This window comes from Melanerpes formicivorus, unplaced genomic scaffold (assembly GCF_026170545.1).
Source record: "Melanerpes formicivorus ecotype bairdi unplaced genomic scaffold, bMelFor1.0.p_v2 SCAF_27, whole genome shotgun sequence".
Taxonomy (NCBI): domain Eukaryota; kingdom Metazoa; phylum Chordata; class Aves; order Piciformes; family Picidae; genus Melanerpes; species Melanerpes formicivorus.
In genome coordinates this window covers 1-111,231 of record NW_027142379.1, presented here as the reverse complement: position 1 = coordinate 111,231, position 111,231 = coordinate 1, and the positions used below count along the sequence as shown (strand labels likewise).

General features: G+C 56.4%; 1 protein-coding gene across 1 annotated transcript; it reads left to right on the top strand.

The window, feature by feature from the left end:
- Nucleotides 1-44,906: 44,906 nt before the first annotated feature.
- On the top strand, nucleotides 44,907-90,925 carry LOC137448976 (electrogenic sodium bicarbonate cotransporter 1-like; the record flags this gene model as incomplete). The annotated part of the gene is made up of 3 exons (XM_068154039.1): nucleotides 44,907-45,231; nucleotides 77,278-77,351; nucleotides 90,746-90,925. Coding segments are annotated over exons 2-3 (253 nt in total), but the record flags the coding sequence as incomplete, so codon positions are not given.
- Nucleotides 90,926-111,231: the final 20,306 nt, after the last annotated feature.

Here is a 111,231-nt window from a genome sequence, read left to right as displayed (position 1 = left end):
CCCCTCTGCTCTGGAGAGACTTCATCTACAGGGCTGTGAAGAGCTCTGGGACCCTCAGCACAGGAAGGACACAGATCTGATGGAGAGGGTCCAGAGGAAACCATGAAGGTGATCAGAGGGCTGGAGACCCTCTGCTGTGAGGACAGGCTGGGAGAGTTGGGGTTGTTCAGCCTGGAGAAGAGAAGGCTCCAGGCAGTACCTGGAGGGGGCTACAAGAAGGCTGCAAAGGGACTGCTTGCAAAGCCCTGCAGGGCTGGAATGAGGAGCAATGGATTGAAGCTGGAAGAGGGGAGATTGAGGCTGGAGATTAGGAAGAAATTCTTGCCAGTGAGGTGGGGAGACACTGGCACAGGCTGCCCAGGGATCTGAATGTCCTCTCCCTGGAGGTGTTCAAGGCCAGGCTGGATGAGACCTTGATCAGCCTGGGCTGGTAGAAGCTACCTCTGCCCATGGCAGGGGGTGGGGACTGGATGATCCAGCAGCCCAGGTTGCTCAAGGCTTCATCCACCCTGGCTTTGAACACTTCCAGGCCATGGCCACAGCTCTCTGCCAAGCCCTCTCTGCACTTTTGGCTTTTCCCCCTCTGGAGCCAGCTCCTGGCCTTTACCCTGCCCCTCTCAGCTGTGTACAGCAGCCTCAGGTCATTGACTGCCTTGTTGCAGCACACTGCTGGGCTGGACCTGCTGCCTGTGTCCTGCCTGTGTCCTGCCTGTGTCCTGCCTGTGCTGTGCCTTGGGAGGAGAGGAGCTGCTGTCCCAGAAAGCAGGATCTGGCTTTAGGTATCTGTTGCTTATCTGCTTCACTGCTTGTTTCAGGAGGCTTTCTTGCAGTCTTCCCTTGGGTTCCCTTGAATCCTGGGTTCAATTTTGGGCCCCTCACTCCAAGAAGGACATTGAGGGGCTGGAGCATGACCAGAGAAGGTCAACCAAGCTGGGGAAGGGTCTGGAGAACCCCAGGTGAGCCTGGGGGTCCCTTCCACCCTGGCATTCTGTGCTCCTGGTCAAGTGCAGGGCTGCCCCTGGGTGATGCTCAGGTGCTGTGGGCATGGGGAGCTCTGGACACTGTTTTCCCTTGTATCTGCCCCACCTTATGGTGCTTCAGAGGTGCTTAATCAGCTCAGGGGAGCAGTGGCTTTCCTTGGCCTCTCTTAATGACCGAGCTAGGCTCTGTGTGCTGCTGGGATTTGCCCACTTTGCAGACTCTTCCTGCCTGAGCATTTCCTTCCCTCCCGAGGCTGCTCACCCATGCTGCACTCCAAGTGATAATGCAGCTCAGTTTGATGTTTTATTGATGGCCTGCTCTAGCCTGTTGCTCTCAGATGAGAACAGCTCCAGCACCTGCTTGCACTTCCCAGCTTTAAGCACTGCTGTTAGCATCGCCTCTGGGATTGCTTTTACCATCCAGCTGCAATCGTTTAGGCAGCAGGTCAGGAAGCCTGGCTGGAGATGCAGCAGCTCTGTCTGCTGGCTGTGGGGCATGGGCTGAATGTCTCTGCATCTGCTGGAGCCCCTTCTGCATCTGCTGAAGCCCCTTCTGCATCTGCTGAAGCCCCTCTGCAGGACCTTCCTTTCAGTCAGGAGTCTCCTGTGCCTCTGCATTCGTTGTGCTGCCTTTGGAGGGCTTTGCTTTGCCTGCTCTTCTCTGCTGCTCTCTAGCACCAGACTATCACCACCCAGCTGTTCACCCTCACCCTAATGAGGCACTGGGTGGTGAGCCCTGCTCTGCTCAAGTCCTCCTAGCTCCTGTGGGCTGTGTGCTCTGACTAAACTACTGGCTGTGAACGTTCTGAGCCTTGTCTTGGGGAGCTGTGACTGCTTTGAGAGCCTGGAAGCCCTTTCTGCAGGGGGATTAGATCTGTCCTCCACTGTTTGCTGCTGCCTGGGACAGTGTCTCCATGTCCATGGCATGAGTTTGCCTTTCACTAGCAAGTCCTTCAGGTCTTGAATTTCAGTGTAGACACCTCAGCTCTCAGCCTGCTGTAAGTACTGCTTTCCCCTTCTGCTCCATGCCAGGGTGCTTGGGGGGGGGGAGGGGGTGTGGGGTGTTGTCTCTTGGTGCTTTTCTTAGCCTCTCTTTGAGGGAAGGTTGAACAAAGCAATTGGATTATTTTCCAAGCCCTACCCCTTGCAAAGTGTGTGTCCTCCTTCCCCTTCCCTCCCCCACCCCTCCTTCTGGCTCAAATGAACAACAACTTGAACCTTTTAACTGCTGCCTGAACGGCTGGGGAGGATGGCAGGAGCTAGAGGGAAGCTCTCAGTTGCTGTTTGTCTCTTCATTGATTGATCTTATTTGTTAAAGAGAGGGGTTTGAGACAACTGTGAAAGGAAGGAAATGTCATTATGAGCTTGGGAGGTAATCAACCTGAAATGAAGATGTAAAGTGGAGGTAATGAGTGAGTAGAGTTCAGCTTCTGACCTGAACAAGATGTGATGCTGGCAGGAGGCAGGCTGTGGTCTCTGTAAGCCGTGCTGGAGGCTGCAAACACAGACCCCTGGGGAGGTGGAAGAGGTGGTTGGACTTGCATGGGAGCTGCCAGCTAACCCAGAGCTTAAAGACTTCTCCTGCTCTGGTTTTGTGTGTGGCAGTGGGGGCAGAGTGCAAGCTGGAGGTGAGAGACTGCTGCAGAAGGCAGCATGGAGCAGGAGGTTGTCTAATAGTGGCCAGGTGGCTCTGAGTCTGTACTCAAAGTAGTGACCAGGAGGTGTTTGCTGCTGCTCTGGGGTTGATGCTGGTGGCTGGGTCCTCACCAAATGGAGGGAGAGAAAGATGAGCCCAAGGGAGAGGCAAACAAAGTCCAACCTCTCACCCAACACCATCTAATCAACCAAACCATGGCACCAAGTGCCTCATCCAGTCTCTTCCTAAACACCTCCAGGGATGGGGACTCCACCACCTCCCTGGGCAGCACATCCCAATGGCCAATCTCTCTTGATGGGAAGAACTTCTTCCTAACATCCAGCCTGAACCTCCCCTGGCACAGCTTGAGACTGTGTCCTCTTGTTCTGGTGCTGCTTGCCTGGGAGAAGAGACCAACCCCCACCTGGCTACAACCTCCCTGCAGGGAGTTGGAGAGAGCAAGAAGGTCTCCCCTGAGCCTCCTCTTCTCCAGGCTAAGCAACCCCAGCTCCCTCAGCCTCTCCTCCCAGGGCTGTGCTCCAGACCCCTCCCCAGCTTTGGGCTAACTCTTGGGTTCATGTTGGTTGCTGAAGCTTCAGTTCAAAGCAGCTTCACAGAGATCCCACCAGGAAACAGAAGTCATGAAGGGATCCAGGGTGAGACTGAGGTATTTCTAGGCTGGCTTTGAGGTAGGCTATTGCTAAATGGAATCCACAAAGGTCTCTGTAGCATGCAAAATCCACCAGGAGTTGGGAAACGAGGGCTGGAGCTGACTTGCAGGCACCGGTTGGGGCTGGCAGGGCTGTGCTGTCAGCAGTAACCAAACACTGCTCCTGCTTCAGCAGCAGCCTGGCCCATGTGGGCACTGCCTCTGCAAACAGCCATTCATCATCTTGTTTCTGCTCTGCACAAGTGATGAGAGAGGAGAATCACACCCACAGGATGCTGGGGTCATAGAAGCAGGGAGCTGTTTGACTTGGAAAGGATCTCCAAGATCTTTGAGCCCAACCTCCAACCCCAGGCCACCGTGGTCATCAAACCACGGCCCCAGGTGCCACGGGCACACCTTTCTTGACATTTCCAGGGCTGGGGACTCCACCACCTCCCTGGGCAGCCTCTTCCAACCCCTGACCAATCTGGCAGCAAAGAAATTTGTCCTCCTCTCCAATCTAAGCCTCCCCTGGCACAATTTCAGTCCATTGCCTCTCCCTCTATCACCTGAGATTAGGGTGCAGAGCCCAACCCTCACCTCAGTGCAACCTCCTGTCAAGGACTTGTAGCAATGAGGTCTCTCTTCAGCCTCCTGCAGCTCCCTCAGCTGCTCCTCCCCAGCCCTCTTCTCCAGACCCTTCCCCAGCTTGGTTGCCCTTCTCTAGACCTGCTGCAGCCTCTCAATGTCCTCCTTGGGATGAAGGGCCCAAGACTGCCCTCAGCACTTGAGTACTGTGATGTCCTTCAGCGGCCAAAATGAGGGTTCTTAGCTTTCCCCTTGCACACCAGAGCTGGGAGGAGGATCTGTTTTGGCCTGGGAGCGCTGTTGAAAGGAGTGAGCAGGGAAGGGGTGGGGAGGGGCAGTGACCCCAAGCCAGCAGGATGTGTCCTGAGCCACGCCGAGGGAATGAGCCGAGCAGGGGCTAGCCCCAGGAGGCTTGTAGGTGCTGGAAGGAAAACGGTTGATGGAGTTTTGCTGGAAGGTCTGTTCAGCCAGGAGGATAGAGAGAAGGAAAGTGCTGAGCTGCTTTCCCACCGGGTGGCAGCTGCAAGCCCGGTGGACCTCCGGGCACAGCGATTGTGAGCCCTGGGGCTCACGTCCCGTTCCCAAGGGCAGGGAACAGGCACAGAGTGCAGCTGGAGGTAATCCTGGGCCTGCTGCAGCAGCCCCAGCCTGCGCTGTGCCATTAACCTCTGCTCCCTTGAGCCCCTGCCAAGGCTTCAGCCTTCAGAGCGCAGGTGGCTGCTGCCTTCCTGCCGCGCCGGTGGCACGGCTAAAGCTCTGCTCCGGCTCCCGAGGGCTGGACGGCTGGGGCAGGGGGAGAGAGGGGAGAGAGGGGAGCGGCAGGGGGAGAGAGGGGAGCGAAGGGGAGCGGCAGGGGGAGAGAAGGGAGAGAGGGGAGCGGCAGGGGGAGAGAGGGGAGCGGCAGGGGGAGAGAGGGGAGCGGCAGGGGGAGAGAGGGGAGCGAAGGGGAGCGGCAGGGGGAGAGAAGGGAGAGAGGGGAGGGAAGGGGAGCGGCAGGGGGAGAGAGGGGAGAGGGGGGAGCGAAGGGAGAGAGGGGAGGGAAGGGGAGTGGCAGGGGGAGAGAGGGGAGAGAGGGGAGCGGCAGGGGGAGAGAGGGGAGCGAAGGGGAGAGGCAGGGGGAGAGAGGGGAGCGGCGGGGGAGAGAGGGGAGCGAAGGGGAGCGGCAGGGGGAGAGAAGGGAGAGAGGGGAGCGAAGGGGAGCAGCAGGGGGAGAGAGGGGAGCGGCAGGGGGAGAGAGGGGAGCGAAGGGGAGCGGCAGGGGAGCGGCAGGGGGAGAGAGGTGGGACTGTGAGCACAGTTAGCTCCCAGCAGAGGCTGGCCTCGCAGTGAAGGTCTGGACAGAGCTGTTTGTTTGCACTGCCTCTTAGCTAAGCACACGTAAGAGAATGACAACCCCTGGCACGAGAGGGGCAGCCACCTGCTGGGGAGGGTCCAGAGGACACCAAGAGGATCAGAGGGCTGCAGAACCTCCCCTGTGTGCACAGGCTGGGAGAGTTGGGGCTGCTCAGCCTGGAGAAGAGAAGGCTGCAGGGAGACCTTAGAGCAACCTTCCAGTACCTGAAGGGGCTCCAGGAGAGCTGGGGAGGGACTTGTGACAAGGGCTGGGAGTGATAGAATCAATAAGGTTGGAAGAGACCTCAAAGATAGGATTAGAGGCAATGGCTTTGAGCTGGAAGAGGGGAGATGGAGGCTGGAGATGAGGAGGAAATTCTTTCCAGTGAGGGTGGGGGAGAGGCTGGCACAGGTTGCCCAGGGGGGTTGTGGATGCAGCCCAAGGGATCCTGGAGCAGATTTAGGGATGTGGATGAGGCTCCATCCCTGGAGACATTCAAGTTCAGCCTTAATGTGGCCCTGGGCAGCCTGCTCAAGTTGGAGATGTCCCTGCTGACTACAGGGGGGTTGGGCAAGATGACCTTTGAGGCTCCCTTCCAACCCAGTGCAACCTTTGGTTCTGTCATATGGCCCACGGGCTCCTCGCTCGGCGCTGCTGCTGCCACAGCATCTCCCACTCAGGAGAAATACGCTCTGAGGCAGCCTGGGGGAAGAGCCATTTTCAGTCCCCAACTTGAGAGTGGTTGTGAGGCTCTCCTATCTCTGTTGGCCATCTCTGACGTGGTGGGGAGAGAAGGGCAGGTGAGCCCTGCTGCAGCTAACCACAGCTGGGTGCCAGCGTCAGAGGGTTTGTTTGAGATGAGGGCAGGCAGATGAACCCTCTGCAAATGTTTGTGGAGAGAGAGGCTGGGGCAGAGCTTGGCTCCTGCAATCTCTTGCTGCACAGGGGCTGGGCTTGGGGGTTCTGACCCAGGAAGATTTATTTTTTTTTCCCTGGTTCTCTGAGTTTCTGAGAACAAGAGGACACAGTCTCAGGCTGTGCCAGGGGGAGGTTCAGCCTGGAGGTTAGGAAGAAGTTCTTCCCAGCAAGAGAGGTTGGCCATGGGGATGTGCTGCCCAGGGGGGTGGTGGAGTCCCCATCCCTGGAGGTGTTTAGGAGGAGCCTGGCTGAGGCCCTTGGTGCCATGGGTTAGCTGATGGGATGGTGTTGGGTGAGAGGTTGGACTCCATGATCTCAAAGGTCTCTTCCAACCTGCTAATTAGTTCTGATAGTCTGCCCAACCTGTGCCCATCCCAGATGGCTGAGAACCAGCTGCTGTCACTGTCCTTCTCTGCTCTCTCTGCCAGGGCACAGCACCTCCAAGGCATCCATTGGTGTAGTTTAGGGAGAGCTTGGCTAATTTGGTGCTTTAATGGTGGCCAAACTAGCCTTGGCTCCCCACTCTTGAGGTTTTAACTGTGCAAGCCACCTGATTTCATCTTCCTCCTGGAGACTCCCTTCCTCCCTTACCCTACAGTCTCAGGCTGTGCCAGGGGAGGTTCAGGCTGGATGTTAGGGAGAAGTTCTTCCCAGAAAGAGAGATTGGCCACTGGAATGTGCTGCTCAGGGAGGTGGTGGAGTCACCATCACTGGGGGTGTTTAGGAAGAGCCTGGATGGGGTGCTTGGTGCCATGGTTGAGTTGATGAGATGGTGTTGGGTGAGAGGTTGGACTTGATGATCTCAAAGGTCTCTTCCAACCTGGTCTGGTCATAGTCTATTCTAGCCTATTCTATTCGTGTTTGCTGTAGCACAGAGTCACAGAGTGCCCTGGGTTGGGAGGGATCCTCAAAGCTCCTCTTGCCCAACATCCCTGCAGGCAGCAGGGGCACCTCCAACTGGATCAGGTTGCTCAGGGACCCAGCAAGTTTCACCTTGCATGTCTGCAGGGATGGAGGCCTGAACCACATCCCTGGGCAAGCTGCTGCAGTATCTCCCCATTCTCATTGTGAAGAGCTTCCTCCTGATGCCCAGCCCAAACAGCTCTACAGCAAACCCTGTGTTTGCTGCATGAGCAGGGCCAGGTAGGAGCAGAAGCCCAACACTTGTGGCACGGTGATGATCCAAGTGCCTTCATCAAGTCCCTCAGTTGCTTGTCTTGGCCACAGAGAGGAGAAACCACTCCTTGCTGCCCTGTGATAACAAGCTGGGCTGATGTCCTGATGGGAATCCACCTTCAGCAGAGCCCCAGGGCCTGCACAGCTAATTGGGAAGAGTTTGGAAGCTGCAGCCTGGCTCAGCCAAGCTGCTGACTGCTTCACCTGGCAGCTAGCAGCCTCTTTCTTGTCTTTCCTCTTCTTTTTGTTGTTGGCCCTGGGCCCTTTCAGAGGCCTCTGGGCACAAGGTAAATGATCTCTTTTATTTGTCCTAGGCACCTGCACAGCTCCTGGTGTGGCTGGCACCCTCTGAGCCTCTTGCAACCCTCCAGTGTGTGCTGCTGTAAAGCTGAAGGGTGACTTACTCCAGGAGTACAAAGAGCGAGCAGAAATGCGTCAAAGGTAAGGATGGAGGAGGAGGAGGAGGAGAAGGAGGTCCCCAGCTGAGCTGTGCTCTGCTGGTGTCTTCTGAGCAATCCACAGCAAACCTCTGCCTCAGCTGGACACAGGGCTGCCATAGTTTGGTTGGGTGCTTCCAGCTTGTAGTTGTATGATGGGAGGAGAGGGAAAAGGTAAACTGGGAGGAGAGGAGAGGTAAAACATAAACTGAGAGGAGAGGAAAAACGTAAACTGAGAAGAGAGGGAAAACATAAACTGAGAAGAGAGGAAAACATAAACTGAGAAGAGAGGAAAACATAAACTGAGAAGAGAGGTAAAACATAAACTGGGAAGAGGAAAACATAAACTGAGAAAAGAGGTAAAACCCAAAGTGGTTCTGTGGTGTCAAGGTATGGGTCAGCAATGGGACCCTCAACACAAGGGAGACAGGGACCCGCTGAAGTGGGTACAGAGGAGGCCACAAAGCTGCTCAGAGGGCTGCAGCACCTCTGCTATGAAGACAGGCTGGAAGAGTTGGAGCTGTTCAGCCTGGAGAGGAGAAAGCTGCAGGGAGACCTGAGAGCTGCAGTTCAGTATCTGCAGGGGAGCTGCAGGCAGGCTGGGGAGGGACTGCTCAGAAGGGTTTGTGTGGATAGGAGAATGGGCAATGGCCTGAAACTGGAGCAGGGCAGAGTTAGGTTGGACATCAGGAGCAAGTCCTGCACAGTGAGGGTGGGGAAACTCTGGGGCATGTGGTTGAGGCTCTGTCCCTGGAGACGTTCAAGATGTGGCCCTGGGCAGCCTGCTCCAGCTGGAGGTGTCCCTGCTGCCTGCAGGAGGGTTGGACAAGGTGACCTTTGAGGATCCCTTCCAACCCCATGCAGTCTGTGAGAGGTCCCCTAGTGCATGTGGGATATGGCTGCAGGTTTGAGTGAGTGTGCCCTGGCTTGTGGACTGGTGTGGGGGGCTTGGAAATATCTTGTGGGAAGGACTTCTGCAGCCCTGTGAACCAAAGGCAAAGCAGGATTGGGCTCTTGGATTGCTCCAGGCCTGAGCAAAGCAGGTCTGGTCCCTGCAGAGTGCAGAATGGGGTGCCAGCAGCTCCTTCCAGCTGCCTTGGAACAGAGCTGTTCTTGTGGGGGAGAAGCCTTGGTTAGGAGAGCTGCACTCACCTGCACAGCCCTGCGAGGGACCTGCAGCCTTGGAACTGCCTGCACAGGCAGTGCAGCACCTAAGCCCCTCCTGAGAAGAGATCCTGCCAGCTCTTGTCGTGGCAGGGCTGGGCAGTCTTCATTGCTGCTTTCTGAGCCTCTGCCAGATGAGCCTTGCCCCCCTGCCTCTCCCCCTGCCTCTCCCCCTGCCTCTCCCCCTGCCTCTCCCCCTCCTGAGATGAGAGTGCTCAAGGTCTTCTGTGGCTTGAAGCAGTCTGGGAGCAGCAGGTTGGGATTTCCACCTCTGAGGTGCTCAGTGTGGAAGCTTCCCTTGGTCACCCACAGGTTTCAGGGCAGTGTTGCCCAACAAGGAAGGGAGTGGGTGATGCCTGAGGACTGCTGGGTGGAAGCTAGCTGCAAGCAATGGCTTGAAGGTCCTAGCTTCTTAGAAAGGCTCTGAAGGTGTGCACCTCTTGGAGAGGTGCTCAGAACTGCTTGCCAGCCCTGGCAAGCCTTGGCTGGAGCAGGGGCCGCTGGATGGTGCTGTTGGCTTGTGCTTTGCCAGCCCCCAAAGTGCTCACTGAAGAGCCAGGCCCTGGACTGTCAAGGAACGTGCCAGGAGAGAAGTGGTGTTCAAGAAGGGAAGGCTCTGGGACGCAGGGCTGGCATCAGCAAGCAGGCTGTGAGGTGTAATGAGGTGATGGCACTTCAGGAGAAAGCTGTGCCTCCGGGTCAAGAAGGGAAAGGCAGAGGAGGGTGAGCCTTGGGGAGAGCACAGGAGCACAGCCACAGCACGGGAGGGGTTGGGAGGGACCTCTGGAGGTCATCCAGTCCAACCCCCCTGCCAAAGCAGGGTCACCCGGGGCAGGGCACACAGGAGTGCAAAGGCTCCACACCAGGAGACTCCACCACCTCCCTGGGCAGCCTGCTCCAGGGCTCCAGCACCCTCACAGGCAAAGAAGTTTTCCTTTCTGTTCCTGCTTCTCCTCATGTTGAGGTGGAGCCTCCTGGCTTCTGCTTTGTGTCCCTTGTGCCTCCTCCTACCACAGGGCACATTAAAGGCCATCCAGTGCCCACCCCCTGCCACGGGCAGGGACACCTCCCACCAGCCCAGGTCGCTCAGGGCCTCATCCAGCCTGGCCAAGAGGTATCCACAACTTCCCTGGGCAACCTGTTGCAGTGGAAGGGGCATGGACCTGCAGGGAGCAGGAGGAGGAGGAGAAGGAGGAGGAGGAGAAGGAGGAGGAGGAGCAGGTCCCACCTCAATCCTGGAAGCTAGTAGTCTAAAAAATGAAGCAAACCCACCAAACCCAGGGAGGGGGCACCCAGGACCTCCCTGGGCACCCTGTGCCAGTGTCTGCCCACCCTCACTGTCAACAATTTCTTCCTGATTCCCAGTCCTGAGCTGCCCTCCTGAAACTTCAGTCCGTTGCCTCTCCTCCTGGAGCGCTTGAGGTGCAGCTCTGCAGCCCAAGCTGCCCAGGCTGGGCCCTGTTTTGCCCCCTGGCACTGAGGGGAGAGCCAGCCCTGCCTTTCCAGCTCCCAGTCCCTGCCATTCCTCCTTAAAAGAAAAAGAAACCACCCCCAACCATCCCTGCCTGCCTAACTGGAAACTTTCCTGGTTCATGTCTGTGCAGAGATTTAGGGAAAGCTATTAGGAGCTGGTGGTAGCCAGAGGGCTAATAAAAGAGCTGGAGGTAAATGATTAGGTGGTGCAAGGTGTCACTGGGCTTGCTGCAGGCCCTTTGGCCACCCCGGGGCTCAGCCCTCCCTGCCTCCTGTGACCTTGCCTCCGCAGCCAGCACGGCGAGGGAGGGCTCCCAGCCTGCTGCGGGAGCAGCTTCGAGACCTGGCTGCCTGGGGAGCGGCAGGGGGCTGAGGAAGGTTCTGCTCAGCCGAGCAGAAATGCTGATTCCAGGCATCCATCAGCCGGCAGTGAGCTCACTGCAGCTCCTGCTGACGGAATGCCAGGGCTGTCTCACGCTCAGGTGCTGCTGGGGAAGGTGACACCCAGGGGGGAGAGCTGCTCTCCCTCCCCTGCCTGCCTGCATCGCCCTGGGCCGGCGCTGGGCCACCTGTGGCAGCTCCAGGGGAGGCCACAGAAGTGATCTGAGGGCTGGAGGAGCCCCAGAGATGGGCAACGAGGCTGGGGAGGGGTCTGGAGCACAGCCCTGGGAGGAGAGGCTGAGGGAGCTGGGGTTGCTTAGCCTGGAGAAGAGGAGGCTCAGGGGAGACCTTCTTGCTCTCTACACCTGAAGGGAGGCTGTAGCCAGGTGGGGGTTGGTCTCTTCTCCCAGGCAAGCAGCACCAGAACAAGAGGACACAGTCTCAAGCTGTGCCAGGGGAGGCTTAGGCTGGAGGTGAGGAGAAAGTTCTCCCCAGAGAGAGTTGTTGGCCACTGGAATGTGCTGCCCAGGGAGGTGGTGGAGTCACCACCCCTGGAGGCGTTCAAAAAAGGCTTGGCTGTGGCACTTGGAGCCATGGTTTGATTAGTCATGAGGTGTTGGGTGACAGGTTGGGCTTGATAATCTCTGAGGTCTTTCCCAGCCTTATTGATTCTGTGACCTCTGCTGTGAGGCCAGGCTGGGAGAGTTGGGGTTGCTCAGCCTGGAGGCTCCAGGGAGACCTCCTGGTGGCCTTTCAGTGTCTAAAGGGAATGGTCAGAAAGCTGGGGACAGACCTTGGAGCAGGGCCTGTTGTGACAGGGCAAGGGGTGATGGTTGGAACTGAAAGAGGGAGAGCTCAGACTGGAGAGGGTGGATGCCCCATCCCTGGAACCATTGCAGGTCAGGCTGTGTGGGGCTCTGAGCAACCTGCTCCAGCTGCAGATATCCCTGCTGGCTGCAGGGGGGTTGGATTAGACCAGCTTTGAAGGTCCCTCTGAACCCAACCCAGTCTGGGATTCCATGACTCCTGCTTCTCTCCCAGCAGGAAGGACACTCAGGTTGTGCCAGGCAGCTTCCCAAAGCCACTCAGGCTGCTGGGCTGGAGGGAGCTGAGCAGGTGCTGGGATGCTGCTGGAAGGGGGGTGAGGACCAGAGGGAGGATGTGGGTTATGTCTGAAAAACCTTCTTGATGCCATCTGGGTTATGGCTTGGTGCCACTGGAAGAGCAGACAGCTCTTCAGGTTTAGTCATGCCCTGTGCTTATTATAGTTGCTGCTGTGGGATTCCAGCAGCCTGCCAACTGTGAGTGCCTGTCAGGAGGTTGGCATCCCAGCAGCACAGCAATCTGCCTGCTCCTGGGGGGAGAGCCACTGACAGCTGCCTGGAGACACTGGGTGGGAAGAGCTGGTGCTCAGACCAAGGAGATGCTAACCCAGAGTAGGGAAAGGGGCATGATGCCAGCCTGGCAGGACAGGGATTGCTGCCAGGCAGGTGTCTGCAGGCCTGGGGGCTACCCAGGAGAGGCATTCCTCTACTTCTGCCAGGGCTAGCCCATCTCTCCCAAATGAGCAAACACTTGGGCAAGGCTTGACTAGAAATGCCCCAGCTGGGAACCCAGCCCTGCAGTGCCCAGCTGCATGTGTGGGGCAGTGGGAAGCTTACTGCAGGCCTCTCTGCACCCTGAGCTGCAGGCAGAGCTCTTCTGCCCAAATTCCTGCTTGCTTGCTGAGCTTTGGCTGCAAGAGTAGCAGAGAGCAAGCTCTCCAGGGAAGGAGCAGCAGGATGGGCTTAGGGAGGACAGGGCACTGTGCTGAAGCTGGTGTCCTCTAGTAGGGAATTACAGCCCAAGATGTAGAGAGAGAAGGTCAATAGGCAGTGGTGGAAGTGACTTGCAAAGCTGATGGCTTGGTCAGCCCAGCACCACCATGGCCCCAAGTGCCATGGCCACACATGTCTAGAAGCCTTCCAGGGATGGGGACTCCACCACCTCCCTGGGCAGCCTCTTCCAACCCCTGACCACTCTGGCAGCAAAGAAATTGTTCCTCATCTCCAGCCCAAGCCTCCCCAGGCACAATTTCAGGCCATTGCCTCTCCTTCCATCACCTGAGAGTAGGGAGAAGAGCCCAAGCCCCACCTCATTCCAGCCTCCTTTCAGGGAACTGTAGAGAGCAATGAGCTCTCCCCTCAGCCTCCTTTTCTCCAGGCTGAACACCCCCAGCTCCCTCAGCTGCTCCTCCCCAGCCCTGTTCTCCAGACCCTTCTTCTGCTCTTTCCCTCCCAACTCACCACTGACAGTGCCTGGCCAGCTGAAGTTGGAGTGGGCAGACATTTTCAGTGGTGATTTGGCAGCTTGCTGGACAACCCTGCTCCTGCCAACCCTCCCAGCCTCTCTTGTCTCGCCCCTGAGAGCACAGCACAAAGCTGATCTCTTTCCCCTTGTGGGATGGAGTGAGGAGCATCTGGAAGAAGAATAACAACAGCAGGCAGGGAGGCAAGGAAGGGAGCACCTCTTGGTGCTTTGTCTGCTGTTTGGTCTCTGCTGATGAGGATGAGAATGGGCCTAATGAATCTGCCTGGAGACACGGAAGAAGCACACAGCTGTCCCTGGAGTGCTTTGGGAATGTGAAGAGGACTTTCTTTTCCCCGGCTGCTCTGACATGGTGAAGGACTTCCCGTAGGCAAAGGCAGCAGCAGAAGGAGAGTGGTGAGCTGCTGGAGATGAAGCAGCATCAAGCTGGGCAAAAGTGGAATCAGGTGAGAGAACAAAACAAGGACTCAGCCTTGCAAAAGCAAATCAGTCCCTCCAAAGGTTTGCCTGGGGAAGGTTTCCTGAGGAAGCTCTCCAAGGGCTCCTTTTGTGTGGGGGATCACAGAATAGTTAAGGTTGGAAAAGACCTCTAAGAACCCTGCAATGGCTTGGGCTGGACATCTGAAGCTCTTCCAGTCCGACCCCCCTGCAGTCAGCAGGGACACCCTCCAGTGGAGCAGGTTGCTCAGAGCCCTGCTGAGCCTCACCTTGAAGATCTCCAGGGATGGATCATCAAATCTAACCTTCTACCCAGTACCACCATGGCCACTAGGCCATGTCCCACAGTGCCATGGAAGAAGGAGAAGAAATCCTTGTAAGCTACCACGAGATCAAAGGCAAGTGCCATGCATGGAGGCTGCTGGGAGAACTTCTCCAGCCTTTCAGGGCAGGTATCTATTCCTTCCTGCCTAGCTGGCCTTAATGCAATGTCATCTCCTCTTTTATTCCACCACCAAGGTTCTTTATCTACCTCAGCTTGCTCCTCAGCACACAGAATCATAGAACTGTCAGGGTTGGAAGGGTCCTCAAGGCTCAGCCAGTTCCAAACCCCCTGCCATGGGCAGGGACACCTCACACCACAGCAGGTTGCTCACAGCCACATCCAGCCTGGCTGCAAACACCTCCAGGCAGGAGGCTTCCACCACCTCCCTGGGCAACCTGTGCCAGGCTCTCACCACCTTCATGGGCAACAACTTCTTCCCCACATCCAAGCTCAATCTCCCCATTTCTAGTTTTGTTTCATTCCCCCCAGTCCTCTCACTCCCTGACACCCTCCAAAGTCCCTCCCCAGCTTTCTTCAGGCTGCTCTCCAGCCTCAGATCTCTGCCCATGCCACAATCACTTCCCCAACGTACCTCCAAGACCTTGCTTGATCTCTTTGATGAGTTATGCAATGTTTATCCACCAGCTGATCTCCTTTGATTGTCTCCTAGCAACAGCCAACAGTTCCTGGTGGATATTGTGTGAGCACTCCCCAGCAGAAGACCTTTAGGAGTCCTGCTGGCTCCTCGGGTAACGTTACGCTCCCTGGAACAATAACAGCAGGCAAGGAGGGCTCCTAATTTGCTGCTAAAATTAGAGCAGCTGTGGACATTCTTCATTTCGAGTCCACTGCTTTTCTTGAATGCCAGGGAGCAGGGAAACTGTGTCACAAGGACTGCAGCCCACAGAATGTCACCTCTGACATCCCTGCAACGCCCAGCAGCCAGAGCGGGCAGCGCAACGCGGAGCAGGATCCGAAGGTGCTCACCGCATTCCTCTGCCTCAGCGCCTTCCAGAGAGCCAGGGCATGGCTTGGAAGGGACCTGAAAGCTCACCCAGCTCCAACCCCCTGCCAGGGGCAGGGACACCTCCCACCAGCACAGCTTGCTCAAAGCCTCATCCAGCCTGGCCTTGAACACCTCCAGGGAGGGAACAGCCACGGCCTCCCTGGGCAGCCTGTGCCAGTGTCTCCCTACCCTCACTGGACAGAATTTCTTCCTCCAGTCTCAATCTCCTCTCTCCCAGCTCAAAGCCATTGTCTCTCCTCCTGTCTCTCCCAGCTCTTGTCAAAAGTCCCTCCCCAGCTCTCCTGGAGCCCCTTCAGGTTCTGGAAGGCTGCTCCAAGGTCTCCCTTGTCCAAAGTCCCTCTCCAGCTCTCCTGTAGCTCCCTTCAGGTACTGGAAGGCTGCTCCAAGGTCTCCCTTGTCCAAAGTCCCTCCCCAGCTCTCCTGGAGTCCCTTCAGGTACTGGGAGGCTGCTCCAAGGTCTCCCTTGTCCAAAGTCCCTCCCCAGCTCTCCTGGAGTCCCTTCAGGTACTGGGAGGCTGCTCCAAGGTCTCCCTTGTCCAAAGTCCCTCCCCAGCTCTCCTGGAGCCCCTTCAGGTACTGGGAGGCTGCTCCAAGGTCTCCCTTGTCCAAAGTCCCTCCCCAGCTCTCCTGGAGTCCCTTCAGGTACTGGGAGGCTGCTCCAAGGTCTCCCTTGTCCAAAGTCCCTCTCCAGCTCTCCTGTAGCTCCCTTCAGGTACTGGAAGGCTGCTCCAAGGTCTCCCTTGTCCAAAGTCCCTCTCCAGCTCTCCTGTAGCTCCCTTCAGGTACTGGGAGGCTGCTCCAAGGTCTCCCTTGTCCAAAGTCCCTCCCCAGCTCTCCTGTAGCTCCCTTCAGGTACTGGAAGGCTGTTCCAAGGTCTCCCTTGTCCAAAGTCCCTCCCCAGCTCTCCTGTAGCTCCCTTCAGGTACTGGGAGGCTGCTCCAAGGTCTCCCTTGTCCAAAGTCCCTCCCCAGCTCTCCTGTAGCTCCCTTCAGGTACTGGGAGGCTGCTCCAAGGTCTCCCTGGATCTTTCTCTTCTCCAGGCTGAGCAGCCCCCATCTCCCTCATCTTGCCTGCCCCGATCTGTACCAGGTCTTCATCCAGCACAACACAGCCACACGCAGAGCACCCAGAGCAGCCCCTTGCCCCCAGATCCCTCCTCACTCTCTCTCCCAAATCACCCATTGATGGTGACTTAATGAAGCAGACAAAGAGCAAGCCCAGCCTTCCAGCCACCTTTTTTAGCCCAAACAAGGCCAGAGCTGCTCTGAAATTGGATTTCTGAGCGGAAGAGCTTTGCCAATTTGCACCTCATTAGTCATTTTCTTCTTCTCCTTTCTTCCCAGCAGAAGGGAAGGGTCTGCAATAACAAGGTTGTGTTGGTAGATTCAGATTTCCTGCTGCTCCTTAATTTCACTTGCTTGAGGAGGTCACTGCCTGCTATATATAGTCTGCCTTGCAAATCAAAATGCAGTGATTCATTGGAAATTAGCTGCTAATGTTTGGAACCAGGGAGGGGTCAAATATAGAACAGACCCCAGGCACAGGCACACACTTCTCCACTGGGCTCAGGGGGGTTTCACAGTGCAAGGCTCTCCAGGGGAGTTTGGATTCCTCTCCTTTCCTTCTAGTGGGGGCTAGCACACGAAGCCAACCCTGCCCCCACTAAGCTTCTGTGGCCAGCAGGGCAAGAGAGGGGATTCTGCCCCTTTCCTGCTGAGACCCCACCTGCAATATTGCATCCAGTTCCCAGCAGGAGGAGGACATAGAGCTGCTGGAGTCAATCCAGAGGAGGCCACAAAGATGATCCAAGGGCTGGAGCAGCTCTGCTGTGAGGACAGGTTGAGGGAGCTGGGGCTGAGAAGACTCCAGGGAGACCTTAGAGCAGCCTGCCAGTGCCTGAAGGGATCCTGTAGGAAGGCTGCAGAGAGACTTCTCATCTGGCTGTCAAGAGACAGGACAAGGGAGAATGGTTTGAAGCTGAGGCAGAGCAGGGTTAGACTGGAGCTGAGGAAGAAGTTCTTCAGTATGAGGCTGCTGAGACTCTGGAGCAGGCTGCCCAGGGAGGCTGTGGCTGCCTCCTCCCCGGGGGTGTTCAAGGCCAGGCTGGATGAGACCTTGAGCAGCTGAGTCTGGTTGAGAGGTGTCCCTGGGCATGGTGGGGAGGTTGGAGGAGATGATCTCTGAGGCCCCTTCCAACCTGAGCCATTCTCAGATCCTCTGCTTTTCAAATGGTTTGCTGGCTCTCTCTGTCCCCTGCCTCTCTGTCCCCTGCCTCTCTGTCCCCTGCCTCTCTGTCCCCTGCCTCTCTGTCCCCTGCCTCTCTGTCCCCTGCCTCTCTGTCCCCTGCCTCTCTGTCCCCTGCCTCTCTGTCCCCTGCCTCTCTGTCCCCTGCCTCTCTGTCCCCTGCCTCTCTGTCCCCTGCCTCTCTGTCCCCTGCCTCTCTGTCCCCTGCCTCTCTGTCCCCTGCCTCTCTGTCCCCTGCCTCTCTGTCCCCTGCCTCTCTGTCCCCTGCCTCTCTGTCCCCTGCCTCTCTGTCCCCTGCCTCTCTGTCCCCTGCCTCTCTGTCCCCTGCCTCTCTGTCCCCTGCCTCTCTGTCCCCTGCCTCTCTGTCCCCTGCCTCTCTGTCCCCTGCCTCTCTGTCCCCTGCCTCTCTGTCCCCTGCCTCTCTGTCCCCTGCCTCTCTGTCCCCTGCCTCTCTGTCCCCTGCCTCTCTGTCCCCTGCCTCTCTGTCCCCTGCCTCTCTGTCCCCTGCCTCTCTGTCCCCTGCCTCTCTGTCCCCTGCCTCTCTGTCCCCTGCCTCTCTGTCCCCTGCCTCTCTGTCCCCTGCCTCTCTGTCCCCTGCCTCTCTGTCCCCTGCCTCTCTGTCCCCTGCCTCTCTGTCCCCTGCCTCTCTGTCCCCTGCCTCTCTGTCCCCTGCCTCTCTGTCCCCTGCCTCTCTGTCCCCTGCCTCTCTGTCCCCTGCCTCTCTGTCCCCTGCCTCTCTGTCCCCTGCCTCTCTGTCCCCTGCCTCTCTGTCCCCTGCCTCTCTGTCCCCTGCCTCTCTGTCCCCTGCCTCTCTGTCCCCTGCCTCTCTGTCCCCTGCCTCTCTGTCCCCTGCCTCTCTGTCCCCTGCCTCTCTGTCCCCTGCCTCTCTGTCCCCTGCCTCTCTGTCCCCTGCCTCTCTGTCCCCTGCCTCTCTGTCCCCTGCCTCTCTGTCCCCTGCCTCTCTGTCCCCTGCCTCTCTGTCCCCTGCCTCTCTGTCCCCTGCCTCTCTGTCCCCTGCCTCTCTGTCCCCTGCCTCTCTGTCCCCTGCCTCTCTGTCCCCTGCCTCTCTGTCCCCTGCCTCTCTGTCCCCTGCCTCTCTGTCCCCTGCCTCTCTGTCCCCTGCCTCTCTGTGATGTTGCATGATGTCACATCCTCCCCAAACAATGTTCTACAACGTTGATATTTATGCTTTAATCCCTCGGGAGACAACTGAGTGATCTTTAAGGTCCCTTCCAACCCAAACCATTCTGTGAATCAATGAACAAAGTGTCCTCAAAAGCGACACATCTAAAGATGTGCTGGCCCTCAGATTTGGTCACCTCCCAAGAAAAACAACCTCTGTAAACTCTCCTGAGGGCAGGAAGTAAACTGAGAAGCACTCTAAGGCTTAATTCCAGTTTATCCTGCTCCTCCTGCCCGGCAGCTCGCTGGGGAAGGGGGCAGGGATCTGCCACTGGGAAACTGTCCTGTTTGGCAACAGCTCCACCTGAAATCGTCAACATCCCATTCCCCTTCTGTCTTTGGTGCTGATGTCCTGCCATCAGCAGACAAAAGGGGAAGGAAAGGCACCCGGTGCTCAGCTCCCTCTTGTTGGGAGAAGACATCGAGTTCAGAGCATGCAAATAAACACCTGAGTGGGACAGAAGGGCAGGGGGCAGGAACAGCTTCTCCTGCCACACTCTGGAAATAAACAGGGCTGTTCCATCTCTGTTATCACACCCTACCTGATCTGAGCCTCAGCAGGGTCCTCTTCTAAGCAAGCAGCATCAGCTCTCAGGATGACAGAGCTCTCCTGACCTTTATTGTTGTTCCTCTTATCAAGGACATCACAGTGTGGTGTTCCTTGGAAGCTCAGTTTGGCTTTGGCTTCCCGGTGGAGCAAGGAATCGGTTTCTCCTCTTGTTTGTTGTTGCAGGGATCAGCCCTCGTAAGGTGTTTCACGTTGTGACTTTTGACACAGGAACAGCTCCTGAGTCACTGGAAGAAGATAAAAGAGAAGGAATCCAAGCACACCCCTGTCAGTATTGCCAGCTAAGCCTACACCACCATGCTCCATAGGTGTAGAGCACCAGGCTCTGGAAAGAGATTCATAGATTGGTTTGGGTCAGAAGGGATCTTAAAGCTCATCCAGTTCCAACCCCCTGCCATGGGCAGGGACACCTCCCACCAGCCCAGCTTGCTCAAGGCTTCATCCAACCTGGCCTTGAACACCTCCAGGGAAGAACCATCCACAACCTCCCTGGGCAACTGTGCCAGTGTCTCCCCACCCCCACTGTCAAGAATTTCTTCCTCATCCCCCTGCTCTGCCCTGTTTGCTATGTCTTCTCTCCACTTGAAGACTTTACTCTAAACTCCTAAAACAGCTCTGGAGAGATGTTTTCCGAGCAAGCAGGCAACTGCACATCTCTCAGAAGGCCTTTTAGATCCTGGAGTTGTGCCAGGGGAGGGTTAGGTTGGAGATGAGGAAGAATTTGTTTGCTGCCAGAGTGGTCAGGGACTGGAAGAGGCTGCCCAGGGAGGTGGTGGAGTCCCCATCCCTGGAGGGGTTCAAGAAAGGTGTGGCCATGGCACTTGGGGCCATGGTTTGGTGGCCATGGTGGTGTTAGGTTGATGGTTGGACTGGATGATCTTGGAGGTCTTTCCCCACCCAAACAAGTCTATGATTCCTTGATCTCTGTTTGTCTCCACTGTGAGAACAAACACCAAGTACACTTCAGATCTTCAGGGTTAGATGAGACCCACCAGGAGCATCACTTCCAACCCAAACTATTCTCCAATTCGATTCTAGGATTTTTAACCTAAACTCTTTGGTGGCTTTAGAAGAAGAGGCTTTGGCAGGGGCTTGTCTGAGTTAGCAAGGAATTTCAAGTGATGAATTCCCCCCCTCCTTCTTTCCCTGGGTGCCAGCTCAGGCTCTGAGATCATGCTTCCTAAATCGAGTTAAACTTTGCTGCCTTTCAATGCCAGGAGGAGGAAGAACTGCAGAGACTGCAGCAGGTTGTGCCCAGGGAGGTGCTTGAGGCCCCATACTTGGAGTTATTCAAGGCCAGGCTCAACAAAGCTCTGACCTAGTTGAGGATGTCCCTGCTGACTGCAGGGGGGGTTGGACTAGATGACCTTTGGAGGTCCCTTCCAACCCAAACCATTCTATGATTCCACGATTGTACGATTTTGGGGCTCTCGCTTCTGGAGACCTCCCCACAGTGCACAGCAGGACCTGCAGCAGAGCAAGAGTGCTCGAGCTCTTTGGCTTCCAAATAAAAAGCAGTGAATCAGATCTATTTTCTGCAGCTGTGCTGCTCCAGCCAGTGACATTTGTGACATTCCCCAGCGCTCCGGCGAGGGTTCTGCGAACGTGACGACCGGCTGGCAGCTCGGAGGGGAGGCAGCCCGCTTTGTGGCCTTGCATCACAGACAAATTCCCCTGGTGCTTGGAGTTTTGGCGTCTTCAGTTGATTACTCATGCTCAAGTGTGAGAAGAAATGCTCCAGAGCTAATTAGGATGGCTTCCAATTAGCTCCTGCAGCAACTCCTGCAACACGTTTTAAGGGTAGGGAATGATAACGCTAACGGCAGTGGGGACAGGGGGAAGCTGTGCACGGGGAGCTGGGAGGGGAGAGGAGACTAAGAGGGACACACACACACACAGTGCTGATGTTTGGCTGTAGAACACCTCAAGAACTTGGAGGTACACAAGGATTTGGACACAGATAGCAAAGAATTTGCAGGTGCAGAAGGATATGGAAAAAGATATCCAAGAACTTGGAAGTGCAGAAGGATTTGGACACAGATATCCAAGAACTTGGAGGTGCAGAAGGATTTGGACAGAGATATCCAAGAACTTGGACAGGATACCCAAGAATTTAGAGATACACAGGGATTGGGACACAGATATCCAAGAATCTGGGGAGGTACAGAAGGATTTGGACAAAGATATCCAAGACCTTGGACAAGACATCCAAGAACTTAGAGGTACAAAAAACCTTGGACAAGACATCCAAGAATTTGGAGATACAGAAGGATTTGGACATGATGCCCAAGAATTTGGAGGTGCACAAGGATTTGGTCAAAGATCTCCAAGAAGGTGGAGAGGTACAGAAGGATATGGAGAGAGATCCAAGAATTTGGAGGTACACAAGACCTTGGACAAGATGCCCAAGAATTTGGACAAATATGTCCCAGAACTTGCAGGTGCAGGAGGATTTGGACAAAGATATCCAAGAACTTGGACAAGATACCCAAGAATTTAGAGGTACATAGGGATTTGGGACACAGATATCCAAGAACTTGGAGGTACAGAACGATATGGACAAAGATATCCAAGAACATAGAGGTACAGAAGGATTTGGACAAGACATCCAAGAACTTAGAGGTACACAAAACCTTGGACAAGATATCCAAGAACCTGGAGGCACAGAAGGATTTGGACAAAGATATCCAAGAATTTGGACAAGACACTGAAGCATTTAGAGGTACACAGGGATTTGGACAAAGGATTCCCAAGAGCTTGGATGAGGTGCCCAAGAATTTGGAGGTGCCCAAGAATGTGGTCAAGGTACCACCAATCTGCATGAGACACCCAAGAGTTTGGGCAAGATGCACAGGAGGCAGGAGGCTGGCAGAGAATTTACAGCCTAGGAAGGTTCCCATTTCTGTCCAGCTCTTCCTATAGGATCCCATCCCTTCCATACCTCTTGAAGAGGCAATGCCAGAGATCTCTGCAGTCTGGCAGCTTGGAAGGGAAGTTTCCATCCATTCCCTGGTGAGGAGGCTTTGCACTTCCATTATCAGCATTATCAGCATCAGCATTATCAGCATCAGCATTATCAGCATTATCATCATCAGCATTATTATCATCATTATTATCATCAGCATTATCATCATTATTATCAGCAGCATTATCATCATAATTATCATTATCATCATCATCATTAACATTATCATCATCATTAACATTATCATTATCATTATCATCACCATTATCATCATCATCATTGTCATCATCGTCATCATTATCATTATCATTATCATTATCATCATCATTATTAATGTACATTCTCTTTATATTAATAATTATGTTAAATGCAATAAATAAACATTAGCATTATATTAAATGCAAATAACTAAATATAATAAGTAAAATACAGAAAGTTATTATGCTTAATATATAAAATGCATATTATTCTATTAACAATAATTAACTATGTTAAAGATAATAGATAAGAAATATAATTATACTAAATATCAATATTATTAGTAGTATATCAATATAAATATTATTATATTAAATATAACAATCAATAAAACAATGTATAATAAATAAATATAAATATATAAGAAATATAACAATATAACATAGAATAATATATAATAAATATAGGAATAATAATTGACATTAACAATATTAATAATGGAAGTGCAAAAATCAAAGGGCAAAGTAATAATGATAACAATAATAATTATTATATATAATAATTATATATTAGTATATAGTAATAACAATAATAGTTATTAGTGTTATTAATTTCCTTTCTGTGGTTCTCAGAATGCCTTAAAAAGGCCTTGGGGACCTTTCATCCTCATCCTACAGCCAGGGAACCTCAGGCCACACACAGCCCAGCTCTGGCTCAGGCTGCTCAGCAGGCCAGCGGCATCCTCGGGGACGGGCGGCACATCCTCGCTGCCCCAGCCAGGTGTCCTTGGCCCCCAGGCACCTCTGCTCCCCACAGCAGCAGGGGTAAGCAGGTTGTCATCACCAGGGGGTAAGCAGGTTGTCATCACCAGGGGGTAAGCAGGTTGTCATCACCCGGCAGGAGCCGGCAGGAGCGAGCGGCAGCGCCGGTGCCAGGCTAGCCGGGCGCAGGGTCAGCTCCTGCGTGCATCGCGTTGGGCTGGCTGCCTGTGAGCAGAGATAATGGAAGCAGAGGGAGCAGCGCCTGCAACATTACACAAGAGGCAGGGCAGCGAGGACAAGGATTGCTATAAATACAGGCTGCAGATGCCTGACCCTAATGGGAACTAGAGCAAGCTCTATAGCCCATGGGGGATTGAGTTGCTTGGGAAGGGCTGGGACAAGCATCCTCCTTTGGCAAGCAGAAGCTGTGACGTGGTGTGGATGGGCCCCTTGGTTTAGGGAAGATGTTGAGATGCTGGAACATGGCCAGAGAAGGGCAACAAAGCTGAGGAGGGGTCTGGAGCACAGCCCTGAGAGGAGAGGCTGAGGGAGCTGGGGTTGCTTAGCCTGCAGAAGAGGAGGCTCAGGGGAGACCTTCTTGCTCTCTCCAACTCCCTGAAGGGAGGTTGGAGCCAGGTGGGGGTTGGTCTCTTCTCCCAGGCACCCAGCACCAGAACAAGAGGACACAGTCTCAAGCTGTGCCAGGGGATGTTCAAGCTGGATGTTAGGAAGAAGTTCTTCCCAGCAAGAGAGATTGGCCATTGGGATATGCTGCCCAGGGAGGTGGTGGAGTCACCATCAGTGGAGGTGTTTAGGAAGAGCCTGGATGAGGTACTTGGTGCCATGGGTTAGTTGATGATGTGGTGTTGGGTGAGAGGTTGGACTTGATGATCTCAGAGGTCTTTTCCAACCTGGTCTGGTCTGGTTCTACTCTACTCTACTCTACTCTACTCTTCTGCCTGGTTCTTTGAACACCATTTCCTCCTCCTTTCCTCACATCAGCATTAATTTGGGAGGGGTCCTAATATTTTTCTCCCCTCCTGACTGCTTCCCTCATCTCTTCTTCACTGTTGTGGTGGGACTTGATGAGGACCTGTGAGTCATCTCTAGCAGCCTAACTCTGCATCCTTGGGAGTAATTTAAAACGACCTGGCTCTGACCCAGCAGGAAGAGTGTCAGGTCATGGAATGGTGGAAGGGTAGAGCTTGTAAGGCATCTACAAAATCATCTAATCTCCTGCCAGAGCAGGGTCACCCAGGGCAGGACACACAGGACACACATCCAGGTGAGTTTGGAATGTCTTCAGAGAAGGAGACTCCACCACCTCTCTGGGCAGCCTGCTCCAGGGCTCCAGCACCCTCACAGGGAAAAAGTTTCCCCTTCTGTTCCCCTGGCACCTCCTCTGCTCCAGCTTGCCCCCAGTGCCCTTTGTGCTGTCCTTGGGCATCCCTGAGCAGAGCCTGGCTCCATCCTCCTGACACTCTCCTGCACATCTTTCAAAGGCAGCTCAGCCCTGGCTTTCAGACACATCCCTTGGGGACCAGCTGCCACCTCCAGAGTGTATTCTTGCCCCAGCTTTACACCTGTGTCCTGGCACTCTGTGTGTGCCCTGCCTCAGCAGGGGCAGGCTTTGCATGTCCTGGGCTGTGAAGCAGGTTCTCAGGAGAAGGAATTGGCTTTCACTCAACCTTTGAATCTTCTGCAGTTCATCTTTGAAGGCACATCTCAGGCTTTCAATGCCTCAGTGTGCCCTGGTGCTTGTCTGAAACCTGTGCTGGCTGTTGAAGCCTGAAATGTGCATTTGAACAGGCAGCTAAAAATAGCTTTGTTTGGTTTAAAGCACCCTCCCCTACCTGGTATTAATTGCCATGGAGCTGAAGAATTTCAGATTCTCTTGGTTTCTGTGATGGCTGCACACTGAATGTGGAGACTTCCCCCTTCCAAAGAGGGCTTTGATGACATCAACAGTAAGTTCCTTCTCCTGTCCCCAAATCCTTACAGTCTGTCCTGTCTTAAAGGAGAGACAACTGCTGAGTGCTCTGCTCTCTTCTTCTCTGCTTAGTTTCTGTCCTCTTTCTTCTTTCCTATGTCTCTGGAATGAATACAATCCAGAGATTGCATCAGGGTGGAAGGAACCCTCAAAGGTCATCATGTCCAATCCCACTGCAGAGAGCAGGGACACCTGCAACTTGATCAGGCTGTCCAGGGCCACATCGAGTCTGATCTAAGGATTTGTTGCCTTTCCTCCTGGGTGGCTGCCACTGGTTTTTTGTTTCAGCAGGATGTGAGTCCTGCCACGCTGCTGGGTTGGTTCAGTTGATGGTTGTCTGTTTCTGAAGGACAAGCTGGTTCTGTCCATGGTTGGGTGTCTCAAGGACAAGTTGGTTGAGTCCACGGTTGGGTGTCTCAAGGACAAGCTGGCTCAATCCATAGTTGGGTGTCTCAAGGACAAGCTGGTTGAGTCCATGGTTGGGTGTCTCAAGGACAAGCTGGTTGAGTCCATGGTTGGGTGTCTCAAGGACAAGTTGGTTGAGTCCATGGTTGGGTGTCTCAAGGACAAGCTGGCTCAATCCATAGTTGGGTGTCTCAAGGACAAGCTGGTTGAGTCCATGGTTGGGTGTCTCAAGGACAAGTTGGTTGAGTCCATGGTTGGGTGTCTCAAGGACAAGCTGGTTGAGTCCATGGTTGGGTGTCTCAAGGACAAGTTGGTTGAGTCCATGGTTGGGTGTCTCAAGGACAAACTGGTTGAGTCCATGGTTGGGTGTCTCAAGGACAAGCTGGTTGAGTCCATGGTTGGGTGTCTCAAGGACAAGTTGGTTGAGTCCATGGTTGGGTGTCTCAAGGACAAGCTGGTTGAGTCCATGGTTGGGTGTCTCAAGGACAAGCTGGTTGAGTCCATGGTTGGGTGTCTCAAGGACAAGTTGGTTGAGTCCATGGTTGGGTGTCTCAAGGACAAGCTGGTTGAGTCCATGGTTGGGTGTCTCAAGGACAAGCTGGTTGAGTCCATGGTTGGGTGTCTCAAGGACAAGCTGGTTGAGTCCATGGTTGGGTGTCTCAAGGACAAGCTGGTTGAGTCCATGGTTGGGTGTCTCAAGGACAAACTGGTTGAGTCCATGGTTGGGTGTCTCAAGCACAAGCTGGTTGAGTCCATGGTTGGGTGTCTCAAGGACAAGTTGGTTGAGTCCATGGTTGGGTGTCTCAAGGACAAGCTGGTTGAGTCCATGGTTGGGTGTCTCAAGGACAAGCTGGTTGAGTCCATGGTTGGGTGTCTCAAGGACAAGTTGGTTGAGTCCATGGTTGGGTGTCTCAAGGACAAGCTGGCTCAACCCATGGTTGGGTGTCTCAAGGACAAGCTGGCTCAACCCATGGTTGGGTGTCTCAAGGACAAGCTGGTTGAGTCCATGGTTGGGTGTCTCAAGGACAAGCTGGCTCAACCCATGGTTGGGTGTCTCAAGGACAAGTTGGTTGAGTCCATGGTTGGGTGTCTCAAGGACAAGCTGCCTCAACCCATGGTTGGGTGTCTCAAGGACAAGCTGGTTGAGTCCATGGTTGGGTGTCTCAAGGACAAGCTGGCTCAACCCATGGTTGGGTGTCTCAAGCACAAGCTGGCTCAACCCATGGTTGGGTGTCTCAAGCACAAGCTGGTTGAGTCCATGGTTGGGTGTCTCAAGCACAAGCTGGCTCAACCCATGGTTGGGTGTCTCAAGCACAAGCTGGTTGAGTCCATGGTTGGGTGTCTCAAGGACAAGCTGCCTCAACCCATGGTTGGGTGTCTCAAGCACAAGCTGGTTGAGTCCATGGTTGGGTGTCTCAAGCACAAGCTGCCTCAACCCATGGTTGGGTGTCTCAAGCACAAGCTGGTTGAGTCCATGGTTGGGTGTCTCAAGCACAAGCTGGTTGAGTCCATGGTTGGGTGTCTCAAGCACAAGCTGGTTGAGTCCATGGTTGGGTGTCTCAAGCACAAGCTGCCTCAACCCATGGTTGGGTGTCTCAAGCACAAGCTGCCTCAACCCATGGTTGGGTGTCTCTAGATGTTAAGTTGGTCAGATGAAGCAAAGTGTCACAGGGAGGAACTGTTTTGATCCCTGGGGGTGCAGAGGGGAGGCAAGAAGGGGGTCACAGTAAATGTCAGACCTGAAGTTAGAAGTGTTCCTCCAAGCTGGGGCCATGTTGGCTGGGCTCTGCCTCTCTCTTTGAGCTGGAGTGAATGTGGAAGGTGAGCTCCTGCCAAGCACTGTTCCCCCTCCTGCTGAAGGAGCCCTGGATCTCTGGGTGGACAGGAGGTAGGTCTGGGCAGCCTTGTTTTGGGGCTGGGTGCTGAGAGGCAGAATCACTCTGGAAGAGAGGCAGTGACCTCCAGTCTGAAATCCCAACACTTCCTTTTCCCTCTGTGGCAGACTTGGTATTTCCCAAAGGTTTTCCTGTTGGGACAGGACATGACCCAGTCTAAGGCTCTTAGACTCACAGAACTGTCAGGGCTGGAAGGGACCTCAAGGCTCAGCCAGCCCCAACCCCCTGCCATGGCCAGGGACACCTCACACCACAGCAGGTTGCTCACAGCCACCTCCAGCCTGGCTGCAAACACCTCCAGGCAGGAGGCTTCCACCACCTCCCTGGGCAGCCTGTGCCAGGCTCTCACCACTCTCATGGGGAACAACTTCTTCCTCACAGCCAATCTCAATCTCCCCACTTCTGGTTTTGTTCCACCCCCCCCAGTCCTATCACTCCCTGACACCTCAAAAGTCCCTCCCCAGCTTTCTTGCAGCCCCCTGCAGATCCTGGAAGGCCACAGTTAGGTCTGCTGGGAGCCTTCTCCTCTCCAGCCTGCACAACCCCAACTCTCTCAATCTGTGCTCACAGCAGAGCAGCTCCAGCCCTCTGCTCCTCCTCCTGGCCCTTCTCTGGACACCTTCCAGTCCACCTCTTCTCAGGTGCAAGGTCTTTTGCACCAGGTTCACTCCTGCAATGCTCTGCAGCCAGCCTCAGGAGCTGGAGAGTGCTCTGAGAGCAAGCTCTGGACCATGTGGAAGGCTGTGCCTTGCAACACCTCTGGAAGCACAGCGTCCAGTGGAAACCTGTCCACATTGCCTTGTGTTCTTGCTTGCTTAATGGATGATTAGTAAGTGAGTTAATGAGAATTCACTCTTCTTTCCCTTATCCTCTGTAGGATCTGTCTAGCCCATGCTAGCACATTACAGTTACTCCTTGGATAACATCAGGCTTGTGGTTTGGTGTCGGTGGCAAAAGGCTCTTGCTGAGCCAACTCTTTTGGAGCTGTTTAAATCATTAAGACAAAGTGGCACAAGATCTCCCCTGCAACACTGTGATGGCAAGATAAACCCTGTCAAGTGTGAGGGAGAGGAGGGCTGCGTGTCTGCAGCTCCTGGAGACTGCCTTAAGCTGCAGCCACAGCTCCCCCAGCCTAACCTTGCAATTACCAGCTGGGAGCGGAGCCAGCCAAGGCTGCAGGGCTGGGGCTGAGAGGCTGAGGATGTGTGGAGGAAACAGAGCAGCCAAGAGGGATTGGTTTGTGATAGATGGAATCTTGCAGCCAGTTTTGGGCTCCCCAGTTCAAGAGGGACAGGGATCTGCTGGAGAGAATCCAAAGGAGGGCTACAAGGATGATTCAGGGACTGGAGCACTGCCCTGTGAGCAGAGGCTGAGAGCCCTGGGTGTGGTTGGTCTGGAGAGAAGAAGACTGAGATAGATCTGATCAATGTCTATCAATATCTGAGGGCTGGGGGTCAAGAAGGAGGGGACAGGCTCTGCTCACTTGCACCCTGGGATAGCACAAGGGCCAGTGGATAGAAACTGCAGCTCAGGAGGTTCCACCTCAACACGAGGAGGAACTTCTGCACTGTGAGGGTCCCAGAGCCCTGGAGCAGGCTGTCCAGAGAGGTTGTGGAGTCTCCTTCTCTGGAGACTTCCAAGCCCCATCTGAATGTGTCCCTATGTGAGCTGTGCTGGATTCTGTGCTCCTGCTCTGGCAGGGGGGTTGGACTGGATGACCTTCAGAGGTCCCTTCCAACCCCTAGCATCCTGTGAGCCTGTGAACTGCATGTGACAGGGACAAGGAGAGATGGAGGAAGACAAGGGGCCGTGTATAATGGGCTCTGTGTTCCTCAGGCCTCCTTAGGAAGCCGTGGAACAAACACAGCCTTTGAGTCATTGCCTCTTCCCATCTTGGAGAGCCTCCTGAACGTGTCGTCACAAAGCATCTGCATGCTGAAGATGTGCAGTGTGATAAGGCCTGATAGAGGGTGTTAGGAGTGTGACAATAATCAGGGCATGTCTAAACACACAGCAACATAGTTTCCTCCTCCCCGTGGAAGGGGGAAGAAAAAAGAAGCTGTTTACACATGAAAGCAGAGCTCAGGTTCTGTCAGCCCCAAGGAGCAGGCAGCAGACACCAGAAGCAGATGGCTCTGCTGAAGCTGATTCCTTGTAATGAGCCAAGGAATGGTTGGTTTGGGCAGATTCAGGGGGTGAGGGGAGAGATGCAGAGAGCTCTGCTGAGATCTCTTGGGGGAAAAAAAATGCCTGCAGTTTGCCAGTGCAAGGTGGCAAAGGAGCTGGCAAGGGGCAGGCTGCTGAGCAGCGAGGTCGGGTAGGAGGCAGCTGGTGGTTGATGCTCCATGGCTGGTTCTCAAGCTCCTGCTAGCAGCTTGGCACCAGCAGAGTTGGGGAATCAAAGGACTGGGGTGCATGGGCCCCAGGGAAGGAAAAGATGGGGCTGGCAAGCTGGGAGAGAGCCCTGGAGATCAGAGCTGGCTCTGACAGCTCCCTGGAGGGCCACAAGACTGAGAGTCCCAGGGCAGGGACTGCCCCTTGCTGAGGCGGCTGAGCTGCCCCAGTTTGAGTTCTTTCCCCTCTCCTCAGCTGCTCCTTGTGCCTGCTGCCATGGTCAGGCACTGGAACAGGCTGCCCAGGGAGGTGGTGGAGTCACCAACCCTGGGTGTGTTTAAAGGTGGCTTGGATGTGGTGCTTGGGGATATGGTGTAGGGGGGAGCCTTGCAGAGTAGGGTTCTGGGTTGGACTTGGTGATGCTGAGGGGCTTCTCCAACCTGAATGTTGCTGTGATTCTCTGATCCTCCAGCACAGGTGGCTGGGCTCTGGCCAGGAAAGCCTGTTCAGGGGACAAAGCATGCTCTCCCTGCCAGCCTCGGTGGGAAACAGCTTGCTGGGAGAGGAGAGCTGGCTGTGGGAGCGCTCAGGGCTGCGGCGCAGGTGAGCAGGCGAGGAGCAGAGCGCTGGCCTCCAGCCAAGGGTATTTCTTCTCTACCATTCTTCCTCCTTTTATTTTCCTTCCCCACCCCAAAGCATGGGAATGTGTAGTAATTGCATTTTGACCCAGTTTCCAAAATCACTGTAGCAGAGGCTTTGAAGGGGAGGGGGGGAGCCACTTAAGAACGAGGAGCAGCCATTAGCTGGTAGTGCTGGGGCAAGAGCATCAGCAGGCTGGGAGCAGTGTGCAGCACCAGGCTGGCAGGGCAGCTCTGCCCTGCACATGGCATGAAAAGAAAGACACTCATAGGGTCCCAGAATGGGTTGGCTTGGAAGCCACCTCAAAGATCCTCCAGTTCCAACCCCCTGCCACAGGCAGGGACCCCTCCCACCAGCTCAGGTTGCTCAGGGCCTCATCCAGCCTGGCCTTGAACACCTCCAGGCAGGGAACATCCACAACCCCCCTGGGCAACCTGTGCCAGTGTCTCCCCACCCTCACTGGAAAGAATTTCCTCCTCATCTCCAGCCTCCATCTCCCCTCTCCCAGCTCCAAGCCACTGCCTCTCATCCTATCTTTGAGGTCTTTTCCAACCTTATTGATTCTATGATTCTATCACTCCCAGCCCTTGTCACAAGTCCCTCCCCAGCTCTCCTGTAGCCACTTCCAGGTACTGGAAAGCTGCTCTGAGGTCTGCCTGCAGCCTTCTCTTCCCCAGGCTGATCAGCCCCTATTCCCCCAGCCTCTCCCCATCAGGGAGCTTCTCCAGCTCTTTGATTTTCCAGCTTTTAGTATGTCAGCTGTGATAGGTAAGCCTTACAAGAGGGAGTTCAGGTTGCCTTCAGCTGAATTGCTCCAAGGATATAGATCCTTGTGCAAAGTGCCTGGCTTGTCAAACCTTGGCTGGGGATTTCATGGCAGCCTTTTCTTGTGGTTATTTCTGGCACCTCTGGCTGCCAGTTGGAACGTGGGGCTGGAGATACAGGGGGAAGTGGAGAGGAATGGGTGTGAGTGCTTGTGTGGAAGCTGGAGCCTTTTAATAGAAACTGGCTTGGCTTAAGATGGGGTTTTGAAAGGTGCAAAGACTTGGGGAGCAGAGGGGAGGATGAAATCCAAACCAATTTCCTCATTCCGGCTATTAATAAAGGGGGGGAGGGGGAAAGGTTCCTTTGAAGTGATTTCAAACAACAATTAATAACCCTTGGAATCTTCCCCATCAACTGGGTAAGAAGTCTTGGTGTGAGAGGGAAGCTGGAATCCAACCTCCCCAAGCAGGCAGGGAAGCAGAAAGCAAAGAGCAGAAGACATCCTGGGCGATGGGATCGAGGCTTCCCCTGGCTGCTGCCGCATCAGCGATGCCAGCCTGCAGCAGGAGGCTGCCCTGGCCTGGCCCAAGGGACAGGAGCAATTCCCTGTTCCTTTTGGGAAGGGAATACCCTGAGGGTGGCAGCGCCCCTGGGCTACATTTTCCCCCCCAAAACAAGGCTGAAAATGAAGGCAAAACCCTGCCCTAGGAGGCAGCTCTTTGGTGTTCCACTGCTGACAACAGCTCTGCCAAGACCATGTCCTGCTCTCCGAGGAGGACCTGGCTGGTGCCTTCCTCACACACACACACAACCACAGCATGGTAAGGCTTGGAAGGGACCTCTGGAGATCATCCAGCCCAACCCCCCTGCTCTCAGAGCAGGGTCACCCAGGGCAGGGCACACAGGAACACATCCAGCTGGGTTTGGAATGTCTGCAGAGAAGGAGGCTCCACAACCCCCCTGGGCAGCCTGCTCCAGGGCTCCAACACCTCACAGTGTTCCCATGGCACCTCCTCTGCTCCAGCTTGCCCCCAGTGCCCCTTGTGCTGTCCTTGGGCATCCCTGAGCAGAGCCTGGCTCTGTCCTCCCACCACTGCCCTGCACAGCTTGAGCAACAGGAGTGAGGGCAGCCCTCAGGCTCCTCTGCTCCCAGCTCCCTCAGCCTGTCCTCAGCAGGGAGATGTTCCACTGCCTTCAGCAGCTTTGTGGCTCTGCTCTGGACTCTTGAACTTCTTTCTTGAAGGTCCTTCTTGGACTGAGGAGCCCAGAACTGGACACAATATTCCAGCTGTGGCCCCCACCAAGGCAGAGCAGAGGGGAGAAGAACCTCTCTCAGTCTACTCCCCACACCCCAGGATGCCCTTGGGCTTCTTGCCCTCAAGGGCACACTGCTGGCTCCTGTCCCTTCCCTTGGTGGGGAAGGATGGGAGCTTTGAGATGGAACCATGAGCATGGGAGGGGAAAAAAACCCCAAACAAACCCAAAGCCACAGGCCAAAAGTTCAAGCTGAGAGAGCTGGAAGCTGTTTGTGCTCCTCAAAGGAGATGTGAGGTTCTCCAAAAGCAATATTTGACTGTGGTGCTGTGCAGGCACAGGAGGCCAGCTCAGCCCTCTGTCAGCACTGCTCTCTGCTTCAAACACTCCCCCAGAACACGCTGTCCCCTCACCCTGGCCATGCTCTGCCGTGCCCTGAGCCTTGTAAAGCACACAGAGCAGTGTTGTCTCAAGACACTCATCTCCTGTTGCTCCAGCAGTGCTGAGGTGAAGCCCAAGTTTATTGGTTTTGAAGGCAGAAGGTATTGTTCCTGCACATTTTTACTTCATTCAGTTTCTGTTAGTCTTCAGCTGGATTTGTTTTCCTTACTGGAAGCCTGTAGGAGCTGAGGCCAAGCACATGCTTGATCTCTCTCTTCTACATGGCAGCTTGGGCCCCTTTCTTTGCTGGAACACTGGGCAGGGACTGGAAGAGGCTGCCCAGGGAGGTGGTGGAGTCCCCATCCCTGGAGGTGCTCAAGAAATGTGAGGACATGGCTCCTGGGGACATGGCTTGATGGCCATGGTGATCTTAGCATGGCTTGATGGCCATGGTGATCTTGGCATGGCTCTGGGGGACATGGTTTGATGGCCATGGTGGTCTTAGCATGGCTCTGGGGGACATGGTTTGATGGCTATGGTGGTCTTAGCATGGCTTGATGGCCATGGTGGTCTTAGCATGGCTCTTGGGGACATGGTTTGATGGCCATGGTGGTCTTAGCATGGCTTGATGGCCATGGTGATCTTAGCATGGCTCTTGGGGACATGGCTTGATGGCCATGGTGATCTCAGCATGGCTCTGGGGGACATGGCTTGATGGCCATGGTGATCTCAGCATGGCTCTTGGGGACATGGCTTGATGGCCATGGTGATCTCAGCATGGCTCTTGGGGACATGGCTTGATGGCCATGGTGATCTCAGCATGGCTCTTGGGGACATGGCTTGATGGCCATGGTGATCTCAGCATGGCTCTTGGGGACATGGCTTGATGGCCATGGTGATCTCAGCATGGCTCTGGGGGACATGGCTTGATGGCCATGGTGATCTCAGCATGGCTCTGGGGGACATGGCTTGATGGCTGTGGTGGTCTTAGGTTGATGGTTGGGTTCTATGACCTCAAAGGTCTCTCCCAGATGGAAGGATTCGATGATTCTGTGTTCTTGCAGATGAGTCCTTCCCAGGTGCTCCTCAGGAAGGTTCCACTGCCTGCCTGTGCTGTGGCCTGCAGAGCACCAGGCAACCCTTGCCCTTGAGCTTAGAATCATAGAATTGTCAGGGTTGGAAGGGACCTCAAGGACCATCCAATTCCAACCCCCCTGCCATGGGCAGGGACACCTCACACCAGAGCAGGTTGCTCACAGCCACATCCAGCCTGGCCTTCACAACTTCCAGGGATGAGGCTTCCACCACCTCCTCAGCTTCTCCTCCCCAAATTGCCTGCTTCCCCTGGTGAGGAGATAGGGCTTAGCTCTGATGTGGGCTGCTCTGCTGCAGCCTCCTGCAGGGCCTGCTGCTGGAGGTAACCACAGGAGGTGTATTTAAATGGGTGGTTTCAGCAGCGGGTCTTGTGGGTAGGTTTCTCCTCTGAACTCCTTGGTGGTGTCTGATGGAAAGCTCCCAGTTCAGCTCCTGCTGAACACTGGTCAGATTATCTGGCAGGGTTGGCCAGGGAGGATTTCCACCCCTCAAGGTGTCTGTCCTTGGGGTGATTTTGGCTCAGGTTGCTTCTCCCTTCCTTTGTGGTGAACCCTGAAGATCTGGGGCTGCTCCTCATCTGCTCAAGCTTTCCGAAGCTGCTGTAGAAGAGGGCTGCTGGGGAGGGAAGAGCACTGCAAGAGCAGCCAGCTCTCAGGGGTGTCTGCTATAACATGGTCTGTTTCTGTTGGAATTACCAAGCAAACAATGCAGAACTCCTCAAGTCCTCAAAGCTTTACTTATGGAGCACAGTTCGCTGCCTGCCTCTGCCTTGCCGCTGCTTGGTTTTCACTGGTGTGTTTAGGATGGCTTTACAGGGAAGGGTAGAGAGAGAGCCAGAGAGGGGAGAAGCCAAAGGTGGGAATGACAGGTTGAAAAGTGAACTTTTTGTGATGACCCAGAACAGACAATGGGAAACTGAAAGCCACCCAATCCAACCAAGAAACCAAAGCAGAAACCAGGACAAGAAACCAAACCAAGAAACTAAATAAGACCAAATCAAGAAACCAAACCTAGAAACCAAAGCAAGAAACTAAATCAAGATCAAACCAAGGAACCAAACCAAGAAACTAAATAAGATCAAATCAAGAAACCAAACCTAGGAACCAAATCAAGAAATCAAAGCAAGAAACTAAATCAAGACCAAACCAAGGAACCAAACCAGATACCAAACCAAGGAACCAAACCAAGAAACTAACTAAGATCAAATCAAGAAACCAAACCTAGGAATCAAATCAAGAAACCAAACCAAGGAACCAAACCAGATACTAAACCAAGACCAAACCAAGGAACCAAACCAGAGACCAAACAAAGAAACTAAACCAAGACCAAAGCAAGAAACTAAATAAGACCAAACCTAGGAACCAAATCAAGACCAAGCCAAGGAACTAAATCAAGACCAAAGCAAGAAATGAAACCAGAAAGCAAACCAAGAAACTGAACCAAAGAACCAAACCAAGAAACTAAGTCAAGACCAAACCAGGAAGCCAAGACCAAGCCAAGAAGGTAAACCGAGACCAAACCAAGGAACCGAAGCAAGAAGCTGAATCAAGAAGCTAAATTGAGACCCAACCAAGAAACCAAACCAAGAAGTTAAATCAAGATCCAACCAAGGAACCAAGCCAAGACCAAAGCAAGAAACCAAGCCAGAAAGCACACCAAGAAGCTAAATCAAGACCAAACCAAGGAACCAAGCCAAGAAGCTAAATCAAGACCCAACCAAGGAACCAACCAAGAAGCTAAATCAAGACCCAACCAAGGAACCAACCAAGAAGCTAAATCAAGACCCAACCAAGGAACCAAGCCAAGACCAAAGCAAGAAACCAAGCCAGAAAGCAAACCAAGAAGCTAAATCAAGACCAAACCAAGAAACTGAACCAAGACCAAACCAGGAAAACAAATCACAGACCCAACCAAGAAGGTAAACCAAGACCAAGCCAAGGAACCAAAGCAAGAAGCTGAATCAAGAAGCTAAGCTGAGATCAAACCAAGAAACCAAACCAAGAAACTAAATCAAGGCCAAACCAAGGACCCAAACCAAGCAACCAAACCAACCTGTGATATGCAGCATTACAAATTGTGTCCTGCCTAAACCTGACCTGGACTTGAGAAAGGAAATGTCAGGCAGGAAAAGAGGAGGGAGCTGCTTTACCCTTACTGCCAGCACCAGTTGCTCCTGTGTCACCTTTTCCTTCACATCAAAAGAGGCCTCCCCCAGGGGAGGAAAAAAATAGACACCACTTTAAAAGTTAATCAATGCTAACACTGTGGCTCCCTGGGAATAAAGAGTTAGTAGAGTAGGAAAATGGTTAAAGGCAAAGAGCTGAGAGAAGCTGAGAGGCAGCAGCCTTCAGATGGATACCTGCTGTTTCAGTTGGCTAAGTAGGGCAGAAACAGTGTTCCAAGAACAATAACTCGGTGCTGGAAATCAATTAATGATTAATTGTCTGGGGCTAGGCAGTGGAGATCATAGAACTGTTGAGGTTGGAGGAGACCTTTGAGATTATCAAGCCCAACCACTCACCCAGAGCTCACAGCCCCAGCAGCACTGCTGCTCAGCCACTGCCACCAAACCACAGCCCTCAGCACCGCATCCAGGCCTCTGAAACCCCTCCAGGGATGGGGACTCACCACCTCTCTGGGCAGCCTGGATGCCCCTGGGCTCCACTGTGGTGTTTCCCTGATTTTTGGTGGGTTTATAGCTTTAATTCCAAGATTTACCCCGAGGCAGCAGCCAAGAAGGCTGCTCAGGGGAGCATTTGGTTGGATGGGGCAGAGGAGCTGAACATTCATCTCTTGCAAAGTAGCTGTGGTGTAGTGATGCTGTCTTTAGAACAAGGGGGAGCCACCCATGCCTTGACTTCCTGGCTGCTGGGGTGGGGAATGCCTTCCTTTCCTACCAATAGTCAGTTTGTGGCTTGTCCCACCCAAAAGCTGGGCTGTGTTTCATCAGGGTCAGCCCTAAGCAAAGCCTTTCAGGTCCTGTGGCACAGTTCAGGAGGTGTTCACCCTGTGCAGAGAGAGCTCCCTGGCAGGAGGGCTTTCAGAAGGCAGTGGCTTTGGCTGTGGCATGCTGCAGCCTGGCTTTCCTGCTGCTGCCATCCCCAGAGCCCTGTGGAGGTGGCCACAGGATGTAGCCTCTTGATGGAGGCTGTCAGACATAGGGCAGCTTCTGAAGAACCCTCTGGGGTCTGATCTTGGAGGGAAAGATCACCCAGCAGCTGGAAGGCTGCTGGATTTGAACCCCTTCCCTCAGCCTAGGGCTGTCCCCCAGCTCTTGAAAGCTTCAGTGGAAGGAAAGTTCTGTTTCAGAACCACCTTGCCACCTTCCAGAGCCTTGGCACCTGGTCACTGTCCAGCTGGGCACATAACTCTCTCTGTGAAGAACTTTCTCCTCACCTCCAGCCTAAGCCTCTTCTGGCACAGCTAGAGACTGTGTCCTCTTGTTCTGGTGCTGGGTGCCTGGGAGAAGAGACCAACCCCCACCTGGCTCCAACCTCCCTTCAGGGAGTTGGAGAGAGCAAGAAGGTCTCCCCTGAGCCTCCTCTTCTCCAGGCTAAGCAACCCCAGCTCCCTCAGCCTCTCCTCCCAGGGCTGTGCTCCAGACCCCTCCCCAGCTTTGTTGCCCTTCTCTGGACACCTTCCAGCAGCTCAGCATTGGATCAGGAGGCAATGTGGAGCAAATGCCCATCACCAGCTGCTGGTTGGAAGGTATCTTCAGCCAGCAGGTGAGAAGGCTTCAAAATCAACTGCTGACCTTGGACAGGAAACTGCCAGGTTTGCCTGTGCTGCTGGGAAGGATCTGGAGCTCAGGAGGATCAGTCTGGACCTCAGTGGAGGTGCTAAGCAGAAGGGCTGGAGGGCATGCTGGCCCGTGAAGCTGAGCTCTCTCTTTTTTTTTCTGCTGGTCTAGAATGCAAATAGTTGAGGAATGAGGAAGAGAAACTCATCTAGATGACAGCTGGGGGAGAAAGTGGGAAAACAACTTGAACTTAAGAAGTTCCTTCTCAAGGTGAGGAGAAACTTCTTTAAGCTGAGGGTGCTGGAGCCCTGGCGCAGGCTGCCCAGAGAGGCGGTGGAGTCTCCTTCTCTGGAGACATTCCAGACCCACCTGGCTGTGCTCCTGGGTGACCTCCTCTAGCAGTGGGGTTGGACTGGAGGATCTCCAGAGATCCCTTCCAACCCCTACCTGGCTGTGATTCATTCTGGGGAGGGTGGGGTGAGGGCTGGCTCTTGCAGCACCCCAACAGCTGCAGGTGGTGGACCCGTGGGTTCCAACATCCCATGCTCTGGTGGGTTCTGTGGGTGTGTAAAGAAGCAGACTTTGTGGAGCTGAACAGAGCTCTGTGTGCTTGGCTCTCACCAGAGGCTGCTTTGGCTTCTGGCCCTCCAGCTTGGACACAACTTGAGGTGGGTGAAAGCAGCTTGCACTGCTCCCCAAGGCTGGGGTTGCCCCAGCCACCCTGCAGGTCCCTTGCTGCTCACCCCAGTCAGGGAGGCTGGAGATGGGGAGGGGTGTCTGCTGGTCTGGGGGTCCCTGGGAGAGATGGGGGGTGGGGGATTTGGGGAGGGGGACAGCGGTTTCCAGCAGAGGGCCCCCGAGCAGCATCACAGCCTCAGGCAAAGCTCCCTGCCGGGAGCTGCGGCTCCGTTTCGGGCCCCGGAGCTCAGGGGCTCCTCGCAAGCCTGCTGCTGCTGCATGGGATAGGTGTGGTGGTTTCGTGCGTGGAGGAGGTGCTGCTGCTGCTGCTGGAGAGATAAGGGCTGTTGTTGCAAGGAAAGATGGGCCTTTGGGAAGGTGCAATCCTGCAGCTCAGAGGCAGGCAGGGCTTGCTTAGAGACCTGGGCGAAGCACAACCTCCTGGGGCTTCCCAGGCAAGCAGAGCACAGCACTTGCTGCCACGTTTCACACCGAGTCACACAGCATGGGAGGGACCTCTGGAGATCATCCAGTCCAACCTCCCCTGCCAAGGCAGGGTCACCTGGAGAAGGTCACCCAGGAACACAGCCAGGTGGGGCTGGGAGATCTCCAGAGATGGAGACTCCACCACCTCTCTGATCTCCAGCCTTCCACCCTCAAGTAGAGGTCTACTGCAGAAGCTCTTGGAGCGGATGCACTGTGCTGTCCCAAGGCATCAGGGCATTGGAAGGTACCAGAAACAACTGCCCCAGACTGTGAAATCCCCATGGCCCTTCTCCCTTTGATGTGAATGAGGAGACTCTTGTGGCCTAGATGGCTCTCCAAGGGCTCCAGGACTGCTCACTGCTCTCAGGCAGAGCTGATCTATAATTAATGACAAGCACATCAAGCACACATCACAAACAAACCCCTGGAGCCTCCAGCAGTTGAGTTTTGTCTTACCTCAGCACCTCCTGCTCCTGTCTCCTGCAGAAGATGAAAGTGGGACCCAGTGCAGGGGAAGTCAGCTGGAATTTGGCAACTGGGGCCAGGAGGATGATCAGAGGGCTGGAGAACCTCCCCTAAGGGGACAGGCAGGGAGAGTTGGGGCTCTGCAGCCTGGAGAAGGCTCCAGAAAGACCTTAGAGCAGCCCTCCACTACCTGAAGGGGCTGCAGGAGAGCTGGGGAGGGACTTTGGACAAGGGCTGGGAGTGACAGGATGAGGACAATGGCTCTGAGCTGGGAGAGAGGAGCTTGAGGCTGGAGATGAGGAAGAAGTTGATGACGAGGGTAGGGAGACACTGGCACAGGTTGCCCAGGCAGGTTGTGGATGCTCCCTCCCTGGAGGTGTTCAAGGAGAGGCTGGATGAAGCCTTGAGCAAGCTGTGCTGGTGGGAGGTGTCCCTGCCCATGGCAGGGGGTTGGAGCTGGATGATCTTGAAGGTCCCTTCCAACCCATCCTCTGGTTCTGTGAATTTGCCTCTTCTTGCCCAGTGTGTGGCTTCACAGTGGGAGGGCAGAGAGGCATCAGGGGGCTGGTGTGGGGCTCTGGGAAGCCAGCTCCCCTCTGCATGCTGATGTCCCAGCCAAGTGAGGCAGGGCATCTGGAAAAGGCAGAACCTGCTCCTCAAGTTTCAGAAGCCAATAGGTTCACTTGCATTAGACCTTTAATAACCAGCTGCTGAGGTGCTGAGCTCTGCCTCGACCTCCTGGGATGGAAAGGGATGGACAAGTCCTGATCCTCGGTGCCCTGCACACAGGTAGGGAGTGCAAAGGTGAGAGCTGCAGAACTGGGTTTGTTGTGGGTGCTCTCAGACTAAGCTGAGATGCTGTGGGAGGCAGGGCAGGAGGTGGCTGTGTTGGGTTCAACAGCTGGAATGAGCTGTCGCCCTGTGTCATAGAACCATAGAACGGGTTGGGTTGGAAGGGACCTTCAAGATCCCCCAGCTCCAGCCCCCTGCCATGGGCAGGGACACCTCCCACCAGCACAGGATGCTCAAGGTCTCATCCAACCTGGCCTTGAACACCTCCAGGGAGAGGGCATCCACAACCTGCCTGGGGGACCTGTGCCAGTGTCTCACCACCTTCACTGTCGAGACTTTTCCTCACCTCCAGCCCCAATCTGCCCTCTTCCAGCACAAAGCCATTGCCTCTTGTCCTGTCACTCCCAGCTCTTGTCAAGAGCCCCTCCCCAGCATGCCTGTAGTCCCTCTCAGGTACTGGAAGGTTGCTCTAAGGTCTCCCTGGAGCCTTCTCTTCTCCAGACTGAACATCCCCAGCTCCCTCATCCTGTCCCCATAGGGGAACTTCTGCAGCCCTCTGATCATCTTGGTGGCCTCCTCTGGACCCCCTCCAACAGTTCCACGTCCTCCCTGGTTTGGGGGAGGCAGATCTGGGGCCTTTCACAGCATCCCATCATACTTTTGGCCAGCAGAAAGCTTTCAGATCCCCAAGCCCAGCCACGGGTGACTGTCAGGTCACCGCTGAACCACATCCCTCTGCACCACACCAACACCTTCCTGTTGGAAGAGTTTCATCCCCTGCAAGTTCCCAGCTTAGCTGCAATTCCTCCTGACTCCATCCAATGCAAACATTTTCTCTCTCAGCAGCCTGCACAGAGCCCTGGAAGTGCAGGAGCTGCCAGTTCCCATCTAGCTCAGCATCTCCTCTGACTGACAGCACTGTGGTCAGCAGCAGCAGCTTCCCAGGGATCCACCAGAAGTGCTGCAAGATGTATTTATGGAACAACCTGCCCAGGGGGGAGGAAAGTTTTCCCCTGCCAGCCCCACTGAGCAGGAGCACTTTGTAAACCCTCTCATTTTTCTCCCCCTCCCCTCCCCACCTTCCCTCCCTTGGGCTCTGCTCCTCACCCACCAGCATGTCAAACGCTGCCATTGACAACCGGCCCCGGTGCCACCTCACAGGAAATTAATTCCTGGCTATCAGTGGGCATTCAGCTGGAGGTGGCATCCTGTTGTGTGCCCTCGTGGAGGGGAGGGTTTTATTGCCCTGCTGGGGAGCAGGAGGTTGGCTGTGGCTGAGGCTGTGGGCACACCTTTCCTTCACAAAGTCTTTGTGCTGCGGGGCTGAAGCCAGCAGACTTGCAAGGCAGGTTTGGAGAGGCAGCCAGAGGCTTCCCAAGCAAGCCCCTGCTGTGCTGCCTCCCTTGCAGGGCTCTGGTGCTCAGGTGGGACCAGCTCCCTCGGGCCAGTCACCCAGAGTCAGGGAATCATAGGAAAACAGAAAGCACAGAGAAAACAGAGTGATGCTCAGAGAGATGGAGAACCTGCCCTGTGGGGACAGGCTGGGAGAGATGGGGCTGTTCCAGCCCCAGAGGAGGCTCCAGAGAGACCTTAGAGCAGCCTCCCAGTGTCTGAGGGGGCTACAGGAGAGCTGGAGAGGGACTTTTGGCAAGAGCTGATAGTGACAGGATGACAAAGAATGGATTGAAGCTGGAAGAGGGCAGATTGAGACTGGAGATGAGGAAGAAATTCTTGCCAGGGAGGGTGGGGAGACACTGGCACAGGTTGCCCAGGGAGGCTGTGGATGTCCCCTCCCTGGAGGTGTTCAAGGCCAGGCTGGATGAGGCTTTGTGCAAGCTGTGCTGGTGGGAGGTGTCCCTGCCCATGGCAGGGGGTCGGAACTGGATGATCTTGAAGGTCCCTTCCAACCCATCCTCTGGTTCTGTGAATTTGCCTCTCCTTGCGCAGTGTGTGGCTTCACAGTGGGTGAGCAGAGAGGCAGCAGGGGGCTGGATCAGGCTCCTGGGAAGTCAGCTCCCCTCTGCATGCTGTGAGGAGTCCCAGACAAGTGAGGCAGGGCGTCTGCAAAAGGCAGAACCTGCAGGGGGGTGGAACTGGATGACCTTTAAGGTCCTTTCCAAGCCAGCCCATTCCATGATTCTCTGAGGAGGTCCATCCACAGCAGAGGTGGGGACAAGCCAGCTGTAGCAGGTGGGGACAAGCCAGCTGTAGCAGGTGGGGCTTGGGGTTGTCAGTCACAGTGAGAGGCAGGCTCCTGAGGTCATTTCACCCGGGGGTTTCTCTGGGCATTGAGTGCCCTCATTTCCCAACTTGGCCAAGCTTCCTTGCCTCAGCTCTTGATTTAAGGACCTCCTGCAAATGATTTCTGTGGGGGTTTAGGTCATTAATTAAATGCAGGGCTGGTGCCCTCTCAGGCTGATGTAAAATTGTGCATCCTGATGTCAAAACGTTTCTCAGGCAGCAAATTGGATGCAGAGGTTTAAGATGACAGTATCTGGAGTTGCAGGAGAGGGAATTGGTGTGGGACTTGCTCAGATTTGGTAGTTTAAGCAGCCAGCTGCTGAGGACCATCCAGGAGGTGCTTTCACTGAGGGATCTAAACACTTTGGGAAGGATTCTTGGACCTTCATTAGCTATCTAAGTGGCCAGAAGCAACAGCCAGCCTCTGAGATAGCTAACATGTCTGCTCTCCAGGAGCTTCCCAGTTCATCCATGGATGGATGTGAAATTGAAGGTGCAAAGTAGCTGGAGTTAAAGGATGGAGAGAGCAGTCCCTGACTGAGCCACGGGCTGTGTCTTCCCTGGTGAGACCACAGCTGGAGCAGTGTGTCCAATTCTGGGCTCCCCAGTTCAAGAGGGACAGGGATGTGCTAGAGTGTCCAAGGGAGGCTGTGAGGATGCTGAAGGGCCTGGAACCTCTGTGTGATGAGGAAAGGCTGAGAGCCTTGGGATTGGTTAGCCTGAAGAGGAGAAGGTTGAGAGGGGATCTGAGGGGTGAGGGGCAAGGAGAAGAGGCCAGGCTCTTTGCAGTGGTGTCCTGTGACAGGACAAGGGGCAATGGACACAACCTGGGAGGCAGGAAGCTCCACCTCAACATGAGGGTGCTGGAGCAGGCTGCCCAGAGAGGCAGTGGAGTCTCCTTCTCTGGAGACTTGTGAGGCCCATCTGGATGTGTTCCTGTGTGAGTTGCCCCAGGTGCCCCTGCCTTAGCAAGGGGGTTGGACTGGGTGACCTCTGGAGGTCCCTCCCAACCATCACCATCCAGTGCTTCTGTGATTTGGAAGAGAGGAAGGTGTGTGGCTGTTTGGGTTAGGACTTGAGCATCCACAGCTTCTCCAGTGAGGTAGTACTTTGCTTTTCTTCATAGAGGGGCTGCCATTAGTGCAGGGGAAGCACAGCTCCAAGCCATCAGAGTCATTGCTGTGCTGGCAGCCACCCACTGCACGCCAGCTGATGGCTTCACACAAGGTACTTAAGGAATCTCATTTATTAAAGCAAGCAGGGGAGCTCAAATTCCTGACCAAGTCCTGTGCAGACCAGCTGAGGTCTCTCAGGAAATCACCAAACAGGGGGTGGGGGTGGGGGGACACACAGTGGCTTAAAGGCAGTTCCCTGTGGGCAGGGGCTGGGGGCAGCAGGGGGGAAGCACAGAGGTGCCAGCAGCTGAAGGGAGAGAGGGAATTCCACTAGGGAGATGGTTCCTGCAGTGCTCTCACTCCAGCCTGCAAGTGCTGTGTGGTTTCTGCTGCTTTGCCTGCCCAGTGCATTGTGTTGCAGAACTTGGACGGGTGACAGGAGGGCAGCTTGGTGGCTGAGGAGCAGCTGAGGAGGCAGTTGCCGTGTGGTAACGCTAAACCTCGCTGCAGAAGGGGAGTTTTGCCTCTGCAGAGCCACAATAGTCCCCTTTGTTCCCCTGGCTGCTCCTCTGCCACCTCCCTGTCAGCCCTTCGTGGAGCCTGGGCCTGAAAGATCTCCTGTGGCCCTCATCAGCGTGGCCTGGGGAGGGATGCTGAGCGCCAGAGCGCAGTGAGCAGCAGTTGGGATATTGGTGTTAGCTCTGGTCTGGAAGGATCTGTCTGAAGGGTGTGGATAGAAGAGAGTGTGTGTGTGTGAGAGAGAGGGAGGGGAATGAAGCCAAATTAAGACCACTCATGTGGGCAGCAAAGTCTGGTTGGTGATAGCTGCATCCAAGAAGGACATGGAACGGCTGGAGTGGGTCCAGAGGAGGCCATGCAGATGATCAGAGGGCTGGAGAACCTCTCCTATAGGAACAGGCTCAGAGTGTTAGGGCTGTTCAGCTTGGAGAAGAGGAGGCTTCAGGGGAGACTTTAGAGTAGCCTTCCAGTACCTGAAGGGAGCTACAGGAGAGCAGTGGAGGGACTTTTTGCAAGAGCTCATAGTGACCTGATGGGGGCAATGGCTTTGAGCTGCAAGAGGGGAGGTTGAGGCTGGAAATAGGAAGAAATTCTTGGCAGTGAGGGTGGGGAGAGACTGGCACAGGTTGCCCAGGAAGGTTGTGGATGTCCTCTCCCTGGAGGTGTTCAAGACCAGGCTGGATGAGGCTTTGAGCAAGCTGGGCTGGTGGGAAGTGTCCCTGCCCATGGCAGGGGGTTGGAACTGGGTGATGTGGCCAGCAGGAGTAGGGCTTGCTCTGGATCATATCCCCAGATGCTACCCAGGTTTTGTGTTGTCAGTGGTGGGGCTCCTGCCATGTATTCTCTGAGAGACTCCACGGTCTTAAAGGTCTTTTCCAACCTAACCCAGCCTCTGATTCTCTGACATCCCTCTTTGTGTCCCAAGGCAAAGCATCCACCAGTTGCTTTGCTGGGTGGCAGCTGGGCACCTCCTGTGCTGAGCAGGAGGGTGGCCGTCGGTGCGTGGAGGGGTGGCTGTAAAACCCCAGCCAGCAAGTGAAGAACTGATGGGAAAAGCAGCGCGGGGTAGCTCTGGGGACACCGCTGCGTTGGCAGAGGGCTGGGGCTCCCGAGGAGCTGTGCTGCAGGAACCGCTTCTCCTCCCTCCAGGGCCAGCCTCTCCCCTCGCTCCCCCGCTCGCCGAGCACCTGCCCCGGCGGGGCTGGGGGCGGAGAAGCCGGCCGGCCCCACGGCCCCACCAAGCCCCGGCCTCCCCCCTTCTCCAGACTCCTCCTCCGGCCTCCCGGCCCCGTGACGCTGCGAGCGGCGGCCGAGGAGGGGAGCGGGGGATGGGATGGGACGGGATGGGAGCGGGCAAGGGGACGTCCGAGCTTGCGGGCGGCTTTAAATGCGGCGGGACCGGGGCGGGAGCCGCTAGCACAGCCCAGCCGCCGCCTCCGCTTTACGCTCGGCCCCGCCGCTCCGGAGCCGCCGGCCAGGAAGGGCAGAAGCGGGGGGGTGCGTGTGCACCTACGGACAGGTACGGAAAGAGCTGCGGGAGGGCGACCATGCCCCGCACCGTCCGCTGAAGCCTCCCCCAGCCGCTGCCCCGCCGCTACCGCCACCGCCGCCGCCGCCGCCGCCGCTGCTGCCCCGCAGCCCCCGCCCGCCGCCAAGCTGGAGGAACGCCGAAAGCCCGAGCCCCGGAGGTGAGCAGGGGAAGGGGGCTCGACCGGGAAGCGCAGCACCTGCCTGCCCGCCTGCCTCCCTCCTTCTCTCCTTCCCTCCGGCTGCCTGCCGTGGGGGTGGGCAGCGGGGAACCCCTCGCAGCCCGCACGGCCAGGCAGGTTCCTGCCCCTCACTTCCCTTCCTGCGGGCTTTGGCTCTTTAGGAGCCCGAGGCTGGTGCTGGGCACTTGGTGGGAACTTCGTAAACGTTTCGCTGTGTTTGAAAACTTTCTGGTTCCAGCCCCCATCTTCAGCAAGCTGTCAGCAGTCCAAGGGAGCAGCCCCTGCTTAACGCGGGGGACAAAATGACCTTCGAGGGTCCCTTCCAACCTGATGCGTTCTGTGATCCCTCTGTGAGATCTTAGTTCCTCTCAAGTTCTCGGTGTCCCACCTGGTTGGCTTGGCCACCTGGGATATTTTCCCCAGCTGAGAGCGGGTCCTCGCTGCTTGTTTTCCCTCTTGGGTGAGCTTCCTGCTAAGCCCTGCAGCCCAGAGCCGCTCTGCTGGAGCGCACACATGGAAATGAGGATTTAATCGTCCTTTTGTTCCCCTACCTCTGTTTTATTCTTTCCTATTGTTATTTCTTTTAACGTAGGCACGGTTAATTGGGAGTGGATTTCCCCTGGGTTAGGGGTGCATCCTTGTAGCTCTTGCGTTCAGCCTACTCGAACGTGCCAGGAGCTTCCTGGTATTGCTCCGTGTGGGAAAAGCTGCCGGGGCTCTGTGCTCCGAGGAGAACGTGGCTGTGCCTTTGCCAGGAGCTCCGTCTGATCCTCCAACCAGGAATATTGCCCAGTGCTCTGACAGTCAGAAGGAAATCACTCACTCAGAGAGCAAGCTACAGAGACGCCCCTCACCCCCCCCGCTCCCCAGCCCGTCACCACTGAAGGCTCCCAATCCCCAGCTGCTATTTCGTGCCAGGCTTAATTTTTGTTGCAAGATGCAGGCTGAGGAACCGGGGCTTGTTTGTGTGCCTGTTGACGTGCTCCACACGGATGTGAGCTGGCTCCTCACGGCCTGGGCTCCCCCTTTCCCTTGCCTGCCGTTCAGTGCTGGAGGGAGAGCCGAAAGACCTTTCCCTGCCAGTGACTTCTGCTGGGGCAGATGGTGGAGTTCAGCTCTGCAAGGCTTTTTTGCTTCAGCTGGTGGGGTTTGGCTCTCAGGAGCTTCACCTCTGAGTGTCAGTGTGATCTGGAGGCTGATCTCCAAGCTGCAGTGATGCTTTTTCTGGTTTCCCCACCACCACCCCCCTTAGATGCAGACATGAACTGAACTCAGGCTTGGAAGTTTTTTAGAGCAAGCAGGGGAAGGATTTGCTTGTAACTTACCCTTCCCTCCCGCTGGGTGTGAAATTCACAGCTGGAAAAACAGTGGCTGGGCTTTATGAGGAGGGAAGAGGTTTCTCTAAGCTGCCTTTTCTAGACTTCCAAGGGGCTGGCAAGTGTAGAGGAATGACCCCCAGCCCAGGAGGAGCTGGCATGTGATGTGCTGCTGCTGTCCAGAGTTGAAAGCAGGGTGAGAAGGAAATCTAGACCAGCTCTTTTTTTTCCTCCTCCTTTCTCAGCTGAAGGGAGGAGGAGGGATGAAGTTTCCATTTGTGTGCACAGGGCATTCCTAGCAAGTTAACACCCTGCACACATCCCTGCGGCTCCCAGCGAGGTCCAGCAGGTTTGTCTGCAGCTCACAGCTCTGAAGTGTTTGCCTTCTGCCTTCCGTCTCATGGGGTTAAACCTGGCAGCCCCTCTGCAGTCAGCCAGCTCCATCATCCCCGGGGCTTGTGTTGGGCTGTTCCTCACAGCAGGTGCTTGGGGATTCATAGAGTGGTTTGGCTTGGCTTGGGAGGGACCTTAATGATCTTCCAGCTTCCACCCCCTGCCCTGGGCAGGGACACCTCCTGCTAGAGCAGGTTGTTCCAAGCCCCAGGCACCCTGGCCTTGACCACCTGCAGGGCAGGGGCATCCACAACCCTCCTGGACAGCCTGCCCCAGGGTCTGAGCACCCTCAGTGTCAATCATTCCTCTTCCTTCTCTGCAGTCTGCATCTCCCTCTTCGAGTTCCCCTCATCAGCCTTTGTCCTGTCACCACAGGCTGTGTCCAGGAGTCTGTCCCCAGCTTTCTGCTCAGCCTCTCCAAGCACTGAGAGGGCAGCAGAAGGTTTCTCTGGAGCCTTCTCCTCTCCAGGCTGAACACCTCTAGTCTCTCATCCTGGCCTCCCAGCAGAGGAGGAGTTTGTAGAGGAGCTTTCAAAGTGTGCTCTCTGAGTCCTGCAGTGGGTGTAGGGCAAATGCTGGTTGCTGATGCCTTAGCTTGCTAAGAAAAGGTTGAGTTTGTCCACAGAGGGAGGAAAGAGCATCCCAGTGAGGTGGGAAAGCCTGGAAGTGCTTTTGCTTTCTGCTGCTTCCCCAGGGTTGCCTCGGTCCTGTGCAGAAGTGTTGTTGCAGCAGTGGTGGAGGAGCCTTTGGTGGTGGTGTCTGAAGGCCTTGTGACTGTGCTGCCTGCTTGGGCAGCCCAGTCAGGGTGAAGCTGGGAGGTGTTTTGGGTGAGGTGGTGGATGAGGCTTAGCTGTGTGAGAAAGGAAAGGGCAAAGCTGTGTTTGTGCTGAGGCCACAAAGAGCTGTCTGGAGGTGGTGGTTCTTCGAGAGCTGGAGATGGTGTCCTGCCAGAGAGAAGGGCTTGCAGAGGGGAGGTGTTGCTTTGATTGAGCAAAGATGCAGTGGCTGAAATTGCTGCTTCGAGGGGAGTGTGAGAATGGTCTCAGGCTGTGTCAGGGGAGGGGAAGAGGAAAAACTCCTTTGCTGCAAGAGTGGTCAGGGGTTGGAAGAGGCTGCCCAGGGAGGTTGTAGAGTCCCCATCCCTGGAGGGGTTCAAGACATGTGTGGCCATGGCACTCAGGGCCATGGTTTGCTGGCCATGGTGGTGTTGGGAGGAAGGTTGGGTTTGATGCTCTTAGAGGGCTTTTCAACCTGAATGATTGTGTGCAGATAGTTTATTCCTGTGAGCAGGGGAAGTGGTGTTTGTGTCTGTGCACTTCAGCCACCCCTGTTAGGGAGGCTTGGACAGCCTTCAGAGTTTTTGGGGCTTTTAACTCTGAAACTGATTTCACTGTCCTGCACATCCCCTATCCAACATGGCGTGGATCCCCCTCCAATTCCTCCTTATGGATTGAGAGCATCAGGCCAAGACTTCAGCCCGGGTTGGCCGCGTTGAAAGCATCATTCAGAGCATCCTATCTCCGGTGCTGTCGCATCAGGTCCTCTCCCCTGTGAGGCTGATACAAATGACTTCATTGCCTCAGATAGCATCCTTGTCACGCTCCACTGACCTGCCTTCCCCTTATTTTCTTAGATTTAGAGTCTGGACTCTTTGCTTTCAGCAAATTAAAAGCTTTCTGATAACTCCTATCAGGTTTGCTCGGACCGAGTCAATTAGCTGCGTCCGGCTTCACATCCATTTAGGAGGCTCAAAAGTGCTCTTTGTGAACCCAGGAATAGCAGCTTGCGGTTCAGGTTGATAAAGGAGCCTGTCTCCATCTCATTGTACTGCTTCTGGTGGCTTTTGTGATCCCTCTTAAAGAGCAAACTGGAAGTGGGAGGCAGCTTTTGCTCTTAGCTTCGTTCCGAGCCGCAGCGAAACGCGTCGGGAATGTTGCGTCCGGGTCTGGGCTCCCTGGTTCAAGAGGGACAGGGGAGAGGGTAAAGGGTAAAGCAAAGAGGGAGAAGGACAGCTGGAGAGGGGATAGAAAAGGGCTGCAGGGGTGCTGAGGAGGGGGCTGGGATGGGGCTGCAGGGGTGCTGAGGAGGGGACTGGGATGGGGCTGCAGGGGTGCTGAGGAGGGGACTGGGACGGGGCTGCAGGGGTGCTGAGGGGACTGGGATGGGGCTGCAGGGGTGCTGAGGAGGGGGCTGGGACAGGGCTGCAGAGGTGCTGAGGGGACTGGGATGGGGCTGCAGAGGTGCTGAGGGGGCTGGGATGGGGCTGCAGAGGTGCTGAGGAGAGGGCTGGGATGGGGCTTCAGGGGTGCTGAGGAGGGGACTGGGACGGGGCTGCAGAGTTGCTGAGGGAGCTGGGATGGGGCTGCAGAGGTGCTGAGGGAGCTGGGATGGGGCTGCAGAGGTGCTGAGGGGGCTGGGATGGGGCTGCAGAGGTGCTGAGGGAGCTGGGATGGGGCTGCAGAGGTGCTGAGGGGGCTGGGATGGGGCTGCAGAGGTGCTGAGGGGGCTGGGATGGGGCTGCAGAGGTGCTGAGGGGGCTGGGATGGGGCTGCAGAGGTGCTGAGGGGGCTGGAACAGCTCTCTGATGAGGAAAGACTGAGATAAATGGGACATTATAGGCTGGGAAAGAACAGCCTGAAGCAGGGGGTCTCATCAATGCCGATCAATACTTCAAGGGTGGGTGGCAGGAGGACGGCAGCAGGCTTTGTTCAGTGGTGCCCAGGGACAGCACAAGGGGTGACAGGCACAAACCTGACCATCAGAAGCTCCATCTGAACAGGAGGAGGAACTGCTGTAATGTGAGGGTGCTGGAGCCCTGGAGCAGGCTGCCCAGAGAGGTGGTGGAGCCTCCATCCCTGGAGAGATTCCAACCCCACCTGGCTGTGTTCCTGTGTGAGCTTCTCTAAGCAAGGGGGGTTGGACTGGATGATCTCCAGAGATCCCTTTCCAACCTCTCTCATTCTGTGGTGCTGTGAGCAGCACTAAAATGACCAAGGTTGTGGTGAAGTCCCACAGCCATTCAAAGCAAGGCTTCTTCACCCCTCTCCTTGAGCTTTGGGTTGCAGTAGCATCTCCTTTCCCCCGAGTTAGCTCAGGATTGGGTGCAGCAGTTTGTAGCAGCAGTGCCTTTGGTTGCTGTTGGGCAGTGCTGAGGGCAGTGAGCAGCACCCATCATTGGTGATGAAGCAGCAGGTGCTGCAAGGAGGCAGCTACAGAGCTTTAACAATTGTTGGTTAAAGCCAGACTGCAGCTTGCTGGAGTCCTCACTCTTGGGTAGATCTCTACCATCAGCTCTAGCCTTTGATGACTCAATGTCAAAAGAGTGGCTCCAAGGAGTGGCCTTGGTCTGTCAGGTCAAAGCTTGCATGGAGAGATGGAGCTCCAAGATACCAGGCTGAGGAGTTAACGGTGAAGCCTTGAAGGTGAAGGTGTGATGTTAGTTGTGATGGAAGAGCCTCCTGTGAAACAGCAGCATCTGGTGCAGCACCATCAGCTGGCCCTTTGGGGGTCGAGGAGGAGGCTACCTGAGGACCTGCTGAGTCAGGAAGCCCCATGGTGTCATTTGTCCTCTTGGTTCTCAGTGACCTGATTACATTAAGTGGAAGAGATGGAAGTGTCTGGGAATCACAGGCTCACAGGATGTTAGGGGTTGGAAAGGACCTCTGGAGATCTTCCAGTCCAATCCCCCTGCCAGAGCAGGAGCATAGAATCCATCACAGGTCACACAGGAACACATTTAGGGGTTGGAAGGGACCTCAGGAGATCTTCCAATCCAACCCCCCTGCCAGAGCAGGAGCATAGAATCCAGCACAGCTCACACAGGAACACATCCAGATGGGGCTTGGAAGTCTCCAGAGAAGGAGACTCCACAACCTCTCTGGGCAGCCTGCTCCAGGGCTCTGTGACCCTCACAGTGCAGAAGTTCCTCCTCATGCTGAGGTGGAGCCTCCTGTGCTGGAGTTTATACCCATTGCCCCTTGTCCTATGCCAGGGTGCAAGTGAGCAGAGCCTGTCCCCTCCCTCAGCTATTGATAGCCATTGATTAAATCCCCTCTCAGTCTTCTCCTCTCCAGACTAACCACCCCCAGGGCTCTCAGCCTCTCCTCACAGGGCAGTGCTCCAGTCCCTGCAGCATCCTCACAGCCCTCCCTTGGACTCTGTCCCTCTCGAACTGCTTCTTGATTTGCTTCCCTGCCCTTAGTTCCTTGCACAAGGAACTTCTGAAGAGAGGTTTTTTTCCCTCCCCAGAACCATCAGCAGAGGTGATTTGCTGCCCCCCCAGAATCAGAATCCCTTTGGAGCTGTGGCTTGCAGGAGCTCCCAAGGCCTGCGTCCCAGGAGCGCGTGCTGGTGGCAGGGCTCACTCTGTCGTGGAAGTGAAGTGAAAGGCTGGAGTGGGATGATAGGTTTTGGTTTGAAATTAGTATTGTGTGTGTGGAGAGAGAGAGAGAGAGAGAGAAAATGGCTCAAGATGTAATTGCTGCTTCTGAGGAAATCCTTGGAGGGTGGGGAGTGTTCCAGATCACAGCATTTTAAACCCTGCCTCTCTTATCAGGCTTTGTTTATAGGCTAAACAGCCAGGGTGCTCTTTTGCTACAATAAAAGGTTTGCAAAATACTCTCTGTTAAATTCTGACTTGAAGTCAGCCTCCCTTGCCCTTCCCTGAGTACTGAGCCCATACTATCCTTTTCCCCCCCACAAGGGCTTGCAGTGATGATCTTTTAAGGTCCCTTCTAACCTCCACCGTCCCACGGATCGCCTCCAGCTGCAAACCCGAGGGGGTTGGTGGTGGTAACTCCTCAAGTGTCTCCTTGTTAAGGCTGGGGATTACTAAAATCACTTTATTGTTAATGATAAGAATTATTATTGCATGATAAGAGTTATTATTAGTGATAAGAAGGCTGCAGAGGGACTGTTCCCAACGGCCTGCGGGGACAGGACAAGGGGCGGTGGTTTGAAATGAGAGCAGAGCAGGTGGAGATTGGGGGTGAGGAACAAGTTGTGCCCCAGGAGGCTGCTGGAACACTGCAGCAGGCTGCCCAGGGAGGTGGTTGAGGCTCCATCCCCAGAGATACTCAAGGGCAGGCTGGACAAAGGCTGTGAGCACCCTGATCGAGTTGGAGAGGTCTCTGCAGAGTGCAGGGGGGTTGGAGTGGCTGAGCTCTCAGGTTCCCTTCCAACCCAAGGCATTCTGTGACTCTGTAGCCTTAAGCCAAAGCCCAGGAGAGGTGTGGGGGTCTCCATCTGTGGAGGTGTTGAAGAGCCACCTGGGTGGCTGTGTTCCTGGGTGACCTTTTCAGGGTGACCCTGCTTTGGCAGGGGGCTTTGCCTGGGGCTCCAGGGGTCCCTCCCCAGCCCTACCATTCTGCACGTCAAAGCCTCACCTTTCTGCCAGGGCTGACCTTTTGGCTGTGTTGTGCAGCAGGGGCAGGAGCAGCACCTGCCCTTCCCCACTGGGGCAGGAGCTGGAAGGTTTCCTTTTGTCTTTTCACCTTCACCTTTTTCACTGAGGAACTTCTGGAAGGTTTCCTGATCTCTCGAGCGTCTCAAGAGGAACTCTGGCAGGGGTTTAGTGAGCTGAGCTATCTCCTTTCAACTCTTAACCTTGAACAGAAGGTTGCAATAGTGAACTGCTTTTATTGTCCCTGTGACTATCTAACACTTCAGACGCATCGTCAGCCCTCCTGCGTAAGCGCCGGGGATCTTTCATCGAGGTCGTTAACGGTGAGGAGCCTCTCTCTATGTTTAGAATGAGGTTGGGAAATAGCTGCTCAGTAGCTCAAGGAAAAGTGTTTGAGCACGTTAAACCTGCCTCATGGCCCTGGAATGGAGTGAAAGTGGATTGCTGCCACGCAGAGCGCTGCCTGCACCCAGCTTCTGCTGCGCTCTCGGAGTGGATTTTAACCCAAATCCTTCTGGAAGCTGAAGGGTTTGATGGCACCTCCAGGTCTGGCAGCTCCTGCGGTTTCCTGCAGGCACCCTGCGCACATCCCTGCGGCTCCCAGCGAGGTCCAGCAGGTTTGTCTGCAGCTCACAGCTCTGAAGTGTTTGCCTTCTGCCTTCCGTCTCATGGGGTTAAGCCTGGCAGCCCCTCCGCAGTCAGCCAGCTCCATCATCCCCGGGGCTTGTGTTGGGCTGTTCCTCACAGCAGGTGCTTGGGGATTCATAGAGTGGTTTGGCTTGGCTTGGGAGGGACCTTAAAGATCTTCCAGCTTCCACCCCCTACCCTGGGCAGGGACACCTCCTGCTAGAGCAGGTTGTTCCAAGCCCCAGGCACCCTGGCCTTGACCACCTGCAGGGCAGGGGCATCCACAACCCTCCTGGACAGCCTGCCCCAGGGTCTCAGCACCCTCAGTGTCAATCATTCCTCTTCCTTCTCTGCAGTCTGCATCTCCCTTTTCGAGTTCCCCTCATCAGCCTTTGTCCTGTCACCACAGGCTGTGTCCAGGAGTCTGTCCCCAGCCTTCTGCTCAGCCTCTCCAAGCACTGAGAGGGCAGCAGAAGGTTTCTCTGGAGCCTTCTCCTCTCCAGGCTGAACACCTCAAGTCTCTCATCCTGGCCTCCCAGCAGAGGAGGAGTTTGTAGAGGAGCTTTCAAAGTGTGCTCTCTGAGTCCTGCAGTGGGTGTAGGGCAAATGCTGGTTGCTGATGCCTTAGCTTGCTAAGAAAAGGTTGAGTTTGTCCACAGAGGGAGGAAAGAGCATCCCAGTGAGGGGGGAAAGCCTGGCAGTGCTTTTGCTTTCTGCTGCTTCCCCAGGGGTGCCTTGGTCCTGTGCAGAAGTGTTGTTGCAGCAGTGGTGGAGGAGCCTTTGGTGGTGGTGTCTGAGGGCCTTGTGACTGTGCTGCCTGCTTGGGCAGCCCAGTCAGGGTGAAGCTGGGAGGTGTTTTGGGTGAGGTGGTGGATGAGGCTTAGCTGTGTGAGAAAGGAAAGGGCAAAGCTGTGTTTGTGCTGAGGCCAGAAAGAGCTGTCTGGAGGTGGTGGTTCTTCGAGAGCTGGAGATGGTGTCCTGCCAGAGAGAAGGGCTTGCAGAGGGGAGGTGTTGCCTTGACTGAGCAAAGATGCAGTGGCTGAAATTGCTGCTTCAAGGAAGTAGCAGCTGAAGGAAGTGTGTTTGAGCATGTTAAACCTGCCTCATGGCCCTGGCATGGAGTGAGAGTGGATTGCTGCCTCGCAGGGGCTGCGTGCACCGAGTTTGCTGAGGTCTCCGAGTTGGTGTCGGTGGCTTTTGGCCAAACCCTTATTAAATGTTCTTGGTCTGATATCACCTCCAGGTCTGACAGTTCCTGCATTCAGTGGACAAAGAGCACAGCTACAGGACAGCAGCCCTGCTCAACAGACCAGCCTGTGTGTCTCTGCAGGCAGAAACAACAAACAGTGAAAAAATAGATGGGCACTTTGTTCTCTTCTGTCCCCAGCTCCAGAGCCTTAATGGCACAACAATGCAGCCTGCAGTGCCCTGGGAGATGTCCCACAGGGGCTGGTAACGTCTCATGATCTCTTAGGCTTGGGGTTGTGAGTAATCACCAAGTTGGAGGAGCATTGTGCTGGGCTCAGCCCTCCAGGGTGGTGCTGGGCAGAAGCAGTGCCAGGTGCCTTTGAGGTGCTGCTGACAGGCACCCAGGTGAAGGGGACTTCATCTGGAGAGGGGCACAGAGGAAGCCTGGAAGTCAGGAGCTGTGCCAGCAGGATGTAGCAGCGTGGTCTGCACCTCTGCTGATGCTCTGGACTGGTCCCTTGCAGTTCCTGGGTGTTCATTTCCATGGGGCTGTTGCCTTTCACCCTCCCAAGGGCTTCAGCACAGATGGCTTCTGGCCTTGAAGGAGCTGAACTGATGGCCCTTCAGGTCCATGCTGAAGTGCTAGGCTGGCTTAAGTCCTGTGTGAGTAGCTCCCCTGGTATGAAGGGGGGTGATGCATGGTGAGATAGTAGAGTGAGTGGAGAGAACAGATCAAACGGGGTCGCAGGGGTTAGGAACAAAGTCTGGATTGCAGCTGTAAGGTGCTCCTGGGGTGGGGTTGGAAATGAGTGGAAAACCAGTGCAAAGTCTTCAGGGCATCCTTGATTAAGGACCTGCAGGGTGGTGTTGGAGGGGGGTGGTGGAGTTGAACATTCATTTAGGATGGAATGTTGCACTGGGATCATCCAGTCCAGCTGCCTAGGTTGGGTGCTCTGTCACCTTAGCCCTGCCAGGTGGCATCACTGCTTGTGGTGGAAAACCATCCTGAGCAGGCAGCTGGTTAGCAGTGTTGGCTTTCAGTGCTTTCCATTGCAGAGTGAGTTTGCCTGGGGTGTGCTGCTGGCACATCCATCACTGGACGTGTGCTTGGAGAGCAGAGTTGCTTCTCTCTTCAGAGCAAGAGGGCATTCTGCAGGCCTGTGATACGTGCAGAGATCTTCCCACAGCTGTAAAGGCTTCTCAGGGTGCACTTGATGTTCCCTACCTCTTTCTGGAGTGATCAGTTTAGATGTGGGAAGCCACAGTTGGGTTTTAGGAGGAAGAGGAGGCTGGCTCCTGTGAGGTGGCCTTCAAGGGCTGGGATGTTACAGTCAACCATCCCTAGGGAAGGACACTTTCACCTCTTCTCTGGGTACATCAGAGTCCTGAGCATGCCCTCCTGTGAGACAGGAGAAGTGTTTCAGTTCCTTCAGTGGAGGAAAAGCTGCAGATGTGCCTGCTCTGGGGCTTGAAGTGGGCAAAGGCTTCCTCTGCTGAATGCATTGATCTGCCTGATGCTTGGCCCTGCTTCATGCAGGTGGCTTGGGAGAAGAGCTGAGCTGAAGCCTGAAACATTAAACTGAGAGAGGATCCCTGAGCAAATAAATACAGGGTGCTCTTCTAGATGGTGTGTGGGGTGGAGGAAAAGGCCAGAACCACCTGAGGAAGGTTCAGCTCAGCCTTGAATGCAGAATGAAGGCTCCATAGGTGCCTTGGGTCGCTCAGGTGTGTGACTGAGAGTGTGTGAGAGCAGAAGCTCAGGAGGGCTGAAGGGGAAAGGGGGGATCTGTCCTGTGCCAAGCTCTCTTTGGCCCTGGCAGTGTCACTGTTGGGTCTGTGAGTAGGCTTTGGTGTGCAGAGCCTGGGGGCTCAGAGCTTCCCTGGCTCAGAGCCTGGTGGGCAGCGTGGGGAGCATCTGTGTGCCCTGCTGGGTAAGAGTGCCTTGGGTCTGGCTTCTGTGTGGGACCTTGCTGCTGCCCAGTGGCAAGGAGGCTCTGCTGGGCTGTGTGGCAGGACTTGGATTTTCCACCTTATCAGGGCTCTGAAGCTGAGCCTGAGAGCCTGCTAGCGTGGAAAGAATGCGAGCAAGCCTGGGCTTGAGCACAGACTTGAGCCTGTGCCCCACTGACAATGTAGGCAAGCCCAGGCACCCTTCCTAGACTATTGTGGGCACTCAGCTGCAACCATGATGCTCTGACTCCTCAGTTCCCTGCCTTGCTCCTCTTTGCAGTGGGAGCAGGCACGTAGCTGTGCTCACCACACTCTGCTGTAAGCCAGGATGGGCTCTGTGGAGCTGTGTCTGAAGCAGTGAAGCAGCAGGAGCTGCTGCAAGAGAAAAGCCTCCATGCTTCCAGAGTTTGGGTTGGATCACCCATCCCAGCCCTCTGCCAAAAATGGGATGTAGCCTTTTTCTGGGGGGTGTGTGTGTGTGGGGAAAGGGAATGCTCTGCACAACAGCTCCATGGAAACCCCAGCTCTATCTTAGCAGCATCAGAACCCTCTCCAGGCTCTGAATGAAGGGAGCTCAGGTCTCCAGCTTTTAAATTAATTACTGAAATTAAAGATCAAGCTCCAAGAGCCCAGAGCCAGTGCAGCTGACTGAACATTAGGGGGAGAAGTTAATTTGTTAAAAAGCATTTGCAAAGCCCACTTGAAGCTCATTGTGCTCAGAAGTCTCTCTCCCAGCAAGCAAGCTGGATGTCCTCTGAGGGCTGGGGAGCTGGGGGGTGTGCAGGGCTTTGCTGGAGTTCTGTGAACTCTGGAAGCTTCTGTGATTCCTTTCCTCCAGGTGAAACCATCTAGTTCATAGAGCAGGATGGGTTGGAAGGGACCTTAAAGCTCATCCAGTTCCAACCCCCCCTGCCATGGGCAGGGACACCTCCCACCAGCCCAGGTTGCTTTAAGGCTTCATCCAGCCTGGCCTTGAACACCTCCAGGGAAGGGACATCCACAACCTCCCTGGACAACCTGTTCCAGTGCCTCCTCACCCTCCCTGGAAAGAATTTCTTCCTATCTGCAGTCTCAATCTTCTCTTCTCAAGCTTCAGTGCACTGCCTCTCATCCTCTCACTGCAAGCCCTTGTTGCAAGTCCCTTTCTTGAACCTGTCTCTGCTTTTGTTTTCTTCATTCTAAATGCTGAATGAGAGCTCTCTGCATTAAGGATTGATTCCTGCTACCATAGCACCTTGGGTGCAAACAGCACTTCACTTGGGTGTGTTGCTTGATGGCCACAGTGATGTTAGGCTGACAGATGGATTTGATGATGCTCTCTGCCTTGGTGTGTCCACAGCTGGAATATTGTGTCCTGTTTTGGATTCCTCAGTTCAAGAAGGATCTCAGGGAGCTGCTTGAAAGAGTCCAGAGCAGAGCCACAAAGCTGCTGAAGGCAGTGGAACATCTCCCTGTGAGGACAGGCTGAGGGAGCTGGGAGCAGAGGAGCCTGAGGGCTGCCCTCATTCCTTAGTGCAAGCTGGAGCAGAGGAGGTGCCACAGGAACATAAGGAAAAGCTTTGTCACTGTGGGGGTGCTGGAGCCCTGGAGCAGGCTGCCCAGAGAGGTGGTGGAGCCTCCTTCTCTGGAGAGATTCCAAACCCACCTGGATGTGTTCCTGGGTGACCCTGCTCTGAGAGCAGTGGGGTTGGGCTGGATGAGCTTTGGAGGTCCCTTCCAACCCCTCTCCCTCTGTGATCTTGGAGGCCTTTCCCAACCAAAAGGATTCTCTGCTCGTCCTGGGCAGCCTTGACTTGTAACCCAGTGACCTCACAAAGAGGTCAGCATGCTTCTGGATGTGACCTTTAATTTGAAGTCCTCACCCCTACCTGTGACGTCTTGGGGCTCTGCTATCAGCCCCAACTTCTATTTGTCCCTTCCTGGCCTGTTCCTGGAGCAGTCATTCCCCTTAGCAATAAAACAAAACAACCAACAGAGAGTATGCAAGATACTGGGTGCAGATAAGTGGGGGTTTAATCTCCCTTTTACCTTTACACAGCCTCCACTGCAGTGTGGGTCCCTGCTCTTTGTGCACAAGGCTCACCCAGACCTGAGGTGGTGACCTGAAAATTGATGGGCTGGGCTCAGCCCATAGCTGGTTCTGCCCAGGGGGGTTAAATAATGTGCCAGCAGTGACTGTTGGGATGTGTGGGACTTGGCCACAGTCACCCAGGGCTTACCTTTTATCTCCCTTGTTTGCTGAGGCCCTTATCAGCCAGAGGACAAAAGGCAGCTTCAGAGCCAAGCTCTGTTGAAAATTAGCTTGAGCTGGCCACCGGCGTGCAGCTCTTGTGGAATGAGGTGTCCAGGGGAAGCTGGCAGGGGAAGGAGGGAAGGGCAGGCCCCAGGAATGCTGGAGGGGAAGGCTTTCTGCTGGGTTGGGCATCAGCAGGGGAGATTTGGGTTGGGCACAGAATCAGCCAGGTTGGAAGAGACCTCTGAGATAAGTCCAACCGATCGCCCAACCCTGACTCACCAACCAGACCGTGGCACCAAGTGCCTCATCCAGGCTTGTCTTAAACACCTCCAGGGGTGCTGACCCCACCACCTCCCTGGGCAGCCCATTCCACATCAACAGAATCACAGGGTCATCCAGGCCAGCAAGGACCTGAGACCATCCAGCCCAACCATCTCGCCAGCACCCCCGAGGCTGTCACCGTGCCGTGTCCCCAGGCACCAGATCTAGAGGGAGGGCTTTCCAACACCAGGAGGAAGCTCTGGACAATGAGAGTGGTGGAGTCTCCTTCTCTGCAGGCATTCAGAACCCACCTGGATGTGTCCCTGGGTGAGCTGCCCTGGGTGACCCTGCTCTGGCAGGGGGGTTGGAGTGGATGATCTCCAGAGGTCCCTTCCAACCCCTAAGGTTCTGTGTGAAATACTGGCACAGGTTGCCCAGGGATGTGGTTGAGGCCCCATCCCTGGAGACACTCAAGGTCAAACCTGATGTGGAGGTGGCAGGGAGGTTGGAGTAGGTGATCTCTAAGGTCCCTTCCAACCTAAGCCATTCTGTGGTTCTGTGTTGGTGCTCCCTGCAGGGTGCTTGGACAGGATGACCTTTGAGGGTCCCTTTCAACCCACTGCACTCTGTGGCTGTAGCAGCTACAGAGAGGCCAAGTGATGGCCAAGCTGGGCAGGTCCTGCCTGTTCCCTTCCTAGCTTGGCTCTCCTGGACAGCACATAATAATTCTCATGCTCTGATTGAAATCAGCCTTCATGTGGAGTGTGTAAACATCAGCTGTGGCTCTTGAATCACAGAATCAAAGGCTTGTTTCACTTGGAGGAGCCCTCCAAGGTCAGCCAGTCCAACCATCAACCCAACCCCACCATGGCCACTAAACCATGGCCCCACCTGCCATGGCCACAGGTTTCTTGCACCCCTCCAGGGATGGGGACTCCACCACCTCCCTGGGCAGCCTCTTCCAACCCCTGCCCACAGGATGCTTTTGAGTTCAGAGTTCCTACAGCAGAATTTGGAGCTCTGCAGAGGTCAGGAAGAAGGGGGGAAAGAACCAGGGAGCCCTTCTGGCAGAGTCACCATTCCTGGAGGTGTTTAAAAGCCATTTGGATGAGGAGCTTAGGGACATGGTCCCAGAGCTGTGTACAGGGAGCTGTTAGGCTGTGGTTGGCCTCAGCGATGCTGAGCTCTCTTCCAGCCAGGCTATTGTGTGATATGACTAAGCCTATTTTGGGGCTGCTTTTAAGTGGATGTCATCTGGAGGACAGTCTTGTTAAAACTTGGGAGCTGCCTGCTCAGCAGTTGGGTTGTGTGCTCTTGGCTGTGGTTGGAGGAGACAGTCACTCTGGCCTGAGGGCATTCAGAACCAAATTAAGAACACAGCTCTCCCAGGAAGCAAAATGCCAGTCCAGAGGCAAGCTCATTTTTGCTGGTGAAGGCAGCCTTGAACCTTTCCAAATGGGTTTGACTTTATGCAGGCTCATGAGCTGTCTGCTTGTGCCACTCTGCTTGTATGCCATGTCATGTTCCTCCTGCTTGGAGTGGGTGTCCTGGTGGCACAAGCAGCCAGGTCACTGTGGGTGACTAATGCACCCAGAACTCAATCAAGTGCCCCATGCCTGGTCAGGGCCAGGCTCTTGTCAAGGGCTAATTGATAGTCTGCAGGTTCAGTTTAAAGATCAAGGGCTTGGTCTGCTCTTCTCTGGCACCACCTGCTGCAGCCAAGGTGCTAAGTGGGTCAGTGCAGGGCATTACTCACCTGGCTCTATCAGTGGAGCTCAGGGAGGGGCAAGGGGGTGCCTGGAGGAGGTGCTGTGCTCCACACACAGTGACCTCCTGCTTATCCTGGGGGAGTGTGCAGCTGATGATTGATGGCTGAATGTGAGCTGGCAGTGTGCCCAGGTGGCAAGGAATAGAATAGAATAGACCAGGTTGGAAGAGACCTTTGAGATCATCAAGTCCAACCTTGCACCCAACACCATCTGATCAACTCAACCATGGCACCAAGTGCCTCAGCCAGGATGATTTTAAACACCTCCAGGGATGGTGACTCCACCACCCCCCTGGGCAGCACATCCCCATGGCCAATCTCTCTTGCTGGGAAGAACTTCCTCCTAACATCCAGCCTGAACCTCCCCTGGCACAGCTTGAGACTGTGTCCTCTTGTTCTGCTGCTGGGTGCCTGGGAGAAGAGACCAACCCCCACCTGGCTGCAACCTCCCTTCAGGGAGTTGTAGAGAGCAAGAAGGTCTCCCCTGAGCCTCCTCTTCTCCAGGCTAAGCAACCCCAGCTGGAAGGGCTGGAGCATGACCAGAGGTGGGCAGCAGAGCTGGGGAAGGGTCTGGAGAGCAGAGCTAGGGAGGAGCAGCTGAGGACTTGTTCAGCCTGGAGAAGAGGAGGCTGAGGGGAGACCTCCTTGCCCTCTGCAGCTCCCTGAGAGGAGGCTGCAGTCAGCTGGGGGTTGGCCTCTTCTCACATGCAACAAGGGACAGGACCAGAGCAAACAGCCTCAGGTTGTGCCAGGGGAGCTTCAGGTTGGACATCAGGAAAATTTTCTTCCCAGCAAGGCTTCTGTGGCACTGGAGGAGGCTGCCCAGGGAGGTGGTGGAGTCCCCATCCCTGGAGGGATTGAAAAGAGGTCTGGGTGGGGTGCTGAGTGGGGCAGCAGTGGTGGGGCTGGGGGCTCTGGGTGAGAGGTTGGGCTGATGATCCCCACTGTGACAGCTCTGAGAGTGACTCTGTGGTCTCCATGTGCTTTCCCTGGAGGTGCTGCCCAGGGAGCACATGTGTGGGTGGGCTCTTCTGAGTGGTCATGGCAGTGAGGTCCCCTGGGCTGTCCTTCCTGCCAGTGGCCATCAGTGCTCCATCACAGCTGTTTATCTTGGCACCCCCCCCCTCCCACCCCCATGAGCCTGCTCCTCTGCTTCCATGGCCTGGAACTTTGAGTAGCAGAAGAGTAAGTCTGGGATCAAACCCAGCTGCTGTTGTCCCAGCAGCCTGAGCAGAGAGCCCCCCAGAAGGCACCAGCAGGCTCTGCTCCAGCAGTGCAGGGGCTCTGCAGCAAGGCATTGTGCCCTGCAGTCACATCCCTGCCGAGTGCCTCCCCCCCGGGTGTCATCTGGGAGGGGGCTGCACCCTTTGGGTGCTGTGCTGAGCTCTGGGTGCTGTTGGGAGCCAGAGTGGCTGCTGGCTGGGTGGTGCTGTGGGCTGTGGGTGATGTTCTCCTCTCCTCCTGGCTGGGAGCTTCAGCTGGTGGAAGTGATGAAATTCTTCTTGGGTTCAGTTTATTCTCAGCTTGGCTTTCAAACAACTCTGCTTTGGCTTGGCCCTGCCCTCTCTCCTCCCCTCTCCTCTCCTCTCTGCAAGTGTTTCTTCATCTTCACTCCACTTGCCCTGCTTTGTGGGCTGCCTTTGGTTGCTGCTGGTGGTGTTTTGGTTGTTGCTCTTTGTTTGTTTGCTTGTTTGGTGGGGTTTTTTTTCCCTTCCCCTCCTTCCTTCCTTTGGTGGTTGGGGCTTTGGGGTTGTTTTTCTCCCTCCCAGTGCAGCTGTGGTGGACACAGAAGGGGTGTTTGGCTGCAAATGAGTTGTTTGCATTCCTGGCTATCAAGCCTGGCTTAGTTTTGATTGACTATTATTAAATTAGCATTTTCTGCATGCACTGGGACCGATGCCCATGACCTTCAGAAGAGATTTTTGTGTCATCCCCTTCCTCCTCCCCCCCCTCCTCCCCGGGGAGCAGGCACTATGAAGTCCTCTGGATGAGCAGTTGCCACTGGAGGGTGAGGTTAGCTTGGAGCACTGCAGTCTCTGGAGGCCCCTCTGGTTTTCTGGCTTTGCCTCCTGTTTGTTGGAGCAGTTGTCTCCCCTTGCTGTGGCTGATGTGTTCCTGCTGACACGGGATGGGGTGGCTGCTAGCTGCACAGCACATGCTGGAGCTGCAGGAAGGGTCCAGAGGGACCTGGGCAGGCTCAGGAGAACCTCCTGAGGTTCAGGAAGGCAAAGGAAAAGATCCTGCACCTAGGCTGATGCAATCTGTGTTATCAGTCCAGGCTGGGGGATGAGGAGGTTGAAGAGCAGCCCTGCAGAGAAGGATTTGAGGTGCTGGACAGGGGCCAGCAATGGGCACTGGCAGCTCAGAAGGCTAAGGGCAGCCTGGGCTGCATCCAAAGCAGTATGGGCAGAGATGGAGAGAGGGATCCTGCCCCTCTGCTCTGCTCTGGGAAGACCTCACCTGCAGGGCTGTGAGGAGCTTTGGGACCCTCAGCACAGGAGGAACAAGGACCTGATGGAGAGGGCCCAGAGGAAACCCTGCAGATGATCAGAGGGCTGGTCTTCAGCATCTGCAGGGTGCTGGGGGAGGGGATGGGGAGGTGAAAGTGCAGCTTGAGGAACTGTGAGTTTGAAAGTAGGAAGTGGTTCCAGAGCAGGGCAGCAGAGCTGGGGAAGGGGCTGGAGAGGAGCAGCTGAGGGAGCTGGGGGTGTTCAGCCTGGAGGAGAGGAGGCTGAGGGGAGACCTCATTGCTCTCTACAGCTCCCTGAAAGGAGGCTGCAGTGAGCTGGGGCTTGGGCTCTTCTCCCTAGTCTCAGGGGGTAGAAGGAGAGGCAATGGCCTGAAATTGTGCCTGGGAAGGGTTAGGTTAGAGGGGAGGAAAATGTCTTTGCTGCCAGAGTGGTCAGGGGTTGGCAGAGGCTGCCCAGGGAGGTGGTGGAGTCCCCATGCCTGGGGGGGTTCCAGAGCCCTCTGGCCATGGCACTTGGGGCTGTGGTTTGGTGGCCATGGTGGGGTTGGGTTGGAGGTTGGATTCATTGATCTCAGAGGGATTTTTTTCCAGCCAAAACAACTCAGGGGCAACCTTCTAATGGCCTTCCAGTACCTGAAGAGGGCCTGCAAGAAAGGTGGGAAGAGACATCTTTTGCAGTGGTTTGTAGTGATAGGGTGAGAGGCAATGGGTTGGAGCTGGAGGAGGGGAGATTGAGGCTGGAGATGAGGAAGAAGTTGTTGCCAGGGAGGGTGGGGAGACACTGGCACAGGTTGGGGTGAAGGTTGGCCTCAGTGGTCTTGGAGGACTTCTCCAACCCAAGCAGCTGTGTGATTGTAAGCCAGCAGGAGGAGGGGAAGGTTCCAGCCTGTAATTGCAGAGGGAAAGTGGAGATCCACGCTGGCCTCAGGCTCTTTGTGCCCCTGGGGGTGTTCTGTGTGCTGGGGGTTAGTGCCCTGCAGGAGAGCCTCGGGGGGTGCCCTGGGGGGTGTGTGTGTGGGGGGGGGGGCTGAGTGCAGGAGCTGCTTGGTGGGACTGGGAGTGCTGGGCTGTTTTCCCAGGAGCAGAGCAGGTCTGGGTTGCTGGTGGCACTGGGTGTGCTGCCCCACCCCGCATTGTACACACTGCCTGTTCTTGTGCTGAGTGGGAAATGGACTTAAACCCAGGAACTCCCAGGTCAGATAACCCTTTTCTTTATGAGAGGCAGGCTGGCAGGGCTCAGGCACCAGTTCACATTCTCCTCTCTAGGTGGCAAACGCTGGGGCAGGGCCATGCTGCCCACAACTTGCTCCTCTGGAGGCAATGTTCAGCACAGGCTGCAGAGTTTCCCACAGCTGCTGTTTCCTGCTCCAGGTTCATGGGTCCCTGTGTGGCTATGTGGCAGTGGGGGGCAGATCCCCTCTCTGGCACTGCTGGAGTGCTGGTGGGCACCAGGATGCCCATGGGCCAGCAGTGTGCCCCCATGGCCAAGGAGGCCAATTGCATCCTGGGGTGCATCTAGAAGATCAAGGGGGGTTCTGCTCCCCCTCTCCTCTGCCCTAAGGAGGCCACATCTGGAGTATTGTGCCCAGTTCTGGGCTCCCCAGTTCAAGAGGGAGAGGGGCTTGCTGGAGAGGGGACAGCAAAGGGCTGCAGAGATGCTGAGGGGTCTGGAACAGCTCTGTGATGAGGAGAGACTGAGAGGATTGGAGCTGTTCAGGCTGGAGCAGAGCAGCCTGAGGGGGATCTCATCAGTGCTGATCAATACTTCAAGGGTGGGTGGCAGGAGGATGGCAGCAGGCTTTGTTCAGTGGTGCCCAGGGACAGCACAAGGGGCAGTGGGCACAAACCTGACCATCAGGAGCTCCATCTGAACATGAGGAGGAACTGCTGTAATGTGAGGGTGCTGGAGCCCTGGAGCAGGCTGCCCAGAGAGGTGGTGGAGTCTCCATCCCTGGAGAGATTCCAACCCCACCTGGCTGTGTTCCTGTGTGACCTCCTCTGGGTGACCCTGCCTTGGCAAGGGGCTTGGACTGGCTGATCTTTGGAGGTCTCTTCCACCCCCTGCCAGTCTTTCCTTCTGTGATCAGATGCTCTGGAGGCCTGGTAGCCCTTTCCCAGCTGCCTGCTGGGCTGATGCAAAAGGCATGGGCCGTGGGCAGCTCTGGGGCCACGATGCCCAGTCCCAGGACTCAACCCACTTGAGCACAGCCCTCTCCCCAAGAGCTCTCCCAGGAGGCTTGAACAAAGAGCAGCAGCTCCTTAATAAAACAGGCTTGGTTTTAAATAGACACCAGGCACGTGGAAACCAAGCTCTCCAGAAGGAGCCCTCTGCAGCAGCTCCAGCTGAGGTTTGTGGAGCCTCCCCTCCCGCACTGAATTATAGATCTGTTGCATGCTGCCTCGTCTGCTTTAAGTGGGGCAAATGTGTGCTGTGTGGCTCCAAGTCATCTCTTCATCTTAGACTTCTCCTCTAGCCTGCTCTGCAAGGCTCTTGCCTCCTGCCACTTGCCTGCTGTGGAGCTGCTGTGGGCTTAGGAGCACGGACTGGAGATGAGGAGAAACTTCTTTGCTGCAAGAGTGGTGAGGTGCTGGCAGAGGCTGCCCAGGGAGGTGGTGGAGTCCCCAGCCCTGGAGGTGTGCAAGGAGAGTGTAGGTGTGGGGCTTCAGGCTCTGGGTTAGTGGTCATGATGACTGGGTTATGGTTGGACTTGATCTTATAGGGGTGGCTTGCCCTCCCCTCCCCTCTCCCCCTTGGGCTTGCCCTCCCCTCCCCTCTCCCCTTTGGCTTGCCCTCCTTTCTCCCACTCTCCCCCTCCCCTCCCCTCTCCCTCTTGGCTTGCCCTCCCCTCCCCTCTCCCTCTTGGCTTGCCCTCCCCTCTCCTCTCCCCCTTGGCTTGCCCTCTCCTCTCCTCTCCCCCTTGGCTTGCCCTCTCCTCTCCTCTCCCCTTTGGCTTGCCCTCCCCTCCCCTCTCCCCCGGGCTTGCCCTCCCCTCCCCTCTCCCCTTTGGCCTCCCTTCCCCTCCCCTCTCCTCCCCTTCCCTCCCCTCCCCTCTCCCTCTTGGCTTGCCCTCCTTTCTCCCACTCTCCCCTTGCCCTCCCCTCTCCCTCTTGGCTTGCCCTCCCCTCCCCTCTCCTCTCCCCCTTGGCTTGCCCTCCCCATCAGCATGCAAATCTGGCCCCCCAGCTGAGCTGTGGAGCTGAGGCAGTGGCTGTGTGAAGCAGTGGGAAGTCGCTTGCAGGGCATGAAGCTGTCACCACCACCCTGCAGGACAGGACTTTGTCAGGGGAAATAAATAGCAGTGACCCACCCCCTTCCCCAGTCAGCTGCTGGGGGCTGGCTGGCACCAATCATTTATGGTTTGATCCTTGTGTTAAGGCAAAATCCACTGCTGAGCTCTGGTCTCCAACCTGACACCATTCTGCCTCTGGAGGAAAGGTGGTTTTTGTGTGTGTGTGATTTATATTTCATGGCTTTGGAGCAAATGAAGCTACAAAGGTGTCTGGTTTATGTTGGCCTCAAACAGATAGCTTCAGAGCACTCACCCAGCCCCACATCACTCCTTCCTGTTGACTTCCACAGCTCCTGAAGCTCCTGCGTCACTGCAGCCTTGAATTCCCTCCAGAGCCTCTCTCCCTCTCCCCTCTCCTGGCTCCTAGCTGCATGGAGCAGGTGTCAGGCCCTGGGAGAGGCTGCCCAGGCAGCTGGGGGAGTCCCCCAGCCCTGGAGGGGTTTAGGAGCTTTGGGGATGTGTGGCTTGGTGGCTGCTGATTTGTCCACCCCTGAGTGCAGGCAAAACCACATCTGGGGTTGAATGCTCTCTAGTCTCAGGGGGTGGAAGGGGAGGAGATGGCCTGAAGTTGTGCCAGGGGAGGGTTAGGATGGAGAGGAAGAAAAGTTTCTTGGCTGCCAGAGTGGTCAGGGGTTGGCAGAGGCTGCCCAGGGAGGTGGTGGAGTCCCCATGCCTGGGGGGGTTCCAGATCCCTCTGGCCATGGCACTTGGGGCCAGGGTTTGGTGGCCATGGTGGGGGTGGGTTGGAGGTTGGATTCATTGATCTCAGAGGGATTTTTTTCCAACCAAAACAACTCAGGGGCAACCTTCTAGTGGCCTTCCAGTACCTGAGGGGGGCCTACAAGAAAGGTGGGAAGAGACTTCTTTTGCAGTGGTTTGTAGTGATAGGATGAGAGGCAAGGGATTGGAGCTGGAGGAGGGGAGATTGAGGCTGGAGATGAGGAAGAAGTTGTTGCCAGGGAGGGTGGGGAGACACTGGCAGAGGTTGGGGTGAAGGCTGTGGATGTCCCCTCCCTGGAGGTGTTCAAGGCCAGGCTGGATGAGGCTCTGAGCAGCCTGGGCTGGTGGGAAGTGTCCCTGCCCATGGCAGGGGGTTGGGACTGGGGGATCTTGAAGGTCCCTTCCAGCACAACCCAATGTGTGAGTCTGTGTGGAAGGTGCTGGGAGCTGGCTGCTCCCCCGTGGAGGTTGACCTCTGCAGCACTCAGGTGCTCCTGGTGGAGCCTGGAGGAGGCCTGGTGGACTCCTCCACGCTGGTAGCTCTGCAGCTGCAGCTCCATGGTGTCCTTTAAGAGAAGGAAAGGGAAACAAAGCAATGCTATCAGTTTTGTAGAGCTGTGTCATTTTATGGTGGCAATCCAAGCCTCATAAAACAATGGCTTCAACTGCTACACCTAGCCAGGGGCCGGTGCCAAGGGCCTGCCTTCCACTTCCCTCCCTTTGGGTGATGTTACCTCCTGGCTTGTGCAGAAGAGAGCTCCAATTTTATTCCCTCCTCATCATTTTCATTGCTTTGCTTCTTGGGATGTGTCCAGGCTGAGGAGTTCTGCTGAAGCTGTCAGACCTCAGCTGAAATCCCCATGGTGGCACTTGATGTTGGGACACCATTCTTCAGCTTGGAAGCTTGAGGAGGGCAGATTGAGGCTGGAGATGAGGAAGAAATCCTTGCCAGTGAGGGTGGGGAGGCACTGGAAGAGGTTGCCCAGGCAGGTCATGGATGTTTGTTCCCTGGAGATGTTCAGAGCCAGGCCTTGAGCAACCTGGGCTGGTGGGAGGTGTCCAGGGGGTTGGGACTGGATGATCTGCAAGGTCCCTTCCAATATCAACCATTCTGTGGATGAGTGGAGGAATGGAAACTTTGCCTTGGCTTCAGGAAGGTGCTCTCCTAACCTCCACCTGGGATAAACCCTCAGGGCTCTTGATGCTCAGAGGTCTTGAAGACCAGATGCAGTCAAGAGCTGAGACTTGCCTTTAAAGCCTGTAATGGGACCTGGTGTCAGCCCCTGAAGAGGAGGAAGGCAGGAGCTGTGACCTCAGAGATTCATGGGGGCTGTTGAGGGGCTCCTCCTTGAGCCCCCCTGGGGGCTTTGCTCCTCCTTGAGCCTCCCCTGGGGGCTTTGCTCCTCCTTGAGCCTCCCCTGGGGGCTTTGCTCCTCCTTGAGCCTCCCCTGGGGGCTTTGCTCCTCCTTGAGCCTCCCTGGGGGCTTTGCTCCTCCTTGAGCCCCCTGGGGGCTTTGCTCCTCCTTGAGCTCCCCTGGGGGCTTTGCTCCTCCTTGAGCTCCCCTGGGGGCTTTGCTCCTCCTTGAGCCTCCCCTGGGGGCTTTGCTCCTCCTTGAGCCTCCCCTGGGGGCTTTGCTCCTCCTTGAGCCTCCCCTGGGGGCTTTGCTCCTCCTTGAGCCTCCCCTGGGGGCTTTGCTCCTCCTTGAGCCTCCCTGGGGGCTTTGCTCCCCCTTTAGCCCCTTGGGCTTGGCTCCTCCTTGAGCCCCCTGGGGGCTTTGCTCTCCCTTTAGTCCCTTGGGCTTGGCTCCTCCTTGAGCCCCCTGGGGGCTTTGCTCTCCCTTTAGCCCCTTGGGCTTGGCTCCTCCTTGAGCCCCCTGGGGGCTTTGCTCTCCCTTTAGCCCCTTGGGCTTGGCTCCTCCTTGAGCCCCCTGGGGGCTTTGCTCTCCCTTTAGCCCCTTGGGCTTGGCTCCTCCTTGAGCCCCCTGGGGGCTTTGCTCCTCCTTTCTCCAAAGCCCCTTCAGCAAGTGTCCTTCAGTGTCAGACAAGGTAGGTCTGCTGTCCCTGCCATGCCTGAGAGACAGGAGCCAGCAGCAGCAGCAAACCTTTGTCTTTGTGCAGGTGAGCACTCTCCAGAGCCTGCACTTGCTGCTGGGTTGGTAGCAAGAGGATCAACTTGCAAAGCTTCCTTGCTCTTTGCCTTCTCCTCCTTTGACTCCAGCACCTGTGTCACATCCATCGTGGTGCAAGCACCTGCTGGTGGGTCTCTGGAGCTGCAAAAAGAGGAGCTGGTGCTGCAGGCAGCCCCAGCACAGCCCAGCCCAAGAGTCCAGTGCTGGGCCCCTCAGGTTAGGAAAGATGTTGAGCTGCTGGAAGGTGTCCAGAGAAGGGCAACAAAGCTGGGGAGGGGTCTGGAGCACAGCCCTGGGAGGAGAGGCTGAGGGAGCTGGGGTTGCTTAGCCTGGAGAAGAGGAGGCTCAGGGGAGACCTTCTTGCTCTCTCCAACTCCCTGAAGGGAGGCTGTAGCCAGGTAGGGGTTGGTCTCTTCTCCCAGGCAAGCAGCACCAGAACAAGAGGACACAGTCTCAAGCTGTGCCAGGGGAGGTTCAGGCTGGAGGTGAGGAGAAAGTTCTTCACTGAGAGAGTTGTTAGCCATTGGGATGTGCTGCCCAGGGAGGTGGTGGAGTCCCCATCCCTGGAGGTGTTTAAAATCATCCTGGCTGAGGCACTTGGTGCCATGGTTTAGTTGATCAGATGGTGTTGGGTGAGAGGTTGGACTTGGTGAGCTCTGAGGTCTTTTCCAGCCTCATTGATTCTGTGATTGAAAGGATGCACTGCCAGGGGAAAGAAAGGCAGCTCTAGCACCTTGCTGGCTCCTCCAGCTTTGTAGCCATGTGGCATTTGTAGCTGTCTCCAGCTTCAGTCCAGGAGGTGATTGATGTTGCTCTGGGGAGGGGAAAAGCCTCCATTCAGCCAAGAAGGCTGCAGGAGGGAGGATGAGCTGAGCTGAGTCTGCATCTGCTCTGCTCAGTGGCATCCTGCAAAGCAGGCAGCTCGGGTATTAATTCCCCGTTGATTATCCAGAGTTGTTTCAAGAGAAGCTGGGGTTTATGGTTGGATTTAGGAGCATTATGGTTGCTAGTGCTCTCTGCAGGGAGCAGAGGCTTCTGCCCTTCCCCTGCCTTTTGCTGAGGAAGCAGGGAAAGAAAAGAAATGCTGCTTTCCAGCTGAGAGGGGGAGAAAGGCATCCAAGATCCATTTGGCAGCTGGTCCTGCCAGTGCATCAGGCAGAGTGTGCTGAGAGCGTGGCCAGGAGCCCTTCCTCCTTGTGTGACAGAGCCCAGATGTGAGGAAAGCAAACCACATCGAGCCCCTGAGAGGAGCTGCTCAGCTTGGGGCTGTTGATCCAAGCCTTTGCTTACAGGCTGGGAGAGCATCAAGCGGGACCGAGGCTCCTTCCCAGCTTCCTGATTACTTGGCCGCTGCCAGGGGCATGGCTGAATGCCTCACAGGTGGCAGAGAAAAGAAAGAATGGCACCGCTGCCACCCTGCAGCCCCTGCCAGAGGGAGCCTGGTCAGCTTCTTGACTCATCCATTGTCTGTGGGTGAGGGGTCTGGAGCACAGCCCCGGGAGGAGAGGCTGAGGGAGCTGGGGCTGCTTAGCCTGCAGAAGAGGAGGCTCAGGGGAGACCTTCTTGCTCTCTCCAACTCCCTGAAGGGAGGTTGGAGCCAGGTGGGGGTTGGTCTCTTCTCCCAGGCAGCCAGCAGCAGAACAAGAGGACACAGTCTCAAGCTGTGCCAGGGGAGGTTCAGACTGGATGTTAGGAAGAAGTTCTTCCCAGCAAGAGAGATTGGCCATTGGGATGTGCTGCCCAGGGAGGTGGTGGAGTCCCCATCCCTGGAGGTGTTGAGGAAGAGCCTGGCTGAGGCACTTGGTGCCATGGTTGAGTTGATGAGATGGTGTTGGGTGAGAGGTTGGACTGGATGATCTCTGAGGTCTTTTCCAACCTGGTCTGGTCTGGTCTATTCTATTCTATACATAGAGGTACACACACAGAGCTTCTGACTTCAGAGGAGCAGCTCTCCTCTGAGGACAGGCTGAAAGAATTGGGGCTGTTCAGCCTGGAGAAGAGAAGGCTCCAGGGAGACCTCAGAGCTGCATTTCAGTATCTGAAGGGGAGCTACAAGAAGGCTGGGGAGAGGCTGTTCAGAAGGGGACAGGATGAGGGGCTATGGTTTGAAGCTGGAGCTGGGCAGAGGTAGGTTGGACATCAGGAGGAAGCTCTGCACAATGAGAGTGGGGAAATCCTGGCACAGGCTGCCCAGGGATGTGGTTGAGGCTCCATCCCTGCAGACACTCAGGATCAGACTGGATGTGGCCCTGGGCAGCCTGCTGTAGGTGGAGATGTCCCTGCTGCCTGCAGGGGGTTGGGCAAGATGCTCTTGGAGAGCCCCTTCCAACCCAGTGCCACCTGTGGAGCTGTAACTTGAGTGGCCTGGTGAAGGCACCAGATGTCACCAGCAGAGAAGCCTTTGGTGGCTTTTCTCTCTACTCAGGTCCCAGTGCTGTACATCTCCCACCCAGCTCTAGCTGGTGGTTGCCTCCTTCCATCTGTTGGAGGCTGGGTGGTGCTTGCCCCAAGCAGTGTTGGTGGTGAAGGACATGTCCCAGTCCCCTGAAGGATGCTGAACACCAGCTTGCTTGTCCTGAGCAGGTCTCTTAGACTCAGAGAATTGTTGAGGCTGGAAAAGACCTCTGAGCTCATCCAGTGCAGCCCAGCACGGAGCTGTGCTCCTTGGGACCCACCTCCTGCTGCTTTTTGCAAGCTCTGGCCATGACACCCAGCAGCAGAGACACAGCTGATGGGGAGGTGCGGGTGGCTCTCTCAGCTTGTTCCTCGCAGCACAGGGAGGACTTGCACAGGTCCAGGATGTCCAGACAGCTGTCAGAGGCTTCTCCATTGTGCTCTTGATGTGGTGCCAGGCTCTGAGGAGCAGCTGTGGGGTTGGTCCTGCACACACCTGGGAGATCTTCTTAGCCCCTGCCTTCCCCACCACTGCCTGAAGGAGCTGGGGGGCAGGAGGTGGGCAGGGGAAGCTGAGAGGCAGGAGCTGGGGAGCAGGGGAAGCTGGGGGGCAGGAGCTGGGCAGGGGAAGATGGGAGGCAGGAGCTGGGCAGGGGAAGCTGGGAGGCAGGAGCTGGGCAGCAGGAGCTGGGCAGGGGAAGCTGGGAGGCAGGAGCTGGGCAGCAGGAGCTGGGCAGGGGAAGCTGGGAGGCAGGAGCTGGGCAGCAGGAGCTGGGCAGGGGAAGCTGGGGGGCGGGAGCTGGGAGGCAGGAGCTGGACAGGGGAAGCTGGGCAGGGGAAGATGGGAGGCAGGAGCTGGGCAGGGGAAGCTGGGAGGCAGGAGCTGGGCAGCAGGAGCTGGGCAGGGGAAGCTGGGAGGCAGGAGCTGGGCAGCAGGAGCTGGGCAGGGGAAGCTGGGAGGCAGGAGCTGGGCAGCAGGAGCTGGGCAGGGGAAGCTGGGGGGCAGGAGCTGGGAGGCAGGAGCTGGACAGGGGAAGCTGGGCAGGGGAAGATGGGAGGCAGGAGCTGGGCAGCAGGAGCTGGGCAGGGGAAGATGGGAGGCAGGAGCTGGAAGCAGGAGCTGTGGGGCAAGAGATGGGAAGTAAGAGCCGAGGCTCTTGAGCTGGGTCTCAGGATTTGGGAAGCCAGAGCTGGGTCTCAGGATGTGGGCAGGCTCCTGAGTGGCAGTGCAGGCACTTTAGGGGTGTCAGGTTTGCCCCTCAGCAGCCTGGCGCTGCTCTGTGACCCAGCACTCAGAGCCTCCTCTCCTCCCTGCAGCCACTGCCATGCTCTGTGCCCTGGCTGACTGCAGAAGGGTTGCTCTTCAGGTGGGAGTTTGCCCTGGGCTCCTTGCCGGCATGGGGCTGCCTCCCAGCGGCTATTTCCCCCCCTTCCTTCGTGCCAGGGTTTGCCGAAGCTTCTTCCTGATTTGCCAAAGCCCCCAAATGGGGCAGAAGCATAACCAGGCCGCAGGAAGGGAGAGCTCTGCTTGCTCTCTGCAGCCGGCTGCAGGTGTGGCCCCAGCACCCCCGGTGCCTCATTGAGACCGCAGCCCCCGGCTGCCCCCCCCTCTGGGCGCCGGTTCGGGAGCTGTGGGAGCGGTGGCACTGCTGGGTGCCAGGGGATGGGTGGCCGGGTGGTGGCAGCACTCCATCTCCTGCCAACCACAGACCTCTCCTCTTGCTGCTCTGCTCCCTGCTGCTTCATTTCCCTCGCTTTTGTCCCTTTCCTACAGACTTTTGTCTCCCCTGGGACGTCCTCCACCCCTACTGGGGTGGAACTGGTGGTGCCCTTCCTGCCTCCAGCTTTGGCTCGCATGCTGTGTGGGGCAGGCTGCCTGGGACCCTGGCTGGGACGCCTCATGCCAGCTCTACAAAGCATGGAATAGAACCATAGGGAATCCTCAGGTGGGAGAGACCCATGGGGATCATCATGAGCCCAGCTCCTGGCTCCTCATAGCCAACCCAAACCTCAGCACGACTGGAGGCTGTTTCCTCTTGTCCTATCATCTCCAGCACAGCCCTGGGAGGAGAGGCTGAGGGAGCTGGGGTTGCTTAGCCTGCAGAAGAGGAGGCTCAGGGGAGACCTTCTTGCTCTCTGCAACTCCCTGAAGGGAGGCTGTAGCCATGAGGGGGTTGGTCTCTTCTCCCAGGCAGCCAGCCCCAGAACAAGAGGACACAGTCTCAAGCTGTGCCAGGGGAGGTTTAGGCTGGAGGTGAGGAGAAAGTTCTTCACAGAGAGAGTTGTTGGCCATTGGGATGTGCTGCCCAGAGAGGTGGTGGAGTCCCCAGCCCTGGAGGTGTTCAAGAGGGGATTGGATGTGGCCCTTGGAGCCCTTGTTTAGTAGTCATGAGGTGTTGGGTGAGAGGTTGGACTTGCTGAGCTCTGAGGTCTTTTCCAACCTTATTGATTCGCTGATCCTCTGGTCCTTGGTTGAACAGACCAACCCCCACCTCACTCCAGCCTCCTCTCAGGGACCTGTAGAGGACAGGGAGGTCTCCCCTCAGCCTCCTTCAGGCTAAACCAACCCCAGGACCCCCAGTTGCTGCTCATCATTCCACAGAGAGCCAGGATGGGAAGGGACTGCCAGGTGTGCCTGCCCATGGCAGGGGGGTTGGAACTGGGTGGTCCTTGAGGTCCCTCCCAACCCTAACAATCCTGTGATCCTCTTGCTCCTGCCTTAACAGAGAACAATCCCAGGGGGCTGAAACATTCCCCCTCCCAGTGTGAATTCATGAAGGGATGGTTTTTCTTGCTTGATTCTTTTTTCCCCCCTTGGCCTGAAGAAATCCCTGCAGTAATCTGAGAAGGGCAGAAAAGACCAAGTCAAGGGAGGTGGTGCTTGGGAGTCTAATCGCTGAAACTCCTCGGGATTAGTTGGTGGGGCACGGTGCCAAGGCGACCCAGGCTCTATTCCTGGCCCTATAAACCTTCCCCCTCCCTCTCCCAGCTCCTCGGGCTCGGCTCTGTGCGTGCATCGGGGCAGCAGCAGCAGCAGCCCCGGCGATGTGTCGTCAGCAGCCCCCCAGCGCTCCGCAGCCCCGCGGCGCCGCTGCTGGCAGGCACAAAGGCAGCCGGGGCAGGGAAGGTGTCGCTGGAGGGAGGCTGAGGCGGGGCCTGGGGGGAAGCCTGGGGTCTGTTCCCCCTGCTGGATGCTCAGCAGCGGGCAGGGTGATGCTGGAAGTGGAGCACAGCCCTGAGAGGAGAGGCTGAGGGAGCTGGGGTTGCTTAGCCTGGAGAAGAGGAGGCTCAGGGGAGACCTTCTTGCTCTCTGCAGCTCCCTGAAGGGAGGCTGTAGCCAGGTGGGGGTTGGTCTCTTCTCCCAGGCACCCAGCAGCAGAACAAGAGGACACAGTCTCAAGCTGCACCAGGGGAGGTTCAGGCTGGATGTTAGGAAGAAGTTCTTCCCAGCAAGAGAGATTGGCCATTGGGATGTGCTGCCCAGGGAGGTGGTGGAGTCCCCATCCCTGGAGGTGTTTAGGAAGAGCCTGGCTGAGGCACTTGGTGCCATGGTTTAGTTGATGAGATGGTCTTGGGTGAGAGGTTGGACTGGATGATCTCAAAGGTCTTTTCCAGCCTGGTTAATTCCTATCCTATGTTATCCCATCCCATACTGGGAGGCTGCCAGCATCACTTCCCTGGGCTGGAGCAGACCCTTCCCTAGGATGGGTGGCTCTGGTGAATTCTCATCACCTCTGTTCCTTGCAGGGGGTGGAAGCTGCTGCCTCCTTCCTCCTCCTTCTCTCCCCTGTGCCTCTACCTTGAGTCTGCTGCTGCTGCTTAGCGCCTGGGGCCGTGGGCTGGTGCTGATGGGGTGGAGGAGCTGGCCTCTGGAAGTGGTGCTGGCTGCAGGATGTGTTGAGTGTGGCTTGCACACTCCCGTGCTGAGGAGCCTGCCTTTGGTGGTGGCCAGGGCGGGGAGGCACACGCCAGGGCACTTTGTGTGTGTCAGAAGCTGTCAGAAGAGCCTTGATGGGAGCAGTAAAGCTCCTGTGGTCCGTGCTTGGGGCTGCAAACCCAGCCCCATCTGGTCCAGATGTTTGCAGTTGTGTTTGCAGCAAGCAGCTGCTGTGCTGCTTAGGGGGGGGGGGGGGGAGTCAAATAAGCCAAAGACTTTGGCTCCTTCCTTCCCAAGCCTGCCTGATGCTCCTCTTGAATTTGGGCTGTGGGGCTGTGTTCTTTGCTGCCACCCAAGGAGGCAGGTGAAAAAGAAAGTGTGTTTCTAGTTGGGTTGGCATCTGCCCTGCTTTGCTGTGCCCCCTTTTTGCTGTGCCCCCTTTTTGCTGTGGCCCTTCTTTCATCTGTGACACATTTGAGCTGCAGGCTAAGGGCCAAGGATGAAGCCAGGTGGTAGTGAAGGTGCTGGAGGTGGAGGAAAACTTGGCCAAGGTGGGAGAATGGCTGCTGGGCTGCAGCCTCCTGCTGCTTCCTGTGCTCCTGCTCTTGGCTTTTTTTCAGTGGTGGTTGTGGTTCAGGGAGGGATTGCCACGCAGGGCAGAGATCTTGTGGCACTCTTGAGTCCTTCCTTTCCATCCAGTCACTTTTTCATCCTGCCCAGAGTTTGAATCTGCCCTTAAAAAGCCAACACCACTTCGTGAAGGGTTTGCTGGAGGATCACAAGTGGGGAGGTGTGGATGTGAGGAAGTCCTGAAGGCATCTGAACTGAGCTTGGGGAATTGAAGGGAGAGGAGGAAGGTTTGTTTGGTTTGTTACTCTAATGCTGGGTTTTGACCTCTTGGCTTTGGGGTCCATGGTTAGCAGAACAGGGACCAGCAGCCAGGAAGCTTCCACAGGGAGTGTCCAGCAGCAGGCATGTTCTAAAGCCTTCCAAGTGAAGTGAGATGATTTCATCCAGCCCAGGGCTGTTCCCTTTGTTGTTTTATCACTGTTGTCCTTGCTTGGCAAAAGGATGAGCCCTTGGAAAGTGAGCAGGGTCCCTGTTTGGTAGGTGAAACCCAGCAGGATGAGGTCTGGGTGGCGGCAGCAGCAGCAGCAGCAGGGGAGGACTCTCCTGGCAGAGGCATGAAATGAGGATTCTCCTCTTTTCTCTGCTGCTCAGGGGTGGAGGGAGGAGGAGGAAGGCAGCTCCTAAAAGCCATCCCCGAGTGGATGAATGGATGGATGGATGAATGAATGGCTGGCTGGGGTGACACACATACATGAGAGGGCTGTGATGGTCTGACTGACTGTAGCTGGGTCTCTGGGGATAATCCCGGCGTGGCAGCTTTCTGTAAGGCCACCATGTGACACACAGCTTGCCTCCCAGCAGACAAGGGTGCTTTGCTGGTATTAAGGGGCTGGCTGGGGGCTGGTCTCCCCCCTGTGCATTCATCTGTGTGTCTGTGTGGAGCGTGCAGGCTCGCCCCTGGATGTGCTCCTGCAGCCTTGGCCTTTTAGGGGCAGCTGGGAACTGGGATCCCACAAACTCCTGGCCCTTCCTAGGCAGCACCAAGCTTGCCTGTGTGTCTGCACAGCCACTTTTGGAGGGGGAGGAGGGGGAAGAGAAATAAAGGGAGGGGGAGGAGAAACCCCTCCCCAAAACCTAAAGAAGAAGGAGGAAAAAGCCCCAAAGGCTGGTAGCCGGGATTACGTTTCTCACACCTGTCACCACCGATGCCCTCTCAAGGTTAGAGCTCCAGCTCTCTGAGGCCAGCTCTCCAACCCAAGCACCACTTGAAAGAAGCTCTATGAAGGAACAGCAGGCACTGGAAGGAGGACAGGAGCACCCACAGGACCATGAACACCACCAGCTTGCAAGTTAACCTGCCCAGGAGCTGGGCCGGCTCCACCGGCTCGCTGCAGGAGAAGTCTGAGCATTCCTTTTTCCTTTTCTATTACTACAGGATGGAGGACGAGGCAGTGCTGGACAGGGGGGCTTCCTTCCTCAAGCATGTGTGTGATGAAGAAGAAGTGGAAGGTAAGAGGGCTGCTGGGGAGGGAGGGAAGGAGGGAGGGTGCTTTCAGCAGGCTGTGCTCGCACCTAAGGCTGGGCACAGCAGGGCAAAAGGAGGGGCAGCTTGGTTCTGCCCCAGTGATTAATCCTCTAAATGGGCTCCAAACCCTGATAAGCTCCATCAGGGTGGAACTGAATTGTAAGGGAAAGCCTCCTTTTTTTTTGCTGCTTTCCTCAGCCCAGGGGTGGTGGTGCTGGTGCTCTGCTGCTGGCACACCTTCCCACCTCCCCCGGAGCTCTCTCTGGCTGTGCCTTGCAGAGTGGTTGTGAAATAGGTTGGGGAAGGGGGGCTGGGGGGTGGTGGTGTGAGGGAGATGGGGGCTGTTGTGGATGCTTTCCTCCTGTCCTATTTGCATGAGGTTTTGGCAGTGCTTGCACTTCTGCAGTGCGCTTGGGAAGGGCTGGGATGTCGCAGCTGGGGAATGCAGCAGGACTCCTTGGGGTGGCCAGAACAGAACAGAATAGAATAGACCAGGCTGGAAAAGACCTCAGAGGTCATCCAGTCCAACCTCTCACCCAGCACCATCTCATCAACTACACCATGGCACCAAGTGCCTCAGCCAGGCTCTTCCTAAACACCTCCAGGGATGGAGACTCCACCACCTCCCTGGGCAGCTCATCCCAATGGCCAATCTCTCTTGCTGGGAAGAACTTCTTCCTCACCTCCAGCCTGAACCTCCCTTGGCACAGCTTGAGACTGTGTCCTCTTGTTCTGGTGCTGGCTGCCTGGGAGAAGAGACCAAGCCCCACCTGGCTCCAACCTCCCTTCAGGGAGATGTAAAGAGCAAGAAGGTCTCCCCTGAGCCTCCTCTTCTGCAGGCTAAAGCCCAGCCCAGGCAGCAGCCAATGGCTGTTTGCTTTTTGAGCTTGGAAGGGCCTAAAGAGAACTTTATTTGACTGTTTTTTTTTCCCCCTCCCCTTCCTTGAAGAAGAACTTTTTAGGGGCAGTTTCCTCCCTGCTGAGGAGCAGAGTCAGCTCCTTTTGCAAGTGGTTTTGGTTTTTTCTCACTGCATTTTCAAACTGCTAAAGTTGTGAAACCCCAAAGGTGGGGGGGGGGGGGGAAGGAGAGGGGGGTGGGGTGGGGAATTTGAAGGAGTTCAGGTGAAGGTTTGTTTGTGGAAAAAATGTATTCAGCTGACAGGAATGAATTATTTGCTGCAAATCCTCGTGGGTGATGAGGGAGCTGCTGGCTGAGGGCTTGATAAAAGTGTGGGGGAGCAGGAGGGGAGGAGGAGAGGGCCCTGCCCTACCTAGGAGGGGAAGGAGGGCAGCAGTTCACCTCCCTGTGCTGGCTGAGGTGAGCATTTCATTCCCAGCTCCTCCTCTGCAAACCAATGCCCCTGGCTTGGGTGTAGAGTTGGAGCTGTGCTGCTGTCTCCCATGAAAGACTGAGCAGAGTGAAGGGAAATCATCTGCCCCCCAAAAAGAGAGGGACCCCATCCCTGGAGGTGTTTAAGCCCAGGCTGGCTGAGGCTCTGGCCAGGCTGATCTAGTGTGGGGTGTCCCTGCCCATGGCAGGGGGGTTGGAGCTAGATGATCCTTGTGGTCCCTTCCAACCCTGATTGATTCTATGATCATTTCATTCCCATTTCCTTGCTGGCAAAGCAATGCCCCTGGCTTGGGTATAGAGTTAGAGCTGTGCTGCTGTCTCCCATGAAAGACTGAGCAGAGTGAAGGGAAGTCATCTGCCCCCAAAAAAGAGAGAGACCTACCCTGCCTAGGAGGGGAAGGAGGGCAGCAGTTCACCTCCCTGTGCTGGCTGAGGTGAGCATTTCATTCTCAGCTCCCTACCTGCAAAGCAATGCCCCTGGCTTGCTGGCTTGGGTGCAGAGTTACAGCTGTGCTGTTGTCAACCATGAAAGACTGAGCAGAGTGAAGGGAAATCACCTGCCCCCCAAGAAGAGAGGAATCTGAACCCACCCAGCCACTCACAGCAGCCAGTGCCATGGGAAAGCCTTTGGGCTCTCACTGCCCTGCATGCAGGGCACAGAGCAGCCACACTGCACAGGCTGCAGGCACCAAGCCAGGCTGAGTGCAGAGGGATTGGAGAGCAGCCCTGAAGAAAGAGGCTTGGGGAGGGGGAGGTGTGGGTGCTGAGAGGCTCCCCAGGAGCCAGCAGTGCCCTCATGCAGCCCAGAAGGCAGCTGTGTGCTGGGGAGTGTGGGCAGCAGGGCAGGAGAAGGGATTCTGCCCCTTGGCTCTGCTCTGCTGAGAGGAGGCTGCAGTGGGCTGGGGCTTGGTCTCTTCTCCTGAGTCTCAAGGGATAGAAGGAAAGGCAATGGCCTGAAATTGTGCTGGGGAGGCTTAGGTTGGAGGTGAGGAAGAGTTTCTTTGCTGCAAGAGTGGTCAGGGATTGGAAGTGGCTGCCCAGGGAGGTGGTGGAGTCCTCATATCCCTGGAGAGATTCCAGCCCCACCTGGCTGCGTTCCTGTGGGACCTCCTCTGGGTGACCCTGCCTTGGCAGGGGGGGTTGGTCTGGCTGAGCTTTGGAGGTCCCTTCCAACCCTTCCCATTCAGGGATTCTGAGATTCTGGGATCGATTCTTTTGCTTCTGATGCTGCCCAGAAGTGCCCTGAGGAGGTGAGAGACCTGCCTGGGGCTGGTTCAGAGGGTGGGAGGAGAGCAGGAGTGAAGCTGCCAGCTTGCTGGGGGGGGTCTGGTGTGTGTGTGTGAATGAGGAAGAGGCAGTGCCCCACTCCCCCCCCGCAGGAAGCCCATTGCCATCCCTTCCCAGCACTGCTCATTCCTTTCCCTGAAGGCAGTGACTGAGAGCTTGCTGCCATGCCCCTGCCAGGAGTGCTGCTCTGTGACATAAACACATGACTTAATAGCCAATTTTGCAAGAGGGGAAAAGTAAAGCTCCACCTTATCCTTTCAGATAAGGTATTCTTGGCTCCTTAAGCAGAACTTCCCCTGCCCCCCCCCCCCACCCCCCCCCCAACCGGGCTGGCTGCTGCCCTGACCTCATGCTGGGGAGGAGGATGCTGGATTCCCAGTCTGACAGCTCTGCCTGGAGCACCCTACCCCTCCTTACCCCTTATCCCTATTCCCCCCATTAACCCTTATCCCTATTCCCCTCCTTACCCCCTACCCCTTTTCCCCTCCTTACCCCCTACCCCTTTTCCCCACCTTACCCCCTACCCCTTTTCCCCTCCTTACCCCCTACCCCTTTTCCCCTCCTTACCCCCTACCCCTTTTCCCCTCCTTACCCCCTACCTCTATTCCCCTCCTTACCCCCTACCTCTATTCCCCTCCTTACCCCTTATCCCTATTCCCCTCCTTACCCCTTATCCCTATTCCCCCCTTACCCCCCACCTCTACTCCCCCCCTAACCCCTACCTCTATTCCCCCCCTTAACCCCTACCCCTATTCCCCCTCTTAACCCTTATCCCTATTCCCCCCACCCCTACTCCCCTCCTTATCCCCCACCCCTACTCCCCTCCTTATCCCCCACCCCTACTCCCCTCCTTATCCCCCACCCCTACTCCCCTCCTTATCCCCCACCCCTACTCCCTTCCTTATCCCCCACCCCTACTCCCCTCCTTACCCCTTACCCCCTATTCCCCCCCTTACCCCCTATTCTCCCCCACCCCTCTACCCTTATTCCTCCCTTTAGCCCCCTCCCTTTACCCCCCCCCCCCCTTACCCCCCCCCTCCCCTAGGAGATGAGGGAACCAGTGCTCGTGGCAGGTGGTTTTTGCCCTGGCTTCCCCCCCTGACCCCAGCTTCCACACTCAAGGGCTTGAGAACTATCTCCTAGGCAGCCCTCCCGTGGGAGGGGGTAGGGATGGTGGGGGGGGGGGGGGGAGGGGAAGGAGGGAAAGAAAAAACTGCTGGGGCAGTGGAAACTTTGCCATGGATCCTGTTTCCCATGATGAGATTTACTGCAGGGCTTTTGGAACAGCTTTCTGCAGCTACTCCTTTATTTTGCCTTTGTTCCCACTCTAGCTGCCCTGATGCCTGCTTGCTCCTCACACTTTATTTCCTTCCCCCCCTCCCTCTCTCTCTCTCTCTCTCTCTCTCCCCTCCTTGCTTTCTATTCCTGACCCTGTTGTGTCTCGCCCCAGCCGGGTGATGCCATAAGCCTGAAGCTAATCACTGGCTGGATCAATGAGGAGGGAGGCTGAGAGGGGTCAAGATAGCTGTGAAAAATCTTTATTAGCAGCAGGCAGGAGGAAGGAGAAATGAGCTGTGCTTGCCCAGCTGGGTCTTTCGGCCCCCTTCTGTCTTTCTCTCTCTCCTCCCCAGCCTCAGCTGCTCTGGCTCCCTGGCTGCAGTCAGCCCTTCCCCGCTCTCAGGATGCAGCCACCAAGCCCTGGTTCCTATCAGGCAGGGCTTCTAATTGCTTCTGAAACAAATATGATTTAGAAATGAATCAGATGAAGGGCTCAGCACAGAGTGTACTTCATTAACATCCTCTGGTGCCTTGCCTTCCCATGCAGAGAGAGGGAGAGGGAGGCAGGCAGGCTGGGGGTGTTTGGCTGTGCTGCTTGGACTCGATGAGCTCTGAGGGCTCTTTCACCCTGGTTGATTGGATGACACTGAGTTTGGGGTGGCTTGTGCCAAAAAAAAACCCCTACCCCAAAACCAAACCCCAAATGAGGAGGACTCAAAAGGGTGGGAAAATGACAAATAAAGAGGGTTTTGCTCCTGGGTTTTAAAGCCACAGCTTGGGGCTGGGAGCCCAGGGAGGTGGTGGAGTCCCCATCCCTGGAGGGGTTTAGGAAGAGCCTGGCTGAGGCACTTGGTGCCATGGTTGAGTTGATGAGATGGTGCTGGGTGAGAGGTTGGACTTGGTGATCTCTGAGGTCTTTTCCAGCCTGCTTCATTCTGCCCCCATTCTGCCCCCATTCTGCCCCCATTCTGCCCCCATTCTGCCCCCATTCTGCCCCCATTCTGCCCCCATTCTGCCCCCATTCTGCCCCCATTCTGCCCCCATTCTGCCCCCATTCTGCCCCCATTCTGCCCCCATTCTGCCCCCATTCTGCCCCCATTCTGCCCCTCTTGGCTGCCCCACACAGTCAGTTCAAACAGGAATGAGTGGTTTGGGTCCTCTCAGCTTTGAAGTGAATCTGGGTGAGCTGAGCTCCTCTCCAGCTTCCATTCCCCAGGACACTTGGAAGGGGCACTGAAATGTGCTGCTAAATGTGTTGGCAGACATGAGAAGGTCCAAGGCTGTGACTGCTGCAGACCCTTCTCCCTAGTCTCAGGTGATAGAAGGAGAGGCAGTGGCCTGAAATTGTGCCAGGGGAGGGTTAGTTTGGAGAGAAGAAAAAATGTCTTGGCTGTAAGAGTGGTCAGGGGTTGGGAGAGGCTGCCCAGGGAGGTGGTGGAGTCCCCAGCCCTGGAGGGGTTCAAGGAAAGTCTGGATATGGCCTTTGGGGCCATGGTGGGGTTGGGTTGGTGGTTGGACTGGATGATCCCAAAGGGCTTTCCCAACCCAAACAATTCCATGCCTCTATGACAGTGGTCCATCCCTAGAGGAAAAACTGGGGACAGTTTGTGTGCATAAGAGGTTAATGAAGGCAGCAGAGGAAAGGCTGTGAGGTCTGGCCTGAACTTTTGGTCACTGATAGCACTTCTTCAGTCAGTTGCTGGCTTGGTGCAAGGCACTCTGAGTGTGCTCACGGCTGGATTCCCAGCAGGAGCCTATGGCACACTGCACTGGGTTGGAAGGGAGCCTCAGAGGTCATCTTGTCCAACCCCCCTGCAGGCAGCAGGGACACCTCCAACTAGAGCAGGCTGCCCAGGGCTGCCCCAGGGCTGGAAGGGCTCCACCTTGGCTGGAATGGCTCCACCTTGGCTGGAATGGCTCCACCTTGGCTTGAATGGCTCCACCATGGCTTGAATGGCTCCACCATGGCTTGAATGGCTCCACCATGGCTTGAAAGGCTCCACCTTGGCTTGAATGGCTCCACCTTGGCTTGAATGGCTCCACCATGGCTTGAATGGCTCCACCATGGCTTGAATGGCTCCACCATGGCTTGAAAGGCTCCAGGGATGGGGCCTGACCTATGTCCCCGGGCAGCCTCTTCCAGTCTTTCCTCAGCCTCATTGTGCAGCACTTCCTCCTGATGTCCAGCCTGAATCTGCCCTGCTCCAGATTCGAACCACTGCCCCTTGCCCTGCCACTGGGCCATCCTCCCCATTGCATGGGCACTGCAGAGGTCTTCCTGCTGCTGTGGGGAAGCAGCATTAGCTTTGAAGGCGCTGGCTGCGTGGGGAGGGGCTGCTGTGAGCATAGCTGTGCTCCAGGCTCAGAGGATGAGAAGGTGACTTTCCAGGAGGGAGTGAGGAGTTGGCTGTGCAGGCAGGAGAGGTGGAGAAAGTGGTGCAAGAGCAGCTGAGTCAAGATGTGAGCTGCTGTGCCTGCAGCAGAGGGCAGCTGTGGTGAGCTTTGAAGTGGTGGGGAGGTCAGTGCTGGCACATGCTGGGAGAGGGAGGTCCGTGGCACTGGAGGAAGGTGTCTCCATCCCAGAGTGCTTTAGAGGCACTGGAACAGGTTGCCCAGGAGAAGGCTCCAGGGAGACCTCAGGGCAGCCTTCCAGTACCTGAAAGGGCTCCAGGAGAGCTGGGGAGGGACTTTGGACAAGGGCTGGGAGTGACAGGATGAGAGACAATGGCTCTGAGCTGGGAGAGGGGAGACTGAGACTGGAGCCCTCTGCTCATCCTCGTGGCCCTTCCCTGGACACCTTCCAGCACCTCCATAACCTCTGATGGCTCTGAAGAAGAGGCAAAGAAAAGCAGCTTAAGGGGTTGTGGGTCAGAGCCTGGCAGTGGCTTATGTAAAGCTCAGGGGGAGCCCCCAGACACCTTCATGGTTCTGTCCACACCATGTCCCCCCTGAATTCCCTGCCAGGGAAGCTTGGGGAGGGCAGATTGAGACTGGGGATGAGGAAGAAATTGTTGCCAGTGAGGGTGGGGAGAGACTGGCACAGGTTGCCCAGGGAGGCTGTGGATGTCCTCTCCCTGGAGGTGTTCAGGGTCAGACTGGATGAGGCCTTGAGCAAGCTGGGCTGGTGGGAGGTGTCCCTGCCCATGGCAGGGGGCTGGAACTGGCTGAGCTTGAAGGTCCTTTCCAAGCCAACCCATTCTATGAATCCATGAACCTCCTTCTGATTCCCTGCCATGGGGCAGCACCTGGTAGCTGCCAGCAGTCTTCTGGGCTTCATCTCCTGCTGCCTTCCGAGCACAGGCAGGTGAGTGGCTTGCTCTGCTCCTCCTCAACACTCAGGTGTTGGAGCATCTTCAAGGAGCCAAGTGAAGCCCTGCTGGCATTTCCTGCCCCCCTCCTCTTCCATTCTCTTTGCCTGTGCAGGCACTCTTGACCTGGCTTTGTGAGCTCCATCCTCTAGAGCCCCCCTGTTCTCCAGGGCACAGAGCTAGCTCCATGCTCCACTGGAGCAACCTCTGAATCCTGTTAGGAATCTGGCAGTTCAAGTCTGGGTCATTGGCTGGGAGTGAGCAAGTGTGGGCTTGAAACTGAGAAGTGCAACTTCTGACAGATGTCTGGGGAGACTTTCCTTCTGCTAACTATAGACTTGGGACACAGGAGCCCTTTAAAGGCTAAGAGGTCACTTCATGCAGAGATCTAACTGACCTTCTGGAGGTACTGAGCTCCTAGAACCCTGAGGTTCATGGAGTCATAGAGTGGCTTTGGGTTTGCAGGTGAATTTCCTTACTGAGCTCACAGAATGGCCTGGCTGGGGAGCACCTTGAGAACATCACAGGGCTTGGAGCACCTCTGCCATGGGGACAGGCTGAGGGAGCTGGGGCTGTGCAGCCTGGAGAAGAGAAGGCTCCAGGGAGACCTTAGAGCAGCCTCCCAGTACCTGAAGGGGCTACAAGAAGGCTGCAGAGGGACTGTGTGCAAAGGCCTGCAGGGGCAGGATGAGGAGCAGTGCTTTGACATGAGAGCAGAGCAGATGGAGATTGGATGTGAGGAACGAATTCTGCACTGTGAGGCTGCTGGAACACTGCAACAGGCTGCCCAGGGAGGTGGTTGAGATCTCCAAGGTGATGCTGGCCAAGGCTCTGAGCAGCCTGCTCTAGTGGAGGATGTCCCTGCTGAGTGCAGGGGGGTTGGACTGGATGAGCTCTGGGAGGTCCCTTCCAACCCAGACCCATTCTAGGGTTCTGTGAGTCCAGCCACAATCATTGGAGATCTTTAGAGAGCTGCTTGCCCAGAGTGTCTCTCCTTGACAGCAACTTCGAGCCAGGCAGCTGAGCTCCCCAGGGGCTCTGCAGAGAGCCAGCCTGCTGAGCTCTCTGCATGGATGGGGCCAGGAGCTTCTGAAGAGAGCTCCTGCCCTATGCAGTGGCCCCTCATCCCCATCACACATGCTCTGCAGCCCTGCAGCACCCCTGAGGTGCACAGATCCCCAGCAGCAGCAGCTCCTTGGGCCAGCAAACACAGAGGGCACATCAGAAATGCCAACTCCTAGACTCATGGAAAGGTTTGAGTTGGAAGGGACCTGGCAGATCATCCACCTCCAACCCCTTTCCCCCTGCCAAGGGCATGGTTGTTGGGGAGTTACTGAAGGAAGCACCTGGGAAGGGCTTCTGAAAGCCTGAGTTCTCAAAGGCCAACAGAAGAGTGAGGGAGAGCCCTCCCTGGGCCATGTTAATGACTTTGTAGCCAGCATTATCCAGGCTGAGCTCTCAGAAGTTCTCACAGGAGCATCTCCTGCTGCCAGCAGCTGCCCACTACAGCACCAGGCACTCATTTGCCAGCCCAGGGAGCAAGAGAGAATAGCATCCCCACCAAAGACAAGCAACAAAGTGAAATCCAGGGTCAAGCAAGGTCCAAAGTCAGTGACAGAAGCAAAGGGAGATGCCTCTGGTGCCTCCAGCCCAGGAAGAAATGGGCAGAGCCACACAACTGGAGACAGAGGCTCATAGAATGGCTTGGGTTGGAAGGGACCCTCAAGATCATCCAGTCCCAACCCCCTGCCATGGGCAGGGACACCTCCCACCAGCCCAGCTTGCTCAAAGCCTCATCCAGCCTGGCCTTGAACACCTCCAGGGAGGGGACATAGGGTCACAGAATCATTAATGCTGGTAGAGACCTCTGAGATCACATCTGCAAGGAGATCTCACAGGGCAGCACCTGAAGAGGTGAATTAGCTCTGGAGTGCCAAAGGAAGGAGGAAAGCTGTTCCAGCAGCTGGGAACATCAGCTCTAGGGTGGCAGATGGCTGTGTAGGGACAGAGGAGGGCACAAGCAGGGGCTGCAGGGCAGGGCTGCCCCAGGAGGGATTCTTCCAGGCAGGATCCCATCCCGCAGGCAGGTGCCGAAGGCTGGGTTGGGGGGGAGTGCAGTGTCTGTGTTCACACCAAGGCCTCCTCTGAAGCACTCTAATTCCGTGGCCAGCTTGGTAGCAGACACACAGGGTGGTAAGCCTGGAGCCTTAATGCTTTAATATGCTGCCAGCAGAACTGGACAATCCCTCTTTAATCTCTCGCCCACGTGTGCGCAGGACGCAGCCTGCTAACATCGCACCGAGCTGCGTGCAGGCAGGCAAACATCTGCAGCACTTAGCTGCCTTGCCCCTCTCCTGCCAGGGACAGACTTGCTTAATGCTGCCCTTTGTTGCTGCTGCTGTTGTGTTGGGGCTCTGTCTCTGATGCTCCCAGCCTGCTGGGGGAAGCCAGGCAGGACCTTTCCCTCCGCTGCGTCCCCGCCGTGCTTGGCAGCTGTTGGTATTGCTGCGGAGGCTGAGATAAACTTCTCGGCTCCCTTCCCAAGAAGGAAACAATTGACACATACTCTGAATGCCCTGGCTTGCTGAGACACTTCCTCCTCACCAGGGTGGCAGAGCCTTTCCCATGAGAACCGCTGCCTGCAACTGGGGATGCCTGAGAAAGTCAGCGTGGCGCAGGCTGCGCCTCCAGCGCACAGCTGCTGGGCTGGGGCAAGGCCTCCAGCCCCCAACCCAACCCCACCATGGCCACCAAACCCTGCCCCCCACCCCCAGTGCCATGGCCACAGGGTTCTGGAGCACCTCCAGGGATGGGGGCTCCAGCACCAAACTGGGGAACCTCTTCCAATGCCATAGAATGGTTTAGGTTGGAAGGGATCTTGAAGATCATCCAGTTCCAGCCCCTCACCATGGGCAGGGACACCTCCCACCCCCCAGCCCAGCTTGCTCAGGGCCTCATCCAGCCTGGCATTGAACACCTCCAGGGAGGGGACATCCACAGCCTCCCTGGGCAACCTGTGCCAGTGTCTCCCCACCCTCCCTGGCAAGAATTTCTTCCTCACCTCCAGTCTCAATCTGCCCTCTTCCAGCTTCAATCCATTCCTTCTCATCCTGACACTATCAGCTCTTGTCAAAAGTCCCTCTCCAGCCCTCCTGCAGCCCCCTCAGACACTGGGAGGCTGCTCTAAGGTCTCTCTGGAGCCTTCTCTGGGGCTGGATCAGCCCCAGCTCCCCCAGCCTGTCCCCACAGGGCAGGTTCTCCATCTCTCTGAGCATCACTCTCTTTTCTCTGTGCTTTCTGTTTTCCTATGATTCCCTGACTCTGGGTGACTGGCCCGAGGGAGCTGGTCCCACCTGAGCACCAGAGCCCTGCAAGGGAGGCAGCACAGCAGGGGCTTGCTTGGGAAGCAAGGAGGGGACATCCACAACCTCCCTGGGCAACCTGTGCCAGTGTCTCCCCACCCTTCCTAGCAAGAATTTCTTCCTCACCTCCAGTCTCAATCTGCCCTCTCCCAGCTCTCAGCCATTGCCTCTCCTCCTGGCACTACCACCCTGCAGAATTCCTCCTGCTCATCCAGGTCCTGCTCAGCTTGAACTCAAGGTGGGCCACTTGCCAGCTTCCTTTCATGGTCCTGTTTGGGTGCCCATCACCCTCCCTGCTGTCCTCCAGGCAAACTGATGAGCTTTGTTCATTTTGAGAGAGCTGCTGAGGTTTGGCCAGGAGTTTCCCAGCACTCTGGGTAGGACCTGCAGGTCCAAGTGGCGCCTTCTGTGCTCTGAAGGACACTGGGGTGGGTGGTGGCTTCCTTGGGCTTGTTAAAGCATTGTGCCCTGGAGAGAGGCATCAGGGTGTCTAGAGACAGGGCAAGGGGGAATGGTTTGAAGCTGAGGGAGAGCAGGGTGAGACTGGAGCTGAGGAGGAAGCTCTTCAGTAGGAGGTTGGTGAGACTCTGGAGCAGGCTGCCCAGGGAGGCTGTGGCTGCCTCCTCCCTTGGGGGTATTCAAAGTGCAGTATGAAGCCCTTCAGCGTGGGCTGCAGCCCCCCAGGCCCCTTGCCAGCAGAAGCACAGCTTCCTGGCCAGGAGAGAAGGTGCTGGGCTTGCAGGCAGGCTCCTGCAGGTCGGGTGGCAGCAGGGAGGTGTCTGCCCCTTGGTGTGAGCACCTGAGGAAATGGGGAGTGCCCTGCAAGGCTGGTGGCCCAGAAAGGGCAAACAAATCACAGGGATGATCCATTGCAAAGGGGAGATACTAAAAGTAGCACTAAGCAAGCCCCAAAGTAAGCCCTGCTTAGGTTCAAATCAGCTCAAGCCATAAGAACAAAGGCCAGGCCATCACGTGCCCACTGCCCTCAGCTCTACCTGGGCCCAAGGGGTTGCCAGGTGCTGGGGCACAGCACCTCCATCCTGCCCAGCCCAGCCAGCCATGCAGAGGGGGCAGGAGGCACAGGCTGTGGCTGCCTCCCTCCAGGGGACTCCTCACACCCATGGAGTGACTCCTCCACTGCCTCCCACACAGTCAGAGAACCACAGAATTGTTTTGGCTCGGAGAAGATCTCTGAGCTGATGGAGTCCAACCACCAGCCTGAGGTCAGCAGGGTGCTGAGCCATGGCCACAGGTTTCTTGAACACCCCCAGGCAGGATGGGGACTCCACCACCTCCCTGGGCAGCCTCTCCCAACCCCTGACCACTCTGGCAGCAAAGGAATTTTCCCTCCTCTCCAACCTGAGCCTTCCCTGGCACAATTTCAGCCATTGCCTCTCCTGCTATCACCTGAAGCTAAGGAGAAGAGCCCAAGCCCCAGCTCCCTGCAGCCTCCTCTCAGGGAGCTGTAGAGAGCAATGAGGTCTCCCCTCAGCCTCTTCTCCCTCAGCTGCTCCTCCCCAGCCCTGTTCTCCAGACCCTTCCCCAGCCCTGTTGCCCTTCTCTGGATAATCTCCAGCCCCTCCATCTCCTTTTTGGAGTGAGGGTCCCAAAAGTGAACCCAGGATTCAGGGGTCCACGAGGGAAGATGTTTAGCCCAAGCTGGGTGGTAGTGCAGAAAGCCCTGAGAACACTTTCACCCCAGGCACCATAAAGAAGCCCTGGGAAGTGTTCAGCTTGAGGTGGGAGTCTCTGTGAGAAGGAGCTGGGGCTCTGGAGCTGGGAGCAGAGGAGCCTGAGGGCTGCCTTCAGTCCTGTTGCTCAAGCTGTGCAGGGCAGTGGTGGGAGGACAGAGCCAGGCTCTGCTCAGGGATGCCCAAGGACAGCACTGGGGGCAAGCTGGAGCAGAGGAGATGCCATGGGAACAGGAGGGTAAACTTTGTCACTGTGAGATGCTGGAGCCCTGGAGCAGGCTGCCCAGAGAGGTTGTGGAGTCTCCTTCTCTGGAGAGATTCCAAACCCACCTGGCTGTGTTCCTGTGTGCCCTGTGCTGGATTCTATGTCCTGCTCTGGCAGGGGGGCTGGACTGGATGATCCTGGAAGATTCCTTCCAACTCCTAACATCCTGTGGTCTGTGGTGTCCCTAGCTAGCAGGTTGAGTGAGGTAATTCTCCCCCCCTCTATTCTGCTCTGCTGGGACCACAGCTGGAGCACTGTGTCCAGTTCTGGAGCCTCTGTGCCAGGAAGGGTCTGGAGGTGCTGGAAGGTGTCCAGAGCAGGGCCAGGAGGAGGAGCAGAGGGCTGGAGCTGCTCTGCTGTGGGGACAGACTGAGGGAGTTGGGGTTGTGCAGGCTGGAGAGGAGAAGGCTCCCAGGAGACCTCATTGTGGCCTTCCAGGATCTGCAGGGGGCTGCAAGAAAGCTGGAGAGGGACTTTGGAGGGTGTCAGGGAGGGATAGGGCTGGGGGGGATGGAACAAAACTAGAAATGGGGAGATTGAGCTTGGCTGTGAGGAAGAAGTTGTTGCCCATGAGGGTGGTGAGAGCCTGGCACAGGTTGCCCAGGGAGGTGGTGGAAGCCTCCTGCCTGGAGGTGTTTGCAGCCAGGCTGGAGGTGGCTGTGAGCAACCTGCTGTGGTGTGAGGTGTCCCTGCCCATGGCAGGGGCTTGGAGCTGGCTGAGCCTTGAGCTCCCTTCCAGCCCTGGCAGTTCTGTGATTCTATGACTCCTGGTGGGTGAGGAGGCCAGGATAACTCTCCCAGGAGCTCACCTTTGCTGTGCTTGCCTTGCCCCCTAGGTCACCACACCATCTACATCGGGGTCCACGTGCCGAAGAGCTACAGGAGGAGGCGGCGGCACCGGAGGAGAGCTGGGCACAAAGAGAAGAAGGAAAAGGAGAAAGTCTCTGAGAACTACTCAGACAAATCAGATGTGGAAAACGCTGATGAGACCAGCAGCAGCATCCTCAAACCCCTCAGTGAGTACTGCTGCCTGCCCCGCAGCGCTGCTGCCGCCTGGGGCTCTGCTGGTGGAGGGGACGCTGCATCCGTCCCAGCAGGGCTCCCGCTGGCCTCAACCCGGGGCTGCCCACGGGGGCTGCTGGAACAGGCACGGGGCTGGGGCAGACATTTCATCCCTGCCTGTCACCTGAGGTTGCCCCTGAGCTAATGCCAGCCAGGAAGGGGCCAGGTGTTGCTGAGCAATTTGACACTGGGTGTAAAGAGATAGCGAGGGAGAGATGAGGAAGTGCCTGGGGAGATCTGTTGCAGCTTCAGCCCTGGCTCTCTAGAAGTCAGCCACTCTGTGTGAGGTCAGACAGAAACAGCCTCCTGGGCTGAGGTTGGTGAGGAGCACCCAATGGGTGCAGCTAGGAACAGCCTCCTGGGCTGAGGTTGGTGAGGAGCACCCAATGGGTGCAGCTAGGAACAGCCTCCTGGGCTGAGGTTGGTGAGGAGCACCCAATGGGTGCAGCTGGAAACAGCCTCCTGGGCTGAGGGTGGTGAGGAGCACCCAATGGGTGCAGCTAGGAACAGCCTCCTGGGCTGAGGTTGGTGAGGAGCACCCAATGGGTGCAGCTGGAAACAGCCTCCTGGGCTGAGGTTGGTGAGGAGCACCCAATGGGTGCAGCTAGGAACAGCCTCCTGGGCAGAGGTTGGTGAGGAGCAGCAAGACCACTGTGCACTGTCAGGAGCAAGTTGTGCCCCAGGAGGCTGCTGGAACACTGCAGCAGGCTGCCCAGGGAGGTGGTTGAGGCTCCATCCCCAGAGACACTCAAGGGCAGGCTGGACAAAGGCTGTGAGCACCCTGATGGAGTTGGAGAGGTCTCTGCTGAGTGCAGGGGGGTTGGAGTGGCTGAGCTCTCAGGGTCCCTTCCAACCCAATGCATTCTGTGACTCTGTAGCCTTAAGCCAAAGCCCAGGAGAGGTGTGGGGGTCTCCATCTGTGGAGGTGTTGAAGAGCCACCTGGGTGGCTGTGTTCCTGGGTGACCTTTTCAGGGTGACCCTGCTTTGGCAGGGGGCTTTGCCTGGGGCTCCAGGGGTCCCTCCCCAGCCCTACCATTCTGCATGTCAAAGCCTCACCTTTCTGCCAGTGCTGACCTTTTGGCTGTGTTGTGGAGCAGGGGCAGGAGCAGCACCTGCCCTTCCCCACTGGGGTAGGAGCTGGAAGGTTTCCTTTTATGTTTTCACCTTCAGCTTTAATTCTTTCTTTACTGGAGCACCTCTGGAAGGCTTCCTGATCTCTTGAGCATCTCCAGAGGAGCTCTGGCAGGGGTTTAAGTGAGCTGAGCTGAGCTGTCTCCTTTCAACTCTTAACCTTGAACAGAAGGCTGGGCTGGCTGAACTCTGGAGGTCCCTTCCCACCTCTGATGTTGCTTTTCTACCTTTCCTTCTCTTCAGCCTTGCTTCTGGTTTGTGCCACTTGAGTTGAGGGGGGGTCAGTGCCATTGCCCCCTGCCCTCCCCTCCCCTTTTGTTTCTCCAGGCTCAGTGCATTGTTGCCTCCTCTGCCTGTAAAAAGCCTTCAGCCTTTTCATCTCTCCCAGCCTTTTCCCCCTCCCTGCTGTGTTCCTCCTCCCTGACCTCTTTGCACTTCTCTGTAGTTGTTGGATGGGGCTCACCTCCCTCCCCCCCAAGGGCTGCAGGTGTCCCAGTGCATTTAATACTGCTGCCTGGGTAGCTTTGCCTGCATTGTTCCCTGGCTCAGGTATCCAGGTCCTTTTACCAGCTGCCAGCAGGGCCTGGCTGCCCTGTGCTGCTGGCCAGATCCTTTTACCAGCTGCCACAGTTAATTTAGAGCTCTGTAAAGGATAGGACCAGTTCAGGTTGCTGTCTTCAGTTTCCCAACTTTGAATTCTCTGTTACCTCAGAGCCCCAGGGTGTCTGTGTTTGGTTGCCTGGGGGCTTCCCCCCACCCCCCTTCTGAAGCTCTTGTCTTCAGAGCTGACCTGAATTGGTCGTTTCCTACCCCTCTCCTCCTTTGTTTTGCTGTTGCTTTGCTCACAAGCTTTCCTTCCCCACCCCTGCCTTGTGCAGGAATGCCAGGAGGTTCTGCTGCTTTGTTTCTGACCTCCTGCATCCAGTCAGAAATGGCTCTTTAGTTCCACTTTGGGGAGATCTGACAGCAGCCTTCCAGTACCTCCAGGGCTGGGGACTCCACCACCTCCCTGGGCAGCCTCTTCCAACCCCTGACCACTCCTGCAGCAAAGGAATTTTCCCTCCTCTCCAACCTAAGCCTCCCCCTGGCACAATTTCAGGTCATTGCCTCTCCTTCCATCACCTGAGACTAGGGAGAAGAGACACAGTCTCAAGCTGTGCCAAGGGAGGTTTAGGCTGGAGGTGAAGAAGAAATTCTTCCCAGCAAGAGAGATTGGCCCTGGGGATGTGCTGCCCAGGGGGGTGGTGGAGTCACCATCCCTGGAGGTGTTTAGGAGGAGCTTGGATGGGGTTCTTGGTGCCATGGTTTAGTTGATGAGATGGTGTTGGGTGAGAGGTTGGACTGGATGATCTCAAAGGTCTCTTCCAACCTGGTTAATCCTATCCCATCCCATCCCATCCCATCCTATCCTATCCCATCCCCCAGCTCACTGCAAGCTCCTCTCAGGGAGCTGCAGAGAGCAATGAGGTCTCCACCACCTTGGACCCCCCCTAGCCTGCTGTGCAGCTCTTGAAGCCCAAGGGAGTCTTGTTTAGCCTGCAGAAAAGAAGGGGCTGGGGAGACCTCAGAGCAGCCTTCCAGTACCTGAAGGGGCTGCAGGAGAGCTGGGGAGAGACTTCAGACAAGGGCTGGGAGTGACAGGAGGAGGGACAATGAATTTGAGCTGGGAGAGGGGAGATTGAGGCTGGAGATGAGGAAGAAGTTGATGACAGTGAGGGTGGGGGGACACTGGCACAGGCTGCCCAGGGAGGCTGTGGGTGTCCCCTCCCTGGAGGGGCTCAAGGATTGGATGGATGAAGCCTTGGGCAACCTGGGCTGGTGAGAGGTGTCCCTGGCCATGGCTGGAGGGCTGGACCTGGCTGATCCTGAAGGTCCTTTCCCTGACTCTGTGCAGTGACCTCCCTGTGTGAAGCAGCTCTGTCAAACACTGAGGCTCTGGAGCCACCCTGCCTGGGGTTTGTTTTTCAAGGCTCTTGCCAGAGTGCTCTGCTGTGGCTCTGCCTGTGGTGAGCTGAAGCTAAAAAAGCCTTCTTGGAAGCTCCCACCCCCATCTCTGGAGGAGCCAGGAGAGAAGTTGGATTGCTGAAGGAAAAAAAAACCTCCCAACAGAAAGAGAGCTTCTGGCACACCCCTGGCTGGGCTGCATCTGCTCTGCTAAGTAGCTGCATGGATGTCAGCCCTGTTAGCTGGCTCCTGCTATTTATAGCTGCTGGCTTAATGAACCTTCAGGGTAGACACCAAGCCTGAGCCTTCCTAAACTGGGGTTTAAATATCCTGTGTTGAATTAATTCAATCCCATTAGGCATGGGCTGTCCCACAGAGGCACTGGCAAATTCCACTCCCTGCTGGACAGCAGCTGGGATGAGCCCAGTGCCACAGGAGCTGTGCCTGCCCCAGGCTGGGAAGCAGTGCCAAGAGGTTCATGGATTCATGGGTTGGGTTGGAAGGGACCTTGGAGATCACCTACTGTGTCCTGTTCTGGGGCCCTCAGTTCAGGAAAGAGGTTGAGCTGCTGGAAGGTGTCCAGAGAAGGGCAACAAAGCTGGGGAGGGGTCTGGAGCACAGCCCTGGGAGGAGAGGCTGAGGGAGCTGGGGTTGCTTAGCCTGGAGAAGAGGAGGCTCAGGGGAGACCTTCTTGCTCTCTCCAACTCCCTGAAGGGAGGCTGGAGCCAGGTGGGGGTTGGTCTCTTCTCCCAGGCAGCCAGCAGCAGAACAAGAGGACACAGTCTCAAGCTGTGCCAGGGGAGGTTCAGGCTGGAGGTGAGGAAGTTCTTCTTGGAAAGAGAGATTGGCCATTGGAATGTGCTGCCCAGGGAGGTGGTGGAGTCCCCATCCCTGGAGGTGTTTAGGAGGAGCCTGGCTGAGGCACTTGGTGCCATGGTTGAGTTGATGAGATGGTGCAGGGTGATAGCTTGGACTGGATGATCTCACAGCTCTTTTCCAACCTGGTCTATTCTGCTCTATTGTGGCCACCCCAAGGAATTCTGCTGCACTCCCCAGGTCCCTTCCCCAGCTGTGACATCCCAGCCCTTCCCAAGTGCAAGGGTTGGGGTTGGCTGTTGTGAAGCTCTTCCTCACAGCAAGGCTGATGAGGCACTGGGATGTGCTGCCCAGGGAGGTGGTGGGGTCCCCATCCCTGGAGGTCTTGAAGACAAGCTTGGCTGTGGCACCTGGTGGCAGGGTTTAGCTGCTGTGGTGGTGTCAGGTCCTAGGCTGGGCTTGAGGATCTCAGAGGTCTTCTCCAGCCTCAATAATTCTGTGGTTCTCTGAGGGCTTTGCCAACCCTAACACTTGTTGTGCTGCTGTGAGACAGTTGGAGCATGCCTTGCTCTGCCCCTCTGCTGCTGCAGGTAGCATGGTGAGGTCCCAGGTGATGCAGCTGCAGAGGTGGAGCCAGCAGTAATTACTGCTTGGGGTGCAGACATGCCCTCTGCCTGGCTGGGGGCCTGCTGGAGCACCTCGTGGGGTGAGTAACTTGGGAGAGGGCCTGGGAAGGTGCTCAGGGGCAGGCAGGCTGTGGGAAGGTGCAGGTGAGGAGGTCAGCAGGTTCTGCTCTCACCCTGCAAAGCAGAGCTTGCATAATGGCAGGGAGAGGCTGCTCATGACCTGGGCTTGGACATCACAGAGCTGTCAGGGTTGGAAGGGAGCTCAAGGCTCAGCCAGTCCCAACCCCCTGCCATGGGCAGGGACACCCCACACTAGATCAGCCTGGCCAGAGCCTCATCCAGCCTGGGCTTAAACACCTCAGGGATGGGGCCTCGACCACCTCCCTGGACAACCCATTCCAGGGCTTCACCACTCTCATGGGGAAGAACTTCCTCCTCACCTCCAGCCTGAATCTCCCCACCTCCAGCTTCATTCCATTCCCCCTAGTCCTATCACCAGGCTCTCACCACCCTCATGGGGAACAACTTCTTCCTCACATCCAATCTGAATCTCCTCACTTCTACTTCTGCTCTATCCCCCCACTCCTATCCCTCTCTAACAGCCTCCAAAGTCCCTCCCCAGCTTTCCTGGAGCCCCCTGCAGATCCTGGAAGGCCACAATGAGGTCTCCTGGGAGCCTTCTCCTCTCCAGCCTGCACAACCCCAACTCCCTCAGTCTGTCCTCATAGCAGAGCAGCTCCAGCCCTCTGCTCATCCTCATGGCACTGCTCTGGACACCTTCCAGCCCCTCCAGATCCTCCCATGGAATAGTGGATCCAGAACTGGACACACTGCTCCTCCACCAGCACCCCCAAGTCCTTCTCTGCAGGGCTGCTCTCAACCTCATCATCCCCCAGCCTGGGCTGGGATCTGGGATTGCCTTGACCTGGGTGCAGGACCTTGCCCTGTGCCTGGTTGCCTTCTACACCTACAGAATCCCTCTCCAGAAGCAGTGTGAGAGGGCTGTGGACCCCTTTGCCTGTCCCTCAGTGAGGCTGAGCCCCACCTGACCCCAGCCAGACATGACTCAGGAACCCCACTTGGGGGAAGGGGTGTGTGTGTGTGTGGAATGAAACACAAAGGCAATGTGGAAATAGCTGCCAGGCTCTGCTGTAGAGGCTTAGGAGTGCTGCAGGCTCCTGTTGCCATGCACACAGGGAGCAACCCAGGAGCTCTGGCCTGGCTTTTTCCCACACTGTCCCAAGGGATTGGAGTGGACTTTAATCCCCACAGGGCAGCTTTGCAGCACCAAGCATCACCTCCACAGCTCAGCCCTTCTCAGCTCCAGATGAAATCTCTCTGGCTTAAAATCAGACTGCTCCTAAATGAGAGTTTTTTTGTTGTTGTTGGGTTTTGTTTTCCCCCCCTGCTCTTCATTACTTCATGGCCAAATTCCTCAGACTTTTCTGTCCCTTAGCAGTTTCACGTGAAGGCAGAGAGCAGAATTAGGGCCCAGCATTAAGGTGGCTTAGGTAATTATAGCAGCACATGCTATCAGTTCAAGACAGCAGATTAGCCACAGCCAGCTCCCACTGCAAGGTCTTCCCCAGGCTGGGAAGGGAAGGGAAGGGAAGGAGCCCTCCTCTCTGCCTTGTCCAGCTGAACCATGAGGAGTGACCATGGCAAAGGGGCAAGAGGGAGAGAGAGCCCAAACAGGCCAGAACAGAACCCCAGCACCTCCCCACAGGCACCTTGGCTGCTGCTGCTGCTTCAAAAGCCTGCAGAGGTTGCAAAGCTGAAGCTGAAGCACCTCTTGAAACCCACCAAGCAGGCAGCTCTGCAGCCCCTGTTGGCTCTAAAGCCAGCATCAGGTTTACACTGGAGCTCTTTCCCTCTTCATCTGGCATGACCAACTGCGTCCCCCTCTGGCCCAGGGAGGCTTCTGAGATGAAGACATCTCCCAGGGCAGCAGTGGAGTCCCTTGCAGTGCTCAGTTTGCAGGCTCAGCTTGACAGGCTGCTGGGCCAGCTCATTTCAACCCCACTAGGACCTAGGAAGGTTGGACCAGGTGGTCCTGTGGGCTCCCTGCCCACCTGGCCTCCTGGGATGCTGTGAAGCTGCCTGGTAGAGAAACACCAGCAAAGACCACACTCAGCTGAGCAGACCTAGGGCTGATCAAAGCAGAAGAGAGCAGCAATGCAAACAGAGCCACCAGAAAACACAGGCAGTCTGAGACCTCTCCTGTGAGGACAGGCTGGGGTTGTGCAGGCTGGAGAGGAGAAGGCTCCTAGGAGACCTCATTGTGGCCTTCCAGGATCTGCAGGGGGCTGCAAGAAAGCTGAGGAGGGACTTTGGAGGCTGTCAGGGAGGGATAGGACTGGGGGGGATGGAGCAGAACTAGAAGTGGGGAGATTCAGATTGGCTGTGAGGAAGAAGTTGTTGCCCATGAGGGTGGTGAGAGCCTGGCACAGGCTGCCCAGGGAGGTGGTGGAAGCCTCCTGCCTGGAGGTGTTTGCAGCCAGGCTGGAGGTGGCTGTGAGCAACCTGCTGTGGTGTGAGGTGTCCCTGCCCATGGCAGGGGGTTGGAGCTGGTTGAGCCTTGAGCTCCCTTCCAGCCCTGACAATTCCATGCAGCTCTGGGAGAGCTGACACCATTGGCTCCATCAGCTTCATTCTTAGGGAGCTGTGATGGAGGCTGGGTGCAAAACCCTCTCATGAAAGTGCAGCCAACAGAGGTTCAGAGCTTGCTTCAGTTTGGAAGGGACCCTCCAAGGTCATCTTGGCCAACCCCCCTGCCAGCAGGTTGCTCAGTTTCACCTTGAATGACTCCAGGGATGCCTCCAGCCCATCCCTGGGAGACCTGTTCCTCTGCTTCCCCATCCTCAGGGTGCAGAGCTTCCTCCTGCTGCCCAGCCTCACATCTGGGTTTCCTTCCCCAAGCCCTGCTTTGTGTTTTCTGTTGGCTCCTGTGGAGCTCCTTGACCTGCTCCTGGTGGCACCCTTTGAACTACTGCCCCTGGGCCTGGTTATTCTTGAGGCTGGGGCTCCTTTCATTTGGTTCTCCTTGCCAGGCTCTCCAACCTGCTGGTGTGGCTTTGTCTGTGGTTTCTGTCTCCTGCACTGGGAGGGAGGCAGGAGGCACCGAAACGTAGCTTGCAGCTGAGGTCAGCTGGCAGGGGAGGTGGCAGAGGGTAGGGCTGGGCAAGAGGGGGGCTCCCTGAGTGCTTCTGGTGGCATGGAGCCAAGCATCTTTCATCCCAGGAGATGCAGAGAGTTATGCCCATGACCTACTAACCTCCTCCTGTGCTTTGGGAGCTGAGTGCACAGATGGCTGCTCTCTGGCTGGTGGCAGATGCTGCTGCTCTAATGAGGAGGATCAGTGGAGGGTTTAGCAGGGCTGGTGGTGAGTGGTGTGGGGCTGGCTGCAGGGCTGCAGTGCTGCTCCCTCCTCCCTAGCACCAGGTGCTTCTTGGGCCCTTGCCCTTCTGCTCTTGGCACCCCATCTCCTCCTCCAGCTCAGGCTGGCACAGGGTGGTTAGGATTGCACCAGGAAGCTGGGAGGGAGTGAGGTGGTTATGAAATGCATGGAGGGGGGAAGCAGAGATCTTGGGGCCAAAAGCCTGGTGTAGCTGGGTGCCAGTAGGGGTTGGCATGGCAGAATGGGAGTGATAATAAACAGCAAAGCCCTGGAGGGGTGTGAGCTGAGGGGCAGAGGGCCTCCTGCCTCCCTCCAGCACATCTCTCCAGTGCCTGCTTTGCTGGGCTCTCAGCTTGCAGGGGAGCTCTAAAGCAAACTCAGTGCTGTCACCAGGCATTCAACCCAGCCTCCACTGTGCCCTTCCAAGGGCTTTGGAGGGAAGAATGCTCTTCAGGCTGAGGCTTCTGCACCCCTGGGGGCTTCCCCAAGGACCCACTCCTGGGTTTGTCTCCCTGTCAGGGTTATTTCAGGGCTGGTGAAGCTGCTTTGAAGCTGCTGCTGGGTTGGAGCAGGTGCTGTGTTGTGAAGGTGTTCATGCCTGGAAGAAACAAGAGCTTATCAGGAGGCAAGAAGTGCCTCTCTTTTATCTCTTCTGACTCTTTGATCTCTTGGAGCCTCTGATAAGCCAAACTGAACTCTTTTCACCTGTCACCTGTGACCCTCCCCAGCTCTCCTGGAGCCCCCTTCAGGTACTGCAAGGCTGCTCCAAGGTCTCCCTGCAGCCTTCTCTTCTCCAGGCTGAACAACTCTCCCAGCCTGTTCCTACAGGGGAGGCTCTGCAGCCCTCTGATCATCTTGGTAGCCTCCTCTGGGCCCCCTCCAGCAGCTCCAGGTCCCTCCTGTGCTGTGGGGGGACACCAGAACTGGATGGAGTGCTGCAGGTGGGGAGCAGAGCAGAGGGGCAGAATCCCCTCCCTCACCCTGCTGGCCACACTGCTTTGGGTGCAGCCCAGGACAGGGTTTGCCCTCTGGCTGGCCAGCAGACAGGAAAGCTGGGGAGGAAAGCAGCTGGGGAGGGAAATGTGAGCGAGCCCTTGCAGATGCGCTGGGACTTGTGCCTCCAGGTTTGTGTCTGGGGAGGACAGAGCCCTCCTGGTGCACTTGGCCCCCTGGTTTGTGTGCTCCCTGGAAGGAGGAGTGTAGAGCTCAGCAGTGAGATGGGAAGCAAAGTATGCATAAATCAGCAGAACCTTCCCCTCTGCTGTCAGGAGGCAGAGGCACGGGCCAGTCCCAACCCGAATCTGGGGCTGGGCTTCTCTCCAAGTCTGGCTTCCAGCTGGAGGCCTTGGGGTTCCAGTGCAGCAGTGGGAGCTGAGCTCCTCCAGCTGAGGAGGGCTGCTGGCTTTAGCTCTGAGCTGTGGCTCTGCAATAGCCTCTGAACTGCATGGCTGTGCAGGAAGGGAGAGGTGCTTGGAGCATCCTGCTCGGTGGAGCCCTCCAGCAGTTACCTTCTGTTGTGGTCATGCCCCAGGAGCAGTTTCATGGTGATGTGGCTTCCTGAGCTGGGCTTTGGGGAATAACCTGGCTCCTCTGTCTTGCAGTGCTGTTAGGAGGGTTTTTCTTTGCTTGCTGAGGTGTTGTGTCCTACCTTCAGGACTTGAACTTCTGCTAGGGGAGCCTGGGATCAGCAGCAGAAGGTTGCACTCTCCAGTCTGTGGTCAGGGTTTGGAAGAGGCTGCCCAGGCAGGTGGTGGAGTCCCCATCCCTGGGGGTGTTCAAGGAAAATCAGTAGATGTGGCACTCTGGGACATGGTCTAATGACTCACACCTGGTTGTTTCCTTGAACACATCTCAAGCAGGGGTTGGGTAGAAGGTTGGACTTGATGATCTTAGAGGTGTCCACAACCATTCAACAAGAGCAAGGGCAAGGTCCTGCAGCTGGGTCAGGGCAATCCCCAGGCACTGCTCTAGGCTGGGCAGGGACTGGCTGCTTGAGAGCAGCCCTGAAGAAGAGGACCTGGGGGTGCTGGGGGAGGAGGAGCTCAGCAGGAGCCAGCAGGGAGCACTTGCAGCCCAGAGAGCCAAGCAGAGCCTGGGCTGCAGCAAGAGAAGTGTGGCCAGCAGGGCCAGGGAGGGGATTCTGCCCCTCTGCTCCACTCTGCTGAGACCACAGCTGGAGCTCTGGGGCCAGCTCTGGAGCCTCTGTGCCAGGAAGGCTCTGGAGGGGCTGGAAGGTGTCCAGAGCAGGGCCAGGAGGAGGAGCAGAGGGCTGGAGCTGCTCTGCTGTGAGGACAGACTGAGAGAGTTGGGGTTGTGCAGGCTGGAGAGGAGAAGGCTCCCAGGAGACCTCATTGTGGCCTTCCAGAGTCCTATCCTATCCTACCCTACCCTACCCTACCCTATCCCACCCTATCCTACGATGCTAGGGCAGGGTTCTGAGCATGTGGAAGGATTTCTCTGTGTGACTTCATGTCTGCCTGATCCTTGGGCTCCTGGAAGCTTTCTGGGGCACCTTCAGGTGGTGCCAAGGAGAGGAAGGTGCTGCTCCTGGCTGGCAGGCAGGGTGCTGCCTTGGCTCTCTGGGGATTCCTCGAGAACATGCCTGACCCCGCTCTGCTGGGCTCGCTCTTGTTTGGGTTTCCCTTTATCTGCCTGGGACTTGTTCTGCCTCCTTTTGTCTGCCAAGGCTTTCCTGTTGCAGCCTGTCCCCCATGTAAATTGCTTGGGCTGGGAAGCTGCAGCAGGATGAGTCTAGGGAGAGAGAGAGGAGAGCAAGGCGGTCCGAGTGACTTCATTGCAGCGTGCTTCTCCTCGTGGGAACCAGGGCTCGCTCTGCTCAAAGGAGGTGCCCACCACCCAGCAGGGTGAACCTCCTGAGTGGCAGCAATTGCTCCCTTGGCACAGGCTCCCTAAAGCTCTCGGAGGGGGGATTAGTCTGGGCTTGGCATTAGAGCTGACCTGAGACATGCTGCACATTCCTGGGGGGCACAGGGGTGGTGCCGTCCAGAAGTGGCTTCGTGCCCGCCTCGGGAAAGGAGGATTAGCTGGGGATGGGGGGGCCCAGAGGAGGCCACAGAGATCATCAGAGGGCTGGAGAGATCTCCCCCCTGTTGGGGACAGGCTGGGGGAGGTGGGGGCTGTTCAGCCTGGAGGGGAGAAGGCTGCACTGTTGTTTGTTGTGCCCCCAAGAGACAGGAAATTGGGAGCAAGGAACCTGGAGGGTGGCTTTGCTGGGCTTTGGGAGCTGCCCTCCCCTGGAGATCCTCATTTTCCACACATGCTTTGCATAGCTGAAGGGAAATACCTGACCTTGGGAGGAAGCAAAACAGCTCTTGCAAAACATTTACTCTGCCTCTTGCCATGCAAGACCTGTCTGGTCCCCTGGAATGAAGGGCAGCAAGCCCACCTTACTCCAAGACTGAGCTGGAGGAGGATGTTTTGGTGACAGGTTTAGCCCTGCCCTCGTGGTTCTGAGGCTGTGGCCTTCCCAGCACCTTCTGCACAAGGGCTGCCTTGGCTGCCTGGCCTTGGAGCAGAGGCTTCCTTCCCACCCAGTGTCAGCACAAAGCCACCTCTGCAGTTTGGCCTGGAGAAGCTTCCCGTGGTGGGAGAGGACAGCTCAGAGTCAGCTGCCAGATGTGCAGGGGGCCATAGAACACAGAAGGGGTTGGGCTGGAAGGGACCTGAAAGATCAGCCAGTTCCTGCCCCCTGCCATGGGAAGGGACACCTCCCCATCCAGACCTTTCTGCATCCTTGGAGCCCTCCCATGGACCCTCTCCAGCAAATCCCTGTCCCTCCTGAACTGGGGAGCCCAGAACTGGATGCAACATTCCAGGTGAGGTCTCAGCAGGGCAGAGTAAAGGGGGAGGAGAAGCTCCCTGGCTCTGCTGGCCACACTCCTGAATGCCCCCAGGACCCCCTTGGCCCTCTTGGCCCCCAGGGCACACTGCTGCCCCATGCAGAACTCGCTGCCCAGCGGCACTCCCAGCTCCTTCTCCAGCAGATCCCCTCCCAACCTGCACTGCTGCAGCTTATTCTTCCTTCCCAGGTGCAGGACTCTGCACTTCTCCTTGTTGAGCCTCCTCTGGTTCCTCTCTGCCCAGCTCTCAGCCTCTCCAAGTCTCTGAATGACCACCCAGCCTTCAGGCGAATCAGCCAAGCCTCCCAGCTGATGGTTGATGGTTGGGCTGATCTCGGGGGTCTTTTCCAAGCCAAACAGTTGTGTGGTTGTGTGTCAGGTGGAGCAGCAGGCAGCAGTGCTGGCAGCTCCAAGCCCAGAGCCCCTCTTCTCCCCCGGGAGCAGCCCTGCCCGCAGCCCGCCAGGCGCGCACAGGAGCGCCGGCTGCTCCATCTGCTCGGGGCTCTTCCTATCCTCAAAGCCCTTGGCTCTGGAGAGAGCAGCCCACATTCCCCTCTGACAAGAGGAATGCACAGGTTCTTCCCCAGAGCGCTGCACCTTCCCTGCTCCCCTCCCCTTGCCAAATTCCTTGGCAAACCTGCCCGGACCCAGAGGAACTTTGATCCAGGAGGGCTTCGGCTGCGGCCGCCGCGGGGCCGGGGAGCAAAGCCTGCAGTGTTTTTCCACTCCCAAGCAAGCACAAACTGTGGCACCAAAGGACAAAGCCAGGAGCTGAGTCACAGGGCAGCGGTGAGGAGAGGCAAGCCACAAGCCTTAGGTCAGCTGTGGATGTGGAGGAGCCAAAGCGATGGCTGCCCCGAGCCCAAACCGTCCTCCAGCTGCGCGCGGGGGCAAGGCTGCGCCCCTCGAAGCGCTCGGGGTTGTGCCCCTGTGCTGCTGAGGCTGCACCTCCAGTCCTGGGGTCAGGCCCTTCAGCCAGCTTTGCTGCCCTTCTCTGGGCACTCTCCAGCCTCTCAGTGTCCTTCTTGGAGTGGTGGGCTCCAAACTGAACCCGGGATTAGCCTGGGGAAGAGGAGGCTCAGGGGAGACCTTCTTGCTCTCTGCAACTGTTCTAGTTTCTCTCCACCTCTCATCAATTTCTTCCTCATCTCCAGTCTCAGTCTCCCCTCTCCCAGCTCAAAGCCATTGTCCTCATCCTGTCACTCCCAGCCCTTGTCAGAAGTCCCTCCCCTGGAGCTGCCTTTAGACACTGGAAGGCTGCTCCAGGGTCTCCCTGCAGCCTTCTCTTCTTCAGGCTGAGCAGCCCCAACTCTCTCTGGGGTTGCTTAGCCTGGAGAAGAGGAGGCTCAGGGGAGACCTTCTTGCTCTCTCCAACTCCCTGCAGGGAGGTTGTAGCCAGGTGGGGGTTGGTCTCTTCTCCCAGGCAAGCAGCACCAGAACAAGAGGACAGAGTCTCAAGCTGTGCCAGGGGAGGTTTAGGCTGGAGGTGAGGAGAAAGTTCTGCACAGAGTTGTTAGCCATTGGGATGTGCTGCCCAGGGAGGTGGTGGAGTCACCATCCCTGGAGGTGCTGGATGTGGCACTTGGTGCCATGGTTGAGTTGCCAGGAGGTGTTGGGTGACAGCTTGGACTTGCAGATCCCTGAGGTCTTTTCCAACCTTATTGATGCCATGATTCAAGGTGTGGCCACACCAGTGTGCTGGGGTACAGGGCCCCCAGCAGCTCCCTCCCCCTGCTGCCCACACTGCTGCTGATGCAGGCCAGGGTGCTGGTGGCCTTCCTGGCCACCAGAGCATGAAGCAGCCCCAGCCAAAAGGGTTGGCAGGCTGGCAGTGGCCACCAGCAGCTCCTGCTGGGCGTTTTCCAGCTCCATCAGCACATGACCATGACCTGCCAGCAACAGGTGGGAGAGAGCCTGGCTCAGTGGTGGCTCAGGGAGAAGGTCAGCAACTGCATCACCGCTCCTGAGGGGCACTCCAAGGTGCTCCCCACCCTGGCTCTGTCTCCAGAAAGATCCCAGCTCACAGCTCACTGGGTTTCCCTTCTTCACAACGAGAGGGAGAAGCCAGGAGAACACTGGGTGTAGTGACAGCTTCCCTGGCATGAAGGCAAGGGAAAAACCAAGAGGGAAAAGGACTCTGCTCCTCAGGAGAAGAAAAAAGCCCTTCTGGATGACTCTGCTTCGAAAGGCAGGCCAGGCTGAGCTATAGAGAGCACACTGGCAGCACTTCCAGGAAGAGCAAGCCCTGCTCATCCTCCCAGGATCGTTTTACAGCAGCTCTGGTGAGGGCAGAAGCTCCCAGCAGAGCCACACTCTTCTGGAAGGCTGCACAGCTCCAGGGTCCTGCAGGGGGGTGGGCAGGAGGCGGGCAGTGGGCAGGCAAACTCCTGCCCTGGCAGTGCTCTGCTTCTCCTGCTCGTGACAGGGAACTCCTCAGGGGTGCTCAGCTCCTGGGCTGGGTAGGAAGCAAGCTGAGGACAAGGTGGGAGGCCAGTGGGAACCTTTCCCACAAATACCACCTGGCAAAGCCCTGCTGCTTGCATCATCCCCCAAAGTGCTCCTGAAACCCAGCCTGCTCCCAGGTGTCCCCAGGGAGAGGGAGCAGCTCCTGTTCTGCAGCCTATTGATAGCTGCAGGGAGCTGCAGCAGATGCTCAGCTTTAAATAGGGACCTGAACCTCCCTCGGAGCAGCCAGGCTAAATATAAGCTTGGGGGTTAAATTCGGTCCTGGTGCTGTCCTGAATCCCAGAATGGGAGGGAGGGTTGGAAGGGAGCTGTGGAGCTCATCGAGCCCTGCCAGAGCAGGGTCACCCAGGGCAGCTCACCCAGGAACACATCCAGGTGGGTTGGGAAAGCTTCTAGAGAAGGAGACTCCACAGCAGCTGGCTGTGTTCCTGATGAGCTGCCCTAGGTGGCCCTGCCTTGCCAGGGAAGGGTGGGACTGAATGATCTCTGGAGGTCCCTTCCATCCCCTCCCATTCTGTGATTCTGAGAGGTGATCCTTTCGTGCTGCTGGCTCAGGTGGAGCAATCTGACCTGTCCTAACATCTTTGGGTGGACTTCTTGCTGTCTGTTCAGTGCTGGTGAGCTTGGATGTCCTGGGTGGCTCATGGGACAGGCCAGGTCGTTGCAGTTGTTGGTTTTCCAGTCGGGTTCTGGAAGTATTTAATGCATTATATGGGAAGAAGAGAGTTGGAGAGTGATGGTTTGGTGCCCTGGCCCCGTGCTGCTCCCAGGCAAGCAGCACCAGAACAAGAGGACACAGTCTTAAGCTGTGCCAGGGGAGGTTCAGGCTGGATGTTAGGAAGAAGTTCTTCCCAGCAAGAGAGGTTGGCCATTGGGATGTGCTGCCCAGGGAGGTGATGGAGTCCCCATCCCTGGAGGTGTTCAGAAGGAGCCTGGCTGAGGCACTTGGTGCCATGGTTTAGTGCCATGGTGTTGGGTGAGAGGTTGTGCTCCATGATCTCAAAGGTCTTTTCCAACCTGGTTACTTCTGTTCTATTCTAAGTGGTTTGAAGTGTAGACTGACAGAGTTGTTCTGCTTGGAAAAGCCTTCTGAGATCATCCAGTCCAACCTTCACCCCCCACCACCATGGCCACCAAACCACGGCCCCAGGTGCCATGGCCACAGGTTTCCTGCACACCTCCAGGCATGGGGACTCCACCACCTCCCTGGGCAGCCTCTTCCAACCCCTGACCACTCTGGCAGCCAAGACATTTTCCTCATCTCCAACCTAAGCCTCCCCTGGCACAATTTCAGGCCATTGCCTCTCCTCCTATTCCCTGAGTCTAGGGAGAAGAGCTCAAGCCCCAGCTCACTGCAGCCTCCTCTCAGGGAGCTGCCTCCAAGTGTGGACATCTTGTGCCTGTTGCTGGAATGCTGCAGTTGGTGTCCTGTGCTGGGCAGGCAGGAGCAGATGCCCACACCCCTGGCTGGTGTTACGTGAGCAGGGGAGCTGCCGTGGCCGTGGGCAGCGTCCGCAGGCAGAGCCTCTATTAATAGAGCAGGGGAGCAGCTGATTGCTGCTGTTACGTGAGTGCTGACTCTGGGGATTACGTGGGGAGGTGTCCTGAGGTGGCAGGAGATCTCCTCTGTGGGGTGTGTGTGGTGGCAGGAGAGCTGGCACTGCACAAACTCTTCCCTCTGAGGCTGCTGGAAGGCTGCGACAGGTTGTGTGGGGAGGTGGTGGAGGCCCTGTCCCTGCAGACACTTGAGGGGTCCCTGGGCAGACCCTGATCCAGTTGGACTCCAGCACCTCCCTGGGCAGCCTCTTCTAGTCCTGACCACCCTTGCTGGGAAGGAAGAGACCTTTGAGATCATCAACCCAACCTCTCACAGCCCCAGCAGCACTGCTGCTGAGCCACTGCCACTGACCCACAGCCCTCAGCACCACATCCACACCTCTGATATCCCTCCAGGGATGGGGACTCCACCACCTCCCTGGGCAGCCTCTTCCAGTGCCTGACAACCCCTGCTGGGAGGGAATTTTCCCTCCTCTCCAACCTGAAGCTCCCCTGGCACAGCCTGAGGCTGTTTCCCCAACCCCCAGCTGACTGCAGCCTCCTCTCAGGCAGCTGTAGAGGGCAAGGAGGTCTCCCCTCAGCCTCCTCTTCTCCAGGCTATGGTTAAACTCTGTAAGGTCTTGTACTGATGCTAATTAATTCAAGTGATGGCCAGGGGCTGGAGAACCTCTCCTGTGAAGAGAGGCTAAGAGAGATGGAGAAGAGAAGGCTGCAGGGAGAGCTCAGAGCTGCATTTCAGTGTCTGAAGGCAAATTCCAGGCAGGCTGGGGAGGGACTGCTCAGAAGGGGCTGTGGAGATAGGATGAGGAGCAAGGGTTTGAAACTGGAGCAGGGCAGAGTAAGGTTGGACATCAGGAGCAAGTTCTGCCCCATGAGGGTGGGGAGACACTGGCACAGGCTGCCCAGGATGGTGCTTGAGGCTCCATTCCTGCAGACATCCAAGGTCAGACCTGATGTGTCCCTGAGCAGCCTGCTCCAGCTGGAGCTGCCCCTGCTGCCTGTAGGGGGGTTGGCCAAGATGAGCTTTGAGGGTCCCTTCCAACCCAGTGCCATCTGTGCCTGTGTGGTTATGGAGAGCTTCATTGTGGTAAAGCTCTCATTACTTTAGGGTGGCATTTCCCTGGGCATAGCTTGGCCAGCGTGGCTTCGACTCCTCTCCTTGCCAGAGAATGGGTTGGGTTGGAAGAGACCTTGAAGATCAGCCAGTCCCAACCCCCTGCCCTGGGCAGGGACACCTCCCAGCAGCCCAGCTTGCTCAGGGCCTCATCCAACCTGGCCTTGAACACCTCCAGGGAGGGAGCCTCCCTGGGCAGCCTATCTCAGAGTCCCTCTACCCTTGTACTGAAGAGCTTCCTCATCTCCAGTCTAAACCTACTCCACAACCTCCCTGAGCAACCTGGTCCGGTGTCTCCCCACCCTCCCTGGCAAGAATTTCTTCCTCATCTCCAGCCTCAATCTCCCCTCTTCCAGCCTCAATCCCTCCCTCCGGCTGGGCAGTTTGCCCAGCGCCTCCTCGCCCTCTCCTCGAGCCGCTTTGCGCCTGTGGGGAAGCTGGGTGTTGGGAAGGGGCTGAGTTGGATGGCTCAGCACATCTTGGGCCATCGAGTTGTTTCCTTCAGTGCCATGGCAGATGTGATCTGTTGTTAATCCCCACCCCCCACCCCCCCCAAAATCCAACCCTGTGACTCCCCAGAGGACCTGAAGCCCTTTGTTGGGTTCGCTTTGCAGCCTTATTACAGACAAATTAAGGGAGGTGAGTGACAGGACTCTGAGGAGAGAGGAGAAGAAAATGAGCAATTAACATCTCTTGGGTATTACTGATGGCTTTTATGATTAGCTGGATTTTAAGGTATTAGCTGGAAAAATAACTCCTAATCCCTTATTAAAGATAAAAGGCAAGGCATTAAAAGGAGAAGGTTGTTTGGAGCCCTGAGAAGCACTGCAGCTATGTCTTGGCTCCAGCACCGAGCTAACCTTGAAAGCCTCTCATTCCAACCTTCCTCAGCTTAGTTCTCCTCCTCAGCAAGGGAATTTCTCGAGTTTCCCATGTGCTGGGAGGTGGTGGTGGTGGAGGGGGCAAGGAGACAAAGCCACCCTTGTCACACCGGCTGCCCGCTTGGCACCGGGGCAGGGCCCTTTGGATCTCGCTCCGCGCCCGGCGCCGGGACCTGAGCTTCCCAGGTGGCTTCTGCAGGGAGCTTTGGAGCCTCAGCTTCACCTTTCTGCTGGGAGAGCAGCTCCCCTAGGAGGCTCCCGTTGCTCCTCCCTGCCTTGCTGCCTTCACAGCAATGTCCATGGGGTTTGTGTCCCACCTAGCTGGATTCATGGCCATCTAGCTCCTTTTGTGGCCATCTAACTGGTTTTGTAACCATCTAGCTGGATTCATGGCTATCTAGCTGGTATTGTGGCCATCCAACTGGTTTTGTAACCATCTAGATGGTTTCACTACATTCATCCAGCTGGTTTTGTGGCCATCTAACTGGTTTCACAGTCCTCCTCTCCCCTCTTCCTCCTCTCCCCTCTTCCTCCTCTCCCCTCTCTTCCTCCTCTCCCCTCTCTTCCTCCTCTCCCCTCTCTTCCTCCTCTCCCCTCTCTTCCTCCTCTCCCCTCTCTTCCTCCTCTCCCCTCTCTTCCTCCTCTCCCCTCTCTTCCTCCTCTCCCCTCTCTTCCTCCTCTCCCCTCTCTTCCTCCTCTCCCCTCTCTTCCTCCTCTCCCCTCTCTTCCTCCTCTCCCCTCTCTTCCTCCTCTCCCCTCTCTTCCTCCTCTCCCCTCTCTTCCTCCTCTCCCCTCTCTTCCTCCTCTCCCCTCTCTTCCTCCTCTCCCCTCTCTTCCTCCTCTCCCCTCTCTTCCTCCTCTCCCCTCTCTTCCTCCTCTCCCCTCTCTTCCTCCTCTCCCCTCTCTTCCTCCTCTCCCCTCTCTTCCTCCTCTCCCCTCTCTTCCTCCTCTCCCCTCTCTTCCTCCTCTCCCCTCTCTTCCTCCTCTCCCCTCTCTTCCTCCTCTCCCCTCTCTTCCTCCTCTCCCCTCTCTTCCTCCTCTCCCCTCTCTTCCTCCTCTCCCCTCTCTTCCTCCTCTCCCCTCTCTTCCTCCTCTCCCCTCTCTTCCTCCTCTCCCCTCTCTTCCTCCTCTCCCCTCTCTTCCTCCTCTCCCCTCTCTTCCTCCTCTCCCCTCTCTTCCTCCTCTCCCCTCTCTTCCTCCTCTCCCCTCTCTTCCTCCTCTCCCCTCTCTTCCTCCTCTCCCCTCTCTTCCTCCTCTCCCCTCTCTTCCTCCTCTCCCCTCTCTTCCTCCTCTCCCCTCTCTTCCTCCTCTCCCCTCTCTTCCTCCTCTCCCCTCTCTTCCTCCTCTCCCCTCTCTTCCTCCTCTCCCCTCTCTTCCTCCTCTCCCCTCTCTTCCTCCTCTCCCCTCTCTTCCTCCTCTCCCCTCTTAGCTTATAAGCTCCTAAAGGCAACCTTGGCAATTAGGGGTTGCTGTAATTGCCTGCCACTTAATGTTTACAGCAAGGTTTTACAGCTCATTTACATGGAGTTCACCTCCATGCTTTAGGGGTTAATTGGTCTTTTGTCATGCATTAAGTAGCTCGTTAATTATTAGCCAGCTTGGGGGTGGGGGGGGAAACCCCAAGCAGGAGGTCAGCTTGAGGATGGCTTGGGCCCAGCAGAATGGCCTTGTGTAATTAGCACAGGGCACAGGGGGGGTGGATTTTTGTGTCAGCATTGACCTTCCAAAGGGCCAACCCCCCAGGCAAGCCCTGGGGCAGTGGTGTGTAGTGGTGAGGCCACAGCTCGAACACTGGGGTCAGTTTTGGGCAGCCCTCACTTCAAGAAGGGACATTGAGGGGCTGGGAGGAGCAGCTGAGGCAGCTGGGGTGGTTTAGTGTGGAGGAGAGGAGGCTGAGGGCAGACCTCATTACTGCTCCCTGAAAGGAGGTTGCAGTGAGGTGGGGATTGATCTCTTCTCCCTAGTCTCAGTGGTAGAAGGAGAGGCAATGGCCTGAATTGTGCCAGGGGAGGGTTAGGTTGGAGAGGAGAGAAACAATTTCTTTGCTGCAGGAGTGGCCAGGGGTTGGAAGAGGCTGCCCAGAGAGGTGGTGGAGTCCCCATCCCTGGAGGTGTTTAAGACCAGGCTGGATGAGGCTCTGGCCAGGCTGATCTAGTGTGGGGTGTCCCTGCCCATAGCAGGGGGGTTGGAGCTAGATGATCCTTGTGGTCCCTTCCAACCCTGACTGATACTATGACAGGTGCTCAAGGAACCTGTGGCCATGGCACTTGGGGCCAGGGTTTGGTGGCCACGGTGGGGTTGGGTTGCTGGCTGGGACTGGGTGACCTTGGAGGGCTTCTCCCACCCAAGCAATTCTCTGCTCCTCTGGTGCTGTGTCCCCAAGGTGCCGTTAAAAAAGGCTCAGTGCCTTTCATCCCACCTCTGGAGAAGTTTCACACGGGGGAAGCAAAACCTTTAATCCTCCTAA